Source organism: Trachypithecus francoisi, unplaced genomic scaffold, assembly GCF_009764315.1.
Source record: "Trachypithecus francoisi isolate TF-2019V2 unplaced genomic scaffold, Tfra_2.0 Lachesis_group6, whole genome shotgun sequence".
Taxonomy (NCBI): Eukaryota; Metazoa; Chordata; class Mammalia; order Primates; family Cercopithecidae; genus Trachypithecus; species Trachypithecus francoisi.
In genome coordinates, this window is record NW_022681471.1 from 8,277,653 (window position 1) to 8,421,831 (window position 144,179).

At 38.7% G+C, this 144,179-nt stretch overlaps 1 protein-coding gene and 2 pseudogenes across 1 annotated transcript; 1 reads left to right on the plus strand and 2 right to left on the minus strand.

The window, feature by feature from the left end:
- Positions 1–15,893: 15,893 nt before the first annotated feature.
- On the minus strand, positions 15,894–76,099 carry LOC117078425 (annotated as a pseudogene).
- A 28,872-nt stretch (positions 76,100–104,971) lies between these two features.
- LOC117077537 (pre-mRNA-splicing factor RBM22-like) lies at positions 104,972–107,252 on the minus strand. Its single transcript, XM_033201239.1, has one exon. It carries the CDS (start codon positions 107,201–107,203, stop codon positions 105,941–105,943), a length of 1,263 nt encoding a protein of 420 aa, XP_033057130.1. The 5' UTR covers positions 107,204–107,252; the 3' UTR covers positions 104,972–105,940.
- Positions 107,253–128,442: 21,190 nt separating this feature from the next.
- Positions 128,443–128,738, plus strand: LOC117078426 (annotated as a pseudogene).
- The last annotated feature ends 15,441 nt before the right edge of the window (positions 128,739–144,179 follow it).

The following is a 144,179-nucleotide window of genomic DNA, read 5'->3' on the forward strand; positions in this document are numbered from 1 at the left end:
TAGCATTAATATTAACTCATATACTTCTTACTTAGCAGTTTTTTTCTTAATTTGGAACACCGGAAATTATGGTCTCAACTACGTACGTGAAAGAATTTTTTTATATCTAGTTCAGCATTAACTAGGTGTTCATTGCAAGGGTAGTTTCAGTTCTCTTTATCTACCATTTTGCTGCAGAAGACTAATTGTCTATTTTGGGTATTTGTCTTTCGAAATAGACTCACGCTTCTCCAGGCTAAAACTGGAGTTAAGACTTCATGGAGTGTGGTAGTAGGAGCATTCTAGGCAATAAGAAGAGAATGTTCAAAAGCATGGAATTAAACACCCTATGCTGTTTTCTGGGAACAGTCCAGTGTAGTTTATCTTTTGGTTATGTGAGGGTACTTAAAGGAAGCTATGACAAGTGCCAATGGTGATGGTCATTGCATGTCATCCTAAAGAATTTAGTTTTATTTTCGAACAAAATTGAAGCCATTGGAGAGTTTACACAGTGGAATGTCATAATCAGATTTGTGTTCCAGGCCCATGGCTCCAGTTTCTCAGGCTGATATGAATATAAGTAAAAGTGGATGTGGGAAAGCAATGAGAGGACCACAAGAGTTCAGGAAAGAGTGCATTTTAATCAGGCTAGTTTCAGGAACACAATTTCATCGCTAGGTTTCTGGAGACCAGAGAAGACACTTTTCAGACGCATACACACATTTGTACACACATGCCCCACCACCATCCCCAAACTTTAAATAAAGCTGGTATTTATGCAGTCAATAAGTGATTAATTATTGCTTAATTGACTCAGCAAGCCAGCTGCTATTCCATAGCCTCACCTGAGCTACAACATCAAACTCTATGAATCAGATTTATCTTCCCAATGTCATGAAAATAAAATGAAGTTTAAAATAAATAAAAGATAATGAAATTCCTGACCCTACCTAAGCCAGAAAAGCAACTGTATGCTTATCTGTGGGAATGGTGAATGTTTCACTCTAGAGATGTCAGCTCAGCTGTGTAGCTTTTCTGACACATTTATCACTAACCAATTGCTTGTATGGTCAGTTAGCCCCTTCTGTCAGTGACTTAACAGGGGTTCCAGAATTCTCCCTCCCTTAATTTACTACAAGACTAAAAAAAAAAAAAAAAAAAAAAACCCAAAACAAAACAAAAATCCTTCATTACATAAAAACTCATTGTCTTCCCAAGTTACCCACAATGAATGATTTCTGTAGGAGAGAGGCTCCCTGTCAAGATCAGTCTGTTTTCTGAAACTCATTCCCATCTATTCTCTAGTGAATACCTTTCAGCATACACTCAGGCTTACCTGTCTCAGCCAATTCCCTAGGCTGTCTGATGGCACAGAGATCTAGTGGTGTCTCACTGTGTTTTAATTCTTCAAACAGCCACTGAAGACAAGTGGAGTCTACACGTTTGGTTCACAAATCAAGAAACGACGTATATAAATATACCCAGGTGGACACAACACGACATTTTCTTTCAAATATTCTGCACTTGTGGCCTGCCAAACATTTCAAGAGTATTTCTCTCCCTTATTTGGACAAGGTTCTTCTGCATAAATGAGCTGTGCTAAGAAGCCAATCCATAGAAATAAGAGATTGATAAGGGATTAAGAATGAGTAAGCAGGCTACTCATGATACTATCTATATGCTGTTTATTTAACTAAGAATAGTCTGATTTTGAAGAATTTTTAATTCTGTTGAGAAGAAAGATACTCTTTCCTTTTATCATCCTTATTTAGCCCACTCATGATTTCTAAGATTCATAAATAATTCATCTTTTTTTATTTAGAATGATGACCTTATTGCTTTTAGATACGGATACTGTGTCAGGAACAGAAAGGTCTTCTTAAGAATACTGCATGTTCACTCTGATGGTAATTTCTTTTGCTGTGCAGAAGCTCTTTAGTTTAATTAGATCCCATTTGTCAATTTTGGAGTCTGGTGTGGTAAGCACAGGCCAAGCCCTGTGCAGACGGGGCAGTGAGAGTAGAAAGGACTGCTGGGGCCACATTTGACAGGTCTGGTTGACCCTGCAGTAGGACACCATCCAAAATTTCCATTAAGTGCCTTAGTCCCAATTCCTCAGAAAGAGGGCTTGAGAGCAAGCCTATGTATGAAGTCTTTATTGGCGAGTATGATCCAAAGAGGAGTAGGATGTAAACCAGGAAAGACGGGTAAGTCGGCCACTAAAGTCAACTGTTTGCTCTGCGCATCAGGACCTTGTGAGGGGCCTAATGAATTGTAGCCCGGAACCCTCTGTCATGGGTTGAATTGTGTTTCTCCAGGATTCATATGGTGAATCCCTAACCCTCAGTATCTGAGAATGTGACAGCATTTGGAGATAGGGCCTATAAAGAAGTGATTAAGATAAGTGAGCCTGATAGAACGGGCCCTATTTTAATCTGACTAGTGTCCTTTTAGGAACAGAAATTTGTACACACACAGAGACATCAAGGATGCATGTTCACAGAGGAAAGACCAGGTGAGGCCATAGCAGGAAGGCAGTCGTCTGCAAGCCAAGAAGAGAGACCTCAGAAGAAACCAACCTGCTGACACCTTGATCTTGGACTTCCAGCCTCCAGAACCATGATAAAATAAATTTCTGTTGTTTAAAAAAAAAAAAAAGAATACTGCACCAGTAGTGCTGAGCTGTGATTTTCCTGGAAGAAAGAGCATGGCACACTCAGCTGTCAACGGCAATTGTGGAGAAAAGTTCGGTACCTCTGGGTCAATCTGTGGCGGTCTCTGTTTTCAGTGGGAGCTGTGGCAATTGAAGTTGCAGATAAGATTGTATTAAATTTTATTGAATAAGACATTGCTAATGCAATGTTTAAATTAATGAATAAACCTTATATTTTATATACCACCTTCAAATGGTGTAATACAGTGCATTTGATAAATTTTCATTATTGCAAAAAATATGACAGCATATTTAAATTTCATAATTTATTTCTCCATGACATATGGGAAATTCACAAACACTTAAAGTAATATATAGTACAGTATATGCTGTATGTACAGAGATTGTGGTCTGAGACGATGGGGTTTTCTAAATATGTAATCATGTCATCTGCAGAGACAATTTGATTTCCTCTCTTCCTGTTTGAATGTGCTTTATTTCTTTCTCTTGCCCAATTGCCTTGACCAGAACTTGCAATACTATCTTGAATAGGAGTGGTGAGAGAGGGCTTTCTTGTCTTGTGCCAATTTTCAAAGGGAATGCTTCCAGCTTTTGCCCATTCGTATGTTATTGGCTGTGGGTTTGCCATAAATAGCTCTTATTATTTGGAGATACGTTCCATCGATACCTAGTTTATGGAGAGTTTTTAGCATGAAGGGGTGTTTAATTTTATCAAAGGCCTTTTCTATATCTATTATGATAATCATGTGGTTTTTGTCATTGGTTCTGTTTGTGTGATGGATTACGTTTATTGATTTGCATATGTTGAACCAGCCTTGCATCCCAGGGATGAAGCCGACTTGATCATGGTGGATAAGCTTTTTGATGTGCTGCTGGATTCAGTTTGCCAGTATTTTATTGAGGATTTTTGCATCGATGTTCATCAGGGATATTGGCCTAAAATTTTCTTTTTTTGCTGTGTCTCTACCAGATTTTGGTATCAGACTGATGCTGGCCTTATAAAATGAGTTAGGGTGGAGCCCCTCTTTTTCTGTTGTTTGGAATAGTTTCAGAAGGAATGGTACCAGCTCCTATTTGTGCCTCTGGTAGAATTTGGCTGTGAGTCCATCTGGTCCTGGGCTTTTTATGCTTGGTAGACTAATAATTACTGCCTCAGTTTCAGAACTTATTATTGGTTTATTCAGGGTTTCAACTTCTTCCTGGTTTAGTCTTGGGAAGGTGTATGTGTCCAGGCATTTATCCATTTCTTCTAGTTTTTTCTAGTTTATTTTTGTAGAGATGTTTATAGTATTCTCTGATGGTAGTTTGTATTTCTGTGGGAACATTGGTGATATCCCCTGTATCCGTTTTGGTTTTTTTTTTTTTTTTTTTGATGACTGAGTCTTGCTCTGTCATCCAGGCTGGAGTGCAGTGGTGCAATCTTCGCTCATTTAACCTCTGCCTCCCAGGTTCAAGCGATTCTCCTGCCTCAGCCTCCCAATATCTGGGATTACAGGCGCCTGCCAACACGCTTGGCTAATTTTTGTGTTTTTAGAAGAGATGGGGTTTCACCATGTTGGCCAGGTTGGTCTTGAACTCCTGACGTCTGGTGTTCTGCCCACCTCGGCCTCCCAAAGTGCTGAGATTACAGGCATGAGCCACCATGCCCAGCCCCCTTTATCATTTTTTTAAATGTGTCTATTTGATTCTTCTCTCTTTTCTTCTTGATTTGTCTGGCCAGCCGTCTAGCTATTAATCTCTTCAAAAAACCAGATCCTGGATCCATTGATTTTTTTTGAAGGGTTTTTCATGTCTCTATCTCCTTCAGTTCTGCTCTGGTCTTAGTTATTCTTGTCTTCTGCTAGCTTTTAAATTCGTGAGCACTTGCTTCTCTAGTTCTTTTCATTGTGATGTTAGGTATCGATTTTAGATCTTTCCCGCTTTCTTCTGTGGGCATTTAGTGCTGCAAATTTCCCTCTAAACACTGCTTTAGCTGTGTCCCAGACATTCTGGCACGTTGTGTCTTTGTTCTCATTGGTTTCAAAGAACTTACTTATTTCTGCCTCAATTTCGTTACTTGCCCAGTAATCATTCAGGAGCAGATTGTTCCGTTTCAACGTAGTTGTGTGATTTTGAGTGAATTTCTTAATCCTGAGTTCTAATTTGATTGCACTGTGGTCTGAGAGACTGTTATGATTTCCATTCTTTTGCATTTGTTGAGGAGTGTTTTACTTCCAATTATGTGGTCAATTTTAGAATAAGTTCGATGTGGTGCTGAGAAGAATGTATATTCTGTTGATTTGGGGTGGAGAGTTCTGTAGATATCTCTTATGTCCGCTTGGTCCAGAGCTGAGTTCAAGTCCTGAATATCCTTGTTAATTCTCTGTCTCGTTGATCTGTCTAATATTGACAGTGGGGTCTTACAGTCTCCCCCAGTTATTATGTGGGAGTCTAAGTCTCTTTGTAGGTCTCTAAGGACTTGCTTTATGACTCTGGGTGCTCCTGTATTGGGTGCATATATATTTAGGATAGTTAGCTCTTCTTGTTGAATTGATCCCTTTACCATTATGTAATGCCCTTGTCTTTTTTGATCTTTGCTGGTTTAACATCTGTTTTATCAGAGACTAGGATTGTAACCCCTGCTTTTATTTATTTTTATTTATTTATTTATTTATTGAGACGGAGCCTCACTCTGTCGCCCAGGCTGGAGTGCAGTGGCACAATCTCGGCTCACTGCAACCTCTGCCTCCTGGGTTCAAGAGATTGTCCTGCCTCAGCCTCCCAAGTAGCTGGGATTATAGGCACCTGCCACCACCCTTGGCTAATTATTGTATTTTTAGTACAGACAGGGTTTCGCCATGTTGGCCAGGCTGGTCTCAAACTGCTGTCCTTAGGTGATTCCCACGCCTCAACCTCCCAAAGTACTGGGGTTGCAGGCGTGAGCCACCTTGCCCGGCCAGTGACTAATCTTGAATTGTGTGTGTGTGTGTGTGTGCTCTGCTGTGGGTGCTAATGGCTCTTTAATGCCATTAAGCCATTTCTTTTATTAATAATAATTTATTAATTAATTCATTTCTTAGAGAGCAGCTTCCTTGGGCCGGAGTGCCATCCACATGGACTGAGAATGGAATATTGTCCCTACTTTTGAGCAACTCTCAAGACATCAAAGTGTAGAATGAATAGAACAATGATTATAGTTGAGTACAATTTGAATCCTCAGTTTGGCATGAAAATAGGTTAACATTTTGTTTAACTGGTAGCTGATTGCTCAGTTTCTCTTCAATAACTGCATATTTTATTTTCTGCCTCATAAAAATGCAAAAAGTAAAAATAAAAATTACATTCAGCATCTAGATACCAACTATCACTAGGCTTCTTCCAGTTTACTGCCCTACAGAATTCCAGGCTTGAGAATCAGAGTATTTAATATAATCCCTACTTCATGACAGCAAGTTGCTTAGTGGGAGGAAGATTGGATGGGAATGGGGCAATCTGGCCTAGCTTTCTGACCATTATTGAGTCTCTATTTGTTTTTCTTTGAATGGATTGCCTCTATCTTAGGTCTGAGTGTGGGCTCAGACTTAATTCACAAAGGATTTATTGAGTACTTACTATTTACATGGATTTTTAATAGAAAATGATATCAAGAATGATGTTTCACCTGACACTCTGCTGCTGGATTATTTTATAAATGTAAAATATGCTATTCACAAGGAAATGATCAGAATTTCATTCGGAAAATGTTTAAAATAAGAAAACAGTCATTTTTTTCCCTTCAGGCAAGATTGAGGAACCCATCTTTGTTGACTACCATGTAATCTGTGCCAAAAGTTATACTGATAACACTAATATTAGTTACCAATTAGCTGATAATTAAGGTGTTAACTGATTATTAGGGGGTTGGTTGATAATAGGTCAAGTTTGAATACTCCTAACACACTGGCATTGTTGAAGGGTGGAAAGTAGATGAAACAACATGATACTGTCTACAACACACCACTCTACAACATTCTACTCTCTTGCATTCCCGGACCCATCTGTTCATTGTTTAGAAATGGAGAATGTGTGATTTTTCAGGGTTGAGGAACAGTTGGACATAAGGCTTTTCCCTATTGGTTTCACACTGCAGCTGCCTTGGCATATTTCGTTTAAGGTCTATCAGAAAAGGAAAAGGAAAAAAAAGCAAAGAAAGAGGAGATGCTAAATCTTGTCCTAGAAGAAACAGGCCTGGCTGGAAATCAAAAACAAACAAACAAACAACAACAAAATCACGCTGACAATTTCTATTTTTTCATAGCTTTAATTCAAATCCACAAAGCATCACATTCCCTAGTACCAGTTACTGAGGCAATTTAGTCAACAGGTTGACAGGGACATCTGTAAGGATGCCATCACAGCCAGCAAAGGAAGGTATTTTTGAAACCAACTGAATAACAATATTGATTTTACACTGCTTCATCTAACGGTGAAACCAACATTTAACCATGCCTGAGCCATGTCTAACACAGTGTAACTTTGGAGGGAGAGAGAAGACAAAGAGAAAGGAGCAGTGGGTCTCTTTGAACAATGATAGGACAATTAACAAAGACTCAGCTAGCTTGTGACAGGATATAGGGAAGGTTTTTGATATGGTTTGACTGTGTGTCCCCACCCAAATCTCATCTCAAATTATAATCCCTACGTATCAAGGAAGGAACCTTCTCGTAAAGGATTGGATCTCGGGGACATTTTCCCCCATGCTGTTCTCTTGATAGTGAGTGAGTTCTCATGGAAGCTGGTGGCTTTAAAGTGTGGCACTTCCACATTTGCTCTCTCTGTCTCTCCTGCTGCCATGTAAGATGAGTCTTGCTTCCCCTTTGCCTTCTACCACGATTCTTAAGTTTCCTGAGGCCTCCCCAGCCATGTGGATCTGTGAGTCATTAAACTTATTTTATTTATAAACTACTTAGTCTCAGATAGTATCTTTATACAGTGTGAAAATGGACTAATACAGATTCCTAATATTTATGACTTTTTATTTGTATTCAGGTGATTCCTTCTTGTTCTAGTGTTAGGGCACGTCAATTACTTAACTAATTAATTTAGCAAATACTTATTTTATGTATTTGAATCACACATAAGAAAGAAAAAAATGTCTAGTCTCAGGAACAGAATCAGGCAATAAACAATATATATAAGTAAAACAAATAGTATTTTAGAAGAGTCAAAGTGTTACAGAGAAAAAAAAAAGCAGGAGAGGGCAATAGGGAGGAGTAAATGGGCAGTGTCAGATGGAAAGAAAAGGTAGCAAGTTTTTTTTTGTTGGGGGGGTTGGGGAACAGAGTCTCACTCTGTCACCCAGGCTGGAGTACAATGGTGCGATCTCGGTTCACTGCAACCTCTGCCTTCCGGGTTCAAGCAATTCTCCTGCCTCAGCCTCCGGAGTAGCTGGGACTACAGACATGCGCCACCATGCCCAGCTGTTTTTTGTTGTTTGTTTTTTGGTTTTTTTTGTATTTTCAGTAGAGATGGGGTTTCACCATGTTGACCAGGCTGGTCTCAAACTCCTGACCTCAAGTGATCCACCCACCTCGGCATCCCAAAGTGCTGGGATTATAGGCATGAGCCACCACACCCTGCCAGCTGGAAAGTTTGAAATGCTATCACTCTGAGTAAGATCTCAAGCCAAAAATTATGTTTTAGCAGAGGAATGCCAAGATCTGATTCCTGTTTCAACAAGATCACCCTGGTGGATGTGTCAAGAACAGACCTATGAGGCCAAGTTTGTAAACAAGGAAACTCTTAGCACCCTGGTTGATGTGTCAAGAACAGACTTATGAGACCAGGTTTGTAAACAGGGAAACGCTTAGAATAATCAAGACAGGAGAATATGTGTCTTGGATCAAGTCTGTAGCAATGGGAGTGGGTGAGAAGTGGAGAGATTCTGTATATATATTAAAGATATTACTCAGAGCATTTCTGGATGGTTTTAAGATTGAGAGGACAGGCCGGGCGCGGTGGCTCAAGCCTGTAATCCCAGTACTTTGGGAGGCCGAGGCGGGCGGATCACGAGGTCAAGAGATCGAGACCATCCTGGCTAACACGGTGAAACCCCGTCTCTACTAAAAAAATACAAAAAGCTAGCCGGGCGAGGTGGCGGGCGCCTGTAGTCCCAGCTACTCCGGAGGCTGAGGCAGGAGAATGGCGTGAACCCGGGAGGCGGAGCTTGCAGTGAGCTGAGATCCGGCCACTGCACTCCAGCCCGGCGACAGAGCGAGACTCCGTCTCAAAAAAAAAAAAAAAAAAAAAAAAAAAAAAAAAAAAAGATTGAGAGGACGGAAAAATCAAGGATGACTCCAGAAATTTTGAGTTGAGCAACTAGAAGGATGGAATTAACATTAACTCAGAACTTAAAAGGAACAGAAAATTATGAGAAGAAGAAAAATCGGGAATTCGGTTGGGTACATAATAGTATTGCAATACTTATTAGCCAAGTGGAGATCTTGATTTGGCAATTAAATATGTGAGTGTGAAGTAGAGAGGATAGCTTAGAATGAGTATAAAAATGAGGTCATCAGCTAATAGATCGTGAAGTCCTAAGGCTGCATGGCACCACCTAGAAGGTGAGTGTAGATTTTTAGAAAGTTCAAAGACTGAGCCCTGTGGCATAACAACATTATGAGCCTGGGAAGATGAGAATGAACTAGGAAAGAAGACTGAGAAGGAGTGGCCAGTGGGGTGGCAGGAAAATTAGAAGTATGATGTCAGCAGCCAAATGAAGGAAGTTTTTGAGAAAAAGGGAGTCATCAACTATTTAAAATGCTGCTATATGTTAAATAAGATGAGGATGGAGGATTTGACACTGGATTTAACAGTGTGAAGATGATTCCTGGCATACATAAAAGTAGTTGTGGTAGAATGGTAGAGTCAAAAGACTAATTAGAGTGAGATCAAGAACAAATGGAAGGGGAAGAATCGAAGACAGTAAGTAGACAACTTTTGCAAACCAGTACTAGTATCCTCTGACAGACAACGGCTTCTTAAGCAACCACCCATTCTTTCTTTGTACTTGCAAACAAAAGGAAATGGAGTCTTGACTTAGGAACTTATTTTATTTGAGATAGAGTTTCGCTCTTGGTGCCCACCCTGGAGTGCAATGGCGCGATCTCCGCCCACCGCAACCTCCTTCTCCTAGGTTAAAGCGATTCTCCTGCCTCAGCCTCCCGAGTAGCTGGGATTACAAGTATGCGGCACCACACCCAGCTAATTTTGTACTTTTAGTGGAGAAGGGGTTTCTCCATGTTGGTCAGGCTGCTCTCAATCTCTCCGCCTCCGGTGATCCGCCCGCCTTGGCCTCCCAAAGTGCTGGGATTACAGGCGTGACCCACTGCGCCCGGCGACTTGGGAACTTTTCTTTATAGGAGAGACAGAAGCAGGGAGAAGAAATTTGGAATGGAATTCAGCAGGAGGTTCTGAAATTCAGATAAGACACTGTGTTATTGGGATCTTTCAGTGTGCAAGGAACAGAGGTGTGTTCAGGTTGACTGAGTTCAAAAGTGTTAATTGGAAAGATACACAGACAAGCAGAGGACAGGAGAGAGTCTCCAAGAAGAAACCCAGTTTTACTCCTATCCTCTCACCAACATATGTTCATTGCTCGCTATTCTAGCAACTCTACCACATTCCTGACTCAGCATTTCTGTTTATCTGCTTCTTCTGTTCTATTTTCATTATTGCCCACTGATTTCTCTGTGGTCTCCTCTCATGTCATGGCTTCTGAATAATCCTGGATTCTACTGCTTCATTCTCCTACTTCTTGTTTTGTCTCATTCTGTTTCTGCTCTTTTCTATATCTCCAAATTAAAATTCCCCAAGAGAGAGGTGATTAGATTGGTTTAGTTCTTGTTCTCTATATAGCTGGCCCTAATCCCTGGTTAGTTGTGGTCAGGATATTGAACTCATGCGATTCCTGTTTATAAAGACATAATCGTGGGAGTAGTGTCATGGGTGTTGATAGACATTCAGAACTTTACAAACTCCTCCTGAATACATTTGTTGAGAGTAGAATAAGTTGAAAAGCGTCATAAATACAAGCAAAAGATGGATAAAAATAGACTTCAAATTTAATTTTTTAAGACTTTTTTTCGAGAAGAAAAACATCTATAATACATCTTTGAATTATATACAGACAAGCATGAATGCTGAGGTAGAACATGTTCAGGTATACTCTATACGTAGGAATTTACCTCACCAGTATAAATGCATAGAGGTGCATTTCACTACTTAGCCTTTCTGAGATGCTAATCATACCTCATTCATGGGGAAGGAAGTGCCTAATTCAAAGACATAAATCCCCAGTGATGACATTTCAGTTATCAATGTAGGGCTTTTTTGTTACCATCTTCAAATGACATCTACTTACTCTATACATGCAGATTGCAGAGATCTCAGAAAAAAATTAATTTGTCTTCTTAGTGACATTAGACCTTTAAAAATAGTGAGCAATTTCTGCTGGCAGTTCTACCGCATGAATCCTTACTTTTCAGCACTTAAAACCTCTATCAATTCACCCAGGATGTCTTGCTTATAAATGTTTCTAAGGTGTAGAGTACAGCTCCCAGCTGAATCATAAATTCTTCTAGGGCAAGTTCCACATCTTTAACTTCTTTTGTGTTTGCTTCTAGCATTTAGTAGTATTTAGTGGAGTTCTCTTCACACACACCATGAATTTTTTTTTTTTTTTTTTGCTTCATATATCTACAACGACTTTCAGGCACACCTGCAAAAGGGAGTCTTTTATTGTGATGGAGAGTGGAGTTGCCAACACATTCTTTATAGAAAAGGAATTTTCCTTTAATTTAGGAATGTATATACAAAATCAAAGGAGACTTGGCTTAATTGGTTATCCACCATAACCATTAAGTCTATATTTTTCTGGATTGATTTTTTTTACATATAATTCTTACTCTACAGAAAACTAAAGTATGAGTTATCCTCCAACATGTGGAAAAACAAACAAAAAATCAGCCCAAGTATGTGTTAGATGTCATTGAGTTGATTTGTTTTTCCCAGCTGCATGAGGATATTAGGGATGACATCACTGTGTATATACAATATATTTCAAATCCCTATTTGGAATGCAGTGACAGTTCTATTGCTATAAAAGTATTATACTGCTAAATAATTAACTAGGAAATTATGAAAAAACATAATGGAGAATAAAAGAATTGCATAAGCATTTATCACAACAAAATAGTCTTTTATGGTTGATTATGTTTCTTTTTCTATGACTGAAGAACAAAATATCAATTATGGGCAGATGGCCATTAGCATAATCCATAATGCCAGAAGACAAAACAATGCTTTGTATCTATCACCTTTGATTAGTAGCGTAATGTTTTCTTAGAGTCTGTATAAATAACAATGAGTAACAGAATATGGGCTTTGACAAAGCAACAGTTTGCTCTTAAATAGTGGCATTTCTGTTTGGAAATAAAAGAAAGGTAGAAAATATTGTACAAATCCAAATTGTATCAAGATGGTGGATTTCCTGATTTCCTCAAACTAAGAGCACACACTCGGTATACAGCAATCCGTTAAAATAAATAATTAACAATTCCATGAAAATCTTCTTTAACCAATAAAGCAATTTAAATGTTTTAACATAAAATCAAATGGCATAAGGGGGTGTATCCACAGCCTAAGTGTTTGAAGGAAAGTTTAGACTGTCAGACTTGTCTTAGATTTCACCTAATGGGCCTTTGACAGCCTTGACTGTGATTTCCTTAACCTCCATCACCACCTACTCTATTTCCACCAGGAAAAAAGAAAACAAAAGTTGCAGACAACAAAGCATTAGGGACCTCCATTCTCAATATTTAAGATGTTTCTGTGGCTTAGATTGGCTGACTCATAACTAAAAGTAAATTCAGGTGAACGTCTTCCTTAAATAAAATCTCTGTAGGAAGAATAGACAAAGGGCATTAAAGATGACACTGAAAGTTCTTTAATTCCACTGGAGTACAAAAGTTACAGGTACTTTCTTTTCAAACAAACAAGTTTTAATGAAAAAGAAAAGACATGAACAATTGTTTTAAACAGGAGGGTTTGGGCATGGAGCTGGTTGATCTTAAAAATCCTACTCCATTCATTCACATCAAGCTGTCCAAACCCAGTAACTGGAAAGGTCCCACGATGCTGGGCTCTAAACATCGAACCCAAAGACTAGAATTATAGAATTATCTGATATTTTCCCTTTCCTGAAAATTCCATCTTCAACTGGGGTCTATGGGCTCAAGAGCCATGTTTATGAACCAAAATTCAGGAAACATATTCTGGTACAGGGACAATGGATGGTGTGAAAAATATCCAGGATATCCAGCTGTTGAAACTGCAGTCCTCCCAATGACTCTAATACTCAAGGGATTAAAAGCACAGCCCCAGAAGTTTTAGACACAAAAATAGTAACATTTTTATCATACTTTAAGTTCTGAGGTACATGTGCAGAACGTGCAGGTTTGTTACGTAGGTATACATGTGCCTTGGTGGTTTGCTGCACCCATCAACCTGTCATCTACATTAGGTATTTCTCCTAATGCTATCCCTCCCCTAGCCCCCCACCCCCCAACAGGCCCAAGTGTGTGATGTTCCCCTCGCTGTGTCCATGTGTTCTCATTGTTCAACTCCCACTTATGAGTGAGAACATGTGGTGTTTGGTTTTCTGTTCTTGGGTTAGTTTGCTGAGAATGATGGTTTCCAGTTTCATCCATATCCCTGCAAAGGACATGAACTCATCCTTTTTTATGGCTGCATAGTATTCCGTGGTGTACATGCGCCACATTTTCTTTATCCAGTTTATCATTGATGGCCATTTGGGTTGCTCCCACGTCTTTGCTATTGTGAATAGTGCCACAATAAACATACGTGTGCATGTGTCTTTATAGTAGAATGATTTATAATCCTTTGGCTATATACCCAGTAATGGGATTGCTGAGTCAAATGGTGTTTCTGGTTCTAGATCCTTGAGGAATCGCCACACTGTATTCCACAATGGTTGAACTAATTTACACTCCCACCAACAGTGTAAAAGCATTCCTATTTCTCCACATCCTCTCCAGCATCTGTTGTTTCCTGACTTTTTAATGATCGCCATTCAAACTGGTGTGAGATGATATCTCATTGTGGTTTTGATTTGCATTTGTCTAATGACCAGTGATGATGAGCTTTTTTTCATGTTGTTGGCTGCATAAATGTCTTCTTTTTAGAAGCGTCTGTTCATATCCTTCACCCACTTTTTGATGGGGTTGTTTCTTTCTTGTAAATTTGCTTACTGAGTGGGCAAAAACTGGAAGCATTCCCTTTGAAAACTGGCACAAGACAAAGATGCCCTGCCCTCTCTCACCACTCCTATTCAACATAACATTAGAATTTCTGGCCAGGGCAATCGGGCAAGAGAAAGAAATAAAGCATATTCAAATAGGAAGAGAGGAAGTCAAATTGTCTCTGCAGATGACATGATTGTATATTTAGAAAACCCCATCGTCTCAGCTCAAAATCTCCTTAAGCTGATAAACAACTTCAGCAAAGTCTCAGGATACAAAATCAATGTGCAAAAATCACAGGCATTCCTGTACACTAATAATAGACAAACAGAAAGCCAAATCATGAGTGAATTCCCTATAACAATTGCTACAAAGAGAATAAAATACCTAGGAATACAACTTACAAGGGCTGTGAAGGACCTCTTCAAGGAGAACTACAAACCACTGCTCAAGGAAATTAGAGAGGGTACAAACAAATGGGAAAATATTCCATGCTCATCGACAGGAAGAATCAATATCGTGAAAATGGCCACACTGCCCAAAGTAATTTATAGATTCAGTGCTATCCCCATCAAGCTACCATTGACTTTCTTTACAGAATTAGAAAAACTAGGCCGGGCGCGGTGGCTCAAGCCTGTAATCCCAGCACTTTGGGAGGCCGAGACGGGCGGATCACAAGGTCAGGAGATCGAGACCATCCTGGCTAACACGGTGAAACCCCGTCTCTACTAAAAATACAAAAACTAGCCGGGCGAGATGGCGGGCGCCTGTAGTCCCAGCTACTCGGGAGGCTGAGGCAGGAGAATGGCGGGAACCCGGGAGGCGGAGCTTGCAGTGAGCTGAGATCTGGCCACTGCACTCCAGTCCCGGCAACAGAGCGAGACTCCGCCTCAAAAAAAAAAAAAAAAAAAAAAAAAAAGAAAAACTACTTTAAATTCCACATGGAACCAAAAGAGTGCCCATATAGCCAAGACAATCCTAAGCAAACAGAACAAAGCTGGAGGCATCATGCTACCTGACTTCAAACTATACTACAAGGCTACGGTAACCAAAACAGCATGGTACTGGTACCAAAACAGATATGTAGACCAATGGAACAGAACAGAGGCCTCAGAAATAACACCACACACCTACAACCACTCGATCTTTGACAAACCCAACAAAAACAAGCAATGGGAAAGGATTCCCTATTTAATAAATGGTGTTGGGAAAACTGGCTAGCCATATGCAGAAAACTGAAACTGGATCCCTTCCTTACACCTTATACAAAAATTAACTCATGATGGATGAAAGACTTAAACCTAAGACCTAAAGTCATAAAATCCCTAGAAGAAAACCTAGGCAATACCATTCAGGACGTAGGTATGGGCAAAGACTTCTTGACTGATACAGCAAAAGCAATGGCAACAAAAGCCAAAGTTGACAAATGGGATCTGATTACACTAAAGAGCTTCTGCACAGCAAAGGAAACTATCATCAGAGTGAAAAGGCAACCTACAGAATGGGAGAAAATTTTTATAGTCTATCCATCTGACAAAAGACTAATATCTAGAATCTACAAAGAACTTAAAGAAATTTGGCTCCTGCTTTTACTGCTATGACTACACCCTTCAGTATGCCCATTGTACTGGCTAGAATATGTGTCTGAGCTCCGCCCTCTGTCCCTATTCCTGGTCTTTTCTTCTCTTGCCTCCTCCTGCTTGAGGACTTGTGCTCGTGCTTGGGTTTCTCTTTCTTCAGGTCCCTCTCTAGGTCCTCTGCTCCACCAGAGTAGGCAGTCCCGGCCTTGGGGAGCTTTGGCCCCTCCCTGGGCTCTGACTTCTGAGCTGTCTCTGAGTTCTTACTGCTGTGCTTCTCAGAGCCAGGGTCATCCTTTTCTTTCACTGTCTTGCTTCTGGGTGCTTCTCAGAGCCAGGTTCATCCTTTTCTTTCACTGTCTTGCTTCTGGGTGACGAAAGAGGATGGTTGCTCTGCCTGTACCTCCTGGTCAGTTTTCTCTTTTTCTTTCTTTTTTTTTTTTTTTTTCCTTTTTGTCATTTTTGTGCTTCTTTGTTGGTTTTGATTTTCAGAGCTCTCAGACAAACTTGCTGAGGGGGTACGCCCCACAGCCCTTCTCCTGGAGCTTTTTGGTCACATCATCCGTTTCTTCTGAGTCTTTAGGAGTCCTATAGTTAGACACATGATCCACTCAGATAGTTCTTCCTTTCATCTTGATCCCATTAAAATTGTCAATGGCCAGAATTGTGCTCCTCTGGCCTTTATAGCAGAGGAAACAGAATCCTTTGGATTTCCCAGTCTTCTTGTCCCGCATGAGATTAATGTTGACAATCTCCCATATTGTGAGAACACACAGACGATGTCGCCTTCAGTCAGTTCATAAGGAAGCCCTCCTAGGAAGATCCAGGCGCTGTCCTTGTACTCAGATTGCCAGGACACCTTATCGACCACCCCAAGCTGGACCTCTCGCTCATTCAGTTAGTTGATTAGCTTCATCTTAGTTAAAGGGTTCGTCTCCCCGGGCTCACACTCAACGTTCAGGTATCAGAACAATCACTTTTATAACCTGTATGAAATAGAGTAAAGCACCAGCAAACCCACAAGGGGACAAGTTTTAGCTGTAACTGTGTCAGTTCAGGAGATGACTGATGGTCAGGAAAACAGAAAAGTATCTATGGGGTGAGGGGGCATAGGGACTCTAAGTAACAGGGGAAGAGTCTTTTGGGCAGAACTCAGCAGAAATTGTTCCTTTCTCCTACTTATATCCAACAGAGTAGCCATATTGCACATATATTTTCCAGCAAATGTGTTTTGCAGACAGCATTACCAGAGCCAGTTTGCACTAAAGAGAGTTGCAGTGCCAGCATTCCACAAATCTGCGAAGATAGCAACTAGAGTCATAGAAATATAAAGACAGGAGGTTGAGCAACTGCCATTATATGAAAAAACTCTTTGCAGTTAATATTTTGAAACTTAATGGGTAGACACTACAGACCAACTAAGAAGATCCCTCTCACTGTCTGGCAGCACTTCCCCTGCAAATCTCTATATATCGCAATAAAAGCATTTATTCTGATCATAAGAGTTATATATGCTTATCTTGGAAATTTGAAAACTACCTCAAAATATTAAAAAGGGGAACATTCTATCATCCAGTGATAATAGCTTGTGTATTGACGTGTATTCACCCAGCCTTTTCTTCCACTGAGAATGATGTATATGGCTGTGTGTGTGTGTGTGTTTTAAAATCGATATATTCCAAAAACAAATCTCTTTTTTCACTTAATACATGAGGAACATTTCCATGTCATTAAATATTCTTCAAAATTTCATTGTTAATGACTACATAGTGTTCAGGTTTTCTGTATAACTGTTAAGCATTAGTATATGAAATATTTTTCTCTCTCTGTAATTATTACTCACAATAGCTCATGCAATGAGATAGAAAATTAAATATGTGGTATACATTATTTTTTTTGAAAGAGAGTCTCGCTCTGTCGCCCAGGCTGGAGTGCAGTGGCACAATCTCAGCTCACTGGAACCTCTGCCTCCAGGTTCAAGTGATTCTCCTGCCTCAGCCTCCCGAGTAGCTGGGATTACAGGCACCTGCCACCACGCCTGGCTAATTTTTGTATTTTTTAGTAGAGACGGCGTTTCACCATGTTGGCCAGGCTGGTCTCAAACTCCTGTAATCCCAGCACTTTGGGAGGTCGAGGCGGGCGGTATACAGTTTTGAATGTGGGACAAAATTAGTATTATTTGAGAATATTATGATTTTATACCTAGAAAAACACAAAGTAACCCAGTGAATTAGCTATCATGGTGAGAAAATTTAGTAAGTTGGCTAGAAAAACAATTAGTTTTGTTTTATATTGACAATTGACAATATACGATTAGAATTTGAAATGGAAAGAAAAAGAAATCACACTTCCAATTTCCACAAAAACAATAAAATAACAAGAATACATTTTTTTTTTTTTTTTTTGGAGATAGAGTCTTGCTCTGTTGCCAGGCTGGAGTGTAGTGGCATGATCTTGGCTCACTGCAACCTCTGCCTCCCAGGTTCAAGTGATTCTCCTGCCTCAGCCTCCCGAGTAGCTAGGACTACAGGTGTGTGCTATCACGCTCAACTAATTTTTGTATTTTTAGTAGAGACAGGGTTTCACCGTGTTGGCCAGGCTGATCTCGAACACCTAACCTCAAGTGATCCGCCCGCCTCGGCCTCCCAAAGTGTGGGATTACAGGCATCAGCCACCATGCCCGGCCAAGAAATACATTTTATAATGAAAAATTATAAAAGAACATATTGAAGCCATACCTGAATAAATGAACAGACATAGCATTGTCCTTGGAAGGAAGAAAATACTATAAAGATGTAATGTATTTCAAAATATAAATTAATTTTCTATTGTTTGGATTGAATTTTCAAATATATAATATATTTAATATGACATAAGATAAGGTGAGACTATGTGGTTTTCACAAAAATCATATTTGAGGGCTCTGGTGGTCACCTCTAGGCATAAGGCAAGTGCCCTCCAGAACAGTTGACACTGAAGCACAAGACATCCATGTGAATGCTGATCTTTAATGAAATGTTGAAGGCCATAGATAGAAAAAGCACATGAGCAGCAAATCACAGAATTAGACATCATGAATTGCATGTTTTGAGTTGCAATTAAGATGGTTTACCACTTGAATAGCAATCTAAGGTTGAAAAGCTATGATTTATTTATTTACTGATAGTTGACAATGTCGATTCTCAGCTATATAATTAGTTAATATATTAATGTTTCAGTCAAAATCCAAGTGGATTTTTTGCAATATAACAAATACATTTAAAGTTAGATGACAGAAGAAATGTACAAGAAGCGCCCAGATATTTTTTAAAAAGAATACTGTGAAGGGAATTGACCTGTCAGATAGCAAACTACATTTTAAAGCCACTGTAATCAAAGGAGCATGCTATTGACAAAAGAATAGACAAATGAATTAGTGGAATAGAAAAAAGAGTCAAGAAATACTTCCAAGTATACAGAGGGATGAACTATTTTAAAATGAATATATCAAAGAGGTGAGGGAATGAAGGATTATTCAATGTAATTGGGTCCATTGAATACACACTTGGAAAAAAATTTGGGTTCTTACCTGTAAATATTTTGAATGATTATCTGAACTTAATCTAAATGGAATCACATAGTTTAAAAAATGAAATGAGGTGAAATGGATATCATACGAGGAAATATAGGACAATATTTTGTAAATTCAGTCTGAGTATACATATCCTATCAGGATAAAAAATCAAGAAGGGATAAATTTGATCACTTTAATCATGTAAATATTAAAATCTCCTATACACCAAAAGGTTTTACAAATACACTAAAATGACAAAACCCAGGAGAATACATTTTTAAAATATAAAACAGAGATAAAACATTTACATCTCTAATACACAACAAAATCCTTCAAATCAATAATTAGTAATTTATTATACAAAATATGATTAATAAAATTTAAAATGGGCAAAAATGTAAACACATTATTCACATAATTAAAATAATAATCATATGAAAATATGTGCAACTTCAATAATTGTCAAGGAAATAAAAATTGAATTATCGAAAAGATATAATATTTTGAAAAATTTTATGGAAAATTTAGAAGGTTAAAGTGTGAGGATATCTACTTCTAGAAGAGAAATGAGACAACAGCAATATTTCACAGATATTTGGCGGGAATATAGATTTGCTCTAACCATTTTGGAAAGTAATTTGGCAATGAGTATGAACATTTTAAGAATGCATAAACTTTGATGCAGCTATTGCACTTGTAGGAATTTACCTCATTGGGTTAAATGGATATATGTGCATGGAGGCTCGTTATAGCACCCCTCAGTGTCCTACACATTGCAAAGCTCTTCATTGTCCAAAAACAATTGAAATCAGTTGCCTTTCTGAGCCAAGATAATTGACATTTAAAGTTTTATCCAAAAAGCAGGCATCCAAATAATGCTATGAGACTTGCACATGAGAAAACCACTTTGACTAACACAGTTAATCCTTTTGTGACATTTCTTAAAATACATGGAACTTCATAGAAACATTTTCTTAAAATCCCAACAGTTGACATGGGCATTAAGGGTAGACAAAAATATTGTTCAGTCTGTACCATTATTACTGCATACACTGCATGGTATAGTATGATCCTGATCTTCCATCAGCTTTCTTACTGCCCAACTGACAAAGATGTAAGATGAACTCAACTATTCAAGAAGTTCTGTTTAGTAATGCTTTCAGTAAGTTAATTTGGATAATCGGTCATATTACAATATCACTTGTACAAATTAAGTCTTCAATAAATATAATATATTTGAATAAATAAGCTAATATTCTCGATCAAGGGGAGTAATTTGAACATGGGAAGGGGAAAGACGTAAACCAGTCACCCAGGTATCTGTGGCATGTCGTAATTTCTAATTTTTTTCTCCAAATATTTTCTTTTTTTTTTTTTTTTTTTTGAGGCGGAGTCTCGCTCTGTCGCCCGGACTGGAGTGCAGTGGCCGGATCTCAGCTCACTGCAAGCTCTGCCTCCCGGGTTTACGCCATTCTCCTGCCTCAGCCTCCTGAGTAGCTGGGACTACAGGCGCCCGCCACCTCGCCCAGCTAGTTTTTTTTGTATTTTTAGTAGAGACGGAGTTTCACCGTGTTAGCCAGGATGGTCTCGATCTCCTGACCTCGTGATCCGCCCGTCTCGGCCTCCCAAAGTGCTGGGATTACAGGCTTGAGCCACCGCGCCCGGCCTCTCCAAATATTTTCAATTCACACTTTGTGTCAGGCACCATTCATGTATTCAGCAAATGTTTACTGTGCACCTGCGATAAGCCAGGCACTATTTCAAGAACATAGGATACACAACAGTGAATAACAGAGATGATAAAGTTTGCACAGTACTGGGAATTCCTTAGCCTAGACCTTCTGCTAACAACATCTACTTAAAGGTTTTTTCAGCCTATTTCAGAAAAACAAAAACCTCCCCACAGGGACTTCTTCAAAAGTTGCAACTTGTTTTCAGTTTCTTCATTCAAGCCACACATTTACTGAAATGCCTGCTATTATAAGCCAGGAACTGCTCTAGGCATTGGAGAAACATCAGCAAACAAAAAAGACAAAGTCTTTGCCCTCAAGAAGACTGTGTTCTAGAAACAAACAAAATACAAAATAAGTTTAGATATCCATAAGTGTCATGAATAAAATACAGAGGGCTGTATGATAAAAGTAATTGGGAGGAAATGGCTTTAAAAGCTAGGGTGATCTGGAAGGCCACTCTGTGGAAGTGACATATAAAACAAAACCTGAATGGCCAGAGGGAGCCAGCCGTGCAAAGATCAATATGAAGAGCTTTCCAGACAGAAAGAACAGCTCTTCCAGAAGAATAAACTTGAGATGTTCTAAGAACAGAGAAGAGCAAAATGATCAAGGGTGGAAATGATTGATAAGAAATGGGAATATGGCCGGGCGCGGTGGCTCAAGCCTGTAATCCCAGCACTTTGGGAGGCCGAGACGGGCGGATCATGAGGTCAGGAGATTGAGACCATCCTGGCTAACACGGTGAAACCCCGTCTCTACTAAAAAATACAAAAAACTAGCCGGGCGAGTTGGCGGGCGCCTGTAGTCCCAGCTGCTCGGGAGGCTGAGGCAGGAGAATGGCGTAAACCCGGGAGGCGGAACTTGCAGTGAGCTGAGACCCGGCCACTGCACTCCAGCCTGGGCGACTGCGAGACTCTGTCTCAAAAAAAAAAAAAAAGAAATGAGTTCAGAGAAGTGGCAGGAGGAGACCGGATAATTTTTGACCTTGTAAGCTAGACTAAGAGGGTAATTTTTATTCTGTATACAGTGGACAGTCACTAGAAGGTGTCGAATAGAGTAGTGATAAAATAAGATTTACTTTCTTGTTGAAAACCCAATATTTATTTCTTCTAGCTTTATTGAGATATAATTGGCAAATAAAAATTATATAAATGTAAGGTATGAAACATGTTTTTATAAATGTATATATTGTGAAATGATTACCATAGTCAAGTTAATTAGCATGTCCATCACCTCACATAGTTACCTTTTTTGTGGTGAGAAGATTTAAAATGTATTTTCTTAGCTAATTTTAAGTATACAATATAGTATTATTGATTATAGTCACCATGATGTACATTAGATTTCCAGAACTGACTCATTCTGCATAATTGAAACTCTGTACCTTTTGACTAATATCTCCCTATTTTCCCCCATATCCCAGCCCCTAGTAACCGGCATTGTCCTCTTTGCTTCTTTGAGTTCACCTTTTTAACAGAATCCACATATGAGTGAGATGATACAGTATTTGTCTTTCTGTGCCTCGCTTATTTCACTTGGCATAATGTCCTCCAGTTCATTCATGTTGACTCTAATGATAAGATTTACTTATTTTTTAGGGCTAAATAATATTCCACTCCATATGGAATATTATTCACTTATGTTTCTTTTTTTTTTTTTTTTTTTTTTGAGGCGGAGTCTCGCTCTGTTGCCCAGGCTGGAGTGCAGTGGCGCAATCTCGGCTCACTGCAAGCTCCGCCTCCCAGGTTCACGCCATTCTCCTGCCTCAGCCTCCCAAGTAGCTGGGACTACAGGCGCCCGCCACCTCGCCCGGCTAGTTTTTTGTATTTTTAGTAGAGACGGGGTTTCACCATGTTAGCCAGGATGGTCTCGATCTCCTGACCTCGTGATCCGCCCGTCTCGGCCTCCCAAAGTGCTGGGATTACAGGCTTGAGCCACCGCGCCCGGCCTATTCACTTATGTTTCTCCAGTGGCTACTGTGGGGCATATGTTATATATATAGCATTGTGCTCTTTGCTTTTGCTTTTTTGCCTCTTTGCTTCTTTGAGAGAGATATATATATATACACAACACACATATATAGTATAAATGTATTGTATAAATGTAAGGTATGAAACATATATATATATATATATATATATGTATATATGCCACATTTTCTTTATCCATTCATCCATGGATGGACATCTAGGTTGATTCTGTATCTTGGCTATTTTTAATAAGTGCTGCAATGTACATGAGTGTGCAGATATCTTTTTGACTTACTTATTTCAATTTCTTTGGACATATACCTACAGTTAGGATTGCTGGATCACATGGTAGTTTTAGTTTTTTGAGAAATTTTCATACTGTTTTCCATAATGGCTGAACAAATCATTTCTACCAATAGTGTTCAAAGGTTTCCTCTTCTCCACATTCTCACTAACACTTGTTATCTGTTGTCTCTTTGATAGTAGCCATTCTATTTTGTCTCTGTTTGCAGATCACATGACCTTATATTAAAAAAACCCTAAAGACTCCACGTAAGGACTTTTAAAACTAATAAACAAATCTACTAATGTTGCAAGATACAAAATCAACATGCAAATTTCAGTTGCATCTCTTTGTACTAACAACAAACTATTTGAAAAATAAATTAAGAAATCAATCTCATTTATAATAGCACCAAAAAATAAAATGCACAGGAATAAATTTAACCAGGGAGGTGAACGATCTGTACATTGAAAACTATAAAACATTGATGAAAGAAATTGAAGAAGACACAAAATAAATGGCTTGGAAGTGTGAATCCGGAAAATCTTAGACAGATCTCAGTTAATTTGGAAAGTTTATTTTGCCAAGGTTGAGGACGCGCCTGTGACACAGCCTCAGGAAGTCCTGAGGACATGTGCCCAAGGTGGTCAGGGCACAGGTTGGTTTTATACCTTTTAGGGAGACATGAGTCATCAGTCAATATATTAAGAAGTACATTGATTCAGTCTGGAAAGGCAGGACAACTTGAAGCAAAGGCAGGAAGACTGGAAGCCGGGGAGGAAGCTTCCAGGTCACAGATATAAGGGATACACAAATGGTTACATTCTTTTGAGTTTCTGTTTAGCCTCCCCAAGGGAGGCAATCAATTATACATCTATCTCAGTGAGCTGAGGGGTGACTTTGAGTAGAATAGGAGGCAGGTTGACCCTAAGCAGTTTCCAACCTGAGTTTTCCTTAGTGATTTTGGAGGCCCAAGATATTTTCCTTTCACCAAAGAATTATATTATTGAAATATTCATACTGTCCAAAGGGATCTACAGATTCAGCACAATCCCCATCCACATTCCAATGTCATTTTTCACAGATATAAAAGAGACAATACTGAGATTTATATTTTTATCACTCTGTCAGCTATTTAGAAAACTAACTATAGGGTAGTGTTATGCCCAGACCGTTTGTTCCCCGAAAAAGACCACCAGAGTCCAGAGTCAAAGCCAAGCGGCAAGGATCTTTAATGCAAGTTCAAACTTGGTCCCTCCGTTCTACAACATACAGGAGGGCCCTGAACAATGCGTGCGCTTGCCTTTTATAGCCTAATGTAAACAGGACTTGTAAAGTTGCAGAGGAACGAGGGAATTCTCTAGGTTACAGCATTACAATTGGTTAACATTTTAAGTTTATACATTTAGCAGTTTTTTTATTGGTTCCCGCGCTCTCACAAACGGCTGTGTTCTTATCGGGGATTTTCCAGGTGGTGTCTTTCTAAAGTTGAGATATATGGTAGTCTTTGAATTGAAAGATATATGGTGGGGAGACATATGGTGGGATGAGCCAGGAAGTTGAGGGATATATGGAGGGGAGACATATGGTGGGATATGTTTATACTGGGCTCAGGAAGTTGAGAGATATATGGCAAGCACTAGTAATTAGAACAGAAAAAGAACAAGACAGGGACTTTCACATTGCTTGTCTATACAACATCTGAAATCTATAGATAACATTATCGGTTAGGTCCGGCGCCAACTTTTAACTAGGCTCAAGGCGCCGCCCGGGCTGTCTGCCTGTAGGGTCAACTTCTAACTAGGCTCAAGGCGCCGCCCGGGCTGTCTGCCTGTGGATTTCATTTGATCTCTTTCAGTAGTACTGGTAAAACCATAATTACATTATCCCAGATGCGAGATTATGATTGTTTGAACCAGAGCGGGAGCTGCAAAGAAGGTATGAAGTGGCTACGTCCTGGGTATATTTTGAAGGTAAAGTGTTTCAGTGGCCTTAAGACAACTTTCAAATTTGCAGATTCGCTACAAGGACTCACCTGACTCAGTAGCAGATTATTTTAATGGCTAAAATTTATTACAGCACAGGATAAAGCACAAAAGCAACAGGAACATATTTGCATTGGGCACAGTACAGAGAGGCTAAACATAGTTTTCCAAGTCCTTCCCCATCTGGGGCCACACAGAGCATGCTTTATTTCTAGCAGTCAACTATAAGAACTGTTGTGGGATAGATCGGACCAGGGAAGCCCATTTGAATCTTTGGGTCCAAGGCTTTTATTGAGAGTTGATTAGAAAGGCATATCATCCATAGCAGTAGAAACATGAGAGTCCAACAATGGAACCAGGTGCACATGATCAATCTTGGTGTTTGTGCAAAGCAACCTGAGAAACTGATATGGAATGGTCCATAGCTCCAGGTGAACATAATGAAACCCTCAATCACTGACATCAATTATATTCTAAGAGTCACATTTCCAAGGGCTGACCAAGGGGTCGATCATGATTCCATATGTCCTTGGACATGCAAGGAGTAAGCAACCAGCTAAGAGGTCAAGTCACTGAGGATAAAAAATTGACTCTTGGTTTTTGTAAGTTTTAGGTCACAGTAATCTTAAGAGTGTCTCAGTTGAGTGGCGAGCATAACAGTCTGATATAAAATGTTGATAACATAACGGAAGGTCAGGAATTAAAGTGAGTATACACAACTCTTTTAATGTATTTTCCTGTGAAGGGAAACCAAGAAATGAGGAGGTTTCTAGAGTATTTCAGATATCAAGAAATTCTGTGGTCAGTTTTAAGATGAAAACTATCACAGCATATTTATATGCTGACCTAGTAATGATTCAAGAAAGAAGGAAATACATGGTAGGTACTTGTATTAGTCTATTCTTGCACTGCTATAAAGAAATACCTGAGACTGGGTAATTTATAAAGAAAACAGGTTTAATTGACTCACAGCAGGCTGTACCAGAAACATCACTGTGGAGTCCTCAGGAAACTTACAATCATGGTGGAAGGCGACAGGGAAGCAGGCACATCTTAAATGACAGGAGCAGGGTTGGGGGTGGTGCCGCACACTTTTAAACAACTAGATCTCATGAGAACTCTATCGCAAGAACAGCAGCGAAAGGGGAAGTCCACCCCCATGACCCAATCACCTCCCACCAGGCCCTACCTCAAACACCGGGGATTATAATTCAACATGAGATTTGGGCAGGGAAAATAATCTAAATCACTTTCAGCCCTTGAAAGGAGAGAGGTAGGCCGGGAGTGGTGGCTCACGCCTGTAATCCCAGCACTTTGGGAGGCCAAGGTGGGCAGATCATGAGGTCAGGAGATCGAGACAATCCTGGCCAATATGGTGAAACCCCATCTCTACTAAAAATACAAAAACTAGCTGGGCATAGTGGCATGTGCCTGTAATCCCAGCTACTAGGGAGGCTGAGGCAGGAGAATCCCTTGAACCAGAGAGTCGGAGGTTGCCGTGAGCCAAGATTGCGCCATTGCACTCCAGCCTGGAGACAGATCAAGACTCTGTCTCAAAAAAAAAAAAAAAAAGAAAAGAGGGAGAGGTAATGAGATACAGAACTCAAGTAGAGTTCCAGGCTTGTGATGGGAGGGGCTGTTGTGAAGGTCTCTGACATGCCCTAGATACGTTTTCCTCATCATCTTGGTGATTAGCATTTGGCTACTTGTTACTAATGCAAATTTCTGCAGCTGGGATGAATTCTCCCCAGAAAATGGGATTTTCTTTTCTACCCCATCGTCAGGCTGCAAATTTTCCAAATGTTTATGCACTGTCACCTCTTGAACTCTTTGCTGTTCAGAAATTTCTTCCACCAGATACTTTAAGTCATCTCTCTCAAGTTCAGAGTTTCACAGATCTCCAGGGCAAGAGCGAAATGCCCCCAGTCTCTTCGATAAAGCATAGCATGAGTGACCTCTGTTTCAATTCCCAAGAAGTTCATTATCTCCATCTGAGACCACCTAAGCCTGGACTTCATCTTCTATATCACTATCAGTATTTTGGTCAAAGCCATTCCACAAGTCTCTAGGAAGTTCCATTCTTTTCCACATATTCCTGTCTTCTGAGCCCTCCAAACTGTTCCAACCTCTGCCTGTTACCCAGTTCTAAAGTTGCTTCCACGTTTTCAGGTATCCTTATAGCAGCACCCTATTACCTTAGTGACAATTTACTGTATTAGTCCATTCGCACACTGCTATGAAAAGCTGCCTGAGACTGGGTAATTTATAAAGAAAGGAAGTTTAATTTGCTCGCAGTTCTACATGGCTGGGGAGACATCAGGAAACTTACAATCATGGTGGAAGGCACCTCTTCACAGGGCAGCAGGAGAGAGAATGAGTGCAAGCAGGAGACGTGCCAGATACTTATAAAACCATCAGATCTCACGAGAACTTACTATCATGAGAATAGCATGGGGGAAATTGCCATCATGATCCAATCACTTCCCACTGTGTCCCTTCCATGACACATGGGGATTATGGGAATTACAGTTCAAGATGACATTTGGGTGGGGACACAGCCAAACTATATCACTTGTAAACACTCATATACATTTGTAAATACCTTCACACACTTATAAACACACACAGCATCACACTCTCATATCTCTTACACATGCTGAAAAACACAATAACACACACACATTCAATCACACACATTTTCACAGGTCACACACTCGTACACATTCCTATGCTCAAATACACTCACTCACAAATTCTCTTACATGCTATCTAACACGAAAACTCTCACACACTTTCACATTCACACAGTCACATTCTCACACATACATACTTTCAAACATACACTCCTACATATACTCACATAATCACATACACTCACAATTACATATAATCTCACACTGAAACAGCCACACATTCACACAGACACGAAGTCACAGACATGAAAAACATCAGTTGTCATTGTTGCCATGGCTGTTCTAGCAGTGAGAATATTTAAATAAAAATACAAAAACCCTTTGGAGTTTATATTCTACTGGGTAATGATAGATAACTAAACAAATGATATAATATCAAGCAGTGATTCATATTATGACAAGTTGACTAGGATAAGAGAATAAAGTGCGGGGGTGATATATTAAGTACAGCAGTCTGGGAGGTTTTCAGAACATTTGAGCAGAAACAGGCTGTGGTCATATTTGTGTTTTAAAAAGTAAATGCATACTATGGAAAAATAATTGGGTGATGATGGTGGAAACAATTTTCTAGTCAAGAGATGATGGTGTCGTGGAGTAGAAATGATGCTGAGTTAGAATAGATGGGTAGCAGTGGAAGCGCTAAGAAAGAGTGGTGTTCTAGATATATTTTGAACATAGAGGAAACAGAATTTGCTAACAAATTGGAAATGAGTCATGAGAGAAAGAGAGGACCTAAGGATGATTTCAAAGTTGTTGACTGGAGCAACTTGAAAGATAGAGCTGCCATTTACTATAATAGAATGAAGGATACAAAGAATAGCCTGTTTGTCACTGGGGAAATGGGAATGCAGTGGAAATGGAGAGTTGGGGTTTGGACATTAGGTTAAGGTAGCTATTGGTCATTCAAGCAGAAAGATTAGAAATGAAGATTAGAATATGATAAGCATTAGTCTGGAGTTTAGGGCCAATATTATTTATTAAGTATTCATTAATTCATTCAACCAATAATTATTGAGCACCTCCACTGTTATAGACTCTGGAGATTCAGAAATTTATAAGACCAAGTCCCTTTCCTCAGAGCTCACATTCTGGTAGGGAAGACAGCCCATATACAAAGAAATATATTGTAAAATATAAAGGTACTGATAAGTGTTATGACAGGGAAAATGAAAATGTGCTTGACACAGTTATGTGGATTTAAATCACATAATGAATGCAAGGAGGGGATACTGGTATTATTCCCAACTGACAGTTGGAGAAAGCAAGCCTCTCACATGCTAAGTAGTAAGTCAAGGTTTAATGAATAAATGAATTACTATTTTCACGTATCAACCTGTACAGGACTACCAAGGCTTCACTCCAAAGATACCGGCATGGATCATTCTATTTTTGTCCCCAAGCTACCATACCAAGTTACCCATCTGTCTTGATCCTGAAAAGTAGCCACTACACAGAAAATGGGCAACAAAATACTATGAACACCTGAGGTCCCTAAAAGTACATGAGGTTTGAAATACAACAAAGAAAACCACGAACGGGAAAATTTTAATAGCCCTTTAAATTTGAAAAGACTTTTACTTTATAAAGCTTTTGTATTTATATACAAATTTTCCTGAATTACATAGACCAGAGTATAAAACATGGGTGCATTCACCATTTCATGGGTCTTTATAGTAGCAGCCTCTACAAACTGCCAACTAAGGATGGCCTCTTCTCCTGATCTGGAAGCCCTGCAAAGAATACCACTTTGCTCACTGTACATGCCCATCTTTGGTGGCTCCACGTGCATTTTCACAAGGGCTGCCTTTTCCCTCAAAAATTGTTCCTGAGATAAATGAACTGGAGCCCTCAAGGTGCAAATCTGCAGAGTTCTGTGACAAAATGAGTGTGATCATCTCTTTATCTTTTGGTACCATAATCAAAGCCCCAGAGCAAATCATCTTGGTCTCAACATAGTACAGGTTATTTAGTGAAATATCTATGTCAGATATTGTGCTCACAATTCTCTATTTTCTTTGGACCCAGGCATAAGTCTGTTATGAGGGGGTAGAGCAACATTCTTTCCCTTGGCATCATGTTCCTAAACAGAAGAACCTATGCTAGAGCAATACGCACAGCCTTTCTCCACAGGAGGAGGCAAGTCTTCATTTAGTTCAACACATGTTACTTCTCTTTTTAGGATAAGCCTACAGTGAGGAAGCACATCGTCTTAGTTCTGCACACCATGAGTTTCTCAGCTGCAGGTCTTCGTTGGAGGAGATATACCACATTTGTTCAGTGGTGCTTATGACTAGGCAAGTCTAGCTAATTGTGGGATGTAGAATTAGGAGGGTCACTTTTCCCTGCACAGTTGAAACATATTCTCCAAAACCAGCTGTGTTTAGTAATAAAGATGCTAGTGTTGATCTCCATCTGTCTGACTCGGTTAATTGCAAAGTCAGGTGAAAAGAACAGAGCCATGCATTGGGCCCACCGAATCCCTGTCACTGACAGACTGTCCTCAACACCATTCCCCAGATGCCACTGTATTTCTTTCACTGGGCTAAGGTTAGCAGTCTAGATCTCTTCCTTAGGGGAATTAAATTAGAATGATATTTGCAACTTGGTGTTGAGTTCTTCACTTCTTCCCTCCTCCTTTCCTTCAATAAGTTTTCAGTGACGGCTTTTCTCTTCCAGGAACTGCCCTGACCTCTGACAAGACAACAGTGAGCAAGCCAGAAATAGCACCTCTCCTCATAAAGCTTACAGTCTAGCAGCCCAACTAACGTAATTGAAATGGTCACCTGAGTGTTATAGTGGATAATATAAACAAGTGCTATGAGGGTCTTGGACTCTGATACAGTCTGAGGGATCAGGGAAGGCTCCCTTGAGAAAATGATGCTTGAGCTGAGATCTAAAGAATGAGTTGAAGTTAACTAGACAGAAAGATGGGGTGTGAGAAACAGTGTATTTTAAACAAGGGTAAAGGAATAAGCAAAGGCCCTATGGTAGTAAGGAGGGAGTATCAAAGTTTATATCCACCCATCACTTTCATCCTCTCAACCATCCTTTCTACAATTTAGCTAGGATTCTCATTTTACAGATGAAGACATTGAGGCACAAATGGTTACTAGCTGCATGACCTTGGGTAAGTAGTAGAACTAAAATGTAAAGCCAACATTCAGTGCTTCTGAGGTAGTACCTCTTAATTGGAGGCTATCCCTCACACTCGACCCTCCCTAGGCACGTTTGGCAATATCTGGAGACATTTTTAGTTGGCACAAGTGGAGGGATGAACTACTGCCATCTAGTGGGTAGAGGCCAGGACTGCTGTTAAGCATTCTGCAGTGCACAGGGCAGGGGTCCACGTGAAATGATTATCTGGCCCAAAATATCTTTTTCTTCAGCTTTTTGAAATTTGTTTTCAATTTATTTCTTATTTTTTATTCCGGCCACATATTTGTTTATGTATGTGTATACGTGTATTTAATATAATCATTTCAATAATTTAAATAGTGCCAAAGTTGGGAAACCCCACACCAAGCTCCTAATCTTTCCACAGTTCTGCCTTGTTACCTGGAGGCTTCTCAGTCCCTCATGCAAATGGACTTCTAGCCAATCAGCTCCAATTAGCCATTTTTACTCAGTAGTGGAAATGGATTCGATTTAAGCAGGGACCTCTGCTACTTTGCAGTTATCTCAATGATCCTCAGCAGCTTTGTATTATCACTTCGCCTCATAGATGAGGAAACAGAGGTTAAATTACATGCCTTGGGTTTCAGAATTCAAAGTAACAGAGTAATTGAGTCCAGCTCTTCTAAAATTGATATTGTTTTATCTTCATATCGTGGCCCTTTTAAGGATACATGTTTGCTCTCAGCCTTCTCAAGTACAACTGGCAAAGGCTGGAGTTGCAGGTCTTGATCAGAGCTGCAGGACTGCTGTGAAGAGTTTGTCAAACTTAATGGCCACATTATTTTTTTAGGAGCTTGAAAATCAGCCCAGTGTTATTCAGCTTGAATTCTTTTCTTGCTAGGCTCAAGGCACACCAGACACACAATCTGCTGTTTGTGTAGAAAATATGTCAGGAGAGAAAAAGATAGCACTCACATGCGAGCATCTGCTGGAAAAATTCATTTTACCATTAACCATACAATTGAGTGAGAAAAACATCTGTGCCTGCTATTGCAGATGTAATCATAAAACCCAAATGTAGCAATGAAACAAAGTGGAAGAGGGGCAGAGGATGAGGAACTGGAGAAACACGTGACTTTAGTGTCAGGAAGGGATGGCTCTGTGGCTCTGCTGCTGTACTGAATACACTCGCCCTCACCTTTGAAATATGACACCATCCACAGGGAACAACAAAATTGTAAGCAGGCAAATTATGCATGAGACATAGCATCTTAAACTCAAACCAGCAAGGCAGCTCAGAGAGAACTATAAACAAGGCAGAGGAATCCCAGAGACTGCAAATTAACAGCAAAAAAAAAAAACATCTAAATATATGTTGGCAGCATTTCAATATTAAGGCTGACTTAGAATTGTGGAACTGGAGAATGTAGAAAATATCAAAGCCCTCAGAGATTAACTAGTTTAATCCCCAGTTTTACTCATGAGGAAACCAAAGCCCAGAGAGGGATGTGACTGCCCAAGGTCACACAGCTAGTTAGTGGCAGATGATTCCAGATAGTTCCTGGGGGACACAATTTGTTTTTCAGACTGATGAGAGGAAGAACTTTCACAAAACTTTTCAAGTAGCCGGGAGCGTCAACTTGAGAGCATAATTGTATTACAGTGATATAAAGGTAGACTTTGATTCTGGAAGCCAAAAGCCAATGGTGATTACCCAGCTTTGTTCAAACTGCTGAGGTATAATACTGCTGCTCAAGGTGGAATAGAAACACCTACGAGATCTCAGCAAATGACACTGTACATCTGCTGCTTATGGAGCCCAGACAAAACAAATCTCAAATGTAAATGTGGTTCTGCTTCTGTTGTGCTTCCAGTTCCAAAGTACCATACAACTTGGATCTGAAAGTGGGAAGAAAGAAATCTGACTAGGTCCAAGGCACCCAATTTCACACTCTCATTAGTCAGTTTGCATGGTCTAGTGAAGGAGCCTGCATCCACGGAACCAGGAAGACTAGCATTGGCTTCTGGTTCTGCCTAGGACTAGCTGTATGGCTTTGGAACAAAGGCCACCGGGCTTGAGCCCTCCATAGCCTTTTTGTCATGGAAAAATGGAGTAAGGAGAAGCAAAAGTAAAGGATAAAATGGAGAAATGTATGGTAAGAGACAGGGGTAAGAAACAGGGCTGCCCTCTGTCCCTGCTCATGCCCTCAACTGACAGCATAACTAGCAGCATGTTATGGAGCCCAGACAATGTCCCTTTTCAATTCAGTTGTGGTCACATCATTCCTTTTATTCTTTTGTGAAGTCTTGGTTTAAATCTTTTGTCGATTTGCACTGGTCATTTTCTTGTTAATGAATTGTAAGCGGGATTTATATGTTGAGGATACAAGTACTTTGATAGAAGTGGTGTAAATAGTTTCTCCAGTCCAAGGCTTCCTTTCCCATTTTCTTGACCGTATCTTTCAAATGGCAAACATTTTTAATTTTGACATCAAATGTATCATTTTTTTAATGTTTGTGTTTATTGTGTTCTGTATACAAAACTTTTGCCTATCCTAAAGTCACAAATATTTATATTTATTTGTTTATTTTTATTTTTGTGACGGAGTCTCTCTCTGTTGCCCAGGCTGGAGTGCAATGATGTGATCTTGATTCACTGCAACCTCCGCCTCCCAGGTTCAAGCGATTGTCCTGCCTCAGCCTCCCAAGTAGCTGGGATTACAGGCACCCACCAGCACACTTCGCTAATTTTTTGTATTTTTTAGTAGAGACGGGGTTTCGCCATGTTGGCCAGGCTGGTTTCAAACTCCTGACCTCAGGTGATCCGCCCGCCTCGGCCTCCCAAAGTGCTGGGATTACAGGTGTGGGCCACCATGCCCGGCCACAAATATTTTCTTTTACACTTTCTTGTAGATGTTTCAGAGTTTGAGGTTTTACATTTAGGTCCGTTTAGAATCTATGCACATTTATTATCTATTTTGAGCTGATTTTTATATATGACATAAGTTAAAAGTTAGTGTTGGCTTTTTTCCCGTATAGGTATACAGTGGGTATAGCAGTATTGGTTGAAAAGGTCATTTTCCCCAATTAATTACTTTGATACCTTTGATAAATTAATCATATATGTGTAACACTTTTGGCTTGTGGGCAGACCCAGACCTATACTTCAAAGACAGTGCAAAGGAAGACACAAATTTACAAACACATTTGCACTAATTCCAACTCAGTGAAGCTCAACCCATGAGGTCTGACTGTCTAGGACATCACAGTTGTTCCCAGGGGTGAAGGAGGGTGAAATAACAAGAGACTACTTAGGATAGTTAATTATAACAGGCACACAAGATTGGGGCAATCCTTGTCTCTACTTTATAAGCATCACATCACTAATCTTTCTAAACAACCCTGTGAAATTGCAATTAATATGATCCCCATGCTTTAAAGTGAAGCATTGAGAGGTAACTTACTCATCTAAGGTCATGTAGAGCTGGAGGACCTGGAATCTGAAACTAGACTCTATGATGTCAGAGCTATGCTTTGAATCACTGTTTCTATTTATCTTTGTAGCTCCATTACTCTTATCTGCACAGTGCTCTGTAATGGTTCTCATCTAAAACAACCTGCTACTATTCTCTTCCCTCCCAGCTGTTGAGGGCTAACTAATAAAAATAGTTAATATCGGTTGAGCACTAAAGCGCATAGGCTCTTTACATACATTCAATTCTCACAACAGCTCTAAATAAGTTTTGTACTATTATCATCTCCATTTTACTGATGCAGAAAGTCAGTCTCAGATCCTTGAAGTAACTCGCTCTAGATCACACAGCTATTAAATGGCAGAGCCAGGATCTAAAACCAAAATTGCCTGCCACCAAATTCCCTGCTCTTAACTACTACAACATGCCACCTTCTAGACTTTTTTTTTTTTTTTTTTTTTGAGATAGGAGTCTTGTTCTGTCACCCAGGATGGAGTGCAGTGGCGCAATCTCGGCTTACTGTGACCCCTACCTCCCGGGTTCAAGCGATTCTCCTGCTTCAGCCTCCCAGGTAGCTGGGATTACAGGCGCTCGGCTACCACGCCTGGCTAATTTTTGTATTTTTGGTAGAGACGGGGTTTCGCCATGTTCCCAGGCTGATCTTGAACTCCTGACCTGAGGTGATCCACCCGCTCCAGCCTCCCAAAGTGCTGGGATTACAGGTGTGAGCCACCGTGCCTGGCTTCACCTTCTAGACTTTAAAGTAGATTATCCCTGCATGGTTGCAGAGGGTGAGGTAAAGACACTGGCAAGTCACTAATGTGCCTTCACACCCCAGAACATTCCCTGGATCTATTTCTATGTTTATCACTTAAAGCTAGGGATTGGGAAAATGAGCAATTCAGAAGTTCCCACAGCCGACTTAGAATTTCCATGGAATTGCCTGTCTTCAGAAGATCAAAGGCTTCCGTATTATAAAGTGACACCACTTGTTCTATTCTGCTTGGAACTTCAAGAAGAACAGTATATGCAAACTGATTCATTTTGATAAGCTGTTATGGATTAACCTAACAACAAAGAAATTATTCAATTATTCAGAATTATCCTAATAATACTTTTATGTTTAATCTTCATGATCTTCAATATGATTCCACCAGTGCTCTCTCATTTGGTTTTCACAACCTTGTACAATAAGCAGAGAAGATGCTATTATCCCCATATGACTGATGAAGAAACTGAAAATTAAATGGAAGTAAGTGACTTATCAGGTTTACAGAGCTAGTATGCAGCGGAGCTGAGATTGAGCCCCAGGTCTTTTGATGGCTCGCTATAATTTTCAAATCAAAAGCCACTAATATTATAATCATTGTGTCTTAATATTTTAGGTTATTCAGATGCAGACTGTAACAACACCAAGATCTCAAAATATTTTCTTTAATAATTATTTTCCTAAATTATGAGCATCCTAGTATCACTATCTGGACCACTGGGATAGAAACAGCTGCACCTATGACCTTTCAAGTGAAATCGCTTTAGCAGGGTTTTAAGACAGACTAGGCCAAAGGAAAAAGATTCCTGAAAGGAAGGAAGGAACATGTTACCTTGAAGAGTAATCAATTATGCGAATAGTTTCACTACCTGTTATACCATGGATTATGCTTTCATTTTTCATATTAATGTTCTTTATGTTTTTCAATTAGTCACAGCAAATTACCTGTCCTTCGCCTTGGCAAGGGCAGCTCAGTGGGCCTCCATGGAGTATTTTCCAAGTTTTGTCTGGTGAATTTTTGCTTTAATTCTCCTTGAGGCATTAACATGTAATTTTTTTTCAAATGCACGAATGTGTTACATTTGACGCTGTCTCATTCATGTAGGAAATTACCTATTAAATAAGGAATTTGAGGAATCTGCCTTTTTTTATTTTGCAGTGGTGCATTACAAAAATAATTTTAACTTAAATATAAAAAAGAATTGAAACATTAAAGAAAATTAAAATTTATTCAATACTTCTTAGTCATTCTAACAGAGAGACCTTATGGCATGAATCATATAAAAGAGCAAATTCTCCAAAATCCATTTCCCTCTGCTCAGCCCTGGCAAAGTGCCTGCCCACCCCCCGGCCCCGGCACTCTATCCCATGGCCACCATATTTCTCATCCCACAACACCTAACCAGCTGCATTTTAATGGTCTGTTTATAGTCGGTCCTTACCCCCTTCCCCTAATATTTGAGGTTTTCTAGGACAGGAACAATGTCTTCATCAGAAGTGACTCCCTAGATCTTGGCACACTACATGGCACAGAAGTAGGTGCTTATTAGGAAGTGATAGATGAATGAAGTCATTTGCTTTTGGAAAACACTAGTGCATCCATGTTAGCTATGGTCATATCTCACAAATTAGGATTTTTCTCAGGCTATAATTTAAGCATCATGTTGCTTTCCCATAATCCTCTCTGGTAAGGGAAACCAAATAACTTCTCCGCCCTTGAGGACCCCACAGTCTAACAGAGCTCTGTCAAATGTTAACGTTTCTGAAGGCCTCGTAGTAGACTCCACTCCGAGTGCTTTGTCAGAAGTTGCCATATTCCCTTTTTCTTTCATGTGTGGCATTGTCCTTAAGATTACAAAGCTCGGCCGGGCGCGGTGGCTCAAGCCTGTAATCCCAGCACTTTGGGAGGCCGAGACGGGCGGATCACGAGGTCAGGAGATCGAGACCATCCTGGCTAATACGGTGAAACCCCGTCTCTACTTAAAAATACAAAAAACTAGCCGGGCGACGAGGCGGGCGCCTGTAGTCCCAGCTACTCGGGAGGCTGAGGCAGGAGAATGGCGTAAACCCGGGAGGCGGAGCTTGCAGTGAGCTGAGATCCGGCCACTGCACTCCAGCCTGGGTGGCAGAGCAAGACTCCGTCTCAAAAAAAAAAAAAAAAAAAAAAAAAAAAAGATTACAAAGCTCTCTCAAACACTGCAAGGATGGTGTCTCAGAGGACAAATACTTTGCTCCATGGGCTACTAATGTCTTTTGAAAAACATCTGAATATGGGAGAGAGTAGGCCTCTTCTTCCTGAAGTATCTTAGTTTTATTTTATTATTGTTATTTTTTGGTTGTTGTTTGGAGGAGGAGCACTATGAAAACTTCAACTCACAATTATATTTCTGCTTTTCACCAAAGGCCAATTTAAATGCTTTTATATTCAAATTCTTTTCCTAGTGTCATTTAATGACTTTGGGGAGGCAGGAGAGAGAGAGCCTCTGAGGACTCTCTGAGTCTCTGTAAAGAACTACAAGTTATTATTAAACCACTATCTCCACTGTGGTAATTCTTTCTTTCTAGTAATAATTATTTCAGTAACTAGGGTGAGAGCTGTAAAAAGGTGCTATTATTACTTCAAACTTTAGGTTAACTTAGTCCCACAAATGACATAAAATATATTTGAAAACATCTCTAATTTTTGTACATTGTGCAACTAAGTGAATACAAAAAAATTTCATTGAGTCAATGTTTTCTGGACTTGAGACACAGCTAAACTGCAAAAGATCTGAAAAGTAGAGTATGAGATCTCTTTCCAGAGAAGGCTTTGTGTGATACTCACTATTGGTGGGGTAGCATCTAGAAGCCGTAAGAGGAATAGTAGATTGAAGACTTGTAAGAAGCTTGAGAGATTGCCTGATTTTCTTGGCTTTGGTACAATATATCATCCAACAAGGATCAGTGGTTATTTGCCTTTTTCTGGAGCTTTACAAGAAACTGATACGCCACATGAGCTTCAGTTACCATTCTGGCAATTTATTACAACAACAAGCAAAAAGTTCCTTCCTGTAACTGAACACCTTTCTTGCTTTGATGTAAGTACAGTTCCTTGTACTGTGTATTTGCTACAAAGGGAATAACTAATCTCTATTCTCTTTTTAGAAATTTTTCATGCCTTTCAAAACCATGAGTAAGATGACTCCGATCCTCATAATCTTTAGACTAAACAAAATCTAATTTATTTTATGCTCAGTCTCTTATTTTTCTTTCTTTAATTTTCTTTAAGGTCCCAAACAGGAACAGCCCTAGAATCTACTTTCTCTGTTCCTAGTCCTCAGAACTACTGAAGACTGATACAAACTGAATATTTCACCAAAAAGTCATTATGTCGTATCCGCAGTTGTTCATGGTAATTGCCTAGTAAACAAAACAAAACAAAAACCAAAAAACAGGCATACAAAGAATCCTAAAGAGAGAAGGGGTGTGTGTGTGTGTGTGTGTGTGTGTGTGTATTTCATTAAGGGTTAGAATTAAGTAGACATGCAAAGTTTGTGGCATTAACTCTAAAGTGAACAATTGAAAAATGGATGATAAATTAAGGGCAACTAATTTAGAGATAACATTGATAATAAAAAAATAGGGTTTTCAAATTCCTAGAGAAAGGCAAATGACTCTCAGTAATAATTCCTACCAGCCAGAAGGTTCAATAGTGTAAGGCAGATGTGAAAGAGTGGAGAAAAGGGAACAAGGTTAATATTTTGCTAGGTGTTGGGTAAGTCTCTTAACCTGTATTATCCTATGATAAACACCTCTTAGAGTGGCACCCCAACTTACAATTATCCTTTCTCTGAGAATGGCCTCAATATGCAGAGGTGAATAGGCAGCAAGCGGTCATGTTTATAGTATGGGATCTTGGTCTCTTGGCTATGTTTGTTGATCCAGGGGTGGGCACAGGATCCAAACCAAGTAAATGAGATTCTTTGTCTCATGAATTTAAAATCTAGAACAAAAAGGCACAGTGCATTGTATGTGGTACAGTGTCAAGTCCCTATTTCATTCTGCCTTGCTCATCATCTAATTTAAGTTGTTTACATGTCTCTCATTAGACATTAATTTCCTTGAAGGCAGGATCTTTGTCATATCTCTCTCTATAGGATAACAGAGAAAGTTTTTGACATTGATGTAAGTGTTCATTATCTTAAGTATGGTGATGATCTCATGTGTATACATATGTCAAAAATCATCAACTTTTGTACTTTAAGCATGTACAGAATATTGTACATAAGTTAAATCTCAATAAACTTGTACAAAATTCTATGGAATCCCAGAAAAAGTAGTAACAGATAATCCAAACTGGTGTGAATATGAGTGAGATTTGTTTCAGATGAGAAAATTTTATGGTTTTGCAGTTAGCTTTGTGCTAACACATTATCGGGCTGTTTTTTAAGAAAGAAATAGCATTGATTGTATCAATAGTGGAACACCTAACTCAAGGATGGTTAATCTCATTGAATAACAAACTAGACCAGCCAAATTCTTTCTAGCTAGAAACTGAATAAATAATAAGAAAATCTTCTTGTTGGTAGCTGTCTTAGTCTGCCTGGGTTGTTATTACAAAAAATACCATCAATTGTGTGTCTTATAAATAACAGAAATGTATTTCTCACAGTTTTGGAGGCTGGAAAGTCTAAGACCAACATACTGGCAGATTTGGTGTCTGGTAAGGGCTCATTTCTCATTGAATGCACCTTCTCACTGCATCTTCACATGGTGGAAGGGGCAAACATGCTCTCTCAGTCCTCCTTTGTAAGGTCACTAATTCAATTCAGGAGGACACCACTCTCATAACTCAATCACCTCCCAAAGGCCCCACTCTTTTTTTTTTTGAGATAGAGTCACACTCTGTCGCCAGGCTGGAGTGCAGTGGCGCGATCTTGGATCACTGCAACCTCCGCCTCCAGGTTCAAGCGATTCTCCTACCTCACCCCCTCCCCCCCCACCACAAGTAGCTGGGACTACAGGCATGTGCCACCACGCCCAGCTAATTTTTGTATTTTTAGTAGAAACAGAGTTTCACCATGTTGGCCAGGATGGTCTCGATCTCCTGACCTTGTGACCTGCCGACCTCGGCCTCCCAAGGCCCCACCTCTTCACACCATCACCTTGGGATGCAGGTTTCAACATATGAATTCTGGAGGGACACAAACATTCAGATTCTAGTAGTAGCAGAAGGAAATATTGGGAAATGAAGAGGAGAAGCCAAGATACTGTGAGAGAAAGTGCAGCATCACTAGTAACACCTTAGTAGCCCAGAGAAACATCACCAGAGCAGAGTTACTATGGCAAATTACAGCAACTCCATAATTTAGGGTAACTTGAGTGAAACTGTCACTTTCTAATTCGAATTATTCCAACTTGGCGTATACTATTAAGATATCTACATGGGTCCTGATGAATTCTGATTAGATTTCTCCATCTTGCCTTTCCTACTTCTTGCCACATCTGAACATTTATTTAGCAACAGCAAACGTACTGGAGGCTTGCAGAATTAAGGAAATCTGCCCTAAGCGATGCTGCACATTACTAGTTTCAAACAAGTTGTTTTAGATGATGTTTCAAGTAGATGTTTTAAACTCACCTGTTTGGATATGAAATGATTTTGTTCCTATTTGGTGTGGCGGGAGGAGGTTAAAGAGGATGTGTCACATATTCTCTGTTTGCCCATCTAGATACATTCTCTACCTTTCTCTAGCTTGTTTTAATCTCTGAAAGACTGACTTATTGGGCAGCTGATCCAGGCCCTTATCCTCTGGCTCTTATTTGGGTTTCATTATGGGGACCTCTGGCAAAATACTGGAGAGTCAGCAGTGGGTATTGTTGGGCAGTGGCTATATTTCTCTACCTAAAGCCACTAAGCCTGTGTGAAGGCCTGTCTTATTCAACTCTCACTTCATTCCAGTAATGGTTGCCTCCCATTTTTCCTTTAGACCCAGGGGTGATAATGGTTTCCAAGGCTTCCACCATGGATAATTCTATCCTCATTGGTTACCTTGCCTTTATATAGTTCCTTTCCTAACCTCTCTTAATAAATACTCTTTTCAAATGTGCCATATATTTCTAGTGGGATCCTGACACAAGGGCTTAATCAATTTTAACTTCACTGTGTCACTGTTGGATACCTATAAAGTTCTCTTTTCCTTAAAATGACGGAGTCTCGCTCTGTCGCCCAGGCTGGAGTGCAGTGGCCGGATCTAGGTTCACTGCAAGCTCCGCCTCCCGGGTTCACGCCATTCTTCCACCTCAGCCTCCCGAGTAGCTGGGACTACTGGCGCCCACCACCACGCCCAGCTAATTTTTCGTATTTTTAATAGAGAGGGGGTTTCACCGTTTTAGCCAGGATGGTCTCGATCTCCTGACCTTGTGATCCGCCCACCTCAGCCTCCCAAAGTGCTGGGATTACAGGCGTGAGCCACCACGCCTGGCCTTTCCTTAAAATTTCTAAGTGATTGTAAGAGCCAACATGCACCTCCTATTCTAGACACAAGGATCCTATTTGCCTTTGTGTCTTTCACTCCTAACATAGTGCCTGGCACAGAGATGGGGCTAGATAAAAGTGTGCTGAAATAATTTTGTAAATGAATAAATTAGTTTGAATTAATTCGCCCTCTGAAATTAACGCTTGAATAAAGGGTTTCTGATATTTTATATGAACCATTAGAATTTGTGACAAAAACCAACTGTGTATAACCTCAGTAGTAATTTAAGGAATGCAAATTAAGACAGCAGTAATATAACATTTTACACATATTAAATTAGCAAATTTAAACCAAAACAACAAATGCCTGTATTATAATAAAGCTGTATACTTACATACCGCTGGTAGGGGTAAAAATTGTCATAGCCCATTTGAAAAACAATACGGCAAAATATACCAAGAGTCATAAAAATGACCCAATAATCTCACTCTTGGGGATTTATCCTAAGAAAATAATTGAGAAGAAACAAAATGCCTATTGCACAAAGATGCTCAGTGAAGCATTATTTGCAACAGCAACAGTGGAAATAAGCAAAACTGCCCAATAATGCAGAACCGATTAAGAACATTTCTGTACATCAAACAGATGGAACCCTTGCCTCTCATCAAAACATGCTTTCTGTAATCCCAGCACTTTGGGAGGCCGAGGTGGGCGGATCACAAGGTCAGGAGATTGAGACCATCCTGGCTAACATGGTGAAACCCCGTCTCTACTAAAAATACAAAAAAAAATTAGCCAGGCATGGTGGCAGGCGCCTATAGTCCCAGCTACTTGGGAGGCTGAGGCAGGAGAATGGTGTGAACCCGCGAGGCGGAGCTTGCAGTGAGCTGAGATCGCGCCACTGCACTCCAGCCTGGGTAACAGAGCCAGGCTCTGTCTCAAAAATAATAATAATAATAATAACAATAAATAAATAAATAAAAATAAAAATAAAATAAAACATGCTTTCTACAGTGGTGACCACAAAAAATCTTTCAGATGTTAAAATAAATGGTGAAAAACAAAAATCGAAAGAGGCTGTTATGGACTGAAATGTGCCCATAATCCAAAATGCATGTGTTGAAATTCTAACCCCGAGTACCTTTTTAAAGCCCTAATCTCTTAGGTCCTACAAGTCTTTAAAAGGAGATTAGGTCTTTAAAAAGGTAATAAGGTAAAATGAGGCCTTAAGGGTGAGCCCTAATCCTATATGACTGGCGTCCTTCTAAGAAGAGGAGATGTAGGCACAGAGCGACACAAGACACACATACACTCAGAGGAATGAGCATGTTAAGACACAGCAAGAAGGCAACCAGCTGCAAGCCAAGGAGAAAACAAACCAAACCTGCCAGCACCTTGATCTCAGACTTGCAGCCTCTAGAGCTGTGAGAACATATATCTCTGTAGTATTTCGTTATGGCAGCCCTAGCAAACCAATATAGAGGCGAATATCAAGATGGTGAATGCATTCTAACTATTTGTATATGTGTGTATATATATACATGTATATATGCACACACACAGCAATAAAGACAAAAAGTGAATATGCAAAACCAAAATGTGCTATTTAATTATGGTAGAGGGATATGGGTTACTCCTTTACCTTGTGAAATATTTTGATAGCTATATTTATCCAGTTAAAAGAAAAGCCACAGGAGGGTAGAGCAAGATGGCTGAATAGAAAGTTCTACCGATGCCCCACTCCCCAGTAAGGACACCAAATTAACAACCATCTACATAGAAAAAAAACACCTTCACAAGAACTAAAAATCAAGTGATCACTCATAGTACCTTGTTTTAACTTAATATTGCTGGAAGAGGCACTGAAGAGATAGAATAAACATTCCTGAATTGACATCGCACCTCCCATCCACCCACCCCCTAGTAGCAGCCACATGGTGCAGAGAGCATCTCTGGGTACAGAGGAAGGGAGAACACAGCAATTGTGAGACATTAAACTCAGTGCTGTCCTGGTAGAGCAGAAACTAAAACCAGACCAAACTCAGCCGACCCCCATACACAGAGGGAGCATTAAATCCCCTGGCCAGAGGGGAATCATGGATCCCAGCAGTGAGAACTGAAGTCCTCACAAACCTCACTGCCACGGTCTACAGCACTGTGTTTCTCCAAGTCAACTTGAAAGGCCGTCGAGGCCTCCAGGACAGCAACTCTTAGGCATGGCCCAGTGCTGAGCAAGGCCCAGAGACAGTGGACTCAGGGAGGCACACAACATACTGAGACACGAGCTGGGGCAGCCAAGGGAGTGCCAGCATCACCCCCCACCCAAAACACACTTCAAAAGAGACCCCATCCTTCCACTTGAACCTCCGGGTTCAAGCGATTATCCTGCCTCAGCCTCCTGAGTAGCCAACACCACCACACCTGGCTGATTGTTGTATTTTTAGTAGAGATGGGATTTCACCATGCCGGCCAAGATGGTCTCTATCTCCTGACCTCATGATCCACCCACCTCGGTCGTCTATTTTTCAATCCACTCTGAGTATCCATCACCTGAACTAAACCTAGAAGGGTCAGCCCGCTCAGTTCCTAGGTTAATAAACTCTTCTCTGGACATTCTCTATTTGATCATGAATGGTGAAATGCAATCTCGCAGGGCCACATTTAATATAAAATAGGCATAAATCACTGAATAATTATTGTTTTCTGAGCCTCTGTGCCTTCAACAATAGGGAAGTCAACACAAGTGCTGACCTGTGAGGATTACAGTATAAACTGAAGTTGATCAAATCCTTGGGAAAATCATCAAGAAAGAATACATTTAGGTATGTCAAAGTTGTAACTCAAGGATCAACAACAGAGTAAGCTTTGTAGCCTTTCAGGCCCATCCATTTTCAATTTTTATTTTTAAATAAATATTGTAAAATGATAATGTTAAATTTAAAATGATATGAGTAATCATTTTTCTTACAATTCAAAAGGAAAATTAATTTAAATATTGCTCCACTTGAAGTGCACAACTAGCAAAGTTTTGGAATGGTCCCAAGTGACAGTTTCAGTCTCAGCCCTTCAAATAAAAGCAGACATATTTTTAGACAGTAGAAGTGACTAAGATGTAAGTGGTTTGCAGTTAAAGTAATTGCATATCTGGTAGTGGTAAGTGAATTACAGGAGTGACAAATGCTGGTACTTAAATAATTTGAGGCAAACAACGTCTCCCTTCTGCACTGAGTAGATTCAAATGAGAAGAAGTCAGTGAAACATCTGCCTCATTTATTCTGCTCTCGTCTACATGGCTGAGGCCTGGTTCCTGGTTTGAGCTGAAGCATGCAATATAGGCAACAATGCTCTCCAAAAACCATCAGTAAAACAGAAGTATGTCAAGACTGATTTCTAGCAGCAGCCAGCTTTGTTTTCTTAAAAGTAAAAAATATATATAATGAAAGTAGTGCTAAACATACAATATTTAACCTTGACAAAAATAGTTTTTTCCTCATTTCAATGAAAAAGGATTCCAATGTTCAGGGAATATAAAGAATGCTGCTCTAATATTCTCCCCTCTGCCCAGAATGCTTTTTATTTCCAACTTTCCACGTCAGCATTCTTTCTAGCCTTCAAGGTCGTCTCAAATTTCGCCTTTTCCTTCAACTCCTGTCACAGTGAATTTTCCCTCCCCTTGCTTTCTATGACCCTGGGTTATTGTCTAGTGATTATCATTCTACATTCTAGTAGCTACTCTAGGATTCGTCTGTCTTCCCTAGTAAATTAGAAGGTCCTGAAAGACAGGGACCAGGACCCTCACCCCACCTCCAATATCGAAAATAGTTTCTGACACATAGCAGTATTTAATAGAGGCTTACTGAATTAGATACTAGAATTTAAAATCTTCTTTAAGCCAATCATTCTGACATTTTTGCAGTAATACTTTGAAGACTTACTGTGTCAACATGTGTATTGAATAAACTATTTTTTAACAATTCAACTGACCCTATTAGTCAGAAACCAATCAGCCATGGTGCAACCATGCAGCAGTATAAACCTAGGGGTCTGCATTCCTGAGTCTCTGTCAATCATATTCTTCCAGAAGGTCCCCAGCTGCTATGTTTGACAACTTCATAGTTGAATAGGTTTGGGGATTGTTCTCCTGCCCATCTGGTAAACAGAGCTTCTGTGCTAAAAGAAGGCAATCCATAACTTCCGAAGACTTTTCTTGGGGAGAAGGGAAGTAAACAACAAAACTTGCAAAAGAAAAATTCTGGTATTTTTCTATTTTTAAGTTTATAAATATCTATTTCTTATTTTTCAGTTTTTAAGTTTATAAATATCTATTTCTTTTTTTTCTCTTTTTTTTTCTTTTTTTGATGGAGTCTCGCTGTGTCACCAGGCTGGAATGCAATGGCACGATCTCAGCTCACTGCAACCTCCACCTCCTGGGTTCAAGTGATTCTCCTGCCTCAGCCTCCCGAGTAGCTGGGATTACAGGCATGTGACACCATGGCCAGCTAATTTTTGTATTTTTAGTAGATGCGGGTTTCACCATGTTGGCCAGGATGGGAAAATAATAGCCTAAATGGCATTAACCTGCCCTTGAGAATCAATTATGAACATAAATTTGTTTGATGTGTACTTTTAAATGATTACCGTCATTACACCGGTTCCATTAAAATATGCAACCTGATTATTGATTAAATGCTTGTTAATGCATTTGGCTAAGCTAATAAGTTGTATAGCTTCATCAGCAACTTTGCAGCTGGATCTCTGAAATATGGAATTGGATCAGTGTAATATAACTTTCTGCTAATAAAATATGCAGAAAAGGTAACAAACTTTATACCCTGAGTATTAAACTTGGAGGCTCAATAAGCATAAAATGTGATTATGTAAGTACAGGGCAGGATCAGTGTAGCGTACCATGAGAGCCACACATTGTGCTGTATGATCCTCAAATGACACCTCTTGTTACTCAATTTATCTGACACACTACAAAACTGAATCAAAAAGTAGAAATAGATACCTGTCCATATGACACTTAATGGGTCTTTCAGAAGAGGAAGATCTTTCAATCTTGTTTCTCTCTTCCTGAGATTTTGCTTGGAAAAATACCTACACTTAGTGAAACTGGAAGAGTTATATCTAAATATGTGTACAATTTAGCTAAAATTAGGCATCACTCAAAAAAAAATTGCCTTACACCCTTTTTAAACTTTCTTTTGGATCAAGGGAGGTAGAAGCTTTTTACCTCTCCATCTACATAAATAATTTTTGAAGGTCAATCAGGAGGCTTTAGTCAAACAAAATATTGTTAAATACAGTCATGTGTCACTTATCAACAGTGATACATTCTGAGAAATGCTTCATTTTGTCATTGTGTGAACAGTTTTGTGTGGCAGTTTTGTCATTGTATGAACATCGTAGAGTGTATTTACACAAATCTACATGGTGTAACCTACTACATAACTAGACTCTGTGGTACAGCCTATTACTCCAAGCTACAACCCTGTACAGCATGTGACTGTACTGAACACTGAAGGCAATTAGAACATAATGGTGTGTATCTAAATAGAAAAGACACAGTAAAAATACAATATAGATGATTAAAAATGGTACCATTGTATAGGGAGGGTACTCATGAATGGTCCCCACAGGACTGAAAGTTGCTCTGGGTGAGTCAGTGAGTGAGGAGTGAATGAATGTGAAGACCTAGGACATCACTGTACACTACTGTAGATTTTATAAACACTGTGCACTTAGGCTACACTACATTTATTTGAAACCTTTTTCCTTCAATTATGAATTAGCTTACTATAACTTTTTAACTTTATAAACTTAAATTGTTGACCGTTTTGTAATAAAACATAGATTAAAACACGTGGTACAGCTGTACAAAAATATCTTCTTCCTTCTGCCCTCATTTTATAACTTTTATCTATTTTTAAAATTTTTATACATTAACTTGTTTTTCACACCTTTTTCTTAAAATCTAAGACACAAAGACACATTAGCCTAGGTCTACATAGGGTCAGAATTATCAACATATCACTTGGTGATAGGAATTTTCAGCTCCATTATATCTTATGGGACTACCATGGTAGATGTGGTCCATTGTTGACCAAAACATCATTATGCAGAGCATGACTGTACTTAATAATTTGGTTATTTAATTTAAGTTATGTGATGCAGTGAGGCCACTATACCTTAATCCAGGTATTGGTCTTATTTATTCATGAAGCATACTTCAGGGTAGAGAAAGAAGACTTCTTTCTTTTTTCTGTCAAAGATATTACTTTGCCATCATCACTCTCTCTTTTACCTCCACCTTGTACATCACTGAGATATACAGTTGGATGAAAAACTAAACCTTACCCCAGTCAGGGGAAATTTAGAAGTACAAATAAAATCCAAATGTCTAACTCTTTCTTGAGGCTAGAAAATATTACAACATTTCTATCCTAAGATTTACATACTCCTTTTAAAGGTAACTCTCAAATATCCACATTTAAAAATATTTTAAAAATCACACCCTCTTTTAATATTAACAACTTATTTTATCTTTACCTTTCCTATTTGTAGTTAGGTTTACTCCCCAAATTCATAATAATCATTATGTATAGATGGGGTATTCAACCCTCACTAAAATCAATGCCGAACATGAAGAGATAAAGCAATACTCTTCATTCAATGTCTTGAGATATGATTCGTAAGGAATGCATATGTGATCATTTGCTTATAGCTTGTTAGTTTTAGAAATCCATACCTATAATAGCAATATTGTTGTAACATCTTGGGCCAGAACCCCAATACATTTTATTTTGGATTCTTATATTTATTTGGTCATTTATCTGTGTGTGCTATGCTTCAGTCTTTTTCAGTTATTTTTTTCTTCCAGTTGGATCTGCATGCATACATTTCAGCTGTTACTTGAATAATCCAGTCTCACAAAAATCAACTGAAAGATGTAAGTGTAGTTTACTGTGCTACTCTCTACTCCTCTGCCTGGTTGGCCTGCCTCGGGGGGATGGTAGGCATGGAAAGCAATCCAAACGTTGGGCTGTCTAAATCATTGTGAACTGCATACAGTGTATCAGGCCAGTGAGCATCTCTTTTTCCAATCCAGGTTTCCTAGTGATACGGGAGGAGGGCAGGAAGTGCTGAGTAGAGTAGGGCGGGGTCTCTGGCGAGGGCTCCACCCTTGGGCCTGTGCCCACAGACCTAAATGAGAACAGTCATTCCTGTTTTCGTGCCCAAATGCTGCATTTTCCAAGACCACTCTGGCCTGTCGTGCCTCCCATCCTGTGCCCATAACAAGCCAACACCGTAGCAGGCACAGACACGAGTGGCTGGACATTGAGAGGAACAGAATAACACACCAACAGACACCGGCACACATCGCAGGCCGTCAGTGGTGGGATGACATGGAACTTGGGTCGGGGAGGTTGGAGTAGAATCTGGCTGCTGAGTGGCCCGACTCCAGGGGAAGACCACCTTCCCATGGCATCTCCTTTCTGGCTCCCCATCCATCCACCTCACTGAGAGCTACCTCCACCACTCAAAAAATCCTTGCACCCATCCTCCAAGCCCAGGTGTGACACTAGGGCAAGAACCCGGGATACAGAAAGCCCTCTGTCCTTGTAATAAAGCAGAGGGTCTAATTGAGCTGATTAACACAAGCCACCCAACTGAGCTGATTAACACAAGCCACCTGCAGACAGTACAGCTAAAAGAGCACACTGTAACACACATTCACTGGGGCTTCGGGAGCTGTGAACACTTAAACTTCAGCACTACTGTGGGATTGGAGCCTGAAAATGCTCCCCACAACCTGCTCATCTGCATGCTCCCCCTAGGGATTTGAGCAGTGGGGCACTGAAGAGGCAGACCACACCCCTGTTGCACGCCCTGCAAGCGGGATAAGGGAACTTCTCCCATTTCACTAGTCTCTGGGGTTTCTTTCCAAGTACTGTTGCCAGAGTAACCAGGGACAAGGGATTTCTAACTCCATTACTTTTAGCTAACACTGATTCCACCAAAATCAGAGAGAGGCACAACAACGCAGTAAGTATCTGGAAGTCCTCTCAGGAATAGAGGCTCAAGTTGACTCTTTTATACTTAATTCCCTTTCAAGACACTTTTTTTTTCTTCAGCATGTACCTCTTCCCAAACTCCTTTCCTCAAAGAGGAACTCAGTAGAACGTGTGTCACTCCAGCCCCAACTATTGATTATTTTATTTACATGTAGTTTTCTTATTTTGATGCTATTAACATAAAAAGCAAGATCTAGTGCTAAAACAACTGAGAATGAAATATGGGTTGTGCAGCTTTGACCAAGACCTACAACCTCATGTGTTCAGATTCTTATTCTCCTCTTGACCATCAGCATTCTTGTCATTAGAAGAACGCAAGTCCTTCCTCAGCTCTGTTTACTCTGTATGTTGTCTTTTCCCCCCGGAGGTATCTGTGTTGCCTCAAGGTCCAGCTGACCTAAATAATTAGTCCTCAATTTACTAATTTCACTCCTTCTATTTCTATTAACTAATCCAAATGCTTTTCTTTCCTCCTAGTTCATACTTTTCCTTTCTGATCTATACTTTCGACAATATTAAGTCCATTTACTGACTGAATGGAAAGAGCTCTGAATTATTCAGTCTTGTACATGTAATTTTAGTTTTTAATAAATGCAATTAGAAAATAAGAGCAAACAAATATGATGATAATCTAAGACTAAAAAATATTTTGAAAGACAAAAACAAGATTGCTAATTTTTAAGTGGCAGTAATTAATAAAAACATACCTCGGAGACATTGTGAGTTCAGTTCCAGAAACTTTAATAAAATGAATATGGCAATAAGGCAAGGCACACAAATTTTTGGTTTCCTAATGCATATTAGTTAATTTTCATACTGCTATGAAGAAATACCCAAAACTGGGTAACTTGTAAAGAAAAAGAGGTTTAATGGACTCACAGTTCCACATAACTGAGGAGGCCTCACAATCATGGAGGAGGTAAAGGAGGAGCAAAGGCCCATCTTACATGGCAGCAGGCAAGAGAGTATGTGCAGGGAAACTCTGGTTTTTAAAACCATCAGATCTTGTGAGACCTATTCACTATCGTGAGAGCAGCATAGAGAAGACCCGCCCACATGATTCAGTTCCCTCCCACTACACCTGGGAATTATGGGAGCGACTATTCAAGATGAGATTTGAGTGGGGACACAGCCAAACTATATCAACATAAAAGTTAGGTTTACACTATACTGTAGTCTATTAAATATGCAATAGAATTATATCTAAAAAAATGTATATACCTTAATTTCAAAAATATTTTATTGATAAAAAATGGTAACAATCATCTGAATCTTCAGCCAGTCATAATTTTTTCCTGGTAAAGGGTCTTGCCTTGATGTGGATGGCTACTGACTGATAAGAGTGATAGTTGCTGAAGGTTGGAATGGATGTGGCATTTTCTTAAAACAAGACAGCAACTAATTTTGCCTCATCGATTGACTCTTCCTTTCACTGAAGATTTTCCTTTAGCATGTGATGCTGTTTGATAGCATGTTACCCACTGTTGAACTACTTTCAAATTTGGAGTCAAAAATCTCAAACCTTGTCACTGCTTTATTGATGAAGTTTATGAAATATTCTAAATCCTCAGTGGTCATTTCAACAATGTTTACACAGCGCCTTCACCAAAAGCAGATTTCATCTCAAGAAACCACTTTCTTTGCTCATCCACAAAAAGCAACTTTTCATCCATTAAAAAGTTGTATTGTAGCAATTCAGTCTCATCTTCAGACTCTACTTCTAATTCCAGTTTTTTTTCCCACCACATCTGCAGTTACTTCCTACCCTGAAATCTTGAACTCTTCATTCATGAGGGTTGGAATCAACTTCTTCAAAACTCCTATTAATGTATTAATGTTTTTATTTTGAACTTCTCTCATGAATCACAATTTTTTTTTTTTTTTTGAGACAGAGTCTCGGACTGTTGCCTGGGCTGGAGTGCAATGGCGTGATCTCAGCTCACTGCAACCTCTGCCTGCCAGGTTCGAGCGATTCTCCTGCCTCAACCTCCCGAGTAGCTGGGATTATAGGCGCCCGCCATCACGCCTAGCTAATTTTTTGGATTTTTAGTAGAGACGTAGCTTCACTATGTTGGGCCAGGCTGATCTCAAACTCCTGACCTCGTGATCTGCCTGGCTTACTCTCCCAAAGTGCTGGGATTACAGGTGTGAGCCACCGCGCCCAGCCTCACAAATGTTCTTAATGCCATGTAGAATGATGAAACCTAGTCAGAAGGTTTTCAGCTTACTTTGTTTAGACTCATTTATCAGAGGAATCATTCTTTTAGCCTTATAAAATATATTTTTTAAATAATAAGAGTCAAACATCAAAATTATTCCATTATTCATGGACTGCAGAATGGATGTTGTATTAGCAGGCATGAAAACAACATGAATCATATTGTAGATCTCCATCAGATCTTCTAGGTAACTAGGTGCATTGTCAATCAACTGTAGTATTTTCAAAGGAATCTTTTTTTTTGAGCAGTAGGTCTGAACAGTTAGCTTAGAATATTTAGTAAACCATAGCATATTTGGTAAACTGTGCTGCAAATAGATGGGCTATCTTTCAGGCTCTGTTGATCTACTTATAGAGTACTAGCAGAATAGATTTAGCGTAATTCTTTAGGGACCTAGGATTTTTGAAATGGTTAATGAACATTGCCTTTAACTTAGTCACCAGCTGTATTAGCCTCTAACAAGGGAGTCAGCCTATTCTTTGAGGCTTTGAAGCCAGGGATTGACTTCTCCTCTCTAGCTATGAAAGTCTTAGATGGCACCTTCTTCTAACAGAATTAGATGTTTCATCTACATTGAAAATCTGTTTTGTAGTGTAGCCATTTTCATCAATGATCTTAGCTAGATCATATGGATAACTTACTGGATCTTCTACATAGGCACTGACCACTTTATTTTGTGCTTTTATGTTATGGAGATGGCTTCTTTTCTTCACTCTCAAAAACCAATTTATTCTAGTTTCAAACTTTTCTTCTGCAGCTTCTTCACCTCTATCAGCCTTCGTAGAATTAGAGAGAGTTAGAGTCTTACTCTGGATTAGGCTTTGGTCTGAGGGAATGTTGTAGCTGATTTCATTTTTTATGCAGATCATTAAAACTTTCTTCATATCAGCAATAATGCTATCTTTCTTTCTTATCACTCATGTGTTCACTGGAGAAGCACTTTAAATTTCTTTCAATAACTTTTCCCTTGCATTCACCACTTGGCTGTTTGGTGCAAGAGCCCTAGCTTTTGGCCAGTATCAGCTTTTGACATGCCTTCTTCCCTAAGCTTAATCATTTCTAGCTTTGATTTAAGTGAGAGATGTACAACTCTTCCTCTCACTTGAACACTTAGATACCATTGTAGGGTTATTAACTGACCTGGGTTCAATACTGTTCTGTCTCAGGAAATAGGAAGGCCTAAGGAGAGGGACATAAATTCAAGGGATGGCTGATCAGTGGAGCAGTCAGAACACTCACATTTATTAACTTCGTCATCTTATTTGGGTGCAGTTCTTGGTGCTCTAAAACTATTACAATAGTAACATTAAAGATCACTGATCACAAATCACCATAGTAGTTATAATAATAATGAAAAAATTTGAAATACTTTGAGAATTAAGAACATGTGACACAGAGAAACAAAGCAAAGACATGCTGTTGGAAAACTGCTCTCAATAGACTTGCTTGATGCAAAGTTGCCACAAACCTTCAATTTGTAAGAAATGCAATATATGCATAGCACACTAAAGCAAAATGCAATAAAATGAGATATGTCTGTACTTCTTGGAGACGACAAAAAGACAATCAAATGATTTAAAGATTAACAAAAGACAAACAGGAACCTTTTCGTATTTACCCTGAAATGTTTTTTCCAAATCTAGTAAATATTTTCAAACATTAAATATATGTAGATCAGGCCAGGCACAGTGGCTCACACCTGTCATCCTAGCACTTTGGGAGGCTGAGCCAGTCAGATCACTTGAGCCCAGAAGTTTTAGACCAGCCTAGACAACATGGCGAAACTCCGTCTGCACAAAAAATATTAAAAAATTAGCCAGGCATGGTGGTGCACACCTATAGTCCAGCTACTTGGGAGGCTGATGTGAGAGGGTCACATGAACCCGGGGAGGTTGAGGCTGCAGGGAGCCATGACATTGCCACTGCACTCCAGATTGGGCAACAAAGTGAGACCTTGTCTCAAAAAAATTTATACATATATAAATTATATATATATATATATATATATATATAGTCAAAGTAGTAATATTACAAACCAAATACTTAAATTACATGAAATAAAATGAGAAGCTAAATTTTAAAAAATAAAGCAAAAAAATCACTTGAAAAATGTTAAAAGGCTCTTCTAAAATAACTCTTGAAGAAAGAAAATCAGAATGCCAAATACAAGCTATTTGGTACATAATGATAAAATGACTGCATGCTAACTCATCTGAGTTGCCATCAAAGATATATTTAGAGAAAAATTTACAGCTTTAAATAATTTTATTATAAATACCAATTTTTTAATTAAAACTTTCACTCAGCATTCTACTCACAAAGCTAAAAATAAAATCAATACTAAAGAATCTAGAAATAGGCCGGGTGGCTCATGCGGTGGCTCACGCCTGTAATCGCAGCACTTTGGGAGGCCGAGGTGGATGGATCATGAGGTCAGGAGTTCAAGACCAGCCTGGCCAAGATGGTGAAACCCCATCTCTACTAAAAATACAAAAAAAAAAAAAAAAAAAAGTAGCTGGGCGTGGTAGTGGGCACCTGTAATCCCAGCTACTCGAGAGGCTGAGGCAGAGAATTGCTTGAACCTGGGAGGTGGAGGTTGCAGTGAGCCAAGATCTCACCACTGCACTCCAGCCTGGGGGACAGAGCGAGACTCCATCTAAAAAAAAAAAAAAAAAATGAATCTAGAAATAAAAATTACACAGTTTAACACAAAAACAAAATCAAAGGCAGTAGGAAGGAGCCAATAATGATAAAAGAAAGAACAGCAATTGGGATACAGAGATGAGCAGCAGAAAGTAAGAAATCCAAGAACTGGTCATTTCAAAATACTCATAAAATGGACAAATATCTGCCAAGTTTAATCCATTCAGGATCAGCAATAACGTGGTTGGGGGACAGGCTATAACCACCGTACCACATTATTTTGTAAAAATAGTAGTTACGATGTAATGTTAAATGGTACAAATTTATCAAGGAAATAGATAAAATGTATTTAACAATTATTAAAACTGGCTCAAGAAGTAGAAAATTTGTAATAAATGTGGAAGAATTGAAAAAATTATCAAAACCATCTCAATAAAAGCACCAGATCCCTGTTGTTTTACAATTTGTTTAAATCTTTAATAAATATGTAATTTCAGCCAGGCACAGTGCCTCACACCTGTAATCCCAGCACTTTGGAAGGCTGAGGCAGGTGGTTTACCTGAGGTCAGGAGTTCGAGAGCAGCCTGGCCAGCATAGTGAAACCCCGTCTTTACTAAAAATACAAAAATTAGCTGGGTGTGGTGCCAGGTACCTGTAATCCCAGCTACTCAGGAGGCTGAGGCAGGAGAATCGCTTGAACCCAGGAGGCAGAGGTTGCAGTGAGCCAAGATCGCACCACTGTACTCTAGCCTGGGTGACAAGAGTAAAACTCTGTCTCAAAAATAAATAAATACATAAATAAGTAATTTCTGTGCTGTTAAATTGTTCTAGAGCATATGAATAGATGTATGTTTTCTCTTCAAATTTGAGTAATTTATATTGCATAATGAATTAAAAGTCCTGGCTCTTGCATCAGGCATGGTTTTCAATAACCACTCCATAATTTATCAGTTGTGACCTCTTTCTTGTTTGTCTTTACCATTTTCCCTATATTGGCTCTTTACCTTTAATATATAAACATGCTCCCTTCTCTGCCGTCTGAAAATCCTTTCCTACATTGATCCTAAATTTCTCTTAAGTCACTATATGTACATTCTTGCTTCCTTTCACTCCTGGCCCAATTTTTCTCTGCCTAGATCACCACCATGCAATAGAATTATAATGTGAGCCACTGTGTGAGCCACATAGGTACTTTAAAAACTTCTAGTAGCCACATTTGAAAAGTATGAAAAGAATACATAGAATTCAGGTTAAGGTCAATAACATATTTTAGTACAGTGTAGCAAAAATATAATTTGAATAAGTTATCAATATAAAAATTACAAGGAAAATATTACGTATTACTTTTTCCTAGGTTTTCAAAAACACTGTGTATTTTACACTTACAGCTCACTTAATTAATATGCAATTGCCACATTTTAAGTAGCCAGTAGCCACGTATGTCTAGTCACTATCATACCCAATAGTACAGTCCAAGGATATTACATAGTAACTATTTAGGATGGAAAACATTGATCATTTACATGCTCAATTCAATGAGTATTTCTAACTCTTACTAACTTGAACTTTCAAGAACAGTTAACTCAATTGACTGCTTCTGTCTTAGAACTTTGTGTTCTAAAATACCATTCTTTTTTGGTTTCCCTGCTATCTTTCTACTGCTTCTTAGTGTCTTTTCCCTTTTCTCAAACCTTACATTTTAGTTTTCCTTGGGGCTGTCTTTATCCAGAGTCTAACACTGGTGGACCTCAGGCTGAAACCTGCTGAGGACTTCTCAGATCTGCCTCTGCGCTTTAACACATTGCTATTCCAAGTGGGTGCCCAAGACAGAGAGCATCAGCATCACCTGAGAACTTTGTTAGAAATCCACAATCACAGGCTCCACACCACACTCACTGACTCAAAATCAGTTTTTTGACAAGATCTCCAGGCTACTCATATGCACTAAGAACCACAGGGTGCGGTGGCTCATGCCTGTAATCCCAGCACTTTGGGAGGCTGAGGCGGGCAGATCCCCTGAGGTCAGAGGCTCGAGACCAGCCTGACCAATGTGGAGAAACCCCATCTCTACTAAAAACACAAAATTAGCTGGGCATGGTGGCACATGCCTGTAATCCCAGCTACTCGTGAGGCTGAGGCAGGGGAATCGCTTGAACCCGGGAGACAGAGGTTGTGGTGAGCCGAGATCGTGCCGTTGCACTCCAGCCTGGGCAACAAGAGTGAAACTCCGTCTCAAAAAAAAAAAAAAAAAAAAAAAAAAAAAAAAAAAAGCACAAATCTCTAGAGCTATTTCATCTATCATACATTCCTATTATGTTTTCCTAACAATTGCCTTGTTACTCTATGAAAGTTAGCTAAGGTTTTATTTCTTCTGTGAAACCTTTTTAAAGAGCTCCCCCAAATTTCTCCAAAATGTAGAGCTAAATATCCTCACTTCTCTTCACTCTCTTCATAGTATGTCTTTATTTTAGCATCTGTTGCATTGCAGCTATTTTTCTACTTGTGTGTCTTTTGTAGTAGAAGATAATTGCCTTGAGAACAAGCATTTAGCTTAGTCATTTTAAAATTATTCATGTTCATATCTTCATATCACAGTTTCTTGCATATATTATGGGCTCAAAAATGCTTATTTAATAAAAAATAGAACTTATGCAAATAACTTGCCCTCTCTGAGCTCCAGTGCCTTCAATTGTAAAATAAATATATTAGTAACAGTTTCTTTAACCACAAGAGGTTGTTGTGAATATTAAATCAGACCAAATACTAGCTCCTTGTTTCCCAAGGAAAACTACCTTAACAACATTAAATAAACAAATCAAATCAATGTCAATAAAGATGTCAAAATACTTTGGTATTATTTAGTTTCCGTAAGTATGTGCACATTCCAAATCCCATCAGTGACACCTGGTTATTACACCAAAATGCAACCCTGTTTAAATTCTGGAGTTACTTATTTCCACCCCTACATCCACCACCCACAAATCTTAAATTTCCGGACTGAAAATAAGTGTTTGGACTCATTAAATTCTTTCATCATTAAAGTGCCTGGTGATGAAAAACATAATCGTGGCCGGGCGCGGTGGCTCAAGCCTGTAATCCCAGCACTTTGGGAGGCCGAGACGGGCGGATCACAAGGTCAGGAGATCGAGACCATCCTGGCGAACACAGTGAAACCCCGTCTCTACTAAAAATACAAAAAACTAGCCGGGCGAGTGGCGGGCGCCTGTAGTCCCAGTTACTTGGGAGGCTGAGGCAGGAGAATGGCGGGAACCCGGGAGGCGGAGCTTGCAGTGAGCTGAGATCCGGCCACTGCACTCCAGCCTGGGCGACAGAGCAAGACTCCGCCTCAAAAAAAAAAAAAAAAAAGAAAAACATAATCGTGACTGGAAACCTTGGGTTGAGTTCCTTTCCATAGCTGTTCTGCTAAATCCTTTCCTGACTTAAAACAGCCATCTTCGGTCTCAACGTTTTCAGAAATTTCAGAAAGAATTTTGTCATATTTTTATCATCAGCTCTCCCTTGAACATTCAGAAAATGAGTAGTAAAAATTTCCCTCTGATTTGCTAGCACCTCAGTTGTACTTTGAAATGCTCAGTTATCTCTTACAAATCTGTTTTGCACATTAATGACTTGCTTTATATTCTCCTTCTGAATGTAGAAATTGGCATCATTTTTCCTGAAGTTGTAACTTCACTTCATCCATATTTTGCAGTGGAATAGTATCTATTTCATTCATCTATTCATCTTCCCTTGGTGAGTTTATATTGTATAGCTTCCCAGCTGGGAAGAAAGATGGTGATCAGATAATGATCAGACTGAGCAGATTTTTTCTCCAACTTTTAAGTTCAGGAATGCATGTGCAGGATGTACAGGTTTGTTACATAGGTAAATGTGTGCCAATGTGGTTTGCTGCACAGATTATCCCACCACTCAGGTATTAAGCCCAGCATCCATTAGCTGTTCTTCCTGATGCTCTCCCTCCTCCCAACCCACACCTTCCGACCCACCCCGTGTGTTACTCCCTCTCATGTGTGCATGTGTTCTGATCATTCAGCTTCCACTTATAAGTGAGAACACACGGTATTTGGTTTTCTGCTCCTGTGTTAGTTTGCTAGGGATAATGGTCTCCAGCTCCATCCATGTTCCTGTAAAAAACATGGTCTTGTTCCTTTTTATGGCTGCATAGTATTTCATATGTACCACATTTTCTTTATCCAGTCTATCATTGATGAGCATTTGGGTTGATTCCATGCCTTTGCTATTGTAAATAGTGCTACAATCAACATACACATGTATCTTTATAACAGAATAATTTATATTCCTTTGGGTATATACCCAGAAATGGGATAGCTGGGCTGAATAGTGTTTCTGCCTTTAAGTCTTTGAGGAATTGCGACACCATCTTCCACAATGGTTGAACTAATTTACACTCCCACCAACAGTGTATAAGTATTTCTTTTTCTCCACCACCTCGCCGGCATCTGTTGTCTCTTGACTTTTTAATAATAGCCATTCTGACTGGTGTGAGATGGTATCTTATTGTGGTTTTGATTTGCATTTTTCTAATGATCAGTTATGTTGAGATTGTTTACATATGCTTGTTGGCTACACGTATGTCTTCTCTTGAGAAATGTCTGTTCATGTCCTTTGCCCATATTTAATGGGGTTTGGGTTTTTTTTTGTTTTTGTTTTTGTTTTGTAAATTTGTTTAAGTTCCTTATAGATGTTGGATATTAGACCTTTGTCAGATGCATAGATTGCAAACATTTTCTCCCATTCTGTAGGTTGTCTATTTACTCTGTTGATAGTTTCCTTTGCTGTGCAGAAGCTCTTTCATTTAATTAGATCTCATTTTTCCATTTTTGCTTTTGTTGAAATTGTTTTTGCTGTCTTTGTAATGAAATCTTTGCCCATTCCTACGTCCTGAATGGTTCTGCCTAGGCTTTCTTCTAGGGATTTTATAGTTTGGGGTTTTACATTTAAGTCTTTAATCCATCTTGAGTTAATTTTTCTATATGACATAAGGAAGAAGTCCAGCTTCAGTTTTCTGCATATGGCTAACCAATTCCCCCAGCACGATTTATTAAATGGAGAATCCTTTCCCCATTGCTTGTTTTGTCAGGTTGTAGATCAGGTGGTTGTAGGTGTGTGGTCTTACTTCTAGGTTCTCTATTCTGTTCCATTTGTCTAGGTATCTGTTCTTGTACCAGTACCAGGCAGTTTTGATTACTGTGGACCTATAGCAGTATAGTTTGAAATCAGGTAGCATGATGCCTCCAGCTTTGTGCTTTTTGCTTAGGATTTCCTTGGCTATTTGGGCTCTTTTTTTGGTTGCATGTGAATTGTAAAATAGTTTTTTTTCCAAATTGTGTGAAGAATGCCAATAGTAGTTTAATGGGAATAGCGTTGAATCTATAAATTGCTTTTTATAATACTGATTCTTCCTATTTGTGAACATGGAATGTTTTTCCATTTGTGTCATCTCTGATTTCTTTGGGCAGTGGGTTGTAGTTCTCTTTGAAGCGGTCTTTGACTTCCCTTGTTAGTTGTATTCCTAGGTATTTTATTCTTTTTGTGGTAATCATGAATGGGAGTTCATTCGTGATTTTGACTGTCAGCTTGCCTGTTGTTGGTATATAGAAATTCTAGTGACTTTTGCACATTGATTTTATATCCTGAGATTTTGCTGAAGTTGTTTATCAGCTTAAGAAACTTTTGGGCTGAGACGATGGGGTTTTCTAGATATGGGATCATGTCATCTTGGGCAGATATCTTGATCTCTAGAAGGGGTCACTCATGCTCGTCACTAGCATTACTAAAGTTTACCTGACACATCTTTTGTCCAATGGCAATCTTGATATACATTTTTTTTTCCTTTTTGAAGAGAGACTGTTAAGTACACAGAAAAAGCTCCTTTTCTTAAAATCTCTAATTCTTATGTGATAACAGTAGCAAAAATATGCCATACTTCACTGACACGGCAACCAGGCTGACTAGCAATATAGGAGAAGAATGAGCAGATCAAAAGATACAAAAAATAAAGTCAGAAGTCAAGTCATGTGATATGATGTGACCTTTTTGTTTTTTACAGTCTAGACTTCAATTATCTACTCAGAGCGAAAAAGGCAAAGGCTTATTTTCATTTTTCATTAAAAATAATCTGGGAGTTTGTTAAAATTTTACAAATATTCAACACATTCACTTCAGTGAGAAAGAAAAGAAGCAGGCCGGGCGCGGTGGCTCAAGCCTGTAATCCTAGCACTTTGGGAGGCCGAGACGGGCGGATCACGAGGTCAGGAGATCGAGACCATCCTGGCTAACACGGTGAAACCCCGTCTCTACTAAAAAATACAAAAAAAACTAGCTGGGCGAGGTGGCGGGCGCCTGTAGTCCCAGCTACTCTGGAAGCTGAGGCAGGAGAATGGCGTAAACCCGGGAGGCGGAGCTTGCAGTGAGCCGAGATCCGGCCACTGCACTCCAGCCTGGGCGACAGAGCAAGACTCCGTCTCAAAGAAAGAAAAGAAACAAAACTTAGAAGTTGAATCTTTACCCCAAGTTCTGAGTAGTACTTGGTGATGTTGGTTCTATACTTTTTCTTTTACAGTTATACAAAGTCATGGTCAATTTTCAGCTCTGTAATTTATTAGTTATATGGGCATGGCTAGTTACTTCACTCCATGAACCTCAGTTTCCCTTATGTGAAATGGAGAAAGCAAGCCTACCTTTATAATTGTTATGAGGATAAAATGGATGTCATTTTACTTTCTAACCTGGGGAGCTATAAAGGTTTTATTAGTAATAGCAGGTCCTCATAAAGAAGGTGGCCATTGAAGAAGAAACTGAAAGATGGACCAAGTGGGCAAGGGTTGAGGTGAGGGAAAACATCCAGATACCATTCACACAATGCCAACTATTTGCCAGGCACTCTGCCATGCACTTTCCCATGTTACTTCCTCAAAGATGATGAGTGAAGGACTAGAGGTAAGAATTTACGAAGTGTCACTGAGTGAAGAAGATTAAAAGAATGAGGCTAGGAAGACAGGTTGGAGCCAACCGGCTGTGTTCACAAATACCAAGCTCAGCTTTTAGTGAGAATTGCTGTTGATTAAGGTGAATTTTCTTGCCAAGTGATGAGAAGAGGCAAGGGAAACAGTGGTATATATAGAATGCTCTTGCATTAGCATGGAGTTAAAGGAACCTGGAAATTCTTAAAAAAAAAAAAAAAAAGACAGAACCTTGAATGTAAGATGAAATTAGTTTTAATTAGAAGTAAAACCTTGTGTGTGTGTGTGTGTGTGTGTGTGTGTGTGTGTATGTGTGTGTGTGTGTGTGCTGCACGGATTGCTTCTTAAAATTCATGTGGAAAAGTCATCATGTGTAGTTTACTTAGACTAGCAGACACTTGGGCCTGAGTACGAACTTCACATCTATGCCAAGAGGATCCAGGCTGCACACCTGACCCAGCATTTTCCACTGCTCCTCATCTCTTTATGTCTAGTCCCCTGGTCTTGTTACATCAGTGATGAGAAAATGGTTGTTCCTAAAAGGGACAATCTCTGAATAGCATTTAGGGAAGGAAATGAAGTCTCTAAATCTTCATAGCCAATGTTTATTCATTTTTCAATCCTCCCGCGTAAAGCTGTGTTTATGGAGCGGAGAGTTGTCACCGTTGTAGGTATGCCGTATTTGAAAAGCTCATCTGGAAATCCAAAGTCTTTGTACAGTCCTCAAATGAGCTTCTTGACAGGCTATGGGGATGCAGCAGAGCAAGGAGTCATACCTCAGTGGCAGACTTGGCCTAGCATGATTGAGAGTCTTTCAGATACAGTCGAATAGCAGAAGCACAGCATTCCAGTCAGCAAGATGATCAGCCGTCACATAGCTGCTTCATCACACTACCTCCAAAAATGTACCTAATAGATGGCTGGTTACACTATAGAGATCGGCACACCTGCCTCCATGAGCCGCATATAGAAACACGTGCCACTGAATATGCAGCACCTCTAAGAGCCAGCTCCAGAGCCCAGTAGTTGTTTGTTTCGTGTTAACTTGAAAGGGAGTTTCCAAGAATGAAATCCTGCATCCCATTAGTGCAAAGATGCTCCCTGGTGCTTCTCTTTATTAGCTTTGCATCCCAGACCCTCAGCCAGATGTAGAGATATTGGCACCAAGAGTAGATAAATGCTCATGTACAAAGCAGTGTACTATTGGCAGCCCAGATACCTCTCTGGAACCTACTTTGCCTTGACCTTGGCAAAGTGAAATTGATTACTTGCTTTTACATTATGAAGCTTTGATACATGTTTGCCACAGTTTTTCAAAAAAGTGGCAGTTGGTTTTTGCTTTACTGAAAGAACTGGAAAGCCTTTGCATGGGAAGCATCAGCCTTTATATTTTGGTAACCTTGAAACTGGGAAATTGTCTCCCCAAAATTCTCTGTCCTGCCATTCAAGACATTGGCAAGGGTAGGCATGAGGCAGAGAGGGAAAATGGGAAAAACTCCTCCAAATATTCCCTGCAACGATGAATGTAGGCCTTCACTTTGAAGGCTTAACATTGCCAGCTAAAATCCTAGCCCAAGGAAGTAAACGTTCACGTTGATTTTTCCGATCATAAAACCAGCTAGAAAACCAAATTTAACAAAACATGCAGCATTTTCCATATAAGAACACAAGTAACCATAGTGTCATGCTTTTTTTTCCCTATTAAGGGAAATAAGAGAGCTATTTGGATGCTTCAATGAAGTGATAAAATGGATGAGTGAAGAAAAACATAAGACACATTCTACAAATATACAATCTTCTCAAATCAATTTTTAGGTACTACATATAACCGCCTTCCTCTCTGCATCACCCACTAATGATAACACGTGAAAATCAGGCCTCTCATACTTATATCACTGGACGTGCCCCTCAAAGATAAACATGAAATGTCTTCCTAGAATATTACATTCACTTGAAGGTTTGAAGTGGAAAGACATTTTATGTGGAATGAAAATGAATATATTGTAGGGTAAATTTTTTAAATCATATATTTTTTAAGATAATGAGAAGTCTTCAAAAATTTCAGGGCTTGCAGCTGCTGCTTCGTGCCGTACCTAACTCCGTCAGGAGTATACATTCACTTTCCTCTGCCATTGGAAACTTTTACTTGGAAGAATTTTCAAATCACCGTGATGAACGTAATTCCCTAGCTCCAAGAATTTTTCTGGGTTTTAAGCCATAAAATTTTACAGTGTCTCAACTTATATCAGAATACTTTTGTCAAAAAGCCTTCTCTAAATGTGATTCAACAAACTAAAGAATTTGGAGGCTAGAAACGAAACCCACTGGAAGCAGGGAGGGCAGTTATTTAGTCATTATCCTAATTTGACAGATGATAAAACAGGCTCAGAGATAGAAAATGGCTTGCCCAAGAGCACAAAGCTAGGTAACATAAGAACTATGACTCAAACCTAGATTATTTCAGGAAAAGTTTTGCCCCACAGCATGCTAATTCACAGGAAATGGCACATGCCAAGTGTGCCATCTCATGGCAAGACCACAGCTAATTAGGAACCATTCAAATACCTCACTTTCATCTTCAAATGATACTTCATAATACTGTTTATGAGAATACACTGACCTGACAGTCACAGAATATGTCTCTAAGAGAAAAATTTCCTCAAGGTTTCACGTTGTTGTTGCAGAGTCAATAGCAAGGTAGGATAAGCCATGGAATGCTATGCAGCCATAAAAGGGATGAGTTCATGTCCTTTGCAGGGACATGGATGAAGCTGGAAACCATCATTCTCAGCAAACTAACACAAGAACAGAAAACCAAACACCGCATGTTCTCACTCATAAGTGGGAGTTGAACAATGAGAACACATGGACACAGGGAGGGGAACATCATACACTGGGGCCCATCGGGGAGTGGGGGCAAGGGGAGGAATAGCATTAGGAGAAATACCTAATGTAGATGAAGAGTCGATGGGTGCAGCAAACCACCATGGCACATGTATACGTATGTAACAAACCTGCACGTTCTGCACATGTATCCCGAAACTTAAAATATAATAAAAAAAGAAAAAAGAAAGATAGAATAGCAAAGTAAATCCTTAGCTAAGTAGTTACAGTTTAATCTTCAATTTACTCAGCTTTTGCCTGTAGTTTCTCATTAGAGAATAATAATTAAACAGATCTCCAAAATAATCACAACTCATACCATACCTGGATAAATAATAATAATACTTGCCTTTAATTCTTAATGTAAAACAAGTTTTGTGCTGTGCTGACCAAGCCTGAGAAATTCAGAAAGAGCTTCCTGGAGAAGGTGACGTTAGACTTATGTCTAAAAAGAAGTGAAAGGATCTTGACATATAAAAATGGAAAAAGAACATTGTAGGCCAAAGAAATAACATATGCAAAGGAATGGAAGAATAAACAAGCATGGTGTTCTGGGAGAAGTTCAGTGTTAGAAAGGTAACCTGGGCCAGATTTTAAAAGGTCCTGCTCACTTGATAAGACTTTTGGACTTCATCCTGAAGAAAACAGAGAATAATGGACCAATTTTATGCAGGATAGTGTCGTGTTCAGCTTGCTGATTCAGAAAAGCATTCCACAGGTGAGATGGAAGGTGAAATGGAAGGGTAAGAGCATTTCAGGATAGGGGAGCAACTGGAGGCAGGAAACCAGGTTGAAGGTTACCCCAAGAAAATTACTCATAATGAGTAATGATTATATGAATACTTACTGTTTATTGAAGTCTAGTTATATGCCACATGCTGTTCTATGGAAATACCAGTGAATAAAGCATACCTACCTGAATCAAATCTCCAGGAATGGGTTCCTGATAACTGAGATTTTTGAAAGCTTCCTGGGTAATTTTTGATACACAGCTGGGTTTAGGAAGAACTGGGCCAGTATAGTGCCTCCTAAATCTTATCGGTGAGCAGCAAATACTTCCTCATTTATCAAATATTTATTGAGCATCTATTATATAGCATTTAACAGAAAACAAGAAAAACAGGTAAGAAAAACAGACAATCTTCTTACATTATTGGAAAGGGTTTCCTTGAAAGAAGAGAATATCCCATGGCATGGGACTGGCTAGGGGGAGAAGCAGAGGGAGTTACTCTAGATCAGGTGGCTTATAATGGCTTTCTAGAGAAGGTAATGACTCATCTAAGAAGAGAAGCAAGGAAGGAAGGAATGATCAAATGGTGGTCATATATACAGTCATGCACTGCTTAACCGTGAGGATATGCTCTGAGAAATACATCACTAGGCAGTTTTTGTCATGGTGTGAATTTTTTTTTTCTTTTTTTCTTTTTTTTTTTTTTTTTGAGACAGAGTCTCGCTCTGTCGCCCAGGCTGGTGTGCAATGGCGCGACCTCGGCTCACTGCAACCTCTGCCTCCCAGGTTCAAGCGCTTCTCCTGCCTCAGCAACCCAAGTGTCTGGGACTACAGGCATGTGCTACCATGCCCAGCTAATTTTTTGTATTTTTAGTAGACACTGGGTTTCACCATGTTAGCCAGGATGATCTCGATCTCCTGACCTCGTGATCTGCCCACCTTGGCCTCCCAAAGTGCTGGGATTACAGGTGTGAGCCACTGCGCCCGGCCATGATGTGAATGTTATAGTGTACTTACACAAACCTATAGCATAGTACACACCTAAGCTATATGATATAGCCTATTGCTTCTAAGCTACAAGCCTGTACAGCATGTTGCTATACTGAATACTGTAAGCAACTGTCACATGATGGTATTTGTGTATCTAAAAATATTTAAACATAGAAGAGGTATAGTAAGAATACACTATTAAAGATAAAACATGGTACACCTGTATAGGGCACTTACAATGAATAAAGCTTGCAGAACTGAAAGTTTCTCTGGGTGAGTCAGTGAGTGAGTGGTGAGTGAATGTGAAGGCCTAAGACGTTGCTGTACATTCCTGTAGACTTTACAAACACCATACACTTAGGCTACATTAAATATATTAAAAATACTTTTCTTCCTTCGATAATAAATTAACCTTAGCTTCCTGTAACATTTTACTTTTAAATTTTCTTTAACTTTTGATCATTTTGTGATAACAATTAGCTTAAAACACAAACACATTGTATAGCTGTACAAAAACAGTATTCTTTTTTTATAGCCTTTTACTTTAAGCTTTTCATTCTATTTTTGTTTTTTCTTTTTAAATATTTTGTTAAAAAAATAAGACACAAACACGCACATTAGCCTAAGCCTACAGAGGGTCAGGATTATCAGTATCACTGTCTTCCACCTCCACATCTTGTTCACTGGAACGTCTTCAGGGAAATAACATACACAGAGCTGTCATCTCCTACGATAACAATTCCTTCTTCTGGACTACCTCCTGGAGGATCTGCCTGAGGCTGTTTTACACTTAACTTTTCTTTTATCTTTTCCTTCTTTTCTTTTTTTCTTTTTTTTTTTTTTTTTTTTTTTTTTGAGACACTAGAACAAGAGTTCTACTCTTGTTACCCAGGCTGGAGTGCAGTGGCACAATCTCGGCTCACCGCAACCTCCACCTCTCTGGTTCAAGTGATTCTCCTGCCTCAGCCTCCAGAGTAGCTGGGATTACAGGCATGTGCCACCATGCCCGACTAATTTTGTATTTTTAGTAGAGACGGGGTATCTCCATGTTGGTCAGGCTGGTCTCGAACTCCCAACCTCAGGTGATCCGCCCACCTCAGCCTCCAAAGTGCTGGGATTATGGGCGTGAGCCACCGCACCCAGCCCAGTTAACTTTTCTTTATAAGTGGAAGTATACTCTAAAATAACAATAAAAGTATAATATATTAAATACATAAACCAGTAACATATTCATTTATTATCATCACCAGGTATCATGTACTATACATAATGGCATGTGATGTACTTTTATATGACTGACAGCTCAGTAGGTTTGCTTACACCAGCATGACAACAAACATGTGACTAACGTTTTGCACTACAATATTATGACAACTACGGCATTACTAAGTGATAGGAATGTTCAGTTCTGTTTATTACCTTATGGAACCACCATTGTATTTATAGTTTGTCATTGACTAAAATGTCGTTATGCAGTGCATAACTATATCAGTTGCTTGTAAGCATGTCTTCATGAGTTGGGAATATGTTATGTTTTATATGCATGCTTATTTATTTGCAAAAGGATGCTTCCTCCAAACTCAAACTGTATGTGTGACTTTACATTCAGACATTCAGGAGCACATAAACAAACACACAAATGCACAAGTGCACATACACGTGTATGCACACACACACGCATCTCACAGCATCTATTTAAGGCAGCCAAATTGGCCTTTTGTGAGCATAATGAAATTTCCATTATAAGAAAGTTTTAAGAATTAAAGCCAAAATTTCTAAAGAAGATTCTTCCTTCAAATACCTGGAAAACTAATGCCAATTTTAGGACAGACTATTACTTATAAATTTCAGGAGGCCTATAGCCATGTCACAACGTTTAGTGGTGTGATAGAGGAGTCAGACAATCATAATTGTTATCAGTGGATGAAAAACCTAAAATCATTTGCTATGCCAAAATATGTAATGATTTCTCAATTTAAGAATGAACAGCTAGTTTGTAGCTTCTTAAAGAAATATAATATATATATATTTTTTAAGTTGTTACATCCTCCTGATTAATTGAGCCCTTTGTCATTAAATAATAACCTACTCTGTCTCTTATAACAGTTTTTGACTTGAAGTATATTTTGTCTAAGTCTAGCCACTCTTGCTTGCTTTTAGTTACCATTTGCATGGACTATCCTCTTCTATCCTTTTACTTTCAGTATACCTGTTTCCTTCAGGCTAACATGAATATCTCATAGGAAGCACATAGATATGAACTATATATATTATATTAAATATATGTATATTTATTTAAGTTGTTACATTCTCCTGATTAATTGTGTGTGTGTGTATATATATATTTAATATGTATATATATTTAAGTTGTTACATAAATATGTATATATATATGCACTCATCATGTAGCACCTAAATATACAAAGCAAATATGACTGGACAAAAAGGAGAAATAAATAGCAATATGATAATAGTGGAGGACTTCAATATTCCACTATCAACAATGGACCAATCATCCAGACACAAAATTAATAAGGAAATACTGGAATGGAATTGTACTTTAGACAAAATGGACCTAAAAGATATATATAGAACTTTCCTTCCAACAACAGCAAAATACACATTCTTCTCTACTGCACATGGAATTTATTTAGGATAGACCATACAAGAGGCCACAAAACAACTCTTTTCAAATTTAGGAAGATCAAAATCATACAAAGTATTGTTTCCAACAAAAATGATATAAAACTGGAAATCAATAACAAGAGAAATTTTGGAAAATTCACAAATAGGTGGAAATTAAACGACATGCTCCTGAATAGCCAGTGTCTCAAAGAAGAAATTAAAAGGAAATTAAAAAGTAACTTGAGACAAATGAAAATGAAAACACAACATACTTAAACCTATGGGATGCAGCAGAAGCAGTTCTAAGAGGTAAGTTTATAGCAAAAAATGCCTAGATTAAAAAAGAAGAAAGATCCCAAATGATCTAATATTACACCTCAAGAAACTAGAAATAGAAGAACTAAACCCAACTTAGCAGAGGGAAAAAGATAAAGATGACAGCAGAAATAAATAAAATAAAGACTAATCATTTAAAAAGTCAATAAAACTAAGTTATTTTCTAAAAAAGTTTACATATCATGATCAAATAGGATTTATTCTTGGTATGCAAATTTGGTTAAGCATATGTAAATAAATCAATGTGATGCATTACATTAACAGACTGAGAAGCAATCATATGATCTTACCAATTAATGCAAAAAAAGCATTTGGGAAAGTTCCTCAACATAATCAAGGACATTTATGGAAAACACACAGCTAACATTATACTCAATAAGGAGAAACTGGAAGTTTTCCATCTAAGATCTCCTACAATGCAAGGATGTTCATTTTCACCATTTCTATTCAACATAGTACTGTAAGTTATAGCCAGAGCAATTAGGCAAGAAAAAGAAAGAAAAGGTGTACAAATCAGAAACAAAGAGGTAAAACTATCTGTTTTTGCAGATTACATAATCCTATATATAGATAATCCAAATGCTCTGTCAAAAAACTGTTATATATAATAAATGTATTCAGTACAGCTGCAGAATATAAAATCAATATACACAAATCTGTGGCATTTCTGTACACGAACAACAATTTGGACATTCTGTTATCACTAACATTGGATGATGGCGGGTAGCTTTCCAGATTGCTGTTAATTTACAAAATAAGCAAAACATACCTTGATAATATAAAACCTTGCCAGGAGGGTTTATGAAGGCAAGATGGATGTCTAAGCACAGCCAGGTGAAAAGGCTATCACCGAGGCACTAAGGCAATAGGTGTGCTTTTATCAGATCTTCAGAGGGAAGGCACTGAGAGTGGATGGAGGAAAGACACAGAAGCTGGACTGAAGGCGGAGAAAGCTGGGAACCCTGCATGGGGCTACCAAGCACTGGGACTCATTTTGAGGCCACAACAGCTCCGAGGAAATGGGTGAGTTAAACTGGCAGGGAGCAACCCGTTCTCGCCACGAGCCTCTGGAACCCCGGCAGGAGGAGAACACTCGACCACCATGGTCACTCCAGTTGGTAGGGAGAGCTCCTCCGAGAAGTGGTAGGGGCAGCAAGCCAGTTGATTTGGATACCTGAAAGTTTGATGTGGGAGCATCTGTAGCAGAGCACAGCCATGGACAGCCATCCCCCTAGGCTCAACTTGCTCCCATAGGAGACAAGTCCTATGGGAACTGTTGGAACTGATTATCTTGCCCATCATATGGGGCTGATCTGACCTGAGAACCCCTTGGTTGGCTGGCCTCTTCCAGAGCTCCAACCTGGCCAAGCCTGCTTACCGGACAGTCTTGGGCACCCTGGAAGCCTGCACCTTAGCTTCTGCACTGGCGGACCATGCCTGACCAGTGGACAGCTCCAGTGAGGTGGCCCTATGGCCATGCACCAGCCCACCTGCTCCCTCCCCATACTGTAGCTTCCCAATAGATGCAGAAAAGGATTTCAATAAAATTCAACACCCTTTCAAGTTAAAGACTCTCAATAAACTAGGTATTGAAGGAACATACCTCAAAACACTAAGACAAACCCATAGCCAGTATCATACTGAACGGGCAAAAGCTGAGAGCATTACCCTTAAAACTGGCATGAGACAAGGATGCCCTCTCTCACCATTCCTATTCAACATAGTATTGGAAGTCCGGCCAAGGAAATCAAGCAAGAGAAAGAAACAAAGGGAATCCAGATGAGAAGAGAGGAAGTCAAACTATTCCTGTTTACAGACAACATGATCCTATATATATAAAACTCCATAATTTCAGCCCAAAAGCTGCTGAAGCTGATAAGCACCTTCAGCAAAATATCAGGATACAAAATCAATGTGCAAAAATCACTAACATTTCTATACACCAAAAGCAGTCAAGTCAAGAGCCAAATCAGGAATGCAATACCATTCACATTTACCACAAAAGAATAAAATACCTAGGAACACAACTAACCAGGGAGGTGAAAGATCTCTACAATGAGAACTACAAAGCACTGCCAAAGAAATCAGAGATGATACATGCAAATGGAAAATCATTCCGTGTTTATGGATAAAAAGAATCAATATCATAAAAATGGCCATACTGCCTAAACCAATCTATAAATTAAGTGCTATTTCTAATAACTATCAGTGAAATTCTTCACAGAACTAGAGAAAACTATTTTAAAATTCCTATAGAATCAGAAAACAGTCCAAATAGCCAAAGCAATCCTAACCAAAAAAGAACAAAGCTGGAGGCATCACACTACCTGACTTCAAATTATACTGCAGAGCTACAGTAACCAAAATAGCATGGTACTGGTACAAAAACAAACATGTAGACCAATGGAACAGAACAGAGAACTGAGAAAGAAGACCACACACCTACCACTGTCTGATCTTTGACAAACTGACAAAAACAAGCAATGGGGAAAGTATTCCCTGCTCAACAAATGATGCTGGGATAACTGGCTAGCCATATGCAGAAGATTGAAACTGGACTCCTTCCTTACACCATATACAAAAATTAACTGAAGGTGGATTAAAGACTTAAATGTAAAACTCAAAACTATAAAAGCCCTGGAAGACAACCCAGACAATACCATTCAGGACATAGGAATGGGTAAAGATTTCATAACAAAGACACCAAAAGCAATTGCAACAAAAGCAAACATTGACAAATGGGATCTAATTAAACTAAAGAGCTTCTGCACAGCAAAAAGGAACTATCAACACAGTAAACAGAAAACCTACAGAGTGGAAGAAATTTTTTCCAAACTATGCATCTGACAAAGGTCTTATACCCAGCATCTATAGGGAACTTTAAACAATTTACAGAAAAAAGCAAACAACCCCCATTAAAAAGTGGGCAAAGGGCGTGAACAGACACTTTGCAAAAGAAGACATGCATGCAGCCAACAAGCATATGAAAAAAACCTCAACAACACTGATCATTAGAGAAATGCAAATCAAAACCACAATGAGATACCATCTCACACCAGTCAGAATGGCTACTATTAAAACTTTTAAAAATAAGAAGTGCTGGTGAGGTTGCAGAGAGAAAAGAAATGCTTATACACTGTTGGTGGGAGTGTAAATTAGTTCAAACCATTGTGAAAGGCAGTGTCATTATTCCTCAAAGACCTAGAGGCAGAAATACCATTTGTCTCAGCAATCCCATTACTGGGTATATACCCAAAGTAATATAAATCATTCTGTTATAAAGATACATGCACGTGTATGTTCACTGCAGCACTATTCACAATAGCAAAGACATGGAATCAACCTAATGCCCATCAATAAGAGACTGAATAAAGAAAACATGGCACATATATACCATGGGATACTATGCAGCCATAAAAAGAACAAGATTAGGACTTTTGTGGGACTTTCATTCTTAGCAAATTAACGCAGGAGCAGAAAACCAAATATGACTTGTTCTCACTTATAAGTAGAAGCTAAATGATGAGAACACATGGACATATAGAGAGGAACAACACACACTGGGCCTGTTGGAGGGTGGAAGGTGGGAGGAGGGAGAGGGTCAGGAAAAATAACTAATGGGTGCTATGCTTAATACTTGGGTGATGAAATAATCTGTACTACAAACCCCCATGACACAATTTCCATGTGTAACAAACTGGCACCTCTTTCCCTAAACTTAAAATAAAGGCCAATAAAAGGGTTTTTTTTTAATCTACCTGAAAAAAACTTTTAAGAAAATCCCATTTACAATAGGATCATGAAAGTAAAATATTTAAAAATAAATGTATCAGGCAGGTAAAAGACCTGTATAGTTAAAACTATGAAACAATGATGAAAGAAATTGAAAGAGATACAAATATATGGAAAAATATTCCTTGTTCATGAATCAAAATTAGCATTATTAAATGTCAATACTACTCAAAGCAATTTACAGATCCAATTTATTCCCTGTCAGAATTCCAATGTCATGTTTACATAAATAGAAAAACAATTCCAAAATTCATATGGACCTATAAAAGAACCTGAATAGCCAAGATAATCTTGAGCAAAAAGAAGAAAGCCACAGTCATCACGCTACTTGACTTAAAACTATATTACAAGGCTATAGTAATCAAAACAGCATAATACTGGCTTAAAATTGGACATGTTGTCCTATCAAGCAGATAAGAGCCCATAAATGAATCCTCACACTTATGGCCAATGGATGTTTGACAAAGTTGACAAAAAAAAATACATTGGTAAAAGGACAGTCTCTTCAAATAAGAGTGTTGGCAAAACTGGATATCCAAGTGCAGGAGACAAAAAGGACCTTAACCCACAGCATGTTAAAAAAAAAATCAATTCCAAATGGATTAAAGACTTAAATGTAAGACAAGAAACTGTAAAACTACTAGCAGAAACACAGGGAAAAAAGCTACATGACAGTGGTCTGTATTTTATTTGACTCCTAAAATACAGGCAACTAATATAAAAACAGACAAATAGGATTGTATCAAGCTAAAAAGCTTCTGCGCAGTAAAGGAAATAACAGAATGAAAGAGACAATTGGGACAATTTCTCCCCATTAATAAAATTAGGAGGAAATATTTGCTAACTGTGTATCTGATAAGGAGTTAATATCCAAAATAATACAAGGAACTCAAACATCTCATTAGCAAGGAAAGAAATAACTCAGTTAACAATGGGCAAAGCAGCTAAATAGACGTGTCTCAAAAAATACATGCAGATAGCCAACAGATATATTTTAAAATGCTCAGTATCACTAATTATCAGAGGAATGCAAATTAAAATCACAATAAGTTGCCACCTCACACCTGTTAGAATAGCTATTATGAAAAAGATGAAAGATAAAAAGTGTTGGCGAAGATGTGGAGAAAAGGGAACATTTGTATGTTGTTGGTGGAATATAAAGTAGTATAGCCATCATGGAAATCTTTGAAGGGTCCTCAAAAAACTGAAAGTACAAGTACTATATAATCCAGCAATTCCACTTCTGCGCATATATCCAAATAATTTGAATCAGTATATCAAAGAAATGTCTGCATTTTCATGTTCATTGCAAAATTATTCACACTAGCCAAGATATGGAACCAACTAAGTGCTCATTGAAAGATGACTGTATAAGAAACCTATGTATACACAATGAAATACTATTCAGCCTTCAAAAAGAAGGAAATTTTGTCATTTTTGACAAAATGTACGAACCCAGAGGACACTATGCCAAGTTAAATAAACCAGACACAGAAAGACAAATACCACATGATCTCATTTATGTATGGAATCTAAAACAATTTAAATCATAAAACTGGAGAGTAGAATGGTGATTACCAGAGCCAAGGGGCTGGGACGAATGGAAAGATGTGGATCAAAGGGTACAAAGTTTCAGTTAGACACGGGAATAAATTTTTTTAGATCTATTGAATAGCTGTGGTAACTGCAGTTAATAGCTGTATATTGCAAAATTGCTAAGACAGTACATTTCAAATGTTCTACTACAAAAAATACTTCGATACTACAAAAATAGTATTTAAAGATGCTACAGGATGCAAATGTATTTTATATTTATTTTCAAAGGATAATAAATATAAATACTCTGGTGCTCAAATGCAGTTAATTACATTGTATCTAGACATCTCATTTTATAAAGTACTTTCTCTTTTTGTGTTTGCTCCGTTTGTTAATCACCAGGAAAAAGCACATGACTGTTGCCTAGGTGATAAAGTTTTTTCAAATATGATAATTAATGATTACAAACATTCAGATTAATGATTGAACTTAATACTTGCATTGAAACAAAACTGATACACTGTAAGGCTTAGTTTTATTATGATAGAATAAAAACCACCACTGGAGCCTCTAACAGTATTATTAATAATAGTGATTATGATAATAATAGCTAAAATTTATGGAGTGCCTGTTAAAGTAAAAGATACCATACTAAATGCTTCATATGCATGATTGTAGTTTTTCTTCACTCTAATCCTATGAGGCAGATATCATTACCTATCTCCATTTTTCCAAAGGAAGAAACTAAAGTTAAATATTTTATGCAAGATCATCTATCTACCAAGTGGGATTTGACCGCATGCTGCCTAATCCATGCACTAAATGCTTACCTAGCATACGGTACTGCCTCCTCTACAGAGAAAACTGAGGTGACACCTTATGTCTCTCCAAGAACTCTGGATTTGGTAGGTTTTGAGAAATTCTGGCATCAATATTTCTGGCTCAAAGCAGAATGCAATAATTTCCAGGAATTTTTCCCCTTTCTACCCCTAACTGTTCTTCTGGAACAGAATGGAGATACACACAACACACACACACACACACACCACATATGCACACACGCACACACAGTTTACACCTTATTTCTGACTGGATAATACAGGAAGACTTATGAGGAAGTGCTATTTGAGCTAGATTTTCAAGAATGGAAAGGACACCTACAGAAAAATATGATGGAGAAAGTTACAGAAAGAGGGAACAAGAAATAAGTCACGGAAGTGAGAGTATAGAAAAAAAATTTCAGGAATGTATTAACTCATTCAACAGACCCTATACTGAGAACTATACTGAGAATGTACCACATACCGGACATTCTTCTAGGCCTAGAGGAAAGACTTGCAAACAAAATCTCCAAAGATCTGACATGATCTGACATGGAACTTGTACATTTGAATCAGAGGAAATATTCACCAAAAAAAAAAAAAGAAAAAAGGAAAACAGCAATCATGAATAATATGCAGATAATTAAAATAATTATCTGAGATAATTGAGATAGAGATGGAGAGGGTGCTACTTAGATTAGGCAAGAACAGAGCTCTCTGAAGACACTTACCAAATTAGGGTGAAAAGTTATTTCCTCTTCTACCCAGTATTTGTGTTTAATGAGGTCAAGTCTCACGCACTCCAAAGCAGAAGTAAAAGGGTAAATGTGTGGAAGTTGGTGATAGTTCCTCGTCTTACACCCATTGAGCTCCTGTTTTAGGTAATTGGTCCGGGGCTCCATTAAGCATACAGTAGATGAGATGGATCGATGTCCTTGGGGGATCTTCTAAACCAGGTGTGTGGGGTTTTTTCTGGGGAACAGTGCTGGCAGAGCCCATACAGTACCTTTAAGGAGCTCCCTTTATTATTCTGGCCATGTGATCCAAGTGCATCAGAACGCAATCATACCACATGGTTGTACCAGTGCTGGAGACTAGGTTTTCCCTCTGAACCAGGAGTCACATTCCCTACTTAGTTCTCTCTTTGTCCTTCCTTCTAATCTTCTCCTTGTTCTTGTCCTGATGTCTTTGCCTCACAATTTCAACTTTACACCCTTTTTGTTTCACATGTGATCTAAGCATTCCTTGTGATAATACTCTGCTCTCCACTGTAGTTGAATAAAGTATCTGGGCTGTGACCCTCCAAACCTGAGCCATCCTCAAGTGCCCTCCTTCCCCTATATGCTGACTTCATGGGGATAGCTTTTTACCTGGCCCATTTCAGCCTTGACACTTTAATGATAATGGTAGCAATGTAGCTATAACATTTGTTTACTGAGCACCTACTGTGTGCCAGTCTTCTCAACAGCCCTGTGAGGGAGGTATTATTATTCCAATTTCATAGCTGAGGAAATCAGGCACAGACATTTGAAGAACCTGCTCAAAGGTCACAGAACTTATAATTGAGGGAACTTGGCTTCAGATGGAAGTGGGCCCGAAGCCAAAGCCTGCGCTCCTAACCAATATTCAACATGAAAACCACTTGTATTGGGGAAGAATAAATGTAAACAACCAAGGCTAACAATCCACTGGGTGCTGATTCTCTTGAATACTCAGCACTTTACTAAAAGAATTTCTAGTTACTTTTAAGAAATGCAATTCAAATACAAAATCAACAACAAAATCACATATGCATACACATTACACACACACAGGGATGGACTGAATGTTTTTAGTGCCCCCCATCCCCCAAAAAAATGTTGACATTCTAATGCCCATTGTGAAGGTATTAGAAGATAAGGGATTTGGGAGGTGATTAGAATAGAGCCTTCAGGAATTGCACTAGTGCCCTTATAAAAGAGCCCCAGAGAGCTCTCTTGCCCTTTCTACCGTGTGAAGACACAATGAGAAGATGGCTACTTATGAACAAGTAAAATGGCCCTCACTAAACACTGAATGTGTGTGGACCTTGATCTGGGCTTCCCCACCTCCAGAACTTTAAGAAATAAATTTCTCTTGTTTAGAAGCCACCTGGATTATGATACTGTGTTATAGCTGCTGGAATGGACTAAGACGCATAAATACACACACAGACCACACATACACACACAATACACCCTTTCCTCTATTGTGAATAGGTAGTCTATCATTTGGTGCTTTAAAAAAAAAGACTTACGCTGGAATTAGAGGGAAACATCATACTACCTTTTTTTGGAGGTAGTGTGGCTGGCCTCTAGAGACTATATATTACTTATATAGTCTCATCTTATAGCCCGTCTGGCAGATAAGTAACATAAGGTTATGAGGTCAACCTGATCGTAATTGATAAGGTTAAGAAAAAAATGAAAAGCTTTCAAATACACACGTATTTTTAAAATATACATTTCCTTTTTTTATTTAAAAAATGCTTTCATAGACCTGGTACTTCTAATTACAGAGTGATATATTGCACCCACATGCTGTGTATTCAGTATCGTTTTAGTGCACTTTATAATGTAAGAATGTAAAATTGTATCAGATGCTAAATGCCCGAAGCATGAGATTCCCCGGTTTCCATTATTAATTTTTATGCTGAATTTCATATTTGGGTCTGGATTTCATATGAATAAATTATTCTCCAAATACATAATTTTAAAAATTAATATTCAGTCTTTAATACAGACTCAAACCTAAGCCAAATTCATCTGTGAACAAGAATGTTTAGTAGTAATGCTATTTAAAACCCCAGAAGCTTGTAGTCAGCAAACATGTAAGTTATTCTGCTATGGCGTTATTTAGGATCAATGCCCCCAAAGCCAATTACTGCATTCTTTGCTGATGTCTTTCTTGGTATTATAGACAATGATGATAATACCTTCTGATTTAACTTCTTTCTTTACCCTTGTTTCATGGAACTGATGATCACAAAATACCTTTAGGCCCTGACAATCATATCGCTTAGTCATTTCCCATTGAGGCTACTACAGATTTTACAGAATGGTATTCTGCCTGTCTGCCCTATTCAATTACGTTCATGATTGTAGCCTTTCTCTACCTCCTAGTCCATCCTCAATTCCATTGTTTTGTTTACATTGGATTATAATCATCTCAAGAATAGGGAACACTTTTTAAAAATAATTTAATAGCATTTAGGAAAATAATTGTTTCCCAATAAATGCTGAATCAGTAGGTAAGGGATCTATTTTCTAGTTAAGCGAAGTCCATCTAATTTGGATAGGGACTAAATGGTGAAAAATTAAGGCCATTTAGGGTCACACTGAAGAAGGTCACACTGAAGAAGGTGTTACATACCAACTCAATAGGCAATATTGGAGTCAAAGATTTTTCTTGTTGTATTTTTAAACTCATAGATGACTTGATCAATGTGGAGTTACAAGATTAATCTCTCAGGATTGTAAGAAGAGACAAAAGATGGAATTACATTTTTTTCCTGCAGGTTATGCAAATAAACAGAACAAAAATTCCAAAGCACAGATTTAAAACCATATCAGTGTATGTTTAGATGGTTTACTGTCTCACTATTTATAAAGGAGTCACTTTAACATGACACAACAATCTTAAATGCATATGCACTTAATAACAAAGCTTCAAATTGCATGAGGAAACAATTGCCAGAATTGAACAGAGACATTTTAACTCATAGACCCCCACATACCTCTCTCACTAATCAAATAAACAGAAAATAAGTAAGGTTATATAGAACATCAGAACAGTGCTATCAACCAGCTTGACACGATGAGATTTATAGAACACCCCCAAACAACAACAGAAGAATATACCTCTTTTTTACTGCATTTAAAAATAATCCAATAAAATAGACTATAATATGCACTATATACCAAACTATAAAAATTTAAAAAAGAGATAGTAAGAAGCATATTCCTGGAATATAATAGAATTAAACTAGAAATCAGTAAAAAATATCAGGAAAATATCCAAATGTTTTGAAATTAAAAACATGCTCCACAGTGCATGGATCAAAGAATAAATCACATGGGAAGCTGAAAAATATTTTGAACAGAAAATAATGAACAGACAACATATCACAATTTGTGGGATGTCTTTAAAGTAGTGCTTAGAAGTTTATAGCATACTATTAAATGTTTACATTAGAAAAGAAGAAAGTGCTCAAGTCAATGATATAAGCTTCTACCTTAAGAAAATTGGGGAAAAAGAGAAATTAAACCCAAATCATATATAATAAGGGATATTATAAAGGTAAGAGTGAAAATCAATGAAATTGAGAGCAGAAAATCAATACAGGAGATCACTGAACCCAAATCTGATTCTTGGATGAAAATTAAATATTTATAAAGCTTTAAATATACTTACCAAGAAAGAGGTGACACAAATTTTACATATTGGGGATGAACAACGAGATATCACTACACAGCCTACAAATATTAAATAATAAAAAAACTTTTGACAAAATTCAAAAACAACTTATTTTCACTTTCAGATTTATTAAGGTATAATTGAAAAATAAAAATTGTATATATTCAAGGTAAACAATATGATGTTTTGATATGCATATACATTGTGAAATGATTACCACAATTAAGGTTACGAATGTATCCATCTCCCCACATAATTATTTTTGTGTGGAGTGTGGTAATAATACTTAAGCTCTACTCTCAGCAAATTTCAAGTATACATTAAGTGTAGTCACAATGCTGTACATTAGTCTCCAGAACTTAGCTTGTAACTCACAAGTTTGTACCGTTTGACCAACATATCTCCATTTTTCCCACATGCTAACCTATGATAATTACCCTCTACTCTCTGTTTCTATATATTTGACATTTTTAGATTCTGTATATAAGTGAGATTATGCAGTGTTTGTCTTTCTGTCTCTGGATTATGTCACTTAGCATAATGTCCTCCAGGTTTGATGTAAATGACAAAATTTCCTTCTTTTAAAAGGCTGAATAGTATTCCGTTGTGTATATGTACCAAATTTTCTTCATCTGTTAATCCATTGATGGACTTTTAGGTTGATCCCATATTTTTGCTCTTGTGAATAGTACTGCAATAAACATGAAAGTGCAGTATCCCTTAGATGCATTGATTTCTTTTCTTTTGGGTGGATACCCAGGAGTAGGATTGTTGGATCAAATGGTAATTCTTTCAATATTTTAAAAAACCTCCATACTGTTTGCCAAAATGACTGTACCAATTACATTTCCACCAGTAGTGTATAAGAGTTCCCTTTCTCCACATCTTCACCAATTATCTGTGTTTTTTGTCTTTTTAGTAATGGCCATTCTAACTGGAGTAAGATGATATCCCATTGTGGTTTTCATTTGCATTTCCCTGGTGCTTAGTGATGTTGAGCATTTTTTCATATATTTGTTTGCCATTTGTATAAAAAAAGATCTGTTCAGATCCCTTGCCCATTTTCGAATCAGGTTATTTGTTTACTGTTAGTGAGTTGTAGAAGCACCTTATACATTTTGAATATTAATATCTTATCAAATATATGGTTTTTAAGTGTTGTCTCTCATTCTGTGCTTTTGTTTATAATATTTTTTTTGCGGTGCAGAAATGTTAGGTCTCCAGAATTTGTTCATCTTATAACTGCAAGTTTGTACATTAGGTCTACATAACTGATTTATAACTACATTTATTTGGATTTTTTCTCTTCTTTTCTTGGTTAATCTTGCCAATGGTCCATCAATTTTATTTATCTTTTGAAAGAACCAGCTTTTTGTTTCATTTATTTTTTGTATTTTTTAATGTGTTTTAATTTAATTTAGTTTTGCTCTGATCTTGGTTATTTCCTTTCTTCTGCTGGGTCTGGGTTTGGTTTGTTCTTGTTTCTATAGTTCCTTGAGGTGTGACCTTAGAGTGTCAGTTTGTGCTCTTTCAGTCTTTTTGATGTAGGCATCTAGGGCTATGAACTTTCTTCTTAGCACCTCCTTTGCTGTATCCCAGAGATTTTGATAGGTTGTGTCATTATTGTCATTCAGTTTGAAGAATTATTTTAATTTACATCTTGATTTTGTTTTTGACCCAATGCTTATTCATGAGCAGGTTATTTAATTTCTATGTATTTGCATGGATTTGAAGGTTTCTTTTTGAGTTCATTCCAGTTTTATTCCACTGTGGTCTGAGAGAGTGCTTGATATAATTTCAATTTTCTTAAATTTATTGAGGCTCATATTATGGCCTATGATATGGTCTATCTTGGAGAAAGTTCCATGGGCTGTTGAATAGAATGTGTATTCTGCGGTTGTTGGATTAAATATTCTTTTATATCTGTTAAGTCCATTTGTTCCAACGTATAGTTTAAGTCCATTGTTTCTTTGTTGACTTTCTGTCTGGGTGACCTGTCTAGTGTTGTCAGTAGTGTACTGAAGTCCCCCACTAATTTTTAATGAGCAAAAAATTTGGGCAAATACTTTAACAAATAGTATATACTAATGGCAGTTAAACACAAGAAAAGATGCTGAACATCATTGGTCATTAGGGAGAAAAATTAAAACTACAATGAGATATCACTACACTCACGCAAGAATAATTACAAAATGAGAAAAAACATGAAGACACTAAGTACTTACAAAGATATGCAGCGTCTAGAACTCCTACACTTCTGGTGGGGATGCAAAACCCTCCCTAATGAAGCCAACATCACCCTAATACCAAAACCAGGGAAGGATATAACCAAAAAAGAAAACTACAGACCAATATCGTTGATGAACTTAGATGCTAAAATCCTTAACAAAATACTGGCTAAGCAAAATCAACAACATATCCAAAAGATAATCCAACATATCAAGTGGGTTTCATACCAGGGAAATAGTATCAAACACTTTTTTAAAAGCACTTTGTCAGTTTCTTAAATAGTTAGACCTGCGCTTACCATATGATTAAGAACCCCACTCCAAGGTATTTATCCAAATAAAATGAAAACCTATAGTCACACAAATCCTGCATGCACAATTTTATATTGGCTTTATTCCTAACCACCAAAAACTAAAAAGAAACCAAATGTTCTTCATCTGGTGAATGGGTGAACAGATGTGGTACACCACTTACAATCGAATATTACTTGGTAATAAAAAGGAAGGAACTAAGAATATATCAAAAAATAACAATGAGTCTCGAAATAATTACACTAAGAGAGGAAAGCTAGAAAAGAAGCACACACAGTATATTTTTTTGCTTTCTTAGCATTCTAGAAAAGGCAAATTAAGAGATGATATCAGATCAGTATGTTACCTGAAGCTAGGGTTGGTGATTGGGAATATAGTAAAAAGACATGAAGAATCCTTATGGAATAATGGAAATGCTTTAAAATAGAATTTTGGTGACTGCTGTACAACTCTGGAATTTACTGAAAAATATTAATTGTGTACTTACCATGGGTTAATTTTATGGCATACAAATAAATCTCAATACACTTGATTTTAAAAATAAAACACAAAAGGAGATATTTGTGTGCTCTCTCTCATATGTGTGGATATGTATCACACATAAATGTATGAATAAAAGCAACCTCAATAGCCAGAGTCTTCCTATAAATCACTAAAAAAAGACAAAATCCAATAGAAAATGGGCAAAAAAGTCGAACAGATAGCTCAGAAAGAAGATATGTACATGGTCAATGAAGGACATGAACAAATGAAAAAACTAAGCACATGAAAAATGCTCAACGTGATTAGTCATGAGAGAAATAGAAACAAAATCACAATGAAATACCACTATGCATATACCAGAATGACTCAAGTTAAAACAAATGACAGTACAATGTGTTGAGAAAGATGTAGAGCAACTGCAACCCTCATGCACTGCTAGTATGAATGCAAACGGATGCCACCGTATTGGAAAACTCTTTGGTAGTATCTACCATATTAAATATACTCATATCCTATGCTGCAGCAATTTTACTCCAACATACATACTCAACATACATGTCTACATATGTTTACTTCATACTTGCAAGAAATGTTGATATTAGTGCTATTGTAGTGGCATAAATGAGAAACAATCCAAACGTTCATGAATAATAAAATGGCTGAATAAATTGTGGCATATTCATATACAGCAAACTACACAACAGTGAAAATTAACAAACTACTGTTACAGGCAACAGCATGCATGAATCTTCCAAACATAAATTTAATGAAAAGAAATCAAATGCTAAAAAGAACATACTGTATAACTCCATTTATGGCAAATTCAAAACCATTTAAAGCTGATCAAAAAGAGAAGATAACTTCAGGATAGAAGGCGATAGTGTCTGGGATGGGGCGGCAGGGGAGCTTCTCAGGGTATAGTTAGTATTTTATTTTTTTAATCTGAATAGTAGTTACAGAATAATTTTACTGTGGGATAAGCCATCAAGCTACACAATTACGATAAGTGTTCTTTTTTGTATGCATATCATTTTTTCAGGTAACCAATTTTACTTAAAACGAACATTAGTTTAACAATTAAAACTATTATTTCCATCATTTCTCTTCCCAAGTAGCCCAATTTAATCATAAATATTTTTAGTAATTAGCCACAAGTGTTCTAAGCATTTTTCGAATGCTTAAGGCAATAAATAATTTACGTGGACTTTTGCAACATCAAAACACAAAATTTTCACAAATTATTCCAACTCATTTTACTCGTGTAAATTCAGCTGTTCCATTTTAAGAGAAACTTTATTTCAACAAAGCAAGCTTCCAAGTCATCAATAGCCTGACTCTGACCCTTCCACTTGACATTTTATAATAGCAACATTAAGTACTGTGACTGATCATGAAGAAATTCTTAGAATTGGCAGCAATAGTGCTTGGGCTGGAGTGCAGTTTACAATCTTGGAATCCTTTCTCGGATGTCTTCCAACTCCCTTCTGCTATCTCTGGCACAAATTTCCTCTGATAAATGGAACCAAGAAGCTCAAACAATAGCGTGCTTTACTCTCAGATCAAAATGAAAGTCTGTTTGATTTCCCAACCATGGTCACTCAGAAAACCAGCCTCTGGCTGACCTTTGCATGCATATCTTCCTGGATGCAGAGGTGACATTCTGCCTTTGTATCGTCTCCATTTATCCTTTAACTGGAAACAGCCATGAAGGTAATCTATCTTACATGGACTCAGCAAGGTAGAAACATATGGGAGCTCCTGGGGGATTTCTTTTTGTACTTTTGCTGACATCTGTCCTCACCTTCCCTCTTCCAAAGAAAGGTACAAGCCCATAAAAATAAATACACACATAGTTTTGGTCATATCAAACACAGGATACACTGTTTAGGATTCCAGCATGATACAGCAGAAAATGCTTGATAACTTCACTTTGATTATTAAAACCTTGTTGAGTAAATATGTGACTGAATAAAAGTAGCTCCAGTCAACTATAATACATAAAATGTCTCAAAGTCTTTCCTCAGACTTCAACATTTGAAAATAGGAAATTTAAGTGATTTGTTGGCATTACAGAAGTTGCATGGTTAATGACAATGGCAGTTTGGGGAGCATGACTGATAAGTTATAAAATGCTTTGTTTATTACTAACTTTTTTTTTATTTCTGATGTTATGTGATCTTTCCTTTAAGTGTTCATCTAATGCTTATGTATACCGGGCCTTGTCCTAGGTGCTGAGGCATGGTTTTATGCACTGGAAATACAGCAATAAATGATACAGACAATAATCTCTGACAGTATGGAAATTATCTTCTGCTGCATGTATGACAACCAAATGCAGGCAATAAGAAATGAGTAAATAGTAAACATTAAAAGATTAGTATGTCAGATGAGAGATAAGTACTATGAAGAGAAAATAGGGCAAGAATGTTAGGGAATGCCAAGGGGCCTATTTCAAATAATGGGGTCATGAAAATCATTGCTGAAAAAGTGACTTCTGCACAAGACCTGATGGAAGCGAAGGAGAAAGCCATGGAGCTCTCTCAGTAGGAAGCTATCTAGTGGGAGAACTTTCGAGTCCAAGTGAGAAGTGAGCACAGAAGTCCTTAAGTGGAGCTCATGTGGCCTATTTGAGGAAAATCAAGGAAGCCAGTGGGGTTAGAAGAAAGATGAATTCATTTCTAGGGCTGCTATAACAAACTACCCCAAACTGGGTGGTTTGAAGCAACAGAAGTTTACCCTTTCACGGGTCTGGAGTCCAGAAATCCCAAATCAATTTGTTGGCAGGGCCATGTTCCCTGCAAAGGCTTTAGGGGAGAATCTGTACTTTGCCTCTTCTAGCTTTTGGTAACTGCCAGCTTTCCTTGCCTTGTCTTCTGCCTCCATCTTCACACCCCAACCTTTCCTTCATATGTCTCTCTGCCTCTCCCTAATCACAGGAAGTCTGTGATTATATTGGGCCCACATGAATAATCCAGAAGCGCCTCATCTCAAGATCCTTAACTTAATCAAACCCTTTGCCATATAAGGTGTCATTCACAGGTGTTAGGAATTTCACATGGATACCTTTAGGAGGGTCATTTTTTGTCCCACCACAAAAGGGAAGAAGTAAAAGAGGAGAGGTCAGAGATGCAGCCAGCTGGCAGTTCATGTATGGACCACAGGCTACCACATGGCCCTAGGTTATTTTTCTGAATAAAAGGGGAAGTTTGGTGACACTCTCCAACTTACTCTACATTTCATACCGCTCAAGTAAACCCATTCAATGGAATATCTGTAGAGTTGCGATAAAGGAAATTTTGATTCTTTCTTGGTTTTTTTAAACGCTGTCACTGATGCATTCTTTTTCTACTTTATTTTATTTTAAGTTCTGGAATACATGTGCTGAACGTGCAGGTTTGTTACATAGGTATTTATGTGCCATGGTGGTTTGCTGCACCCACCAACCCATCACCTACGTTTTAAGCCCTGCATGCATTAGGTATTTGTCTTAATGCTCTCCCTCCCCTTGCCCCCCACCCCCCAACAGGCCCCAAAGTGTGTCCATCCTTCACACTGCAGCCTTAGTGATGTTTTAAAAATGAGAGACAACCTGGCTATGGCTACTGAGCATGCCCAGCTCTTAAAAGTTTTCAAGGAAAACTCAGAGACAGAGCAATTGTTATCAGGAAGGGTAAGAGAGCCTAAAAAGAGCCCAAAAATAAATTGAAAATGAGGAAAAATTGCCACTGCGGAGAATGCCGATAGTGTAGATAAAATCTGTTATGTCTGTTTTCCCCGCTCTCTACCGCCACACCTCTGTCCACATGAATGTATCCTGAGCTAGGATTTATGCCTGATCCAAAAAATTCTTTTCAACCAGGTTAAGAAGCTTAGGTTTTGCCCCAAGGACAATGGGAAACCATGGAAGGATTTATAAATAAGAGTCAACGTGCCCTTGCTTTTGTTTCGGAAGCATCATAAAGGCTCTAGTGTAGGGGTGCGTTGGAGAGAAGAGAGAGGGAAAAGAAGGGCAAAGAGTTTTGCAGTATTCCAAACAAGGGATCAGGAGAGCCTGCACTACACAGTGGCAGGTACTGCTGTGGGGCAGGATGCAGAGAATGAAAGAAATGTTTTTGCTTTTTGAGACAGAGTCTCGCTCTGTCGCGCAGGCTAGAGTGCAGTGGCGCGATCTTGGCTCACTGCAAGCTCCGCCTCCTGGGTTCACACCATTCTCCTGCCTCAGTCTCCCGAGTAGCTGGGACTACAGGCGCCCGCCACCTCGCCCGGCTAGTTTTTTGTATTTTTAGTAGAGACGGGGTTTCACCGTATTAGCCAGGAGGGTCTCGATCTCCTGACCTCGTGATCCACCCACCTCGGCCTCCCAAAGTGCTGGGATTACAGGCGTGAGCCACCGCGCCCGGCCAAGAAATCTTAGTACTTACCACTGTCATAGCCAACAGCGTTGTAGGAAACAATACATAATAAAATACTGTTATATTACTTCATGTATATTAAAGAAAATGGGTCATGTGGGTCAACCCACGTTTTTACATGTGAAATATTTGTTCCTGACAAATAAGAACATTGATACATAGGGGAGCCCATATGTATGTCTCTAGGAAGAAAATATGTCTCTAGGAAGAAAATTGTTCCATATGTACCAGCATGGACTAAGGCAGGAAAAGCTGTATAACAGTAGGTAGATACATTTCAGGCTACCTTCACAATCTATCTCTCCTTAAGTGACTGCTGCTCTTTTTGCTCTGACAATCAAGTCCAGATTCAAGGAAACATTTTTAATTGACTACAGTACATCATTGTTATCTCTGAACAAACCTAGAGGGGAAAAATGACCATTGAAGTGAATAATAGGCTTGAGATAAGCAGGAAAAACAGTATTCTTCCTAATTCATGGGTGAGAAGACTACATTAACATGTATTGAGTGTCTATTATGTTCCGGGTACTATGTGAAGCGCTTTCACACATTGTATCATTTAATTCTTACAATAACTCCAAAAGATATGTTTAATCATTCTCATTTCATAAACAAGGACACTGAGGGGCAGATAAGTTAGGAGACAAATGCATCCAGTAAGTGGCGGAGCTGAGACTTGAACCCTGGCTGGCATGTTGTCTTCATAACACCACTGGAATCTCCATTCAGGTAAAACAATACATCTGCTTCCCCAGCAGACATTTGGCCGCATAATTCACTAGGTGGTTTTTGGTCAGACTCTTGGCTACTATTTCATCTCTGGACCTCGGGGAGTCAATATAAAAAGCCATGGAAGCTGCTGAGTAGAAGAGACAAGAAGCCAAGCTTGCTATCTCTCAGGCCAGAATAAGCCTTGGGCAGGGAGGCCTCAGTAATCACCCTGAAGGAATTTCACTTTTCTTCCTTTGAGACCTGGACACTGCATTGTCTCAGAGCCTTGCAGTAACTTCAAATTATCACTTCTGCAAATGCAATTTTCAGCATCAAAGAGTCTTACACACTTTACAAAGTATCAAATTAGTTCTATGTAATGTTGCTAACGTTTATCAGATGAATGAATCCTGAGGAGTCTCTCATAATGAATACTGTTTATTCCATGTTGTAATGTTGCCAAGCACTTCAGTACTAGTTGCCGTTTGGAATATAAGTATAAAGCTCTGTAGTTGCTTCAAGAAAAGTAGTATTATATAAACAGTGGGGAACATAGACAAGATACAGACCTTGTAATAAACAGAAGTGATTTTGCAAGATCAGAAGGAATATTCTGTGTGTCAACAAGAATGAAGAAATTGATTCCACTGACAGCAGAGACTGTGCTAAGGCTGGTGGCTTTCAAATATATAGTATACATCAGACCTCCCACTGTTAATATACACATTTTTCTCACACATAATAGGATACATTGTTTTTCTGAGAGGTCCTGAGATTAAATAGTCAGTATTAAGTTGAAAGTAATGTGGCCTTATCTCAAGAGTGAAGGCATCAGTATTTTTGTTGTGTTCACACATATCTGAAACAGGATGCAACTGCAAACCAGTTCAGAGAGCCCAGTCATTACTTTTCTCATGTCTTCTAATGTCACCAAAAAAAAAAAAAAAAAATGAGTTGTACCCTTCCATTGTCTCCGTTCCCTTCTCAAGTGAAAAGAATGTAGAGATAAAAGCACAGCTTCTTCCCATCAGTGCCAACAACTGCACTTCTCTCTTTACAAATTTCCTTCTTAGAAATTCTAGTTATAAGTGCTTGAGCACCAAGTATTCTCGCTGAAGGAAAAGCTATAATTTTTGCCAGAAGTGCAACCTTCCAGCTGACTTTAATATAGTTGAGAGGCAACAGAAAAAAAACTTAATATACAAGATTACTCTATGCAAATCATCGCTGTTGGGAAATAATTATGTGTGATATGTCTTCTGTTTATGGGGAAACTTTTTATATATGAACAATTTGAAAATTAGGAGAATCTACTTCTTGCCAGATAGGCAATATGAATATGGCAAGCTGAATAGGACCAGAGGTTTTAAGGTTCCTACTTGGGGTTGCAGTCCTAGTTTCTGAAAAAAATAGACTTTAATAAATATCAAAAAAGACGAAGAAGAACATTACATAATGGTAAAGCATTCAATTCAACAAAAAGATTTAACCATTTTAAATGTCTGTGCACCCAATACAGAAGCACACAGATTCATAAAGCAAGTTCTTACAGACCTTCAAAGAAACTTAGACTCACACACAATAATAGTGGGAGACTTTAACACCGTACTGTCAATATTAGACCATCGAGACAGAAACTAACAAAGATATTCAGGACCTGAACTCAGCACTGGATTAAATAGACCTGATAGATATCTACAGAACTCTCCACCCAAACACAACAGAATATATATTTTTCTCATCACCACATGGCAGTTGCTCTAAAACTGTTCACATTATTGAAAGTTAAACACTCCTCAGCAAATGCAAAAGAACTGAAATCATAACAGTCTCTTGGATCACAGCACAATCAAATTAGAACACAAGGTTAAGAAATTCATTCAAATCCACACAACTACATGGAAATTGAACAACCTGCTCCTGAATAACTTCTGAGTAAACAATAAAATTAAGGCAGAAATCAAGAAGTTCTTTGGAATTAATGAGAACAAAGATACAATGTACCACAATCTTTGGGACACAGCTGAAACAGTGTGAAAGAGGGAAATTTATATCATTAAATGCCCTCATCAAAAAGCTAGAAAGATCTCAAGTTAAAAATTTAATGTCACAACTAAAAGAACTAGAGAACCAAGAGCGGACAAACCCCAAGGCTAGCAGAATAAAAGAAATAACCAAGATCAGAGCTGAACTGAAGGAGATAGAGACGCAAAAAGACACTTCAAAAAAATCACCAAATCCAGGAGCTGTTTTTTAAAAAAATAATAATTAATAAAATAGATAGACCACTAGCTAGGCTAATAAAGAAGAAAATACAGAAGATGCAAATAAACACAATCAGAAATGTTAAGGGAGATATCGCCACTGACTCCAAAGAAATACAAACAACCATCAGAGAATACTAGAAACATTTCTATGTGTCTAAACTGGAAAATCTAGAAAAAAACAAATAAATTCCTGGACACATACACCCACCCAAGACTGAACCAGAAAGAAATTGAAACTCTGAATACACCAATAATTTGTTCTAAAATTGAGACATTAATAAATAGCCTACCAAATGAGGAAAAAAAAAAAGCCCAGGACCAGACATGTTCATAGCTGAATTCCACCAGAGGTACAAAAAAGAACTGGCACTATTCCTACTGAAACTATTCCAAAAAATTGAAGAGGAGTAACTCCTCCCTAACTCATTTTATGGGGCCAGCAAAATCGTGATACCAAAACCTGGCAAAGATACAGCAAAAAAAAAAAAAAAAAAGAAAAAAGAAAACTTTAGGCCAATATCCTTAATGAACACTGAAGCAAAACAAATCCAGCAGAATATCAAAAGTCCTATCCACCACAATCAAATAGGCTTCATCCAAGGGATGCAAGTCTGGTTCAGGATACACAATTTAATAAATGTGATTCATCACATAAAAAGAACTAAAAACAAAAACCACATGGTTATCTCAATAGATGCAGAAGAGGCCTTCGATAAAATTCAACACACCTTCATGTTAAAAACTCTCAATAAATTAGGTATTGAAGGAACACACCTCAAAATAATGAGCCATATATGACAAACCCACAGTCAATATCATACTGAATGGGCAAAACCTGGAAGCATTCCCCTTGAAAACTGGCACAAGACAAGTTTGTCCTCTCTCACCACTCCTATTCAACATAGTATTGTAAGTTCTGGCCAGGAAATCAGGAAAGAGAAGAGATAAAGGGTATTCACATAGGAAGAGAGGAAATCAAACTATCTTTGTTTGCAGATGACATGATCCTATGTCTAGATAACCCCATTGTCTCAGCCCAAAAGCTTCTTAAGCTGATAGGCATTTTCAGCAAAGTCTCAGGATATAAAATCAATGTGCAAAAATTGCTGCATTCCTATACACCAACAACAGGTAAGCCAAGAGCCAAATCACAAATAACTCCTATTCACAATTGGCACAAATGAATAAAATACCTAGGAATATAGCTAACAAGGATCTCTTCAAGGAGACCTAGAAGCCACTGCTCAAAAAAATTAGAGATGACACAAATGGAAAAACATTCCTTCTTCATGAAAAGGAAGAATCAATATAATAAAAATGGCCATACTGCCCAAAGCAATTTATATATTCAATGCTATTCCCATTAAACTAGCATTGACATTCTTCACAGAATTAGAAAAAAACAACTATTTAAAAATTTTTATGAAACCAAAAAAAAAGCCTGAATAGACAAGGCAATCCTAAGCAAAAGCAACAAAGCTGGAGGCATCAGGCTACCCAACTTCAAACTATATTACAAGGCTACAGTAACCAAAACAGCATGATATTGGAACAAGAACAGACACATAGACCAATGGCACAGAAAAGAGAACCCAGAAATAAGACTGCACACGTACAAACATCTGATCTTTGACAAACCTGACAAAAACAAGGAATGGGAAAAAGACTCCCTATTCAATAAATGGTGCTGGGAGAACTGGCTAGCCATATGCAAAATATTGAAGCTAGACCCCTTCCTTACACCATATACAAAAATTAACTCAGGATGGATTAAAGACTTAAATGTAAAACCCCAAAACTATTAAAACCCTAGAAGAAAACCTAGGCAATACCATTCAAGACATAGGCACAGGTAAAGATTTCATGACAAAGATACCAAAAGCAATTTCAACAAAAGCAAAAATTGACAGATGGGATCTAATTAAATTGAAGAGCTTTGGCACAGCAAAGGAAACTATCAACAGCGTAAATAGACAACCTACAGAATGGGAGAAAAAAAATTCTTGCAATCTATCTGGCAAAGGTCTAATATCCATCATCTATAAGGAACTTAAGTTTACAAGAAAAAAAGCGAACAGCCCCATCAAAGAGTGGGCCAAGGACATGAACAAACACTTCTCAATAGAAGACATGCCCCAACAGACATATGAAAAAAAGCTCAACATCACTGATCATTAGAGAAATGCAAGTGAAAACCACAGTGAAATACCATCTCACACCAGTTAGAATGGCTACTACTAAAAAAATAAAAAAAAAACAACAGATGCTGGTGAGGTTGTGGATAAAACAGGAACACTTTTACACTGTTGGTGGGACTGTAAATTAGTTCAACCATTGTGGAAGACAGTGTGTTCATTCCTCAAAGACCTAAAGGCAGAAAGACCATTTAACTCAGTAATCTCATTACTGGGTATATACCCAAAGGAATATAAACTGTTCTATTATAAAGTTACATGCACGTGTATGTTCACTGAAACACTATTCACAATAGCAAAGATATGGAATCAGCCTAGGTGCCTATCAAGAGTGGATTGGGGCCGGGCGCGGTGGCTCAAGCCTGTAATCCCAGCACTTTGGGAGGCTGAGACGGGCGGATCACGAGGTCAGGAGATCGAGACCATCCTGGCTAACATGGTGAAACCCTGTCTCTACTAAAAAAAAATACAAAAAACTAGCCGGGCGACGTGGCAGGTGCCTGTAGTCCCAGCTACTCGGGAGGCTGAGGCAGGAGAATGGCGTAAACCCGGGAGGCGGAGCTTGCAGTGAGCTGAGACCCGGCCACTGCACTCCAGCCTGGGCGGCAGAGCGAGACTCCGTCTCAAAAAAAAAAAAAAAAAAAAGTGGATTGGATTAAAAAAAAATGTGGTACTTATACATGATGAAATACTATGCAGCCATAAAAAGGAATGAGATCATGTCTTTTGCAGGGACATGGATAGAGCTGGAGGCCCTTATCTTTAGCAAACTAACCCAGGAACAGAGAATCAAATACTACGTGTTCTCACTTATAAGTGGGAGCTGAATGATAAGAACACATGGACACATGAGGTGGAAAAACACACACTGATGCCTGTCAGAGGGTGGGGGTTGGGAAGAGGGAGAGCATCAAGAAGAGTGGCTAATGGATGCTGGGCATCCTAGGTGATAGGATGATCAGTGCAGTAAACCACCATGGCACACATTTGTCTGTATAACCAAACTTGCACATATTGCCCATATAACCCTGAACTTAAAATAAAATTTGGACATAATCAATATAAATAAAGAAATAAATAAAGGTCCCTACTTTGAATGACAGTGAGAATTGAATTTTCTTTTTAATACCAATAAAGTTCTTATAGAGGGTACCAAGCTGGACACACTTGATCAGCTCTATGGTGCTGAAAAGGAGGGAAAATTACTAGAGGCTCCCATTTTCTAACCTCTTCCTGAATATGGCCTTACTGTCATAGCGTAAAAGTAGCCTTATTTTCTTCCTCTGGAAACTGGGCCCAACTCCTGACTTGCAGGACTCTTGAAGATTAGGTAAAATCACCATGCAACATGCCTAGTGCGCTATAAATAGTAGCGGCTGTTATTATTATTGTTATTATTGTCATTATTATTAAGAGAAGAGGGTAAACGTCACAGTACAACCAGAAACACTATTTGCCTCGGGAATGTTTCCATCGTAGCAAAACAGAAATGATATAATGTCAGAACTACTAAAAGAAGCCAGAAGATTAAAGACCAATTCTCAACATATTCATTGAGCAACTGTGGGACTCTGACCTGCTGAAAACAGTATCCTCTGGGACTATTGCACTGTGACAACACAGGCTCACAAATGTTCCTCTATCATTTGAAAATCATCACATTATAAATGTAAGTTGATGGGCATATTCATATCAGCATCTCTTATTTTCTGCATTGCACATTAGCAGGTTTCTTCCCAGTTTTTCTTTCTGTAATGGGGAACTTCACCTTCTTTCATGACACTCTTGTTTTGCTACTTGACACATAAAGGCTTTTACTGAAAGCAAAGTACAATTTACAACACAGAACATTTCTAAATTACAGGTTGTATGCAACTCAGGTCACTGTTTCAGAAAGACAAATTTCAGAACCAAAGAGAAAGAACAGAAAATAATAGCAGTTGGTGACACAGATGCCAAACAAACTGGTGGTGACATTTGGATCTCCATTTTAATTCTGTATTCCTGAATAAATGATCTTTCTCACTAAATCTTTGTAACTTGGTACTCAGCTTTTATGCTGTGAGCTGCCTAGCTTTCCTCGGATCACACCTGAATAGATTAGAACCTTGACAGACCTGCCTCCTTGCAGGAAAATGTGTCATTGTCCCAGGGCATATATCAAAGATGGAGGGCACAGAATATTCTACCAAACACCCTGTCCAATATTCTCTTCTGCTTATTTGCATGGCATCCTGTGATTATCAGCAAAGACCAAGGATACATCAGACTTAGATAAGAAACTAAAAGACTTGGTGTATTAGTTCGTTCTCAGTCTGCTATGAGGAAATACTCGAGACTGGGTAATTTTAAAAGGAAAGAGGTTTAATTGACTCGCATTTCTGCAAGGCTGGGGAGGCCTCAAGAAACTTACAATCATCGTGGAAAGGGGAAGGAAAAACATCCTTCGTCACATGGTGGCAGCAAGGAGAAGTGTAGAGTGAAGCAGGGGAAAAGCCCCTTACAAAACCATCAGATCTCATGAGAACTCACTCACTATCCCAAGAACAGCATGGAGGTAACCGCCCTCATGATTCAATTATCTCCCACTGGATCTCTCCTACCACATGTGGGGATTATGGGAACTACAGTTCAAGATGAGATTTCGGTGGGGACACAGCCAAACCATATTACTTGGTAACACAAGTTGCGTGTTTTTCTCTCTTTTCTGTCGCCCCTTGAGATCTGAAAAGAGAGGTGGCTTTGGTTGGTGAAAGGCTTCCAGGAAAGTCAAACTTCCTAGAACCTAAATCAGATTACATCAGTGCTCCCACCATTTCCTGTTTACAGCTATCCATTGGCTTCCTATGGACCTAGAATAAAACCCACAGTCCTTACAGTGACTGCCACAGCCCCATTATAATCTGGCTGTTATTCACCTCTTAAAACTTATCTTTCTTCCTCCTGTTTCCCACTTTGCTCTTGCTCTACTGTCCTTTTTTATATTTATTACATAAGTTCAATCTCATTCCCACATTAAGACATTTGCAGTAACTGAGCACTCTCTCTAGAAGGCTCTTCTCTGAGATCTTCACGTGGCTGGCTCCTTATGTTCAGATCCAGCTCCAGCACCACTTTAACAGAGATTCCCTTCCTGATAAGAAATAAGATGCCCCTGTCAGGTACAATATCATCCCCTTCCCTTATTTTACCATCTGCCCAACGTTAATTGCTCTGTGAGAGTTATTCATTTGTATGTTGGTCTCCTGCTTCCAGAATATAAGCTTTGTGAGATCAGTGGCTTCACCTGCCCTTTTTAGCACTGTATCTCCGGGACCCAGAAGAGTGCCTGGCAAGCTCAGTGGATACTCAGTAATGCTTGTCAGTTGGGAAAAAAGGTATGAGTTTTGGAACTATAACTTTAGATACCATGAGTGGGTTCTTTGTTAGAGCTAGAATACATCACAAAGGTATCAGAATAAATATAGTTTGTGGATTGAATGTGAGAAAAGAGGAAAAAAAATATGACCTGATAAACACATGAAACTAGTTATTAAAGGGACTAAGAGAACATTTCCAAAACATAAATAAATAAATAAGTAAAATAAATTTAAAAAACTCATGCGAGGGGGGCGGAGCAAGATGGCCAATAGGAACAGCTCCAGTCTCCAACTCCCAGCGCGAGCGACACAGAAGACCGGTGATTCTGCATTTTCAACTGAGGTACTGGGGTCATCTCACTGGGGAGTGCCGGACAATTGGTGCTGGTCAGCTGCTGCAGCCCGACCAGTGAGAACTGAAGCAGGGCGAGGCATTGCATCACCTGGGAAGCGCAAGGGGGAAGGGAATCCCTTTTCCTAGCCAGGGGAACTGAGACACACAACACCTGGAAAATCGGGTAATTCCCACCCCAATACTGCGCTTTAAAAACAGGCACACCAGGAGATTATACCCCACCTGGCCGGGAGGGTCCCACGGCCATGGAGCCTCCCTCATTGCCAGCACAGCAGTCTGCGATCTAACCGAAACAGCAGCAGCGAGGCTGGGGGAGGGGCGCCCGCCATTGCTGAGGCTTAAGTAGGTAAACAAAGCTGCTGGGAAGCTCGAACTGGGTAGAGCTCACAGCAGCTCAAGGAAACCTGCCTGTCTCTGTAGACTCCACCTCTGGGGACAGGGCACAGCTAAACAACAACAGGGGAATCAGCAGAGGCCTGTGCAGACGCGAACGACTCTGTCTGACAGCTTTGAAGAGAGCAGTGGATCTCCCAACACAGAAGTTGAGATCTGAGAACGGACAGACTGCCTGCTCAAGTGGGTCCTGACCCCTGAGTAGCCTAACTGGGAGACATCCCCCACTAGGGGCAGTCTGACACCCCACACCTCACAGGGTGGAGTACACCCCTGAGAGGAAGCTTCCAAAGTAAGAATCAGACAGGTACACTCGCTGTTCAGCATATTCTATATTCTGCAACCTCTGCTGCTGATACCCAGGCAAACAGGGTCTGGAGTGGACCTCAAGCAATCTCCAACAGACCTACAGCTGAGGGTCCTGACTATTAGGAGGAAAACTATCAAACAGGAAGACACCTATACCAAAACCCCATCAGTACGTCACCATCATCAAAGACCAGAGGCAGATAAAACCACAAAGATGGGGAAGAAGCAGGGCAGAAAAGCTGCAAATTCAAGAAATAAGAGCGCATCTCCCCCTGCAAAGGAGCGCAGCTCATCGCCAGCAACGGATCAAAGCTGGTCAGAGAATGACTTTGACGAAATGAGAGAAGAAGGCTTCAGTCCATCAAACTTCTCAGAGCTAAAGGAGGAATTACGTACCCAGGCAAAGAAACAAAAATCTTGAAAAAAGAGTGGAATTGATAGCTAGAATAATTAATGCAGAGAAGGTCATAAATGAAATGACAGAGATGAAAACCATGACACGAGAAATACGTGACAAATGCACAAGCTTCAGTAACCGACTCGATCAACTGGAAGAAAGAGTATCAGCGATTGAGATCAAATGAATGAAATGAAGCGAGAAGAGAAACCAAAAAAAAAGAAGAAAAGAAATGACCAAAGCCTGCAAGAAGTATGGGATTATGTAAAAAGACCAAATCTACGTCTGATTGGGGTGCCTGAAAGTGAGGGGGAAAATGGAACCAAGTTGGAAAACACTCTTCAGGATATCATCCAGAAGAACTTCCCCAACCTAGTAGGGCAGGCCAACATTCAAATTCAGAAATACAGAGAACACCACAAAGATACTCCTCGAGAAGAGCAACTCCAAGACACATAATTGCCAGATTCACCAAGTTGAAATGAAGGAAAAAATCTTAAGGGCAGCCAGAGAGAAAAGTCGGGTTACCCACAAAGGGAAGCCCATCAGACTAACAGCAGACCTCTCGGCAGAAGCTCTCCAAGCCAGAAGAGACTGGGGGCCAATATTCAACGTTCTTAAAGAAAAGAATTTTCAACCGAGAATTTCATATCCAGCCAAACTAAGTTTCATCAGTGAAGGAGAAATAAAATCCTTTACAGATAAGCAAATGCTTAGAGATTTTGTCACCACCAGGCCTGCCTTACAAGAGACCCTGAAGGAAGCCCTAAACATGGAAAGGAACAACCGGTGCCAGCCATTGCAAAAACATGCCAAAATGTAAAGACCATCGAGGCTAGGAAGAAACTGCATCAACTAATGAGCAAAATAACCAGTTAATATCACAATGGCAGGATCAAGTTCACACATAACCATATTAACCTTAAATGTTAATGGACTAATGCTCCAATTAAAAGACACAGACTGGCAAACTGGATAAAGAGTCAAGACCCAGTCTGCTGTATTCAGGAGACCCATCTCACATGCAGAGATATACATAGGCTCAATAAAGGGATGGAGGAAATCTACCAAGCAAATGGAGAACAAAAAAAAGCAGGGGTTGCAATCCTATTCTCTGATAAAATAGACTTTAAACCATCAAAGATCAAAAGAGACAAAGAAGGCCATTACATAATGGTAAAGGGATCAATTCAACAGGAAGAGCTAACTATCCTAAATATATATGCACCCAATACAGGAGCACCCAAATTCATCAAGCAAGTCCTTAGAGACTTACAAAGAGACTTAGACTCCCATACAATAATATGGGAGACTTCAACACTCCACTGTCAACATTAGACAGATCAACGAGACAGAAAGTTAACAAGGATATCCAGGATGGAACTCATCTCTGCACCAAGCGGACCTAATAGACATGTATAGAACTCTCCACCCCAAATCAACAGAATATACATTCTTCTCAGCACCACATCGCACTTATTCCAAAATTGACCACATATTGGAAGTAAAGCACTCCTCAGCAAATGTAAAAGAACAGAAATATAACAAACTGTCTCTCAGACTACAGTGCAATGAAACTAGAACTCAGGACTAAGAAACTCAATCAAAACCGCTCAACTACATGAAACTGAACAACCTGCTCCTGAATGACTACTGGGTACATAACAAAATGAAGGCAGAAATAAAGATGTTCTTTGAAACCAATGAGAACAAGATACAACATACCAGAATCTCTGGGACACATTAAAGCAGTGTGTAGAGGGAAATTTATAGCACTAATGCCCACAAGATAAAGCAGGAAAGATCTAAAATTGACACTCTAACATCACAATTAAAAGAACTGGAGAAGCAAGAGCAAACACATTCAAAGCTAGCAGAAGGCAAGAAATAACTAAGATCAGAGCAGAACTGAAGGAGAGAGAGCTACGAAAAACCCTCCAAAAAATCAATGAATCCAGGAGTTGGTTTTTTGAAAAAATCAACAAAATTGACAGACCGCTAGCAAGACTAATAAGAAGAAAAGAGAGAAGAATCAAATAGACGCAATAAAAATGATAAAGGGGATATCACCACACGGCCCCACAGAAATACAAACTACCATCAGAGAATACTATAAACACCTCTACAAATCAACTAGAAAATCTAGAAGAAATGGATAATTTCCTGGACACTTACACTCTTCCAAGACTAAACCAGGAAGAAGTTGAATCCCTGAATAGACCAATATAGGCTCTGAAACTGAGGCAATAATTAATAGCCTGCCAACCAAAAAAGTCCAGGACCAGATGGATTCACAGCTGAATTCTACCAGAGGTACAAGGAGGAGCTGGTACCATTCCTTCTGAAACAATTCCATCAATTGAAAAAGAGGGAATCCTCCCTAACTCATTTTATGAGGCCAACATCATCCTGATACCAAAGCCTGGCAGAGACACAACAAAAAAAGAGAATTTTAGACCAATATCCCTGATGAACATCGATGCAAAAATCCTCAATAAATACTGGCAAACCGGATTCAGCAGCGCATCAAAAAGCTTACCCACCATGATCAAGTGGGCTTCATCCCTGGGATGCAAGGCTGGTTCAACATTCGCAAATCAATAAAGGTAATCCAGCATATAAACTGAACCAAAGACAAGACCACATGATTATCTCAATAGATGCAGAAAGGCTTTTGACAAAATTCAACAGCCCTTCATGCTAAAAACGCTCAATAAATTCGGTATTGATGAACGTACCTCAAATAGTAAGAGCTATTTATGACAAACCCACAGCTAATATCACACTGAATGGGCAAAAACTGGAAAAATTCCCTTTGAAAACTGGCACAAGACAGGGATGCCCTCTCTCACCACTCCTATTCAACATAGTGTTGGAAGTTCTGGCTAGGGCAATCAGGCAAGAAAGAAATCAAGGGTATCCAGTTAGGAAAAGAAGAAGTCAAATGTCCCTGTTTGCAGATGACATGATTGTATATTTAGAAAACCCCATAGTCTCAGCCCAAAATCTCCTAAGCTGATAAGCAACTTCAGCAAAGTCTCAGGATACAAAATTAATGTGCAAAAATCACAAGCATTCTTACCACCAGTAACAGACAAACAGAGAGCCAAATCATGAATGAACTTCCATTCACAATTGCTTCAAAGAGAATAAAATACCTAGGAATCCAACTTACAAGGGATGTAAAGGACCTCTTCAAGGACAACTACAAACCACTGCTCAGTGAAAGAAAGAGGACACAAACAAATGGAAGAACATACCATGCTCATGGATAGGAAGAATCAATATCGTGAAATGGCTATACTGCCCAAGTTATTTATAGATTCAATGCCATCCCCATCAAGCTACCAATGACTTTCTTCACAGAATTGGAAAAAACGGCTTTAAAGTTCATATGGAACCAAAAAAGAGCCTGCATTGCCAAGACAACCTAAGTCATAAGAACAAAGCTGGAGGCATCACGCTACCTGTTCAAACTATACTACAAGGCTACAGTAACCAAAACAGCATGGTACTGGTACCACAACAGAGATATAGACCAATGGAACAGAACAGAGTCCTCAGAAATAATACCACACATCTACAGCCATCTGATCTTTGACAAACCTGAGAGAAACAAGAAATGGGGAAAGGATTCCCTATTTAATAAATGGTGCTGGGAAAATTGGCTAGCCATAAGTAGAAAGCTGAAACTGGATCCTTTCCTTACTCCTTATATGAAAATTAATTCAAGATGGATTAGAGACTAAATGTTAGACCTAATAGCATAAAAACCCTAGAAGAAAACCTAGGTAGTACCATTCAGGACATAGGCATGGGCAAGGACTTCATGTCTAAAACACCAAAAGCAATGGCAGCAAAAGCCAAAATTGACAAATGGGATCTCACTAAACTAAAGAGCTTCTCCACAGCAAAAGCAACTACCATCAGAGTGAACAGGCAAGCTACAGAATGGGAGAAAATTTTTGCAATCTACTCATCTGACAAAGGACTAATATCCAGAATCTACAAAGAACTCAAACAAATTTACAAGAAAAAAACAAACAACCCCATCAAAAAGTGGGAAAGGATATGAACAGACATTTCTCAAAGAAGACATTCATACAGCCAACATACACATGAAAAATGCTCATCATCACTGGCCATCAGAGAAATGCAAATCAAAACCACAATGAGATACCATCTCACACCAGTTAGAATGGCAATCATTCAAAAGTCAGGAAACAACAGGTGCTGGAGAGGATGTGGAGAAATAGGAACACTTTTACACTGTTGGTGGGATTGTAAACTAGTTCAACCATTATGGAAAACAGTATGGCAATTCCTCAAGGATCTAGAACTAGATGTACCATATGACCCAGCCATCCCACTACTGGGTATATACCCAAAGGATTATAAATCATGCTGCTATAAAGACACATGCACACTATGTTTATTGTGGTACTATTCACAATAGCAAAGACTTGGAATCAACCCAAATGTCCATCTGTGACAGACTGGATTAAGAAAATGTGGCATATACACCATGGAATATTATGCAGCCATAAAAAAGGATGAGTTTGCGTCCTTTGTAGGGACATGGATGCAGCTGGAAACCATCATTCTTAGCAAACTATCACAAGAACAGAAAACCAAACACCGCATGTTCTCACTCATAGGTGGGAACTGAACAATGAGATCACTGGACTCAGGAAGGGGAACATCACACATCGGGGCCTATCATGGGGATGGGGGAGGGGGGAGGATTGCATTGGGAGTTATACCTGATATAAATGACGAATTGATGGGTGCTGACGAGTTGATGGGTGCAGCACACCAACATGGCACAAGTATACATATGTAACAAACCTGCACGTTATGCACATGTACCCTAGAACTTAAAGTATAATTAAAAAAAAAAACAAAAAAAAAAACTCATGCGAGAGGTACTAAGGATTAACATGAAAAAAAATCTGAGAGAATATAGGGCTTCAAATATGTAATGCCAACATACCACACAAAGAAATAAACAGGATGAACCCAAGTTTATACCAATAATGTGATGAGAATGGTCTCATATGTAGTATCATCTTTTAGTAGGAAGGAATCTACAGTCGAATTCATCATAAAGCTATTCTCTATACACTGGATACTTTTGTGGCATTCAGGAGAGCATTCATGAAATGGTGAAATGAGAGAAGTGGTATTAATATGTACAGTTTCCAAGGGTGTGAAAACATTCCTAATACCAAATGCAAAAAAGATTTTAATAATGTGTAGATAATTCTTCTCTCCCCAAACAAATCCAGCAGCACAATCCAGGAGCAACTGATCCTTGATCAGGGCCAGGAAGCTGGCTGTGTTTACCACTTGGGGCAGGGGCATTCATAGCCCTTGGTTTCAGAGCAGGAAAGGAGAAAGGAATGAAGACACAGTTGAGCAGAGAGAGCTGAAAGTGCAGATGAATAAGTTGGTGGTGGCACACACCTCTTCCAAGATGGAAAAAAATTGTTTCTATTGCCTGTTCCTGGGATCTGAGGAGCCCCAGCTTTCAGTTCACCTAAATGCAGTTAAGGAGAAAGTTGGCTTGAGGAACAATTAGGGAAAGCTCTTTACCTATGCTTGATACGTTTTCTTTTAAAATAAGCTTAAAAAGGGGGAGAGAATAAAGAAAATTACTGAATAACCATAATTTGCATGAATAATAGATAATGGGAAGATGGTTAAGTATAATTGAGAGGATTTTTTTAATGTGGTAGATTTTTCTTCCACTTGCGTTTCTGACTATAAGGCTTTTTTCTTAAGTGGCCTGAAGCATCCATTTTCCTCGAAGGAGGTAAAGATTTGTTGTAGAAGGAAAGAACCAAGAATATATCACATTGCTTTCGGTGCAGTGAGCCAGTATCTTTATAAACCAAACTCATGGTTTAAAATGCGAACTTTTAAGTTCCTTACTCCCTTTTTTAACCTTTAGGACTCAGTTAACATTTTGGCAGTGTAGAAAATATTTCCTGGATTAGCTGGAGTCTGGAAAATGTATATGACATAGGGGGAGTAAGAGATAAAGAAGAGGTGCAAGGGCACAGCAGTCAGACATGTGTCCAACTAGGAAGAGGAACACTGAGCGTAAAGAGGGTCTCTTCTCCTCACTTCCAATGTGATACTCTAGTATGCATTCAGTTAGGGGCTACCTGCATGAAAACACACTTGGTCATGCAGTGTGGTCAGGCAAATGGAAGCTCTCAGGTGTCTCCAAGCTTTGCTTCATTTGTATATGGCATGCACACTGAAGGGGCCTGCCACGGGAACCATTATGGTAGAACAAGATAAGCCCACCACCACGGAGGTGGGAGCAAACTACACTAGGCAATAGAGGCAGAAAGAGGACATGACAGAGACCTCAAGACCTTGCACCCAGGGAAAGCTGAGTAATATTTAGCCAACTGAACGTGCCAGGGAGGATTCCCAGGCTTTGAACAAGCCAAGAGAGACCAAGGTGCAGGCTATAGGTAGCCTTCAACATAAATACCAGCAGAACAAGCAGTTGCCAGAATTATCACCAAGGTAGACCAGAGATATCACCATGTGACAAGAGCAGAGAACTCTAATATTTTGCTCCTTATATTAGGCACATGAAATCATAGCACATGCACACACACACACACACACACGCACACACCATCTTACCCAGGTATCATTTTTAAAATAAGCTGAGGTGGAGATGTGAAAGAATGAGAAATCTGAGATGATGAGATTTTTTTTTTTCTTAAAGGGACTGGGCATTAGTTGAAAATGACTCTTTAAATTATTATATTTCAATGAGGTTTAAGCAAAGAAGACTGAAACTTATTTTCTCCATCAGAAAGTGGGGAGAGAGCTTTAGAGAAAGGCCAAGCTAGATACAGAGAAAATAAAAGACTTGCATTTTCTCTGCACGTGATTTGTTCTGCGAAATATTTTCGTGATTCTGCTACATGAATTGATAGCTGGAGTTTAGGAAACACTGGAATAAGGTTTAGCACAGACCAGCTGGCAGATGCAGATGATGCCTTCCTGGCCCAGATTCCAAAACTTACCCAGAAATTAAATTTATTTCAGATATAACCTTTCACTTTTCTGGAAAACAGTTGGAAGTGCAATTCAGCAAATATCAGAATATCTGACGAGGTTGTGACTTGCTGTGCTAAGAAATTCACCTCCAAAACAGATCTAGGTGCAGCTAGGGGACTTGCTACTATTCTGGACCTAATTCTGAACAAAATAGAGGGCTTGGGGAAATCCACAAACCATCAGAGAAAAACTCCATGTTCTCTCTGGCTCATTCAAGTCAAGAATAGAACACTAATACTAATAATTAATACATCCATGACCAGAGTTTCCCAAAGAAAGTTTTATGAAATATAAGCCCTAAGAGATGCTCCTTGCACAAAGAGTTCTGCGATCAAATATGAAAGTGAGGCCGGGTGTGGTGGCTCACACCTGTAATCCCAGCACTTTGGGAGGCCTAGGTGGGCGGATCACCTGAGGTCAGGAGTTTGAGACTAACGTAACCAACATGGTGAAACCCTGTCTCTACTAAAAATACAAAATTAGCCAGGCGTGGTGGCACACACCTGTAATCCCAGCTACTTGGGAGACTGAGGCAGGAGAATTGCTTGAACTTGGGAGGTGGAGGTTGTGGTGAGCTGAGATCACACCACTGCACTACAGCCTGGGCAACAGAGTGAGACTCCGTCTCAACAACAACAGCAACAACGAACCACACACACAAAATATGAGAGTGAGACTACTCATACTGTTTTCTCCTCTTGATGATTCAAAATACACATGATGTACTTATGTGTACTAAAGGCTCCAAGAACCTTACCTTCTTTTTTTTTTTTCTTACCTTCATTTAACTTGATGTTTCCTAACTTACTTTTAGCTTCACAATATTCTTTTTTTTTTTTTCAAAAATTGACCCGTTTTAATTATTTAAAAACAAAAACACATCAAATTTCCTTTACCATCTACAGTTCAGTTATATCCAAACACTCTAAGACCAAACAGAAGCAGGGATGACAATGAGACACTGAAGACACACAAAGGTGAATGCTGACGACTATCAGAGTCCCAGCAGGAGGTCACAAGTCTTTCACTCACACGCTCCAACGCTTTTCATTTGTTAAAGAACGTGTTTTACAGGAAGTTCTTTACAGTAATTTCATGCCAGACACCAGGTTTCTTCAATGGTACACAGCTCCATTAAATTTCTTTCCATCCAGTTGACAGGAATAAAAAGGAATTTTTAGTTTTGTCTTTTTTTGGGCCGTAGAGACTTAAAATGGTCAGATTCCTTTAGGAATAAATGAGGAAAAGGAGAGGAAAGAAAAGATCTGGGCTGTGCTGGTGCTGGTTTCTACTCATCTTTCTGAGGGTGTGACTTCAAAAGAGTTAAATCACACTTAGGCCACTCCAATGATTAGTACTAGTTATCTTTTTTTTTTAACGGGATGAAAAGGAAAATACTCAATGGACATAAAAATGGTCAAAGGTTTTTTTACCGCAGGTCAATTATTCCCCCGCCCAAAAAATATACAAAATGAACATATAATTGGGATGGTAACTCTGCTGGACATTCCAATTCACTCATCTGCTTGTCCCCCACACAGGTAAGGGGAACAGGCATTAGGCTTCATTAGTCGTGTTATAGCAGTAACCAGATGTGTTAACGGCAGCTTATTTACGGTCCATCGATCCTTTGAACATGTGTAGGAAAGCATGGCTGTCAGTCTCCGAATGCCCACATCTAAGCACATTCAGCTACCATGGAAACTACAAGGGAAGGACAAATATATTTATTCCAAGATTTACTGGGAGTTTTAAGTGCCCTTTCTTCCACAGAGCCTCAGAGTGGTGACAAGGTGCTAGGGGCTGCTGTGTTTCCCAGCGTGAGCTCCCATCCTCTGAGGGTCCTGAGAAGGATAGTGGATTGGTCCTGGAGCCCTCATGAAAGGAGGGGGTGGTCCCATTGGGTGAAACATGTGTGGCCCAAAACCTGGGGGAGGAGGTGGAGCAATACCAGGGGGCGGTGGCAGAGCAATGTTCACCACAGCTGGAGGACCACTTGGGGGCAAGTTGAAGTAGTTGGCAGAGGCTTCTTCTTCTGCCGCAGGAGGAGGAGGAAGAGCTCCTGGCAATCCTGGAACAGGTTCTAGTTTGATCCCAGAGTCTGTAGTTCCGTCTTTCTCTTTTTCTTTTCCTCTGGCTGCTTGGGATCTTCCCCATTTCGCATTCAGTCTGCGGCCATTTACAATCAACTTATTAAAGGACTTCTCAGCAGCCACTTCTGCAGCTTGCCTTGTGGCAAACTGGATGAAAGCACACTGCTGTCTCTGCACAACAGTGATCGTCCGGATCTCTCCAAACTGGTAGAAATGATTTCTTAAATCTGTCTCAGTAATGGTATCACCTAGACCACCAACATATAGTGTGGTGATAGTTTTATCCTCTGGTGGGTCCAGCGGAGGCATTGTTGAAGCCCGCTTTAGAAGCTTGTCAGCTACAGGATCATTGATTCCGTAATATCGATCTTTAATATTCTGATCAGCAAGGGGGTCATCTGGATCTGTAGGCTTCTCATGTCTGTATGGACATTCCTCTCCTCTCTTACACTCTCCTTTCACCCAGAAGGAGCAAATGTGGGGTCGATTCCTTTTGTAGTAGGGTGTGGTCCGGGCCAGTTTGAGCAGCATGTCACTGGTAGATGTGGCTTTCCCCAGCATGCCAACTGGCCGTGTTCCATCAGAGTTAGAAATCTCTCTCTCCATATTCTGTGTATAGTACTCTTTGTTGACATCTGACTTTGGCATGTCATCTTTAAAAGACAATCCTGCGTCACGAACCTGGATGGGCAGGCCATACTCTAGGTCTAAGAGGCAGGTCTGACAGACATTCTTCAATTTACTGCAGGTTTGGCACACTTCAGTCTTCTTGAAACGCATGCGGACTCCAGGGCACCAGCGAAACACTGTGAATGGCCTGGCACAGATTTTGCATTCCTTCCCATACTTTTCTTTGGTCATTCGGATATATGGGTTTTCTCCAAGGCATGTCTGGCACAGAATGGGGAAGTCCGCATCCTCCCAGTTCTGCCTGTTGTAGGTGTTGGAACCCAGAGAGGTCGCCATCTTGAGAGAGTCCGGAGGCAGCTGTAGCTTCCGAGTTGGGAGAGAGGACCACAATATTCTTAAAGTATATAAATAGCCATTGACATACAATGGAATGAAGTGTATTAATGATACACTTTGGGAAGTGCCATATTGTTTAGATTCATTTTATTTCTGACAGAAAAAAAGACATGAGTGTAATTTGATGGTTTTAGAATCAGGAAAAAAAAGTGACTCAAGAAGTTTGATAAAGCAGTGGCATCATTAAGTGATGAATGATAAATAGATTTTACCTCTGCCCTTCTCTATCAGCCACTTCCCAAACCACCCTAAACACATCTGCAGTCGTAGTAAAAGTACTGAGATTGAAAATGCCCTAGCAGTCCTCGACTTAAGCCCATGTTATAGCAATTCTGAAGCTACTATTGAATAGGCCAATACTGTAATTATAAATAATCATAATAGCAGGGGTAGAGCAGAGGTATTAAAGAAAGCTGGTGTAGTTACAAAATTATCTCTCTGATGTTCTAAAATTAGAAGAGAGTATATTGAGCAAATGGCAGCCCTTATAAACATCAGGGCAGGCATTTTGCAACACAGTGCCTAGCATAACGGACATATCTAGTAAATATTAAATAAATGAACAACAGTGTAACAGCAAATACATTTATTATGGTATTTGCATAATAACACATATTAATGACACATAAGCATAATGACACATACTTTCAAAGGTCTAGGTCCCATTGAGAGCAAATAATCTGGATGATCCCGGATGGAAACTGGGTCTTTCTTTTTCTTTCTTTAGAGGTAGCAGAGAGACATGGTTTAACAGGAGACTGACAGGGAAAGGTGAATCTCTTTTTCGTTTTGTTTTTGAGATGGAATTTTACTCTTGTTGCCCAAGCTGGAGTGCAATGGCACCATCTCGGCTCACCGCAACCTCCGCCTCCCGGGTTCAAGCGATTCTCTCACCTCAGCCTCCCGAGTAGCTGGGAATACAGGCATGCGCCACCACACCCGGCTAATTTTGTATTTTAATAGAGACGGGGTTTCTCCATGTTGGTCAGGCTGGTCTTGAACTCCCAGTCTCTGGTGATCTGCCCACCTCGGCCTCCCAAAGTGCTGGGATTACAGGTGTGAGCCACCGTGCCCAGCCTGAAAGGTGAATCTTTTAGGAGTGGAGAGGAGAAAGGTGAGTTGGCAAAGTGGTTGAGACTTATGCCCAAATCCCGTGAAGCATCCTAGAGGTGTTGGTGTATTGAAATGAGTATACCTGCCTGGATGACACCAAAGACCATGTTAAATGCTAAGGGTCCTTCAGATCATTCTGACTTAGAGGAACTATAGCACCAATAGCACCACATACCTTTAAGAGCATTTAAGTTTAGGCATTTAAGTTTAGGCAACATCCTCAGCAGTGAGTATGGAATGATGACTAGAAAGACCTCTAATCTACTGCCCTGTGCTATTCAATCCTGGTACAGCCAAATGAGGAGAAAGACATGAACAAAAATAGAGATTCAATGAACTATTCACCATATTTGACAAGTAGAGGTCTTGGAGCCGCATTTGATTTGATTTCAAAAAACAAAGAAGCACAACAATTCCTATACATTAGGTATTGTGGGAAAAATTTACACTTGATCCTGAGCATTTATTCATAATTAATTTCGGATAAAGAATATTATTTGCTGTCTGGTATATATACTTTAAGACCTCACATTTTGTACTGGCAGCTTCAAAATCTTCACCAAATTTATATAAAACCCCACTGTTAAATTTGCCTCTCGAAGTGTTGATCTGGTTTATATAGTCACCTATGACAGTATAAATATTGCTATTGTCACCCCATTCAATTGGATAACTTTCTTTGAAAATTACACTAAATGTGACCTTGATCTTCTAGTCTTAAAATTAATTTCAATTGAATGTAATAAATTTGAGAGATGTTTGTATCTTGCTCAGAATCTTTCAGGCAAGGGATGAGAGTAGGGAGCAGAAATTTACCTCTTTAGTGGATAGTATCTGTACCCATATTTAGGAACCACTGATACAAGTTATCTGAAGAAACTACAGTTTTCTCTTTTAAGGGAGCATAATGCCTTCATGCAATTTGATATATATTATTGAATATTCTATGCTACTTCTTAATTCCTGCAGAAATACAGAGGTGACAGAGGATATACTTCTTTTACAATCTATTATTGAGTACACTACATCTCCAGATTCTGAGATAAAAATCAGTGAGCAATTCCATACAAGAGAAATGACAGGGAATAGAAGAGCTTTCAAAAAACACAGGAACAGTAGGACAGGTTGCCCCTGACAACAGTTCTCTCCCACAATCCCTCCCTCATTTGTCATGGGAATAGTGACCACAAGGAGACAATTCCTTCAGAAAAATTCCTTCATTGTTTTAAAAACATATGTCTCTGGTAGGCAGCTGGGTAGCCGATTGCAGGATTAACGATGAGTAAAACAGCTCTGCATGTAATCTGACTACCCTAGGTTCAGATATAGAAATAAATTAGACAAGGATTAAAATTATATTTCAGTTATCTTTGGGTGATTTAGATTTCTGTATTCATCTGTACTTTTCCTATGTGAGCATATTTATTTTTATAATCAGAAAAAATAAGAATAAAAGAAATATAAAAATTGTTAAAAAATATCAGTATTAGACTTCACCTTCCCGCCCTGGTGAAATGACTGATTTCAGATTTGCCACCCAGCCATAAACAACAAGAAAACTGAAAAAAAAAAAAAAAGATGAAATATCAAACAGCTGTTTCAGATATTAGATAATAGACAATAGAGGACTTTGACCCAGGACATAAGATAAATAAATGTGGTGAGGTATACAATTGCCTCAACATTCTGTTCGGAGGTTGTATTAGTCCAATTTCATGCTGCTGATAAAGACATACTGGAGACTGAGCAATTTACAAAAGAAAGAGATTTAATGGACTTAACAGTTCCACATGGCTGACGAGGCCTCACAATCATGGCAGAGGGCAAGGAGTAGCAAGTCACATCTTATGAGGATGGCGGCAGGCAAAAAGAGAGCTTGTGCAGGGAAACTCCTGTTTTTAAAACCATCAGATCTTGTGAGACTCATTCACTATCACAATGACAGTGGAGGAAAGACCTGCCCCCATAATTTAATCATCTCCCACTTGGTTCCTCCCATGACAGATGGGAATTCTGGGAGTTACAATTCAAGATGAGATTTGGGTGGGGACACAGCCAAACCATATCATTCGGCCCCTGGCCCCTCCCAAATCTCATGTCCTAACATTTCAAAACCAATCATGCCTTCCCAACAGTCCCCCAAAGTCTTAAATCATTTCAGCATTAACTCAAAAGTCCACAGTCCGAAGTCTCATCTGAGGCAAGGCAAGTTATTTCTGCCTGTGAGCCTGTAAAATCAAAAGCAAGTTAGTTACTTCCTAGATACAATGGGGGTACAGGTATTGGGTAAATACAACCATTCCAAATGGGGGAAAAAATGGCCAAAACAAAGAGGCTAGAAGCCACATGCAAGTCTGAAATCCAGGAGGGCAGTCCAATCTTAAAGCTTCAAAATGATTTCCTTTGACTCCATATCTCACATTCAGGATGCACCGATGCAAAAGGTGGGCTTCCACAGCCTTTGGCAGATCTGCCCCTGTGGCTTTGCAGGGTATATCCCCCCTCCTGACTTCTTTCACAGGCTGGTGCTGAGTCTCTGTGGCTTTTCCAGGCACATGATGCAGGCTGTCAGTGGACCTAGCATTCTGGGGTCTGGAGGACAGTGACCCTCTTCTCACAGCTCCACTAGGCAGTGCCTGAGTAGGGACTCTGTGTGAGGGCTTCAACTCTACATTTTTCTTCTGCACTACCCTAGCAGAGGTTCTCTATGAGGGCCCCACCCCTGCAGCAAACTTCTCCCTGGGCATCCAGATGTTTCCATATATTCTCTGAAATCTTGGCGGAAGTTTCCAAACCTCCTCTCTTGACTTCTGTGCACCTGCAGGCTCAACACCACATGGAGGCTGTCAAGGTTTAGGACTTCCACTCTCTGAAGAAACAGCCTGAGCTGTACCTTGGCCCCTTTTAGTCATGACTGGAGCAGCTGGGACACAGGCCACCAAATCCCTAGACTGCATACAGAAGAGAGACCCTGGGCCAGGCCCACAGAATGACTTCTTCCTCCAATACGTCTGGGCCTGTGATGGGAGAAGTTGTGGCAAAGGTCCTGACATGCCCTGGAGACATTTTCCCCATTGTTTTGGGGATTACCACTTGCCTCCTCATTACTTATGCAAATTTCTGCAGCCGGCTCAAATTTCTCCTTAGGAAATGGGATTTTCTTTTCTATTACATTGTCAGGTTGCAAATTTTCCAAAGTTTTATGCTCTGTTTCCCTTTTAAAACTGAATGCCTTTAACAGCATCCAAGTCACCTCTTGAATGCTTTGCTGCTCAGAAATTTCATCTGCCAGATACCCTAAACTGTCTCTCCCAAGCTCAAAATTCCACAAATCACTAGGGCAGGGGCAAAACGCCACCAGTCTTTTGCTAAAACATAACAAGAGTCACCTTTGCTCCAGTTCTCAACAAGTTCCTCATCTCCATCTGAGACCACCTCAGCCTGGATTTCATTGTCCATATCATTATCAACATTTTGGTCAAAGCCATTCAACAAGTCTCCAGGGAGTTGCAAACTTTCCCACATTTTCCTGTCTTCTGAGCCCTACAAACTGTTCCAGCCTCTGCCTGTTACCTGTTTCCAAAGTCGCTTCCATGTTTTCAGATATCTTTTCAGCAATGCCCCACTCTTTGGGTACCTATTTACTGTATTAATCCGTTTTCATACTGCTGATAAATACATACCCAAGACTGGGCAGTTTACAAAAGAAAGAGATGTAATGGACTTACAGTTCCACATGGCTGGAGAGACCTCATAATCATGCTGGAAGGCAAGGAGGAGCAACTCACATCTTATGTGGATGGTGGCAGGCAAAAAGAGAGCTTGTGCAGGGAAACTCCCATTTTTAAAACCATCAGACTTTGTGAGACTCATTAACTATCATGAGAACAGCACAGGAAAGACCCATCCCCATAATTTAATCATCTGCCACCAAGTTCCTCCCATGACATATGGTAATTCTGGGAGTTACAATTCATGATGAGAATTGGGGGGGGACATAGCCAAATCATATCACAGGTACTTCCAGACTGTGGCACACAGTGGAAGACAAGAAGCAACACATAACAATCTTTGTCAGTTGGAAATACAGATATTAAAGTTTGAAAAAGCAGATGCATATGGAATTTATGGGAAATGGTTCCGGAGACAAGGTTGTTGAGCTACAGAGAGAATGAGTTTGAGAAATCTTCACAGAAGTTTTGCTGAGAAGGTTGCTGAATACTAAAATGTGCGTGTGTAAGCTGAAACATCATGATGCTAGGCAAAGTACTTATGGAGAGCTGTAAACTGAACTATTCCTACAGCATACAACATGGAGGTCTTTCAAATTCTGACCAAGTGGAGATACTTTGTTGAAAAACTGGAGCATTCAGGCAACTTCCGGAAAATCACATTTTAGTAGAGGTGAAACTAGACTTAAAGTAAAGGATACTTTAGATCCACCCTAACAAAATTGATTTGAAAGTTATTTAACTGACTGACAAAACTAAGTTCAACATTTCTTAAAGATACACAGTGGGATTCTGATATTTAGCCATATAAAATGTTCAGTATTCAATCAAATATTCTTAGCCATGCAAAGCAGTAAAAGAAGAAATACATAAGCAGGAGAGAAATCAGCCAATGGAAATGTTCAGAAGTGACAAAAATTACTGTATTAAAAAACAAAGACTTTTAAATAATTTTAAAATAATTTTTATATATATTTTCAAATATTTGAAGGAACTCATGCACGCCATGAAGAGATAAATGAGAGGTTTAAACTGGAAACAAAAGAAGTTGTAGAGATGAAGAATACAGTATCTAAAACAAAATATTTACAAGATGAGCTTAAAAGCAGTTTAGTTACTGCAGAATAAAAGACGAAGATGCAACAATAGATGACTCTTCAAACTGCACTTGAGAAAGAAAAAGGACTTAAAAAATCAGAATCTTAGAAATCTGCAGTACAATATAAAGCAGGTTTAACATATGTGTCATTATATTAAATGCACTTAGAGAAGACAGAAAAGATATTTGAAGAATTTGATTTATTTTTCTTAATTTCATGAAAACTATAAAACCATAGACCCACAAAGTTTAACAAACATAAAAAACTATAAACAGTAACAGCTACAACAAAACACATCAAGATACATTGTAATAAAATAGTTGAAAGCCAATGATAGAGAAAAATTATAAAGCAGCCAAAGGGGGGAAAATAATAGCTTGCATACAAAGGAAGGAAGGTAAAAATAAACATTCACTTCTCTTCAGAAACTATGCAAGCCAGGAGATGATATGACATCTATAAATTACTGATACAAAAGTGCAACCTAGAATTCAATATACAGAAAGAAAATCCTTTTAACATCAAGACAAATAAGATTTCTCAGACAGACAAAACTGAATTTATCCAGCAAATATGTAATACTGAATATGTGAAAGAAAGTTCTTCAAGTGAGAACACAAGGATACCACAGAAAACCCTGGATCAACATAAAAAGATTAGAGCAACAGAAATAATAAATATGTGCAAAGATATTCAGAATTCTTTCCTCATTGAAAAAAGTTAAATTTATTTTAAAAATAATTGACTATAACAAGTAAAAATGATATATCTTGGATTTAACATATGTAGATTTAAAATGCATGACAAAGACAAGGGATTTGAGGAGATAATTGGAAGTACACCATTGTAAGGATCTTACATAACACTATATCTATATATGGCATACATATATATATGCTGTAGTTCTATATGACTTTAAGATAGATGGGCATAAGTTAAATGGGGTATGTTTCAAACTCTCAATAAACTGGCATTGATGGAACATATCTCAAAATAAGAAGAGTTATATGACAAACCCACAGCCAATATTGTATTGAATGGGCAAAAGCTGGAAGCATTCCCTTTGAAAACCCATACAAGACAAGGATGCCCCCTCTCACCACTCCTATTCAACATAGTATTGGACATTCTGGCCAGGGCAAACAGGCAGGAGAAAGAAATAAAGGGTATTCAAATAGGAAGAGAGGAAGTAAAATTGTCTCTGTTTGCAGGTGACATGATTTTACCTTTAGAAAACCCCATCATCTCAGCCCCAAAACTCCTTAAGTTGATATGTAACTTTAGCAAAGTCTCAGGATACAAAATCAGTGTTCAAAAGTCATTCCTTTACACCAGCAGTAGACAAGCAGAGAGACAAATCATGAACGAACTCCCATTCACAACTGGTACAAAGACAATAAAATACCTAGGAATACAGCTAACAAGGAATGTAAAGGACCTCTTCAAGAAGCACTACAAACCACTGCTCAAGGAAATAAGAGAGGACTCAAACAAATGGAAAAACATTCCATCCTCATGGATAGGAAGAATCAATATTGTGAAAATGGCCATGCTGCCCAAAGTAATTTATAGATTCAATGCCAATCCCATCAAACTACCATTGACATTCTTCACAGAATTATAAAAAACTACTTTACATTTCATGTGGAATCAAAGAGGACCCTGTATTGCCAAGACAATCCTAAGCAAAAAGAACAAAGCTGGAGGCATCACACTACATGAGTTCAAACTGTACTACAAGGTTACAGTCACCAAAACAGCATGGTACTGGTACCAAAACAGACATATAGACCAATGGAACAGAATAGAGCCCTCAGAAATAATGCCACACATCTACAAAAACTAGCAATGGGGAAAGGATAGCCTATTCAATAAATAGTGCCAGGAAAACTGGTTAGCCATATGCAGAAAACCGAAACTGGACCCCGTTTTTACACCTCATACAAAAATTAACTCAAAATGGATTAAAGGCTTAAATGTAAAACCCAAAACCATAAAAACCCTAGAAGAAAACCTAGGCAATAGCCATTCAGGACATAGGCATGGGCAATGACTTCATGAAGAAAATGCCAAAAGCAATTGCAACAAAATCCAAAACTGATGAGTGGGATCTAATTAAATGAAAGAGCTTCTGCACAACAAAAGAAACTATCATCAGAGTGAACAGGCAACCTACATAATGGGAGAAAATTTTTGCAATCTACCCATCTGACAAAGACGTAATATTCAGAATTTATAAGGAACTTAGACTAATTTACAAGAATAAAACAAACAACCCCATCAAAAAGTGGGCAAAGGATATGTACAGACACTTCTCAAAAGAACACATTTACTCAGCCTACAAACATATGAAAAACAGCTCAACATCACTGATCATTAGAGAAATGCAAATCAAAACCACAATGAGATAACATCTCATGCCAGTCAAAATGGTGATTATTAAAAAACCAAGAAACAATAGATGCTGGCAAGGCTGTGGAGAAATAGGAACACTTTTACACTGTTGGTGGGAATGTCATATTAGTTCAACCTTTGTGGAAGACGGTATGGTGATTCCTCAAGGATCTGGAACCAGATATACCATTTGACCCAGCAATCCCATTTCTGGGTATATACCCAAAGAAATATAAATCATTCTACTATAAAGACACATGCACACATATGTTTATTGCAGCACTATTTACAATAGCAAAGTCATAGAACCAACCCAAATGCCCATCAGTGATAGACTGGATAAAGAAAATATGGTACATGCGCATAATGGAATACTACGCAACTAGAAAAAGGAATGAGATCATGTCCTTTTCAGGAACATGGATGAAGCTGGAAGCCGTCATTCTCAGCAAACTAACACAGGAACAGAAAACCAAACATCGCATGTTCTCACTCATAAGTGGGAGTTGAACAGTGAGAACACATGGACATGGAGGGGTACCAACAAACACCAGGGTCTGTTGGGGGTGTGGGGCGAGGGGAGGGAACTTAGAGGATGGGTCAATAGGTGCAGCAAACCACAATGGCATATGTGTGTGTGTGTGTAACAAACCTACACATTCTGCACATGTATCCTGGAACTTTAGTAAAATTTTAAAAAGTCATTTTAATAGGTATGTAGTGTTATCTTACTGTAAGAGAACTAAGCATTGCAACAAAGTATATTTTAAATAACTGAAATTCTGTTATTTTCAAAATATTGTTAAAAGATAACTGTACTGACAAGAATATGCTCCTTAATCCCATAACACTTTTTGAGGTGGATACACCATGATATGGTTTCAGCTTTTCTTTAAGCTCACACTCTATTTGACTTATTTTCATTCCATTCTTACTCTCTCAAGACTAGCGTCACTTCATAAATTCTTGTTGCAAGAGTTGCTTGTGGAAAAAAATGTATGTAACTTATTAAGAGTTTGTGTTCCTTTTACTCCAATGTCAACTTCCCAGTACTGGAACACACTTTTAGCAGGATCTAAACCTACCAAGCCTACACCTTGATTATAATCAGTAGAAAAGACCTGTTTTTCAGAATACCCATGGCAACCCCAAAAGCCAGAAACACATTTCAAAAATGTGTCTCAGGTTGCACATTTGCCTTCACCCACATAAAAAATATATGTTTTTAAAAAGTTTCTTTGTTTTTTTTTTTTTTTTTTTTTTTTTTTTTTTTTTTTTTTTTTTTTTTTTTGAGGCGGAGTCTCGTTCTGTCGCCCGGACTGGAGTGCAGTGGCCAGATCTCAGCTCACTGCAAGCTCCGCCTCCCGGTTTTCCGCCATTCTCCTGCCTCAGCCTCCCAAGTAGCTGGGACTACAGGCGCCTGCCACCTCGCCCGCTAGTTTTTGTATTTTTAGTAGAGACGGGGTTTCACCGTGTTAGCCAGGATGGTCTCGATCTCCTGACCTCGTGATCCGCCCGTCTCGGCCTCCCAAAGTGCTGGGATTACAGGCTTGAGCCACCGCGCCCGGCCAAAAAGTTTCTTTGTAATAACAGTTTTCATTATGACAAAATTAGGTGGGTAACAGGTAATATGCCTTAGCATGTGAAGAACATTTAAAAGGACAGGAGATGTATAAATACTCTTGGAATTTTCCTTCATTCAGAAAAGGAAATTATATTTAGACTACTCAAATAAACTGATTTTAAAACTGATGATTTTTTTCCTAAGCAAAAATCAATAATGTATGGCTCATATACTAATGAATCAATTTTTCACTGCAGATCCTAAGTATAGTCCTGCAAATTCTCTTGGTTAAATCTCATCACAAGATAGTTGACTGATTGCATATTGCAGCAGCATAATGCTAGAGGAACTAATCTTGACTGATATTGTAGCTTTCTTAAAGGACACTTTAAAAACAACTGGTCTCGAGATTATAAGTTCTTTCTAAAATTCAATTCAGGTTATTGTTCAGGGTAAAAGAATTAAGAAAGGTCACTGGATGCATTGATTGTGGTGGTCCCAATTTAGTCACACAGACAGGCTCATTCTTTGTCTAATTGTGTCATCCCAAATGAATAGCTAGATTTAATCAATTCTGATAACAAAAAAAAGAGTTATTCTCAGTAAATGGATTTTGCAAACCAATCAAATCAGGTTTTATGTCTATCAATCCTAACCCAGAAATATTCAACAAAAAGCTTTATAAAATGCAGATTTCTAAAAATTATAGAAATGTTCTACTTCCTTATAATATTTACTTTTTTCATCTTATATTCTCTTTTTATTTTAAGGAAATCAAGGATTGCACAAAAGGTCAATTATATTACAGTATTTCTACTGAATAAAAACCAATCTAAGTGTCATAATGGCAGGAAAATTATTTTTATAAATATTATGATTTTACCATGTTTTTAATTACAGTACAAATTCTTTTCAAAAGTAATTATATGATAGAGAACTAAGAGTAACATATAATTCAACAAGCTTCTCTTCATAAAAGAATATTAGGGGATTATTTTTGAGTGAATTGGCAGTTTAATATATTTGATTTTCTTTCCAAGTCTCACTGTGTGCATCTTTTGTACTGCAGCTGCAAAGTCTGTAGATTGATCTCATCAAATCTCACATGCAAATTACAGTTCTACCTCCACACACATTGGGTTTAATAATGATAAAAATAGATGACAAATATGAAAGAGAACTAGTGCAAAAGTCTTAGTATAGCCACAAGCTTAGCATATTTCAGGAAAAAACAATATGATGTAGCCCAGGGGCAGTAGACAAGGGGTGGAAGATGAGATAAAAGTGGTGGCCAGAGGCCAGATCCTACAGCGTATTCAAGGCCATGATAAGGAGTCTAGATTTTATTCTAAGGGTAATGAAAACACAAAGTAGTGTTTGTGCAGGAGAATGACATGATCTGACTAACTTCTGAAAGGATCATCCTGTCTGCTTTGTGGCAAATTGGCCAAAAAAGGGCAAGGGAATAAGCAGGTAGATCAATTCAGAAGCTATTGCAAGAGTTCAGGAGAGAGATGATTGTGATCGAAACTAGGTTTGTAGTATAGAACAGAAACTAGGTTTGTGATCGAAACTAGATTTGTAGTATAGAGTAAGAGGTTGAATTCAGGAAATATTTCGGAGGTAGAACCTCCTGGATTTACTGATAGATTGGATGTGGGCATTGGAGGAGTTAGAAGAGATGAGGACACAACTAGGTATTTGAACTGAGAAGATGGGTGGATGATACTGTAAAGAAAAAGTCTGTGGAGGACCAGGTTGCCTGTGAGGTAGGCGTGGATTAAGAGTCCTGTTTACAAATTTTAGGATTGAGATGCTGATAGGTTTGGCTCTGTGTCCCCATCCAAATCTCGTTTTGAATTGTACTCCCATAATTCCTACATGTTGTGGGAGGGACCCACTGGGAGATAATTTGAGTCATGGGGGCAGTTTCCCCCATACTGTTCTTGTGTTAGTGAATAAGTCTTATGAAATCTGATAATTTTATCGGGGGTGTCTGCTTTTGCATCCCCCTCATTTTCCCTTGCTGCTGCCATGTAAGAAGTGCCTTTCTCCTCCTGTGATCATTCTGAGACCTCCCAGCCATGTGGAACTGTAAGTCCAATTAAACCTCTTTTTCTTCCCAGTCTCCGGTATGTCTTTATCAGCAGCATGAAAACGGACTAATACAGATGCCTACTGAACGTTCAAGAGATATTGATTAGGCAGTTTCATATATGTCTAAAACTGAAGAGAGAGATCTGCACTTGGGGCATGCGTAGAGCTATGGAATAGATTGAGATTGGTTAGGTAAGAATGTAGGTTGGTAGAGGGTTGGGGCAGATTGCAGATACTCCAGTATTTAGAGATCATGCAGAGAAGAAGCAAGCAGACAATGAAAGAAGCCGGAAACAGTGTGCCCAGTAATATAGGAAATAAACAGAAGAAAGTGGCATCTTGGAAGCCAAAATAAATTAAAAATGTTTTAAGAAGAATGGAGTGGGCCTTCTAAAGGGGAGTTGAAAGATTTTAGATAAAAAAGGCATCTTTGTAAAGTATTGCTTTTTTGTAAAAGGCAACTGAGAAATTGGGCTGTAGCTGGAGGGTGATATAGAGTAAAATACATTTTTATTTTTGCTTCTAATAATAGAAAAGATACTTAGTTTTTTTAAAAATTGTTTGTCCTTTTTCTATTTTCATTTCTGATGGAAGTGACATAGTAGAAAGGGAGGAATGTTTGATATACAAGAGAGAAGGAAACGTTTATTGCAGGAGTGATTTCTTCAACAGGGTGAGAGGATATGAAATCCAAAACGCAGTTGAGGGGTTAGTCTTAGATAGTTATCAAGTGCTACTTTCACAATAGCAGGAAAAATTTAAAGGAGTTTTGATACAGATGCAGGGAGGTTGCGAGTTAATTTAAAGGAGTTTTGATACAGATGCAGGGAGGTTGCGAGTTTGGGATTTGGAAAGATGTCAGAATTTCTGATTTAGCTATGCAAGTGAAAACAATTCATGGGCATAAAAGATGATTGTAATCAGTTCTACAAATTCAAACATCTAGCTTAGACCTTGACTCAGACTCCCTAGTTATAAGTCATTGCTGCATATACTCTTGCACAAGTTATTATAACATTCAAAATATGTTCATGAAGCATGTGTTAGAGAAATTAAGTCAGTAAGTACTTGTTTTCATTTCACAATCTAATTTGCTGAAAGCAATTCCAAATTCTCTGGAAATATTTTTATTGCAGTGGCTACCGAATGGTTTGCTTTAGAGAAAAAGGTCCCATAATCTTTGATAAAATTGAAGGTAGAATCAATGATATTTGATTCTAATTGATCTAGGGCTTAGTGAACTGTAAAACTCCTGGGCCATTTTGCTAAGCAACCTGGAAGCTCTTTATCCCCTTTCATCACATCCTAGGAAACCTGCCAACTGCATGTTTTGGAAACAAAAAGTTTATTCAGAGTTTTTCAGCTCACAATACAGTCAATTATTTTCAGTGTGCAGACACTATATGCTGACACAGTAGAAAGTTATTTTGGGAAGCAGGGTCTCCAATCTGTATTTTCAGGCATTGATTAGAGACTCTAAGAATAGAAACATGATGCAATGTGCTAGGAAACAAGAGAGCTAATTTATTCCAATCATCCAATCACTAGCTCAAGTCCTACTATCCTCTATCCCCACACACAAAAAATAATTCTCTGTGTTGCAAGTTAAGATGACATTTTCAGAATCCAGCACATCAGAGCTCTTAGACATTATCTAGTTTAGCACCTTCTATGTATAAATAGGTAAACCTGAGACCTCCATGAGGCTAGGGACTTACCAAAGTTTACCCAGCATATGCATGGTATAATCCAGACTTCTTGACTCCTTAGGCATCACTCCCTTCACCATGCTTTTGAGCTCCTCTTTCTTGTCTCTTTACTATGGCAAAAAATATTCTCTGAGCAGTCAAAGTGGTCAGGTTGACTCCTGGTATGACATGTACTACAAGCGTCTAGAGCAGCTGCCCCAGAAACCATAACAAAACCCACTTTAAGGATAAAGAGCAAGAACCAGAAAATCATAAGGCAGAAGAAGCAGGAAAGTAATATAAGGAGAGAAATAAAGGGATAAAATGTCCTAAACTAAGGGTAGGAAAAAAATCTAGCATGGGGAAAAATTAAGAAGAAAAAATCTGGCATGAGGAAAATGGAAGAGGGATCTACAAATTGTTTGAGATGGAGGGGCAGAGAGGAAGATGAATTGTGTGGTGCTCTCTATCAGACTGATGAGGACAACCCACCCTAGCTGCCCTGACTCTTCCAAAGGCCACTCTATTTCATGCTTTTGATTTATCTTACCACTGACGGAGATGAACTTTCTACCTACCTACTCTTTTTCCTGTGCCCTACTTTTGCTGTAATCTTTTTGTTTGGGAATTCATGGCTTTAAAACTAAAGATTTCTTTATAAGTATAAAGAAATCAGAGTTTATAAAGCACTTACATATATATTATTTCCTTTCAGTCTCACAATAAATTTATGAGGTAGATTCTATCTATGACTCTCCAGAAAGGTATATGGGTAGACAGAGAGAAGCTAGAGATTAGGAAGGGTCATTAAACTAAGTGTCCTATGGAAACACTCCAAATCAAGGAGGACTTTTCAAATGGGGCTAGGAGAAACTCAAGGCCACAAGCAAGAACAAACTAAATTATATATCCAAGTGCCATGATGACAGTAGGAAAATAAGGAGATGCAGACCAAGGAAATTGATGTACTGTGTCAAAGAATAAGGGTGAAAAGTGGATGAATCTAATTGATTCAGAAATGTTGGTATCTGCAAACCTTAACAATGCTGTAGAATGCCCCTTAATGTAAACTCAGACTGCCACAATGTGGAGTAACATTTCAAGAGAGCCATGCTAGGGGATGACATTAGCAAGATGGCAGAACAGAAAATCTTTGTCTCCATTGCTGCCACAGAAAGTTCGTCTAGCAACTACCCACAGACCAGAACATCTTTTGAAAACTCCTCTACATGAAAACAATCCTAAGACACAGGTGTGTTTGAAAAACTGAATGAAATCCAAATTGGAGGGTAAAAAGAATGCCCTTATTCCAACCATGTCAGCCCTCCCATTCCCTCAAGTCGACACACCACAAAGAGGATTTCCCTGGTCCCAAGGTTGCTACAGAAGGGAAAGAGAACAAGAGACACTTCCAAGGATCACTTTGTTCTCACTGGATAGGGAATATGAGGGGCAACATTATGGCTACACCACTGCATGTTAGATAAAAACAAAGAAAGGAGGCAGAGGTCATAATGAACAGCATGCAGATATTGGTGGTACCTCTGTGCTTCTGTCAGCTGTGGTGCCAGATCAGAGATACTAGCCAACCTCATGGCAAAGATACTAGCCAACACATATGCAAAGATGAGCTGGTTGCATCAAAAACATGGTGGAAAGTTCAATCTAGCTTGAATTTCTAGATAGCTAGTCTCCACGCCCAGCTTCAGATCCCACTTCAGTGACCCTGCCCAAGCAAGGAGAATCCACCTTCGCACATTTCAGAGAAGCAAAATGATTAGACGGCTTGACCCAGGAAGTCAGGCAGTGGCTTTACTTAGCCAAAAGCTCACTCAGTGTCCCTGCTCAGACAGGGAGACTCTCACTTCTGTGCATTTCATAGAAGTATAGGGAATATAACTGCTTGACCAGGAACATCTAACAACTGTTTACTCAACCAAAAGCCCACCTCACTGCTCCAACCTGAAGGGAGGCAATCTGAAACTGTGTATTTTTAAGGAATATAGCTTCCCCTGCTGCCTATCCTGAGCTGCAACTCTGCCTAACCTCAAAGCCCAGCCAGCATCCCTGCCCAACTGCAGAGCCCAAGTAGTAAAATTACCCAGCTAGGGTACATGTGTTGTGACCAGCCTCAACAGAAATCATCACTATACCCAGCCAGCAGCTCTGTCTGACAGTAGAGCCCAGCCAGTGGTCTCACCAGATAGCACAGCCCAACAAGCAGCCCCACTCACAATCAGAACAGCGGCAGCAGCTTAGCCAACTATAGAACTTACAAGAAACTCTGCCTGTCCAAGGTTGTCACCCTCTGGTCATAACAGAAGCACAGGCTAGACTAAATAATGAAGGACTATGCCTTCAAAGAACACCTATAAAGTCCAGAAACGTTGTCCCCTCAAATGTGCAGACAACAATGTAAGGACACAAAGAGTACTAAAAACAATGGAGAAGCATGACTCCTCCAAAAGAAAATCATAAAGTTTCAACAGAAAGCTTCAACAGCAGACTCTCTCAAGCAGTAGAAGGACCACTGAACTAGAAGAGAGAACAGTTGAAAGTATCCAGTCAAAGGAACAAAAAGGCAAAAGAATAAAGTATAATAAGGAAAGCCTACAGGAATTATGGAATATCATCAAGAGACCAAACATCACATAAGAAGAGCTGCAGAAGGAGAAGACAAAAAGCAGATGGAAAGAAATAAAGATCAGAGCAGAATTAAATGAAACAAAGTGTAGAAAAACAATATGAAAGATCAACAAAAGAAAAAGTTATTTTTTGAAAAGATAAACAAAAATGATAAACTTTTATCTTGATTACCTAACAAAAAAGAGATGTCTTAATAAAATCAGAAACGAAAGAGATGTTACAACTGATACCACAGAAATACAAAAGATTGTAACAGATTACTGTGAACAGCTATATGCCAACAAATTTGAGAACATAGAAGAAATAGATAAATTTATAGACATATACAACCTACCAAGGCTGAATTATAAGAAAACAGAAAATTTAAATAGGCCAATAACAAGTAAGGGGATTGCATCAGTAATAAAAGCTTTTCCATCAAAGTAAAGCTCAAGACCTGATGGCTTCACTGCTGAGTTATATCAAACATCTAAAAAAGAAATAATACCAATCCTTCTCAAACCTCTTCTAAAACTTTAAAGAAGAAATATTTACAAACTCTTTTCGTCAAGGTCAGCATTACCCTGATACCAAAGACAAACAAGGACATTATAAGAAAAAAAAATTAGATGTGTGGTATTATTTCTAAGGACTCTGTTCTGTTCCATTGGTCTGTATCTCTGTTTTGGTACCAGTACCATGCTGTTTTGGTTACTGTAGCCTTGTAGTATAGTTTGAAGTCAGGTAGCATGACGCCTCCAGCTTTGTCCTTTTGACTTAGGATTGTCTTGGCAATGCAGGCTCTTTTTTGGTTCCATATGAACTTCAAAGCCGTTTTTTCCAATTCTGTGAAGAAAGTCATTGGTAGCTTGACGGGGATGGCATTGAATCTATAAATCACCTTGGGCAGTATGGCCATTTTCACGATATTGATTCTTCCTATCCATGAGCATGGTATGTTCTTCCATTTGTTTGTGTCCTCTTTGATTCACTGAGCAGTGGTTTGTAGTTGTCCTTGAAGAGGTCCTTTACATCCCTTGTAAGTTGGATTCCTAGGTATTTTATTCTCTTCGAAGCAATTGTGAATGGAAGTTCATTCATGATTTGGCTCTCTGTTTGACTGTTACTGGTGTATAAGAATGCTTGTGATTTTTGCACATTAATTTTGTATCCTGAGACTTTGCTGAAGTTGCTTATCAGCTTAAGGAGATTTTGGGCTGAGACGATGGGGTTTTCTAAATATACAATCATGTCATCTGCAAACAGGGACAATTTGACTTCTTCTTTTCCTAACTGGATACCCTTGATTTCTTTCTCTTGCTGATTGCCCTAGCCAGAACTTCCAACACTATGTTGAATAGGAGTGGTGAGAGAGGGCATCCCTGTCTTGTGCCAGTTTTCAAAGGGAATTTTTCCAGTTTTTGTCCATTCAGTATGATATTGGCTGTGGGTTTGTCATAAATAGCTCTTATTATTTTGAGGTACGTTCCATCAATACCGAATTTATTGAGCGTTTTTAGCATGAAGGGCTGTTGAATTTTGTCAAAAGCCTTTTCTGCATCTATTGAGATAATCATGTGGTTCTTGTCTTTGGTTCTGTTTATATGCTGGATTACGTTTATTGATTTGCGAATGTTGAACCAGCCTTGCATCCCAGGGATGAAGCCCACTTGATCATGGTGGATAAGCTTTTTGATGTGCTGCTGAATCCGGTTTGCCAGTATTTTATTGAGGATTTTTGCATCGATGTTCATCAGGGATATTGGTCTAAAATTCTCTTTTTTGTTGTGTCTCTGCCAGGCTTTGGTATCAGGATGATGTTGGCCTCATAAAATGAGTTAGGGAGGATTCCCTCTTTTTCTATGATTGGAATAGTTTCAGAAGGAATGGTACCAGCTCCTCCTTGTACCTCTGGTAGAATTCAGCTGTCAAGAAATGGGGAAAGGATTCCCTATTTAATAAATGGTGCTGGGAAAATTGGCTAGCCATAAGTAGAAAGCTGAAACTGGATCCTTTCCTTACTCCTTATATGAAGATTAATTCAAGATGGATTAGAGACTTAAATGTTAGACCTAATAGCATAAAAACCCTAGAAGAAAACCTAGGTAATACCATTCAGGACATAGGCATGGGCAAGGACTTCATGTCTAAAACACCAAAGCAACGGCAGCAAAAGCCAAAATTGACAAATGGGATCTAATTAAACTAAGGAGCTTCTGCACAGCAAAAGAAACTACCATCAGAGTGAACAGGCAACCTACAGAATGGGAGAAAATTTTTGCAATCTACTCATCTGACAGAGGGCTAATATCCAGAATCTGCAAAGAACTCAAATATACAAGAAAAAAACAAACAACCCCATCAAAAAGTGGGCAAAGGATATGAACAGATATTTCTCAAAAGAAGACATTCATACAGCCAACAGACACATGAAAAAATGCTCATCATCACTCACCATCAGAGAAGTGCAAATCAAAACCACAATGAGATACCATCTCACACCAGTTAGAATGGCAATCATTCAAAAGTCAGGAAACAACAGGTGCTGGAGAGGATGTGGAGAAATAGGAACACTTTTACACTGTTGGTGGGATTGTAAACTAGTTCAACCATTATGGCAATTCCTCAAGGATCTAGAACTAGAGGTACCATATGACCCAGCCATCCCACTACTGGGTATATACCCAAAGGATTATAAATCATGCTGCTATAAAGACACATGCACACGTTTGTTTATTGCGGCACTATTCACAATAGCAAAGACTTGGAATCAACCCAAGTGTCCAACTGTGACAGATTGGATTAAGGAAATGTGGCACATATACACCATGGAATATTATGCAGCCATAAAAAAGGATGAGTTTGCGTCCTTTGTAGGGACATGGATGCAGCTGGAAACCATCATTCTTAGCAAACTATCACAAGAACAGTAAACCAAACACTGCATGTTCTCACTCATAGGTGGGAACTGAACAATGAGATCAGTTGGACTCGGGAAGGGGAACATCACACACCGGAGCCTATCATGGGGATCGGGGAGGGGGGAGGGATTGCATTGGGAGTTATACCTGATATAAATGATGAATTGATGTGTGCTGACGAGTTGATGGGTGCAGCACACCAACATGGCACAAGTATACACGTGTAACAAACCTGCACATTATGCACATGTACCCTAGAACTTAAAGTATAATTTAAAAAAAATTTTTTTAAAATTATAGGTCAATAACCTTGATGAATATAAATGCAAAAATTCTCAACAAAATACTATTATAGCAAACCGAATTCAACAACACACTAAAAGAGTCATCCGTCATTATCAAGTGGGATTTAACCCTGGCATCCAAAGTTGGTTCAACATTTGCAAATCAGTACATGTGATCCATCACATTAACAGAATGAAGGACAAGTTCGTATGATCATCTCTTTTGATGAAGAAAGAGCATTTGACTAAGCTCAACATCTTTTCATCATTACAAATGCTCACCAAATTAGGTGTAGAAGAAATGTACCTGAACACAGGAAGACCACATGGAAACCCACAGCTAATATTATGCTCAATGGTGGAAAATTGAAAGCCTTTCTTTTAAGATCTGAAACAAGACAAGAATTCTCACTCTGGCCACTTCTATTCATCATAGTATTGGAAGTCCTTTCCAGGGCAATTTGGCAAAAGAAAGAAATAAAAGGCATTTAAAAAAGAAAGAAGTGAAATTGTCACTACTTGCTGATGATATAATTTTATATATAGAAAACTTTACAGACTCCACCAAAAAAGCTGTTAGAACTAATAAACAAATACAATAATCCTGCAGAATACAAAATGAACACACAGAAATGAGTGGCATTTCTGCATGTCTAACAATAAACTATCCAAAAAAGATCAAGAGACCAATTTCATATTCACGTGCTACCAAAAGAATATATATAGCAATAGATTGAACCCAGGTGGTGAAAGGCTTGTACACTGAAAACTACAACACACTGATGGAAGAAATTGAGTAAGATATGAATAAATGGAAAGATATCCCATGTTTATTGAGTGGAAGAAGAAATATTGTTAAAATGTTTATACTACCACATCTACAGATGCAGTACAATCCGTATGAAAATTGCAATGTGATAAACAGAATTTTTTTAAATTATATGATCTTCTAAATAGATGCAGAGACATTATTTGATAAAATCCAGCATCTCTCATGATTAAAAACCATCAACAAAATTGGCATAGAAGAGACATACTTTTCTGGGTACGGTGGCTCACCGCCTGTAATCCCAGAACTTTGGGAGGCTGAGGCAGGTGGATCACCTGAAGTCTGTGGTCAGGAGTTCAAGAACAGCCTGGTCAACATGGTGAAATCCTGTCTCTACTAAAAATCCGAAAAAATTAAAAAAAAGCTAGGTGTGGTGGCGCACACCCATAGTCCAGCTACTCAGGAGGCTGAGGCACCAGAATCACTTGAACCTGGGAGGTGGAGGTCACAGTGAGCCAAGATCGCACCACTGCACTCCAGCCTGGGTGACAGAGTGAGGCTCTGTCTCAAAAAAAAAAAAAAAAAAAAAAAAAAAAACAACTTCAAAGTAATAAAAATCATCTATGACAAACCCACAGCCAACATCACACTGAATGGGGAAACGTTGAAAGCATTCCCCTGAGAACTGGAACATACAAGAATGCCCACGTTCACCACTTCAATTCAACATAGTACTAGAAGTCTTAGCCAGAGCAATCAGAAAAGAGATAAAAATAAAGGAAATCTAAATTGGAAAAGCGGAAGTCAAACTGTCACTGTTTGCCAATGAGATATGAATGTATATCTAGAAAATCCTGAGTTGAGTGTCCTGAGAGGTCAGATTGTTGTCAGACATGGACAATCGACATGGACATGAACATGAACAGAGTAAAATGGGACTTCCAGATTATAAACAATGGAAAATAGAAGGGACACCATTAGAAACTATCCAGAAGAAGCTGGCTGCATAAGGGCTAAGGTGTCCATGGGGCTGCAATGAAGTTGGAAATACATGGGTGGCTTTGCAAACAGTGTTTCCTTTGTTGGTGCCTTATTAAAAGCTTTCAAATGAGGATTTGCTGCATTTGTGGTAGCTGTAGGGGCTGAATATTACCTGGAGTCCCAGAATAAAAATAAGAAGCATCCCTGAAGATAATATCTGGAAGTATCTTAGTTGGTTTTTAACTCTCCAAAATAAGAGTTATTTACTGTAGCCTACTCATCTGAGTTTGTCCCTTAAAACATGTTAGTAAGATTTCATAAAGTAAAAAAAAGTTTAAAAAAAGAAAAAAAGTCCTAAAGATTCATCCAAAAAGCTCCTTATCTGATAAACAAATACAGTAAAGTCTCAGAATACAAAATCAATGTACACAGATTAGTAGCACTGTTATAACCAACAACCACGTTGAGAATCAAATCAAGAACTCAATCCCTTTTACAACAGCTGCAAAATAAATAAATAAAATATTTAGAAATATACTTAACTAAGGAAGTGAAAATCTTACAAGGAAAACTAAAAAAACACTGCTGAAAGAAATCATAGATGACACAAAATGGAAACACATCCCATGTTCATGGATAGTTAGAATCAATGTTGTGAACATGACCATACTGCCCAAAGCAATCTACAGATTCAATGTAATTCCCATCAAACTACCATCAACATTCTTTACAGAACTAGAAAAAATTTCTAAAATTCATAGGGAGCCAATAAGGAGCCTGCATAGCCAAAGCAAGACTAAGCAAAAAGAACAAACTGGAGGCATCACATTACCTGACTTAAACTACACTACAAAGCTATAGTTACCAAAGCAGCATGGTACTGGTATAAAAACAGGCACATAGACCAGTGAAATAGAACAGGGAACCCAGAAATAAAGCCATATCTAATACAGCCAACTGATCTTCAACAAAGCAAACAAAAACATAAAGTGGGGAAAGGACACTGTATTCAATAAATGGTACTAGGAAAACTGGCAAGCCACATGCAGAAGACTGAAACTGGATCCTCATCTCTCACCTTATACAAAATTAACTCAAGATGGATTAACGATGTAAATCTAAGACCTGAATCCATAAAAATGTGGGAAAATAACATCAGAAAAACCCTTCCAGGCATTAGCTTAGGCAAAGACTTCATGACCAAGAACCCAAAAGCAAATGCAACAAAAAGAAAAATAAATAAATGGGACCTAATTAAACTAAAAAGCTTGTGCATAGCAAAATAATAATAATAAATCAGCAGAATAAATAGACAATCCACAGAGTGGGAGAAGATCTTCACAATCTTTACATCTGACAAAGGACCAACATCCAGAATATACAAGGAACTCAAACAAATTAGCAAGAAATGAACCAATAATCCCATGAAAAATTGGGCAAAAGATGTGAATAGAACATTCTCGATAGAAGATACACAAACAGCCAACAAACATATGAAAAAATGCTCAACAACACTAATTATCAGGGAAATGCAAATTAAAACCACAATTAGATACTACCTTACTCCTGCAAGAATGACCATAATTAAAAAGTCAAAAAATAATAGATATTGTAATGGATGTAGTGAAAAGGGAACACTTTTACACTGCTGGTGAGAATGTAAACTAATGCAACCACTATGGAAAGTAGTATGGAGATTTCTTAAAGAACCAAAAGTAGAAATACCATTTGATCCAGCAATCCCACCACTGGCTATCTACCCAAAGGTAAAGAAGTCATCGTATGGAAAAGACACATGCACATTCATGTTTATAGCAGCCCAATTCCCAAATGCAAAAATATGGAACCAACCTAAATGACCATCAACCAATGAGTGAATAAAGAAAATGTGGTACATATACACAATGAAATACTACTCAGCCATAAAAGGAATGAAATAGTGGCCTTTGCACCAACTTGGATGGAGCTGAAGGCCATTATTCTAAGTGAAAAAACTCAGGAATAGACAACCAAATATCATATGTTCTCACTTACAAGTGAGAGCTAAGCTATGAGAATGCAAAGGCATAAGAACAATAAATATAATGGACTTTGGGGACTTGGGGGAAGGGTGGGAGGGGATAAGGGATAAAAGACTACATATTGGATATTGTGTACACTGCTCAGGTGATGAGTGCACCAAAACGTCAGAAACCACCACTAAAGAAATTATCCATGTAACCAAAAACCACTCATACCGCTAAAACTATTGAAATAAAGACAAAAATACAATGTGATTTTTCATAGATAAACAATCCTAAAATTTATATGGAACACAAAAATCAAATATCCAAAGCATCCATAAGCAAAAGAAAAAAGCTGAAGATATCACATTACCTGATTTCAAACTACACTAAAAAGCTATAGTAATAAAAACAACATGGTACCGGCAAAAGGAAAAAAAAAATAGGCACATCAACCAATGTAACAGAAATGAAGTCATGCATGTACATTCAGCTGATTTTCAATCAGGGTGCCAAGAATACGCAATGCAAAAAGAACAGTCTGTTCCATAAGTGGCATTGGGAAAAGGAGATATTCATATGCGGAAGAATGAAATTAGATTTTTATTCAACACCATATACAAAAATCAACTCAAAGTGGATTTAGGATTTAAACACAACACCAGAAACTATAAAACTACTTGAAAAATGTATGGGGGAAATAATACATGATATTTGTCTAGGCAAAGGTTTTTTTTATTTGACCCCAAAAGTAAAGGCAAGAAAAGCAAAAACAGACAATTGGGATGACATCAAACCTAAAAGAAGCAAATAACAGTGTGCAGAGACGACATACTTACAGGTAGGAAGGAAATATTTGCAAGCCATATACCAGATAAAGGGTTAATAATCAAAATATACAAGGAATTCAAACAGTTCAATAGCAAGAAAACAAAATACCCAATTTAAAAATGGGCAAGGGACCTGAATAGACATTTCTCAAAAGGAGACATACAAATGGCCAACAGATATATGAGCAAAATGCTTAATATTGCTAATCATTTAAAAATCACATTAAAACCACAATGAGCTTTCACCTCATGTCTACCGCAATGGATATTATCAAAAAGTTGAAAGACAAAAAGTATTGGTGAGAATGGGGAGAAAAGAAACCCTTGTACACTTTTGATGGGGATATAAATTTTAAAAGCTTTTATGGAAAAATTCATGGAGATTCCTCAAAAAAGTAAAAATAGAAGTACCATATAATCCAGCAATCTCACTTTTAGTATTTGCCCAAAAGGTTTGAACACGTTTTGTTGAGGTGATATCTACACAACCATGTTCATTTCAGCACTATTCACAGTGGTCAAATTATGGAATCAATGTAAGTGTCCATCAACAGGCTAATGGATAGAGAGTATGTGGAATATATAGACAATTGAATATTATTTAGTCTTTAAAATAAGAAAAATCTGTCATTTGTGACAACATGAATAAACCTGAAGAACATTATGCTAAGAGAAATAAGCCAGGCACAAAAAGACAAATACTACCTGTTCTCACTTATTTGTAAAATCTAAAATAATTGAACTTATAGAAGCAGAGAGTAGAATGGTTGTTATAGAGGCTGGAGGGTGAGGGGAGAGGGAAGATAATGGTCAAAGGGTACAAAATCTCAGACAGGAGAAATATGTTTTTGAGATCTGTTGCACAGGATGCTAAATATAGTTAATAATAGAGTATTGTACATTTTTAAATTGACAAAAGAGTAAATTTCAAATGTTCTCACTACATAAATATGTTAACTATTTGAGGTGATGGATATGTTAACTAGTTGATTTAATTATTCCACTTTCTACTCATAAAGCAAAACATCACTTTGTACCCCATAAATATATGCAATTGTAAATTGTCATTTGCAATAAGAAATTTAAAAGAAGACTATGCTAGACAGGATTTTTAATGTTAGTCCCATTTTAGAAATGACAAAAGGAGGTAACACACAGTAGCTAGATGGCAGATAAGAAGCCTAAAGCACATCGACATGTTTTCAGGGTTTTCAAAGGTTATCTCCTCTAAGAAGCAGTTCCCAGTTCCCACAGCCTCCCAATGTAATACCAAACAGCACATTTGTGCGCACCTCTCTTAGCTTACTTCTGGTTTATTCTTAGGGTTTCTATTTAGATTCAGAGTGTATATGTGTAGGTTTTTCCCGGGCATATTAGGTGATGGTGAGGTTTGGGATGCAGAATTTTCTGTCACCCAAGTACTGAGCATAGTAACCAACAGTTTTTCAACCCTTGCCCCCTGTCCTCCCTCCCACCTCTACTAGTCCCCAGTGTCTATGGTTCCCATCTTTATGTCCATGAGTACCCAATGTTTAGCTCCCACTTACAAGTGAGAGCCTGAAGTATTCGATTTTCTGTTTTTGTGTTAATTCACTTGTGATAATGTCCTCCAGCTGCATCCTTGTTGCTGCAAAGGACATGATTTTATTATTTTTTATGGCTGCATAGTAATCCACGGTGTATTTGTGCCACATTTTCTTTATGCAATCCACCATTTTTGGGCACCTAAGTTGATTCAATGTCTTTGCAATGGTGAATAGTGCTGCAATGAACATGTGAGTGCATGTGTCTTTTTGGTAGGATGATCTATTTTCTTTTGGATATATACTCAGTAATAAGATTCCTGGGTCAAATGGTAGTTCTAAGTTCTTTGGGAAATCTCCAAACTATTTTCTACACTGGCTGAGTTAATTTATGTTCCCACAAACATTGTATAAGCATTCCCTTTCTCCACAGCCTCCACAGCATCTATTATTGTTTGACTTTTATATAATAGCCATTCTGACTAGCGTAAGGTGGTATCTTATTGACGTTTTGATTTGCATTTCTCTGGTGATTAGTGGTGTGGAACATTTTTTCATACATTTATTGGGTGTTTGTACGTCTTTTTCGAGGAGTGTCGGTTCATGTCCTTTGCTTGTTTTTTAATGGGGCTCTTTGTTTCTTGTTTGTTGAGTTGTTCCTTACAGATTTTGGGTATGAAGCCTTTGTTAGATGCATAGTTTGTGAATATTTTCTCCCATTCTGTAGGGTGTCAACTTACTCTGTTGCTAGTTTCTTTTGCTGTGCAGAAGCCCTTTACTTTAATTAGTTTCTATTTGTCAATTTATTATTTTGTTGCAATTGCTTTTGAGGACTTAGTCATAAATTCTTTCCCAAAGCCAATGTCCAGAATGGTGTTTCCTAGGTTTTCTTCTATGGTTCTTATAGTTTGAGGTCGTACATTTAAAACTGTAATCCACCTTGAGTTAATTTTTTATATGGCGACTGGTAGGGGTTCAGTTTTATTCTTCTGAATATGGCTAGCCAAATATCCCAGCACCGTTTATTAAAAAACTGTCCTTTCCCTATCCTTATTTTTGTTGACTTTGTTGAAGATAAAATATCTAGCGGCAGCTTGATTTCCAGGTTCTCTCTTCTGTTCCGTTGGTCTATTTTTATCTGTCCTTCTCTGGTTTTATACCAGTAGTATGTTGTTTTGATTATAGTAGTCTTATAATATAGTTTGAAGTCGGATGATGAGTTGCCTCAAGCTTTTTCCTATTTTCTTAGGATTGCTTTAGCTATTTAGGCTGTTTTTCTGTCCTATATGAATTTTGAAACAGTTTTTCTAGTTCTGCAAATAATGATGTTGGTAGTTTGATAGGAATAGCATTGCATTGGTAGCTTTCTTTGGGCAGTATGGCCATTTTAACTATATTGATTATTCTAATTCATGAGCATGGATTTTTTTTTTTATTTGCTTGTGTAATCTATGATTTCTTTCAGCAGTGTTTGTAGTTCTTGTAGAGATTATTCTCCTCCTTGGTTAGATGTATTCCTAGGTATTTTTTATGGCTATTGTAAATGGGATTACATTTTTGATGTGATCCTTAGCTTAAACATTATGGATGTATAGAAATGCTACTAATTTTTATACATTGATTTCGTATCCTGAAACTTTACTGAAGTGGTTTATCAGTTCCAGGAGCCTTGTGCTGGAGTATTTAGGGTTTCCTAGGTATGGAATCTATATATTTCTATAGTATTTATTCACTCTCCATTGCCCCAAACTTCAGAATCAATTTCTCTTTTGTCCACTTCTTACCTTGTCAATCATTCCATGGAGTCATTCATTAGTGGTAGGCATTGAGAATGCAAAAATAAATAAGATATGGGACATGCCCTATGTTATCTTCCTATCAGCTCCCTCCAGCCCCTACTGACTTTTTGCTATATCTGCCACAGACAAAATGCCCAAGTTCTTTATAGTATTTAAATTTTCTAATCCCTCTGTTTTGAATGCTGTTTCACCTCACACCCATATCTACATTGCTTACTTTTTCATATCTGTATAGAGTAAGTATGTCTTCAGATGAAATGCTGCAATGTCACCTTACTACTGAGGCCTTCCTCTACCTTCCTATAGAAGCAGCACATGCCCTTCCTCTTCTTTATATTACATATAAAATTATATCTACTTATAGATACAAATATAGATATATCTACACATACATACTACTTTGTATTAGTCTGTCTAAATTATAATGTGGTCATGAGGGCATAAATTTTTGTGTCTTTTATTCACTGTCTTTCCATCCCCAGGAACAGTGTCTGAAAAGGGAACTGAATAAATATTTGTTGAACAAAGGAATAATTACATTTCCCTGTCTATCTGTGCAGCTAGACTGTGAATTTCTCAAAACAGAAAGAGCATGTCTGTCTTCACTATTATATCTACAGTGCTTTGCAGGGGACCTAAGACACGCTTGGTGCTCAGTTGAGATTGGTAGAGCAGAAATGGGCAGCCTTTCATATTCCTCTATATCGAGCTGCAGTATAACCCTGAATTGTTTCTTCTGACAACCTCAAATTTACCCCTCCTCCTTCAACTCCCCACTGAGCCTCATTATTCTTATGGTGTTCATTATCCTTACCTAGTAACTTTTCTAACACTAATCCAGAATGAATATAGCTTTATTCTCTGATGACTTAGTTTACTGAGGGTCTTTTGTATCTGCCAAGTATTCTGCACCTCATGAGATATTTGTTGATTAAGTTACAAGAGAGGAGCAATAACTTCATATATGTGAACATCAGCACACTACAGTGTCTTGAAATGCTATTTGGAGCAATACAATTTTAAACTAGAAAGACATAAAAAATACCTTCTAAATATAAAGCTAGCTAAATGAATTCCCCAATCAAGATTTTGCAAGTAATTACAGAATTGGATACATTCTGTATTTGAGTTAATAGACTTCCTTTTTTAGGGCATAGCATTCTTAATATCCACATCATGCTTTCTATGTGTTCTTTATGCTGCCTAACACAGTTTGAATGCTCAAAAAATAACAATCAAATTAAAGCCATGGCAACCCTAAAATTAGTAAGTCAGTAAAGTGGTGCTTGGCTCTTTCTCTTTCACAGGCAGGTGCCTGCCAAAAAACTTGCATAACAAATGCAGTATAACCCGAGTCATTGGTATTTGGTCCATTTTCTTACAAGAAAAACATTTACAATCTCTAAATAGTGGAAGGAAGGATACACGGAAAAACAATAACAAAATTATTGGAGTTTTGCTCACAATGACAAAGTAATAAATCAGAATTACGACAAGCCACTGACCTTTAAATATTCTTGAAAACAGATTGCAGGAAACACCCTGACTTAGGAGAGGACGAGAAGGACCATCAAATGGCTCCTTTTCACTGGTGGCTTTCTCTTTCCTCATTGGCCTGTCTGCCACAGCAGCTGCCAGTACAATGGAACAATAAGATTTGGATAAGGACAAGCACCACTCTACCCATACCCTGTCTTTGCTAATGAGTAGGTATTGTTGGCTAACAACAAAAGGGCATCTTAGTTATGCCTTTGTGTTCTTGTGATTTGCTATAAACCAATTTATAATTGCACAAACACTCTAATACACACAGATAAACTTACTAATGTTTCATAATCTATTTCAAAGGATGGATTTCACACTTCTCAGCTGAGACTTCTGTGGTCCTTGTGAAGTCCTGAGAAGAGAGTGCACTTTAATAAAAATATGTTCCACATCATTGTTTTAAATAATATTTTAATCCTCACAATGTCTCTCTGAGATAAATGGATAATGATATCCTCATTGAAAATGATAAAATTAAGAATCAGATTGTCACGTACACTGGGTTATGCAATCCTCCATTATTCAAGTAATGATTCAAAATCCAATAGATCTGACTTCAAAACCTATCATCTTTCCAGAATAGCATGGTAACTTCAAGTACTATAAAACAGTATCTGAACTGAAGGTCCATTAAATGGTTGCAGTAATTGTCCTGATGTTCTATTTGAATAGAATAAAAGGACTACATCTGTTTGGGTATGAGACGCTTTATGTTTTCATACACATTATTCCATATAATTCCCTGTCTGCTTAGTCACAATGATGGGCCTAAGGGAATAAATGTGTTTACTGCCACTATCATCTCAGAATCACTAGAATCACTTTATGTGAATGGAGTGAGAAGTCCTGTTCGTGGACCTATATTTCCTGAATATTTTCCCACTCAGCCAGCTTCGCCAAACATCTGTTGCCTATTCTTTGAACAATTCACTAAATATCAGAAATAACAATATCACTGTGCATTATCACTGCTATATTAAGGATAAAGCAACCAGACACTTGATAGAGTTAGGTAACTTATTCATGGTCACACAAGAGGCAGAGCCAAATATTAAATTTCAGTCTTCCAAGATCTGTGTTTTGCCGTGACATCTTTGTTTTGCTATTGATCTTCATGTAGGTGTATACATGTGTGCATTGGCACACCTGTTTCTTCTCCTTAGTTAGACTGTAAGCTATTAAATGGTAGGGATTGTTTTTTGTATTTATTTATATGTTATATTATACCTTGTTAAATTGTACCTTGTACATGATAATCAAGAAATGGGAATATGGCCGGGCGCGGTGGCTCAAGCCTGTAATCCCAGCACTTTGGGAGGCCGAGACGGGCGGATCATGAGGTCAGGAGATTGAGACCATCCTGGCTAACACGGTGAAACCCCGTCTCTACTAAAAAATACAAAAAACTAGCCGGGCGTGGTGGCGGGCGCCTGTAGTCCCAGCTACTCAGGAGGCTGAGGCAGGAGAATGGCGTGAACCTGGGAGGCGGAGCTTGCAGTGAGCTGAGATCCGGCCACTGCACTCCAGCCTGGGCGACAGAGCAAGACTCCGCCTCAAAAAAAAAAAAAAAAAAAAGAAATGGGAATATATCTTTATTGGTAGTACAAAAATGATTTAATAGAAATGCCAAATAAAAACTGATTTCTACTAGTAGATGGAAAAATGACAGAAGCTACTCAAAATAATACAAATAGTTTCAACATACTCTGGTATTTAAGATAGTAATCAATACAAAACGCCACCAAAAAGATTTATTTTTGAGAAACTGGTATGATAACATCAATAGTAAACTTACATAGAACTCTAAATTAACCATTTAATCTTAAGCTATAGCTCAATATAACTAAAGCATATTATATGTGAAAGAAATATGTAGCCAAATAAACTGATGGCAGGGCCTTGGTTTGTGCAATACCTACATAAGCTATCAAAAGAATATGTGCAAAATGACCTATTTTATTTTTCTATCCTGTGCAATTGCTCCTTATTACTACAAGGCAGAAGAACTTTTCATGATCCATCAGTAATTCATTCTAATACATTTATATCATCATTTATTTTTCAAAATTTTATGCAAATCTATGTGTAATACTATAAAATTAATCCTAAGTAAGAAATAAGGAAATTGTTTAAGTAGATGCCTGGGGAGGCAGGCTGAATGAGAAAATATTGAGATAATAGAAGTCCATGAAGAGGACACATTGAGTGATTCTCTATATTCTGTGGTGATAGAGGCAGAAAACACATTTCCTTAGGTGCATCATTCATTCATGAACAGAATGAAATAAAATACTAATAATTTAATTCTATCAGAAATTTTTTGCTCTTTAGGCAGGCTTAACATTACCATTTTTTTCTTAATCCTAACTAAAACATAGACCCAACTTTGAGTATGGAGCACAATATCGATTGCAATTCCTAAGACAACTGCCATCATATGTTAATTTTCACTTTTATTTTAGGTTCAGGGATGTATGTGCAAGTGTGTTATACAGGTAAATGGCATGTTGCAGGGGTTCGGTGTATAAATTATTTCATCATCCAGGCAATCAGCATAGTACCCCACAGGGAGTTTTTTATATCCTTACCCTCTTCCCACCTTCCACTCCAAAGTAGGTCTCAGTATCTGTTGTTGCCTTGTTTGTGTCCATAGGTATTCAATGTTTAGCTCCCACTTATTAGTGAAAACATGCAGTATTTGATCGTCTTCTCCTGTGTTTATTTGCTTAAGATAAGGCCTCCAGCTCCATCCATGTTGCTGCAAAGGACATAATATCATTATATTCTTTGGCTGCATAGTACTCCATAGTGTATAGGTACCACATTTTTTTATCCAGTCCACTGTTGATGGCCACATAGGTTGATTCCATGTGCTTGCTATTATGAATGGTTCTGCAAAGAACATTTATGTGCACATGCCTTTATAATAAAATGATTTATATTCCTTTGGGTATATACCCAGTAATGAGATTGCTGGATCAAATGGTATTTCTGTCTTGAGGTCTTTGAGGAATAGCCACACCGCTTTCCACAATGGGTGGACTAAATTACATTTCCACAAACAGTGTGTAAGTGTTCCCTTTTCTTCTGAACCTCACCAGCACATGTTATTTATTGGCTTTTTAATAATACCCATTATGGCTGATGTGAGATGATATCTCATTGTGGTTTTGATTTGCATTTCTTGTAATGATCAGTGATGTTGAGTTTTATTTAATATGCCTGTTGGCTGCATGAATGTTTTCTTTTGAAAAGTATCTGTTCATGTCCTTTGCCCACTTTTTAATGAGATTGCTTGTTTCTTTCTTTTTCTTGCCTGATTGTTCTGGCGAGGACTTCAAATATTACATTGAATAGGAGTGGTAAGAGAGGGCATCCTTGTTTGTCTCGTTCCAGTTCTCAAGGGGAATGCTTCCAGCTTTTGCCGTTCAGTATGATCTTGGCTGTGGATTTGCCATAGATGGCTCTTACTACTTTTGGGTATATTCCTTCAACATTTCCTTTATTGAGAGTTTGTAACATGAAGTGGTGTTGAATTTTATTAAAAGTCTTTTCTGCATCTATTGAGATTATTATTTGGTTTTTGCTTTCAGTTCTGTTTATGTGATGAATCACATCTATTGATTTGCATATGTTGAACTAACCTTGCATCCTAGATATAAAGCTGGTTTGATTGTGATGGGTTAGCTTTTTGATGTACTACTGGATATGGTTTGCCAATATTTTGCTGAGGATTTGTGCATTTATATCCATCAAGGATATGGCCATTTTGCTGAGGATTTGTGCATTTATATCCATCAAGGATATGGCCTGAATTTTATTTTTTTTTATTGTGTCTCTGCCATGTTTTGGTATCAGAATGATGCTAACCTCATAGAATGAGTTAGGGAGGAGTCTCTCCTCCAATTTTTTTGGAATAGTTTCAGTAGAAATGACACGAGGTCTTCTTTGTATATCTAGTAGAATCTGGCTGTGTATCTCTCTTGTCCTGGGCTTTTTTTTCAGTTGGTAGGATATTTATTACTGACTCAATTTTCAAGCTTGTTTTTGGTCAGTTCAGGGATTCAATTTCTTCCTGGCTCAGTCTTTTGAGGGTGTATTCGTCCCGGAATTTATCTAGTCCTTTTAGATTTTTTAGTTTCTGTGCATGGAGGTTTTCATAATATTCTATAGTGGTTGTTTGTATTTTTATGGGGTCAGTGTTAGTATTCCCTTTGTTATTTGTGTTTTTATTTATTCAGATATTTTCTGTTTTCTTCTTTATTATTCTAGCTAGCAGTCTATTTTATTAATTTTTCAAAAAACCAACTGCTAAATTTGTTGATCTTTTGAATGGTTCTTCATGTCTCAATCTCCTTCAGTTCAGCTCTGATTTTTGGTTATTTCTTATCTTCTGCTAGTTTGGGGTTGGTTTTCTATTGCTTCTCTTTTCCGTCTAGTTGGGATGTTAGGTTTTTAATTTGAGATATTTCTAACTTTTTGATTTTGGCAAATAGTGCTATAATGTTTCTTCTTAACACTGTGTTAGCTGTGTCCTAGAGATTCTGAATATTGTACCTTTGTCCTTTTTAGCTTCAAATAACTTTTTGATTTCTCCCTTAATTTCATTATTTACCCAGAAGTCATTCAGGAGCAGGTTATTCAATTTCCATGGAATTGTATTATTTTGAGTGAATTTCTTAGTATTATTTCTTATTTGATTGCACTGTGGTCTGAGAGAGTGATTGTTATGTTTTCAATTCTTTTGCATTTGCTGAGGAGTGTTTTATATCTGAATCTGTGGTCAGTTTTAGAGGATGTGCCCTGTGCAGATGAGAAGAATGTATATTCTGTTGTTTTGGGGTGGAGAGTTCTGTAGATGTCTGTCAACTCCATTTAAGCCCGTGTTGAGTTCAGGTCCTGAATGTCTTTGTTAATTTTTTGCCTTGATGTTCTGTCTAATATTGTCTGTCGGTAGAGTGTTTAAGTCTCCAGTGTTTTATTGGATGGGAGTCTAAGTCTCTCTGAAGGTGTCTAAGAGCTTGTTTTATGAATCTGTGTGCTCTTCTTTTGGGTGCCTATATATTTAGGATAGTTAGGTCTTCCTGTTGAATTGAAGCCTTTATTATTATGTAATGCCTTTCTTTCTTTTTTTGATCTTTGGTGGTTTAATGTCTATTTTGTCTGAAATGAGGTTTCCAACCTCTGCTTTTTTTTTCTGCTTTCCATTTGCTTTGCATATTTTTGTCCATCCCTTTATTTTGAGCATATGGGCATCACTGCATGTGAGATGGGTCTCTTAAAGACAGCATACCAATGGGACTTGTTTTTTGTTTGTTTGTTTGTTTGTTTGATTTTGGGTTTTTTTTTTTTTTTTTAATCTATCTTGCCACTCTGTGCCTTTTACTTGGAACATTTAGCTTGTTTACATTCAAGGTTAGCATTGATATGTGTGGATTTGATCCTGTCAGCATGATATTAGCTGATTATTATGCAGACTTGTTTGTGTGGTTGCTTTATGGTGTCACTCTGTGTACTTAAGTGTGTTTTTGGAATGGCTGGTAACAGTCCTTCCTTTCCACATTTAGTGCTCCCTTCAGGAGCTCTAGTGACAGATCTAGTGGCAACAAATTCACTCAGCATTTGCTGATCCAAAAAGGATCTTATTTCGTCTTTGCTTATGAAGCCTCGTTTGGCCAGATACAAAATTCTGGATTGGAGTTTCTTTTCTTTTAGAATGTTGAGTATTGGCCCCAACCTTTTCTGATTTGTAGGCTTTCTGCTGAGAGGTCCACTGTTAGTTTCATGGGTTTCCCTTTGCTGGGGACCTGGCCTTTCTCTCTAGCTGCCTTAAACGTGTTTTGTTTGATTTTGACCTTGGCAAATCTGTGCAAGAACTCTGACAGTCTTCCTGGTCTCCGTGTGGCAGCTGTACCACTTGGCTGTGTCCAGGCAGCTACCTTTGAATCCTCAACTGACTATTCTTATTTTGTTGACAAAACTTGCGTAGGTCTCAGGCCTATAGACTAATGTAGATATTCTTGACTCCTTTATGGTAATGGTTAAATAAATAGACTTGGGGTGGTCTTCTTGTGAATATTTTTGTGGGGCTTCTCTGCGTTACCTGAATTTGAATGTTAACCCCGCTAGCTAGAATGGGAAAATTCTCCTGGATGATATCCCAAAATATGTTTTCTAAATTGCTTTTATTCTCCCCATCTCTTTCAGGGACAGCAATGAGTCATAGATTTTGACTCTTTAAATAATTCCATATTTCTCAGAGGTTTCATTCTTTCCTCTTCATTCTTTTTCCCTGTTCCTGTTTCACAGTCTTTTTTCAGAAATCCAGTATTTGAGCTCTGGGATTATTTTTTCTCTTGGTCTATTCTGCTATAAATACTTGCAATTGCATTATAAAATTCTTGTAGTCTGTTTTTCGGCTCTGTCAGGTCAGTTACATTCTTTCCTATACTGCTTATTTTGTCTGTCAGTTCCTGTATCATTTGTTGTGATTCGTGGCATCCTTGGATTGGGTTTCAATGTACTCCTGCATCTCAGTGATCTTTGTTCCTATCTATATTCTTAATTCTATTTCTGTCATTTCAACCATCTCAGTCCAGTTCAGAACACTTGCTGAAAAGGTAGCACAATCGTTTGGAGGAAAGAAGGCACTCTGGCTTTTTGAGTTGTCAGAGGTCTGGCACTGGTTGTTTCCCATCTTTGTGGGCTGGTGTTCCTTCAGTCTTTGAAGTTACTGTCCTTTGGAAGGGCTTTTATTTCTTTTATTTGATGACCTTGAGGGTTTGATTGTGGTATAAGGTGGTTTATTAGTCAGGGTTCTCTAGAGGGACAGAACTAATGGAATATATATATATATATATGTTTATTAAATATTAACTCACACAATCAAGGTCTCATAATAGGCCATTTGCAGACTGAGGAGCAAGGAGAGCCAGTCTGAGTTTCAAAACTGAAGAACTTGGAGTCTGATGTTCGAGGGCAGGAAGCATCCACACCAGAGAAAGATGTAGGCTGGGAGGCTAAGCCAGTCTGTCTTTTCACATTTTTCTGCCTGCTTATATTCTGGCCGCACTTACAGCTGATTAGATTGTGCCCTCCCAGATTCAGGGTGGGTCTTCCTTTCCCAGCCCATTAACTCAAATGTGAATCTCCTTTGGCAACATCCTCACAGACACACATAGGATCCTTTGCATCCTTCAGTCCAATCAAGATGACACTCACTTTTAACTATCACAGGTGGGTTCAGTTAACTAGCTTCATTTTTGGAGAATTTTAGGGGCCAAGGCTCAGTTTTCAACATTTGTACTGCATGCTCAAACTCTGAGGGACTTATATCAGACCCCAGTGTCATTCTCTGGCTCCTTGAGGTATCAACCCACTGCACTAGGGGACCAAGATGCTTTTGGACCAGTGGTCACTACACTCTGATGGTTGGTGCCAGGCAAAGCATTTCTTAGGGCAAAGGTAGTGGGATCTTTTCTAATTTGCACGTCCCAGCAGCAGTGGCAGCAACAGTATGGAGGGGTGCATGCAAGCAACAACTTGGAGGAGTGCATGCTAGCTGGCTGCAGCAGGGTGTTAGTGGGTGCCAGGGTGCCTGTCTTCTTGGGGGCATTCACAGCAGTGGCAGAGGCAGCACAGCTGGTATAGGGCAAGCAGAAAGGGGGCCTGTTGGAGGTTGTGCATGCTGTCACCCTTGTGGTGTTAGCACAGGGGCAGAGCATTGGAGGGCACAGGTCTGTGTGCACCCTCTGGCTGCTCAGGGTTGTGGAGGGCTTGCTGTTCTGCATGCCCAGTTTCACTCCAGCAGCAGTGTTGGCACAGGGGCAGGGCGCTGATGGGGGCAGGGCTGGCAGAATCTGTGCCTGCCAAAACTCTGAATGAAATGATGATAAGGCAAGGGAGTGGGGGCACAGTGCACTCCCACCAGCAGCCGAAGCAGGGCAGGG

Excerpts from the sequence above, each read along its gene's own strand:
- LOC117077537 (XM_033201239.1), bottom strand. The coding sequence starts at position 107,203 with ATGGCGACCTCTCTGGGTTCCAACACCTACAACAGGCAGAACTGGGAG.